Here is a 144179-nt window from a genome sequence, read left to right as displayed (position 1 = left end):
ATTAACCTACCAACAAAAGGCCATTCTGTGATACCTACCATAACCACCCAGGGCAACAAAGGCAAGAAAGTGCTGATGCTAAGATATGGTTGCTGATCTTTTATATACAACGTGATTAATTTGTATTTCCTGCCACCCCAGCACACAAGGATCCATATTCCAAGAGCTTCTGTGCAAAAGTCATGCAATTGTAATATTCCTTATTTATTTATTTATTTATTTATTTATTTATTTAAGTTTATAAGGCCACCTTGCAGGGCCATCTGCTATAATAGTAACTGGCTTCAAAATGACAGGTGCAACAAGGCAATCAAGCTCCTGCTCCTTTTTAACAGGTGACACACACATTGCACACATGTAAAACGGGGTGGGGCTTTGCTCAGTTGTGCCCAGCATTTTGAATCCAGTGACTGTTGCTGAAGATGCACCTGCCACCTAACTGGTATCGACTTAAAGTGGTATATGCAATGTTTAAAAACATCATGAAAACAGAAGAGTACAGGAACCAATACAATGACAGCAACCCACTGGAAATACAAAAATTGAAACCACAGCCATTCATGTGTATTCTCAAATTGTCTGCTGGAAGGAGCAAATGGTTAATGCTTTCCCAAGAAGGCCCACCTCAGGCATCCTGCATATGCCAATTCTGCCAGTTCTTATAGGACATGCAGAAACATTGGAGAAAGGTGGTTCCACAATGATCCAGGCTACAAGCCATGAAGGGCTTTATAAATGACAAACAGCTGCTTGAATTGCACTTGGAAAAAACTGGTAACCAGTGCAGCTTGCAAGGTAGAGGTGTAAGAGAGGCATACGAAGGTGCTCCTTGCATTGCTGCATTCTGAACAAGCTGTATTTTCCTATGGGTCTTTGGGTTGGAGGCAGCTCCCTGTAGACCATATTGCAGTAGTCTAAAGGCATGGCACAAGTGACCATTTTTAAGGCTTTTATGCATTTATATAGAATGTGACAGATTTTTTTCAAGACAATGCGTTAGGCTACAACACCACATCTGGACTCTGGAGGCCACTCATGTGGCAAATATTCGTCATCTTATTATAAATGTCTACAGCAGTTTGGTGAGGTTTAAGGTCATCTTCCCCATTCTGGTACTGGTGAGGAATTTTGGAAACTGGAAGCCTAAGACTCTCCCAGATTGGCAGGAGATGGGAACAGTAATCAAAATAGTTCCTTTTCATTTTTATTTTAAAATTTAAAACAAGCTGGGTTTCTAATTGTGGTAGATGATGGTAAATAGTATTGTTGTTGAGCTGCCAAAGTCCTGTGGTTTTCTGTCTCACCAGCCTCCATCTTTCCATCAGAGTGATAAGATATTGTCCTTAGTGTGCAGTGTGCAGTTTACACATACAACAGATGCCTTGTACTATGTGTGCAGTTTACACATACAACAGATGCCTTGTACTATGGAATAATTAGATTTCAGGGAAACTAAGATTAAGATGAGTCATAAAAATGGCCTAATAATTACCTTATGAATAAACATTCAGTGTTTCAGGTGCTGATTTGAAGGCAATAGATCTATCACTGAGCAACAGCAGAAACAGAAGATCTTGTAATATAGAACAAGGCCAGCCAAGTTTAAAACATGGGATTCAAAATTCGGAAATGACCTAAAGTAGTGTACAGAATGTTTAAAACAGAGTACAGGATGCAATATAATAATAGCAACAATTAGGCAAGAAATTTCTTTTCTTTTAAGTAAGAAGAGTTTTGATCTCTCTTTGATGAAAACTTGTTGAGCAAAATCACTTTGTCACACAACTGTTAAAGATATAAGAATCTCGTTATCTCTTGCACCTGATCTGTTGATATCACATTGCACATTTTCCAAATAACAGGTCAAGCGTTTGGTGAAGTTCAAGAAACGTAGTTTTCCTCTCAACTTCTGCCCACCCGGTACGTGACACAGAGTTATGGGTCACAAAGTACACAGTTGTTTTTGAAATGTAATGGATACACCTTCTGTCTTCCTTCCACAAATCTACAGAGATGAATATGACCCATGAATACACACAATGAAAAGAACAATAGAATTAATCTGAGACAAAGAGAGAAAGTAATCTATGCAAAAAGTATTTGAATGATTTCCTGAGGGTCAGTTATTCCCAACATTCCCTACTGAATGTTTATTCATCAGTTAATTATTAGGCCATTTCTATGACTCATCTTAATCTTAATTTTCCTGAAATCTAATTTCCCCACCTGTTCTGGGGAGCTCCAGTAGAGTAAATAAAAGAAACCTCCATTCACTCTAATTTCTGAGGAGAAATATTTACTCATCTCTTACTTTTACTTCCATTTTCACAAGTTATCAACACTATGCATTAGTTTTGGGTATGTGTGCATACATATACAGTATCTTATATTTAGTTGTGAAATTATAGGTAATCATTGCTAAAATTGCTAAAATCAATGTATTATGCTCTGTTCTAATGTACAGTTCTAAATTACAGCTGTGGAAAACCACTGAAAGGAGCCCCTTGCAAAGCAAACCCTTCTTGAAACATTAAAACAACCATATCCTTTGAAAATCTTGGCCCAGTTGCATTAACACTTCTTCCAGCTGCCTGCCTGTGTGTGCATGCACAGCCCCTTTGCATGCTGGTGGTCCAAGCAGAAGTGTTGTCTGTACACATGCATGTTCCCGTGGAGACAACCAGGGGCAACCTTTATAGTGGCCAAAGAAGACTTCCCGGATGGGAAGGATGCAGCCACTAACACTTTGAGGGGAGGTGATTGGGTTGCACCAATGTGCTTTCTGAGAGCACTCTGTTCTGAATAGCCTCCAGCCAAGACCAGGTGAATTCCTGCAGCTAAGACAGCCTTACCAGTATATAGAGTCAAGCAGATGTGGGCTAAGTTATACTAGTAGTAAAAAATAGTTGTGCTATTTTTCTGTTCAAAGTCCAGACACTATTAACGGTGCAATCTAAAAGGAAAAGAAGGAGGAAAAAAGATAACCCGCAGTTTCAACCTCTTATGCAAATAGAAACAAGCGTGCCCATTCTCAGTCAGGCAGATAATAAATACTCAAGAAACTCATGGATTCCACACCCCATCACCAGCAGGAGGAAGGTTTTCAAGCAGGTGAGAATGATGACTGTTCCGATAATGCCAGCACATTATCTGGACAGTATATGGCCCTTTCCTATAACAAACTGGCAAGGCAGGTTTTGCGTTCTCAGAGCTCTTCCTCATATGCCAGTGAGCAGGGGGTGGGGCTGGGTCAAGGCTAAGCAAATTTGCTCCCACCAACTGTGGCCAGGTTGCAAATCCTCAGAGGCAATTTACCTCCCCAGGCATCAAAGCCGCAGTCTAGCATGATGCATTGTTCTTGTGGAGAGGAGAGCAACTGCTGCCCTGAAGAGAGCTGGCATCAGTCAGAGGCTTTCACAGTCACAGAGTACATAAGATTGGATGATAAGAGGTCAGTTACAGAGTCACAGGAAGAAAGTAAATGACAGCTTTATCCAGAATAACCTGAAATAGTGACTATATGATAACAGGCGTTTCAAATGTGGCCTGGAAAGCATTTGTGAACAGTTTATGAAATTTTGCGTGGGTCCAGATTCCGTTAGCTACCATTTGTAATCTTCTCAACCGACCTTGGGGATCTTGAAAAACCCAAGCAAGGGTGGCACTGGGAAGCCACTTCCAAAAATGTTGCCGAGAAAATAGTAGAAAAGTGTCCACAAGGCCACTAGGAGTCAGACTTAACTTGGTGGAGACACTGCCTTTTAATCCACATGCTTTGCCGTTCTCTTTTCTTTCTATAAAAGATCTGCTAAGGAGGATGCTGGAATGTTAGAACAATTTTCTTTTGGGGGACAAATAAAGAAAAATATATGACTGATATATTGGGAAGTTATCCCTCTAGGGAGAAAAATGATGCTTTGTGATTGTCCCTGCTTTCTCTACCGTAATTTTTTGTTCTCCCCCATTTAAATATTTATGACATACTGTAGTACCCAATAAAAAAGAAGTATTTGGGTTTTGTTTCTGTTTTGTTTTAAGCAGTGAGGACCACCTGTTGGTCAGAATGTACTCCACATCAAACTGGATTTCATTCTACACACACACACACACAATAGAAGGTAACAGAATGGAACCCACTCTGTTGTGGAGCATATGCTTACACATACACGTACAGACAGACATTTGATTTCCAAACTTCTTTGGTCACATGACATTCATAACCTCAAAGAACCTATTGGTCCTTATCATCACAAAACAAATAAAGGAATCAAGAGTTTAATAGGATAGCTATTTGTGGGATCATTCAAGTTAATTTGCTTTCATTTGCACTATGTTTCTTCTATATTAAGGCAAATTAACATTTATCAGAAACTCAGTGAAACATTATGGCCAGGATTGAGAAGTCTTTGTTCTAAGTGCTGGCAAACTAAGACTTGCCAGTAAAGGCATTCCTCACATCTACAAGATCATGTGATCTAATGTTGATTAAGGGAAAGGTGAGATGAGATATGGCTGTCTAAAAAGACAACAAGCCAAGGCTTGGCTATCTATTCTGATAAAAGTATACAGGAGCTGAAATGTTTTAACACTTCTTTGGAACTCTGCAAGAACCATCTGGACAATCTAGCTAAAACAATTTATCACGTAATTGTGTGTATTATTTAGATGTACATGCATAAACTTAGGACAATTTTACATAGCAATTTAAGATTGGTGCTTTCATCACACAACAACTAGAAAAACTTACTGGGAGTAAATGAAGTAAAATGTTTCTGAGAAATATTCAACAATAAGAAAGCAAAAATAAAATGAAACTCCATCACCCTAATTTATATTAGGCCTTGTAGTGAACAAAAATACGAATGCACACAATACTTTGCACATAAAGCCTTTATCCAGGAAGTTTAATTTACATTCACTTGGTAGCTAAACAAACAGTTCTGAGGAATGCAAGTTTGAGGGTTTTATAAAACTAAAAGGTTTTTTTTATTTAAGAAAGGAAGAAGTGGTATGCAGGAACTGTAACAGATGCAGTGCAGCTGTTTCTTGCAGCACTTACATCAGCGTTGGGATGCAACTGCTTACGTGCCAAAGAATTAAACACTTTAGCCCACATTCATCTTCAGCATTCTAAATTGTTTGAAAATTGAGAGTAGAGCAACAGTTGCCCAAGAGAAATCATACCTTTGTTTCCTCAATTCTGCCATGCTACTGCTGTAATTACTATATGATATTTAGGTTACCAATTGAATCCTGCAGGAATAATTACAGAACGTAAGGGCTGGAATAGATCTTAGAGGTGATCTAGTCCAACTTGATGTCCAGTGCAGAAATCCATTACTACAGCATCCCCAACAGTTAACCATGCACCTTTGTTTAAACATCTCCAGTGGAAAGTCTACCACTCCACAAAGCAATCTGTTTCATGGTTGAACAGCTCTTAGCATTAGGAAATTTTTCCTGATGTCCACCAAAATCTACTTCCTTGTCATTTAAAGCCATGGTGTCTTTCCCTAGCTTCTGGAACAATTCTGTTCCTGACAGCCCTTCAGATACTTAAAAGCAGCTATCATGTATCTCTGCAATTTTCTGTTCTCCAAGCTAATTATGCTCAATGCTTCCAACCATTACTCACTAATTTTTCCTTCCAGGCCCCTAATCAGCTTGTTAATGTCACACAGTTCCTAAGAGGTGATCATTTATGCAGAGTCAAGAAATAGGACAAAGGACGATTTGCATAAAATCTTCATATGTTAATGAATATGCAAGATTAATAGTTAACTTCTTTTACAGCTCAAAACTGCTTCCCACTTAGAGGGTCTGTGGAAGTGGGATAATAGAGTTTTTGGTGGGGACAATGATATTCGGTCTCTGTTTGTTAATTAACTGGATGTCCTTAGGGTTGTAATAAGGACAAAACAGGAGAGACAATATATGCCATCCTTATTGGTTGGATAAAAAGGGGGAAAAAAGCAGCTGAGCCTACAATAAAATGACTAGAAGCACTGAAGGGACAGAAGCTGTCATTTCTTCCTCAATTTATCAAGGCTGCGATCTGTGACCAGAGCCTTTTACAGCTAGATGGAGCTCCTGCAGCAACACATGCACACTAAGGAAGATTGTTATATCATTGCTTGGATGAAAGAAATGTATCTCCAACAAGCTATGGCTAGAAACGTTAGATAAAGTTCACCCAGCTGCAGTGAAGCGATAATACCACCAAATGCTAGGCTTTGCTTCCCCTGTGAAGGATAACCTCCTGATACAGGAAAGGGTGTGACAAGTTTCAACATGAAAGCTTCAACTAATATAGGAGAGCTTCAAGCTTCAAATAGAATGATGATGGGGGAGGAAGATTAGTCTCAATAATTTTGGAGTTTGGAGAAAAGGATTACAAAAGGCTAGTAATTATATAGAAAAAAAATGAAGAAAAGTTTGACTGTGGATACAATTGACTGATATCTTCATAAAAGTGATTGAATTTTGTGACTGCTTAGGTCAATGATGGATAACCTACATCAGAAACAAGATGGGGACTGCCATCTTGCTAATTTTCTTGGATCTATGAACAGCTTTCAAGACCATCTACCATAGTATCCTTGTGCTCTGTCTGGCAGGAATGGGCCTTGGGAGCATTGACCTGCAATAGTTGCAGTCTTTAGATCAGGACATGCCAGGTGGAGGTGTCAGGTGCTACTGGTGGACACCTGGACCGTTGATTTATGGTGTCCTATGGGGTTCTATCTTGCCTTCTAAGCTGCATAATATTAACATAAAACCCTTAGAAAAGTTCATCCACAGCTTTGGAGTAGGATACTGAGAGTATGCTGATGACAACCATCCCTATTTTCTAACACAAGGGAAGCAATCAGTTCCCCTTGAATGTTGCCTAAACTCAATAATGAGGGAGAATAAGAAGAAATTAAAGCCAGACGAGATGGAGTTGTTATTGGTAAGGAGAAATCTGGATTTAGAGATTAAAGTAAAATCTGTTTTAGAGGGGACTTCAGGTTTGCCCTTTGGGAGTGCTATCACTGGATTTCTAGGTAGCAGCCACTCAGAGGAGTACATTCACACAATTATAGCTAGTGCACTAGCTTCAACTTTTCTTGAGCAGGTCAGACTTAGCTACAATTATCCATGCTTTGGTTATAGTCCATCTCAACTACTGCAGCATGATATATATGGTGCTACCCTTGAAAAGTGTCTGGAAATTGCAACTGGTGCAAAAAGTTGTGGCCAATCTGCTGAATGGTGCAAGGTATGAGGGTCATATGGTGCCTGTACTGAAATATCTGCTCTGGCTAGCAATTGTCTGCCATGTACAATTTAAGATGCTGCTGTTGACCTTTAAAGCCTTAAATATTTTAGGGACTGGCCTTAGGGACTGCCTCTCCCACTGTAAACTTGCCTGGGTTCCTAGATCAGCAAGAAAAGCCCTTCTGAATATGCCCCCGCTCCCCCATGGTTAGATGTTTGACTATTGGGTACACAGGAAACTGCCTTCTCTGTGGCTCCAGGCTTTGGAATGTGTGTCCTAAAGAAGGGTGTTTAGCTTCCATTCTCCTAATATTTAGGAAGAGGGTAACATTTCATCTTCCTCCAAGCTTTTCATTATAAATTATTTTAATGATTGATTTTAATTTTGGCTTTAATTTTAATTGCATTAATTTATTATGTTTTATATATTGTATTTTTTTGTTGTTCTAAGCTGCGTTGGGCCTTGGAAGACACAGAAAGGTGGGGAATGAATAAATGTAATACATACCACAAGCTTCATCCATGTTTAAATACAGCCTGTAAAGCGAGTATATTTTTAAAAAGTCTCTTTCTGCTTTATCATCTGCTTATTTTAGTCTACAAACAACTTAGTTATATTTTGAATGATTTGTGCTTTCTTACCCTCAGTTATTTGCTCAAAATAATGATATGCCTGAATTCTTCAATTATTTGTTACTTCTTTCTTCCTGCAGAACTTCCTGCTTCTCAAGATCAGTTAAGTAAGAAGCATAAGAAAAATAAATCACACTGTCCATACTAAAGCTGACGAAAAGCCTTACTCCACTGTGCAAATGTGGGTACATTTTTAGGGATAACAATCTTACCTAAACCATATCCTATCCGAGAAATTTCAGTTAAAGGGGTTACTTGAATTTTGGGGTGGGAGAAAGGCTGGGATTCAGAATGCAACCCCATATTTAAATAAGGATATATCCCCCAAAATAGCAATGTTATAAGGTATTCTTTAAATCTACATCCTCCTTGTGCTCATTTTTCCCCCGTTGGGAGAGAAACCATTCCTTTACACCCATGATCAAGCAGAAAACAGCTCATTCAGAACATACACTTTTCTGTTCAGTAAGGGGGAAAAAAAACAGCACTGGAAGCCAAATTCTTGTGTTAGAAATAGCCAGAAAAGAATAGTCTGCTTCATACTTTCCAAGGTCAGATCCAAGCATATTTTGCAACCAGAAAATGACAATACTATATTTGGTAAGTCTGATTTAAAGAGGGAGAAGAGTGAGAAAATTGGAGTGTTGGGAAGTGTAAGGACTTCCCTTGTTGCAGGTATGTGATGCCTCGCCAGCATAAGCCATAGAAATATGCTTGGGATCAGACTAGCAAAAAACTTGAGCCATTTACAGCATCCTGTTTTTCATACATCAGTTGCTGGCGGTAGGTGGGGCAAGAGAAATTTTGATATCCACTTGTACGTTTCTATAAATATTTCTGCGTTCCACTTGTTCCAAAGAAGCAATACACAGCCCAAGGCCCTATAGCTTCAAAAACCTTGAATATGACCCTTACTGGCCCCTCCAGACTTCTTCACTAAGTTTGTAATACTTAACGACAACAGGCAGAATTGTTAAGCACACGGGAGTAATTGTATTCAAATTGTATCTAATTAATTGAAAACAATTTTTCTTTTGAAATGAAATCAATCTTAGTCCTCCTCTTGGCACCACCCCCATCCTTTTCTTGGTTACTTCCAGCAGTCTGTGGCCCAGGAAAAGCTGTATACTCTTGAAAGAAAGCAGTAACAAAGTAATACTCTTGTGCTTTAAACAGTGCTGTAAAATAATATACTAAGCAAAAGTCATCTCCAGAAGGCTACGTGTATATTTAACTGAGGACTAGTTTCCCAAAACATATACACATAATATTCCTTTACAATTAATTTTTGACTTACAGGATGAAAAATGCAGATGAAAAAGATTCAGTTATTGTGATTAGGGCCAATTAAAAATCAGAAAGCAACGAGCCAACCCCTCAGTTTCACAAGACAGTTGGTTGGGTTCAAACAAATTCAGGGCAGGGGAAAGAAAGGAAATGAAAGCTCTCGAACTATAATAAAGCAGACCCAGCCCTCCAGCTTCTCCTCCCCTTTCTACTTTTCGGTATTTCTGGGTCTAACCAACTTATCTTTTCCGAGTTTCTTCGGTTCACACACTTTTAATGATGGGTTCCAACTTGATGCCTCATGAAATTATCAGGTTACATCCAATGCATTGCTCCTTTTCTTCAGTAGTCTTCAAACATCCTTCAGGTGGTCTCCCAGAAGGAAAAGGAACCACTAGCAATCCTAATCCAGGGGAAGCTGGCAGGTTTGCCTATCTCTAAATGTTCAAAGCAACTCGTTTTCTATTTGGCTTTCCTCTTCCAAATTCAATGCAGTCAACTGCAAGCCTCTGATTCCTAAATCAGAACAAGATTACTATTGCTTTCACTTTTATATCTGTACGGTTTTGTGTCCTGGTTCAGAAAGAGAAAGAAAAAAGGGTGTTCCCAGAGAAGTAGGACAGAATGTTTGAGGAAACTAAAAGTGTTTATGCTTTTATCTGAGCTAGAACTCTGAACTTAATTTTAATATTATGATATGCAGTTGAGGTCAATAAAAATCTATATTCACAGAAATAATTGTTGGTAGTACAAAGCTATTATTTTAAAGTCGATTTTACTATTCTGATTCTCTGCTCTTTCAGTAAAACCTTCTCAGTGGCATCATTATAGGTACTACCTATATAGAAGTTTACTGCATGAATGTGCATATTGTTTGTTTCAGTAGTAACTTTCAGCAAAGGGCACTGACAATTCAGAAACTGTATTTTCTACACAAACCGGCAAATATTAAAAGAATAGCCGCCTTCAAGCCATATTTCCATATCTGCATTTCTATCAAGTCTCCTATAGATGAAGAGATTTTAAAAGATCTCTCAGTGCCAGAGATGGGGAATCTGTACATTCAGAATCCAGAGGAAGAAAAATAACTTCTCTTGCCTGTTTGCCTTCAATCACCCATGATGGAAAATGTAACCCATAATAAAGATGGAAATGCTTGAGCTCGATGGAAAATGACAGTGCGGTATGTACAACCACCGTGAAAAATGTAAATTCCAGGATAAGAATAAAATTCACAAAACTACCAACGCTGTAGTATTTACAATGCTATTGCATTTGGAAAACTCTGTACAGTTCTGGCTACTGGACCTCTAAAATGATATTGAAGGCCTGGAAATGATACAGAAAAGGACAACGAAAATGATCAAGAACTTTGGGAAACTTCCCTATGAGGTTTTCAAGTGTGGGGATTTTTTTTTTTTTTTGCTTAGAAAAAGAGCAAATCATGTGAGAGATGTAGGCAATCCTTTCAAAAGACTAACACATTTTTCCAAAAGAGCAATTCATTTTTATTTTGAATGAATATCACATCCCAATATTAAAACATTTTTTAGATAAACCATTTCAGAATTACCACTGAGTATCTGAAGAAAAAACATCTGATAAAATGCAACTTCACATACAAAGGCCACAGACCTGGGAATACTTTTAGGCACACGGACCTGCCAAGGTGGTCCTTCTTTTCTCTACTATCTTTTTGAAAGAGCTACAAGAGATACTATTATTCTCTTTTTAAATTCTACTGGCTCTGGGTTAGTTTGCCAAGCTGCAATGCTGACAACCTGGTTTTTCAAAGCAGCATTGCAGAAGACTTGTTGAAAAGATGAAATCCAATAGTCTCTGAGAAAAACTGAGGTGAATAAAGGCTTCTAGAATAATAATGCTTAAAACCTATTACGCTTGGCAAGGAATAAATTGCACTCAGCTCAATGGAACATATTGCTGAGTAAGGTTTCACCATGAGGTTTTCCAAACAGTTCAGATCAAACAAGCAATTCTAGCATGCTCCACATGGTGCTATAACAACATCTATGAGATGCCTTTAACACTGGTGCAATTGTTGCAGCCATGATCAGATGCAGTACATACTTGCTCTCAGTGGGAAAATGGCAAGTTCAAGGAATTGGGTGTAGCAGCTCGAGTACCAGACAATCTACAATGTTTCCAAACATTTATTTGAAATATTTATAGCCTCTGTATCTGAATCAAAAGTGCTTATATATTTCAATATATTTATGTGTCATTTTTGTTAAAGAACTCCAAAGCAACCAACGTATTATTAAAACTTCCCAGAGTCCCCCATTGGGGGAGAGGGGCGGTAATATAAATCTAATAAATAAATAAATACAAAAGTACAGTTTGATATTACATCAGGTTTATTAACCTATGTAAAATGCATTGTACTGTGCATCACAAAGATCATTTAATTCTTTTAATAATGTAATAAATGTGCAAATCAGAGTCCTGATTTAGAAGAAAAGTGTATAGATGCAGTTCAGATAGCTCCCAGAATCAATGGGTAAAGTTTCTTAGTAGATTTAACCCAACTGTATAGTCAACAAACTTGTTTATAAATGCCATGATACACATTTTAAATAATTAATTCTGTGCGTAGTCAAAGGGCAACAATTAGAACTTTAGGCTAGTTGAAGGACCAAGATTGGTACATTCCCATTAAGAGAACACATTCTGAATTACAAAATACCTTTATTACATACCTGTATCATCTATTTTAGGCAGAGACGGAACAAAAATAAAGAATTTGGAAATACAGATGAGCATTTGTTTCCACAGCCTTTTAGCATTAGAGGAAATTCAATGAACAGTAAAAGGAAAAAGAAGAGTTACAAATGCAACCTAATCTCGTTTGGTAAAAAATAAATACATGTCTAAATAAGGCAAAACATCATTCCCAGATGTAAACAACTGTATCTAGTGGCTATCATTTAAATCTGTAGTAAAGAAAATAGTTCTGCAAACAAAACTAATTTGCCAGTGTTTTGCATTAGAACATTGTGTTTCCATTTTTAGACCAGATGTGTTCATGAAAAAAAAAATAGCATCAATTTATTCTCCTTTTATTGCATTCAATATTTGCATAATAATTATTTTAGGTCTGTTTAGCCAGTTGTCTCTATATCATTTTGAGCTTATTTTTCTCTTGAGAAAACAGGTGCAGAATCTCAAGCTGGGTGATAACATGTGACAATATCCAAACTCTATTACATGTTTAATCTTTTGCCACTATGCATGGGAAAAGTGGCACCAGTCATTTAACTCGCACCTTCAAGCATCTTTTAAAAATGCGATCTCACAAAAAGGATAGTTAATTGTCCTAAAAGTGAACAAAATTCCATACCCAACACTGTTCCATGAAGCAGTTGCTGGCAAAAATCCCATACTGGGATATATAGTATCCACATTCTCAAAGGCGAATGTATTTTTAATAAATATATTTAGCATCATAGGAAAAGGTGTACAGTTTAGTCTCCTCTAGAAGCAAGTTAAAGGAAATGTTTAGCTACTTTTCAATGTGTAATTGAATACTGTGCACAATACAGCTTCATCAGAATGTTGTGGTCTTCAGAATAACTTCATTCTCTTCTCCATTCTTTTTTCTGCTTTGATTTTTAAGTCCTTTTCTATTTTTAATTCTGTAAAAAAAATGAAAAAAAAGGACACAGTCATAACATAATCCTCCAGAATAACTGAGGCATATTTCTTCTTCACATTTAAGGAAATGGTTGTTCTTTAATACATAGTAAATGTGTCTACATGCCTAGCTTCAAACCGAGAGAAAATGTGCATTATGAGGCCAGAGGAGTTCTGCCCTATCGTATTTATGCTGAAACACTGCTGCAGGTACATAAGGAGCAGAATTGTGCTGCAATGTAATTTCATTCATCCCTACTTTCACCCGCACCCCCACTGCCGAAGTCCATGGCTGTGTGACTTGGGAAAACTATCTGCAGTTTATTCAGGCTAATCATATGATACAAATGTAGCATTCTGGAGACTTCTGGAAACAACCTAGATAGTTTGATTTGATGATTTGGAGACGATGAGAGAGATGATCTTGACAAAAACCTATTGGCACATAGGATTGCCCAAAATAGTTAAACCCAGCAATGGAGTGTTCACGGTTTGATCATAATAAAAACGTATGCTTGGCTTGTTATGTTTTCTATTTACACTTCTTACCCAAACTTCAGCTAACCTCACCTTTTCTATGTTTAATGGAAAGCAGATGTGAGGAGCATAGACCTAGACCATGCTTTCAATCTGGAACCATCTGGGACAAATAATTACTGAAAATGTTGTTGGAAAATTATTGCAGAGCTTTGATTTAAATCTCAAGATCTCAAAAAGCTACAAAAGGGACAAACAATTGGAATTTCTCTTGCATATCATAACTCTGTTTAAATGTAATAACAATAACAACAATAATAAATTAATAATTTGTTAAATGCAAATAATTTATTTAATTATAATTTATTAAACTTGTATGCTGCCTGACTGTCATGCACTGCCTACCGCTGAGTAAAACACAGACGCTGATTCAGGGAAAAGCAGGTTCAGGTTTATTCAAACGTAGAGTTGCGCGAAAAAAGCTGAGAGTGAAGGGAGCGCGCCGGTGCGGGGTTTAAATACCCCGCGCCGGTCAGCGCCCCCTCACCTTGGGTTGCGTCATCCCCCCCCTTGTCCTGCATGCTTTCGTGCCGGTAGGTGAAGGGTTGCGGGGCCCCAGCTGGTGCCCCGGGATCGCCCATAATCGGTTTCCTCTTTCAGCCGGTGATTGCTGTCAGCTGGGCGATCTCCGTTGCGCTTTTGCTAACAGCTTGGGTGTGCCTCGTGATCCTCCTTGTCTTTGTCTTTCCTTCTTCCTCTTTTGTGTCCTGATGGCTGAATCATCCGGCCGGGGTCTGTGTCTGTTGTTGTGCGTGTTATGATTATCTTAAGTCCCTTCCTCTGCTTCCTCGTTGTTGTCATGTGTGCCGTTGTGCTGATGTCTTCAGCTCAACGGCACTCATGACACTGACCTTCAATGACTCTATGAATTTAGACTCAGATATTTCTTCCATGATATAATTCTTCATGCCATTCTTTTAATTACCCTAACAATAATTACAGTAAGATTATACTATGGTATTCTAATACTTCCTGTAATATTTTGATTTCAAATGCTTTTCTAAAAAGATCTGCTGCAATATTAGCTGGGATTTCTGCTTATTTTTACTGTGCAACATCCTTACCCTTTAACTCTTAACATCTGTTCAATAGTCTCTGGGAGAGGAGTGCCGTAACTTTCCGGGAGAAACAGGGTCAGGATTCCTGACAGCACTGTCAAGCTTCCCATTAAAATGTACGGAAGAAATCTATCATAGGCACCTAGCAGAAAGGACAGGTAAGAATGAGTTATTCATATCAAGTTGCTTAACATTTGCATTTCCTAATTTTGTGACTTCAACATATGGTTTATATAGGATTTATTTGGACCTGATTTGGAAGCTGATCATGAATTCCTCAAAATGAAGATCAGAAATGGAGATCAGCTTTTGCACCTCTATACATCTTTCCTAGCAGTAACATGTTGTAGGTCTGTATATCAGAAACCAGCAAGAGTTCACTGTAATGCTAGAAAGCAGGGCATATGAACTTGCCTTAGCAAAAAATATTATTGGCAACTTACCAAGATACACAAAATAAGGCGACAGGATGCTGCCAATTCTGGAGGCCATTGAACTGGCTCCAACTCCCATGTTTCTCACGACAGTTGGGTAGAGCTCAGCAGTGTACACATAAACCATTGAGAAGGAACATGTGATCCCAAATTTTCCAGTCATCACAAGGATAATGGACAGAACACTGAGGTCTATAAGCAAGAGCCAAGCAGTGATATTAAAGTGATTGCCTGCCTTCTGTCTTTTCTGTCACTTACAGGTAGTCCTCGCTTACTGACTGCCTCATTCAGCAACCGTTAAAAATTATGATGGTGTCCCTCAGTCACCTGATCACCAGTCATGTGATCAACATTACAGTCAGTATACATTGTCTTGTGCCTGACCTATTCTTTTACTTTTTCTTCCACGTTGCAGAACAGAGAGACTGGAGAGGAAGGGATTGCAAGAGAGTAAGCAGGCACACAATGGGGAATGTACCAGGCTGTTTGCATAGTGTGCTCGCAGCTGCTGGTGCCAGCACATTGCTTTAGATTTGTTTTTCCCATTGTGTGCCTGCTTACTCTCTTGTAATCCCTTCCTCTCCAATGGGTGTACATACAAACATTAATTCTCTTATTGCTAATTATCCCAGTGCCTAGGTGAGCATTCCAAAGAACAGGAGAGTGGTTAGGAGGGAAACAAAAGCCAAGGGTGTGAAACTGATTAGTTCTGAGCCGGCTATCCCAGTGCTGCGGGGGGGGGGGGGCATTCCAAAGAGCAGGGAAGTGGAGAAAAGGAAAGCACAGTCACAGTCACGTGATTCCCACTTAGCAACTGCTTCACTTAGTGATGGAGTTGCCGGTCCCAATTGCGGGTGCTAAACGAGGACTACCTGTATTTTATTCTAACCCTGTAGTATATTAACCATTTTGTTCTGTTTCAGTCAAGAGCCTACTTCACCAGATACACTAGCAGGGTCTTTTCTATTGTGGTTTTTTTTCTAATGATGAAGCAGCAGATCGAATGAAAAAGTAACGTATCAGTGTTCAGTTGCTGGTACACTAAAGAACAAATGAATGCAAAAATCAGAGTGGCAGCACATCTTTTTTGATTTTATATCACTATTCAAACAAAATGAACACAAAATGGAATAGGTCTGCAACATTTCTTTGTGTATCATAACATTACTTTGGAATACTGTCTTTTTTTAAAAACCTTAGATGGCTATCCCCGTGGACTATATCTATAAAGTGTCAAGTAAAGCAGTCTTACGTGCAGGCACCAACTGAATGAAAAGAAGAACACAGCCTCCTAAGAACAAGACTGCTGCCATTGAATAACGCCGGGGCAGATTCTGAAGGAGCAGCCAAGAGACAGTATAAGCTGGGATTTCAATTACTGCTGAAAGGAAGCAATTGAGATAGATGTCTCCATGCAAGTTGGGGGTGTCCAGAGAAAGGCCAAAGTAGCCTATGGAAATCACCATCCTGAAAGACAGACCTAGGTGATAATAAACATATAAGGGCAGCAACATTATCCTGCATGGGACTAGAGTTGTGCCATACAGATAGACCTCACTTAATAGCTTCCCTATTTAGCGGCCGTTCAAAGTTACGACGGCGCTGAAAAAGTAACTTTACAACCAGTCCTTGTATTTACAACCATCACAGGATTCCAGTGGTCATGTGATCGACATTCAGAGGCTTTGCAGCTGCAGACATTTACAACCATTGCAGCATCCTGTTGTTATGTGATCACATTTGTGCACTTCACATGTGATGTCTCACTTAACTACCACTGGTGATTCGCTTAATGGCTGTGGTGGAAGTGAGATCATAAGTCTGTCATGGTCACGTGATGGTTTGCTTAACAACCGCATCACTTAGTGATGGAGTTGCCAGTCCCAATTGTGGCCATTAAATGAGGACTACCTGTATTTCTACTAGGGTGTTAGAATGACAGAGTATTTATTATGTTACGTATTATCAGGCGTTTTGCTATTTATGGACTTGTATTCTTTACTTTAAAGTATTTGTTGATACTGTTTTTTTACAGTTGGCAAAACAATTGGCAATAAATTTCAGAGAGTAAATATTATTAAAATTTCTTTCCAGTGCTGCCTTCCACTCACACCGAATGGGTAAGTGCCTTTCTCCCTCTGTCATATACAGAAATCCAAGATAAGCACATCATAGAGTACTGAGCATGTATAATTTTTCTAAGGACAAAAAATGACATAAATTGGGGCATGTATGTGTGTGTATATTAAATTAAATTAATATTTATTATGGTCATAAACCAGCATAAATAAATACTAAATAAATAAATAGACACACACACACACACACACACATTCATACTCTACAAGGAATCCTTACTCCAGATGTCACCTGAGGTAAAAAATGGAAGGTTATGGGCATTACATGAACAACAGAGAAAGGTGGTTTTTAGAGGCCACCCACATGTTTCTTTACTCACATGCTGAAGTAGTGCAACTTTAAAAAGTGGCCAAATGAGTGTTTTAGTGTTCTTTCAAGTTCCACATTTTTCAGTATATCCATAGTTAGCTAGTCAAAACAGGCTGACATAATAGCTTTGGTATATGGAGAATTCAAACTTACTACTGGAAGCAGTTCAAGAAGCAAATCATCTGAGACTGACATACTCAGAAGTCAGAAAGGGTTAAGTAGTACAACACTACATACACCACGCAGGATGATATGACATCTCCAGAGTGGGTGATATTTTGAAAACTAATTTTCAAAGACTTGGGCTAATAAATGCTTAGAGGAACTCTATACCTCTATACTGAGGTATAGAGTTCCATGAGCAATTCTAAGAAGCGCCCTATGCCCTCATTTATCTGCAGGTAAATAAAGTCATTTTATGACACTGACTTTTTGAAATCTGGTTTCTAGGCTTTGAAAAGGTGGGCATTTTCTAGGAATCAATTTATCATTTGCTTACCATAGAATCACACACATGATAGTGATTGTTCGTATATTTTTGGTTCTCACTAGGTCCAAAATGCTGCATGACTGCTGAACTTGGGAATTCAAATCTTGCAGCTATATAAAATAATATATATATATATGTATATATATGAGAATCAAACAATACCCACACAACTGTTGTCTTACAAGCAGATAACCTGCAAACGCTGCTTATTTGAAGAATACTGTATTTTAAGGAAACTGGTAAACAAATCCAAACTGCTGCCAAATTACAAATGGCATAGACTAATTTTCATATTATATAAAAACAGAAGTAACTGAGTATCTTAGAATCATATCCTAGAATCATGTTACAGAATCAATAACCAGCAGTTTCATGAAAAGGGACTGGAAGGCTTTATCACATAGGACAGAGTATTTTAATTAAATAGGAACAAAGGAGCCTAGGAATAAATTCTTCACAGATTCAATATACATGGTTACCTCAGCAAGATCAAATATTACTTCAGGGGCTACAACATGATTCTTTTCTGCAGCTTTACGAATGATATCTTCTGCTTCTTGAATCCTTCCTTGAGAGAGTAGCCAGCGAGGAGATTCTGGAATCAACCTGCAGTATTTTAAATACAACATCAATAGAACAAGTAGAATTGCAAACCTTTCATGTTATACGTATCACCAGATATTTTGCCCTCTTCAAGCAAACGCTGCTCCAGAAAAAGGGGTGTCTATTAAGAGAGCCTTTCGTCAGCCATGAATGCATGGATTAAAGAAGGTATTAAAGATTTTTATACATGAAAATCAAAGTGACACCAATAAAGGACACCATCCTAATGGCTCATCCATATGCCTTCCTTATCCCAGTTCTGAGATGGCCTAAAATTTGTTGAGGATTTACCCTCATGTCAGAGCCTCCTTCTTGGGACTGGTCTGCTGCTGAGGGAGGCTGAGGCTGGATCAAGGTGATCTGGCAGGAAATTAATATTTTTCATCAGCAACTGTAATAAGTCCTCTTCTGTGTGAACATTTTATTCACATAAAGGAGGACCCTGAGAGAGGTCAGTGACCTGCATGGCTCCAACTGGCTCACTGCAGGATTGCCTCTCCAATCCAGTCGCAGGATCTGTGATCATTTCTGCTTTGATTGCCAGAGAAAACAGTGGCTTACTGGCAGTTCATGTTTATTTTTTTTAGGCAGAGGAAGTTTTTCCACGATGTCGGTGTTCCCTTTTCTGCTCCAAAAAATACTGAAAGGACTGGCTGTCCTTAATGGAGAACGGGGAAGAGAAGGATAACCAGGAGGCTCTTCTACTGGATTTTCTCTTTCACTGTAAAACGTAAGTTGATTGTTTCGCTGATTTGCTACTTAGGCTTGAAAAATGCAGAGACCCTGCAACTTCGAGGTTTTTCCTTCCCCAGAAAAGTGTATGGGGCTTGTAACAGAAAAAGGCATAAGATCACTTGTTATTTTGTCATGTCTGAAAATGTGATTTTTCTGGTTTGCATCAGGGTATAATTCAGAAAGCTTCAAACTTTCAAAGAAATGAAAATGCCCCACCATACAGAGTGGCCAAGATCAGCAATAAAAGTAAAGAAACTTGGGGGCAAGTAACACGGTATTACTTGTTCCTAATTTTAAAGGTGATGTGATGGAAATGTTACATTTGTAAGTTTGGAAAAAATGAGTTCTCCAAGGAAAGACTAGAAGTAGAATAACAGATATCTCAAAATTGGGGGTGGGGGTGGGGGTGGGGGAGATGGTACTCTAGAAGTACCTGACAGCCTCCTGCAACTTCTCCAATTTTTAAGAGTACAGTGGCACCATCTTGTGGTGTAATATTTTATTTGCTTTTAGCAAAGTGTCCATACAGGTTGTTTAATGACAGAATACAGAAAACAGCAGCTTCTATTCTATTTTTTCATACTGTATTTTTTAATTAACTTTAAACTCAGAAGGATGATTTAAGACCCTACTGAATAAACGTTATTACCATGTTATCTTCCTATATCAGACCTACTGCCTAATAGTAATCAAACCAGGATATAAACCACAGAACTGCAAGAGATCAAAAGGTCATCTGGGTCTGTATTCACAGAGCATGCTTAACCTAATCCGTTATAACTCAGGATGCATTTACAATATAGGTTAGCTTTTTTGTGACTTAAGAGTGTTTATGAAAATGGGCCCATTTGGTTAGTTTCTGATTCAGTATACTGCATAAACTTAGACAGTGAGGAATTGTGTAACACAGCCATAATAAACAAGGCAATGCAAACTGCTTTTACACTTGGTTTATACTGTTGTCTGTAAGTGTTTTTAATATTTCTTCTGTATTACCAGTTTCTATATCTGTATCTGAATTTCAGTATAGGGAAAATTCAGTGATATACTACATACAGTAATTGAACATCATTTTGGAAAATCAAACAAAGATCAAAACTATTTCATAACAGTCATTTATAGAGCAGGGTAACAAATGCCTTTCTAAGGGGATGGGAAGAAAGAAACTTATCAGTGAATTCAATTAATGTGTTTTCGGTATATATTAACCCACTTGTAGGAGATTCAAGGTGAGTGAAGAAAACAAGCAAAAGATCCAAATGTAGATCCTGAGGAAAAGAGCCTACGTATATCGCAGAGCCTAGGTTCACGAAGAGTGTTAAATTGTGGTCTGCTTAACCATTGTTGTTGAATAAACAAAAATGTGCTGGCTTCAGAAAACACACCAAAACACAAATTAAATTATAAATTAGCAAGATGTATGAACCAGATCATAAAGTAGCCCCAAAACTATTGAAATATTTGGGGTATCACCCTCACCCATTCCTTTTCGAACAAGTCTTGCTTTCTACAGGCTTTTCAAAGCACATCAAAAACTTAGCTGTAGGAAAGTGCTACTGACTTCTAACGGCTTTTAGCAACTTTGTGAAAAAAAAAATCCAACCTAGATTTCTTAGAGCAGCCACAACAGTTAAAGTTAGGATGAGAAATGGGGTAAAAAATCATGGTTGTGACAATACTGTAAGTGTTTATTTGGGAGTTTTGAAACAGATCCTATGATTATTTATTTTTCATTGTCACCAACCTGTAGATTATAGAAGTATATGAATACAGAGGTTATCATTAGATACAAAAATTAAATGCAGAATACTGGATTGTAAAAAAGGAATTGTGTATCAGAAAATACAGTACTAAGACAGGACAGTAGACTTCTAAAATATGCAGTGAATAAGAACTGAATACCCTGGAGCATGAATATTGCTTATTATTGTAAAAATGCTATTAAGTCGTTTCTAATACAGTGAGCACAAAACTGGCCAAATCTGGATTGACCAGACTATACTAGCCCAAATTTGACAGGAATGCACATTTCCCAATTCATTCTGTCTTGCTGGTCTTTTTTTTCCTCTGAAACATTAGTGGAATGTGTCAGAAATTTAATGCAGTAATGCTCTCCATTGCATAATTGCATTTGTTTGCATTGCATTCAAATCCTAAATATTTCATAACAATTTAATCCTAAGAGAACTGTTACTTATTTTTGTTTCCTTGGGAATCCAGTCCAATTTAGCTACATTTTTGGAACAGAGATACTTGTTAGCAAATACGTAGTAAAATAATTGGTTACTACTGCTATACTTTAGAGATAAATCAAAAAAGATCGTAAAGGTTAGCTGGTACCATTGTACCCTATGTCAATTAACACTTCTACACCAAGGGTACTACTTGCTATTAATTTGGGAAGGGCAGGACTTCAAACTAAACACTTACCACCAGAGTGGAAAGTACAGCAGCCCAGGAATAGTAAGAGCCATCAGCAGCAACCGCCAGTCTCGAATGAAGTAAGCACCCAGCGGGAGCAGCATGTAGCCAAATGCATAAAATATGCAGACACCTAATGTGCCATATATAATGCGGATGGATTTGCCAAGAATTTCTGCACCTGTTCAAAACAAGGGAGAATGGATTAGCATATTAACTGTAATATATAAACTAGTTATTTTATCTACTATCTGGGAAAAAAACTGATTTAAAAACACACTGAATTGTTGCTTCTTCCATTAGTTTATACATGCCAACCATCTTGTACTTGAAGGACTGCAGAATCAGACCTGAACTGGGAAAAGATACTTTGGAGCCAGCCTGGACACTGTTGCTGTACCTCTCAGCTGCTCTTTCAAGGTATAACTTTCTTGTCATTTATATAATAGGGGCACAGAAAAAATATATTTTTTGAGTTCAGGAGACGTTATGTAGTGATAACAGGGTGTGACCATGTATCATCACCATGCTGCCATCTCCTTAACTGAAATACACATTTTCCAGAACCTGCACACTACTATGGAACCCCAGGAAAAGACACAGGTCCTTTAGGGAGTTGCGGACAGGTACAGCAATGGTACCACTGCTGGATTTGAAAGACCTTTTCCCACAGATACATACACTCACACACTTATCGAGGGAGAAACAAAGAGAGGGGTAAGACATACAGAGAAACTAACACACCTCATAGAAAGGATTCACAGACATGGGAGGAGAGGAAGGAAGGAGACAGAGGTGCACACATACACATGTAGACACACATTCACAGGGAGGAGACAGAAGAGAGGAAATAAAAGGTATTTTCCAGTAGGAGAAGAATTCCTCATCTCCTGCAAGACCATTGAGCAAAGTGTTCAAAACCTTTAATAATATTTAAATAAGGAGAAATACAGAGCCAGTTTGGTGTAGTGGTGAAGGCACCAGGCTAGAAACCAGGGACTGTGAGTTCTAGTCCCACCTTAGGCACAAAGCCAGCTGGGTAACCTTGGGCCAGTCACTTTCTCTCAGCCCTAAGAAGCAGGCAAGGGCAAGCCCCTTCGGAAAAACCTGTCAAGAAAACTGCAGGGACTTGTCCAGGCAGTCTCCGAGAATAGAACATGATCGAACGGATTAAAAACAAAATGAGAAATAAGTTTTCACTGCTGAAAAATGACTGGAGAGGAAGGAGAAGCTCACAGGTTGTCAAGTACATTGCAATCATCAGGACTATTAGCAAGGAATGGGATTGCTCCCTCCAGCTGATTTTGCCAGGTCAAACTGCCCGCCCCCCAGCCACCACTGAATGTTGTTTAATTCCCTTGCAGAAAGGACAGCTGCATGGTCACTGTCTTGGGAATCTTACCCTTAATATAGAGCAGAGCATATTAGAGGGGACAGATCATGAACAAAACATCACAACAGTTGAAGGATGTCTCATATGTGGTGCTTATTTTAGTCCTATACAACAAACTTACATTTTGAGTGCAAGTTTGAAACAGAAAGGTTAACCACCAATTCTACTTTTATCAGATAAACTTTTAAATTATGTTCTTCTCAGCCATGTTGGAAATACTGCTGTGGAGAAGATGGAAAGGAACTAAAAATACCACTCCCTGAGTTAGTGAGTAAGGCTATTGAGAAGGTCTGCACACACTAAGACAATCACATACCAAGAACAAACGCTGCCACATAATTAGATATCTGACCCATTCCAACAATGAGAAAGAGAACAGAAAACATTTCCCAGCTTGTTGAAAAGACCTGGAGAAAGCTAAAGCCAGTCTGGATCCCCATGGTTACAAACAGCACATTCTTCCGACCAAATCTGTAATGAGACAAAAATAATAAAAGCAAATCAGAGGGCTATAAAACAGAGTTTATGAAAAATACTTCACTAGCTAATTAGCATCAGAAAGAGATGCCAACTCTCAAACATATGGGACAAATGTTTTCTTAATCCAGTCAATTTGTGTTCAAATATATGGAAGTGTGGACAGCAGTGAAATCTCCTCACTGAAATCTCAATAAAGTTTTAAGGGAAGAAAGGAGATGATGGATAAAGGTTCTCCACACAAGTTTAAACCTAATACAGATACAAAAACACATGAGGAAAGTACAGACGGTTGGATTTTATGTTTGCATCTGGCCTTAGGGCTGTAATAAACTTGACTTGATTTGATTTATGTGGGAATTCCAGTTTTATTTCCTGTTCAATTATCTTTTCAAACTGCAATGAAAATTAAATGTATTTACACAATGGGTTCAAAATCTTTCCAAATCTTTCTGGAATCTTTCCCCTTATTACATTACGCAATATAACATGGGGTCAGGAGGTAGGGCTCAGCCAGTGCATTGGCTATGTTAATTGTGACTGATGGGTCGTTTTTTATCCCGGCTGCTGTGTTATATGTCTTGTTTTGGATTTCTGTTTGTTATGCTTTTATATTTTTAATGTTGTTAGCTGCCCAGAGTCATGAGCTTGAGACAGGTGGCCATATAAATGGAAAGAATCAATTAATCAATCAATCAATCAATCAATGCTCTATGAATTAATACTTTTACATTTATTATAACCAAGAAGTAATCAAAACATTTGCTCTTAGATTATTAGGAAATGCTGAGAATCTTAGAAAATATGGAAAATATGCTTTTATTTCATAGCTTGTTATACTACATATGCCACATCAGGAGGCTGAACTCAGAAACTAAGCAAGGTTGGCTCTACTTAATACTTGGATGGAGACCTCCTGGAAATTCCAGGATTGTAGGCCAGACTGGGAAACCGAAAAAACACCCTGGAAGAAGAAAACGGCAAACCACTTCCATGACATTGCCAACAAAATTGCATAGATGCAGTCACTAGAACTGAGCTTAATTTGAGGGTATCTTTCTTTTTTTAAAAAACGTTCCATAAAACACATATCGTTACACTAAATATCAAAAAACAAAAGTATTACAATAAACCTCCCAGCATATTTAATAACTTTGCCGGGCTATATAATTTTCTGGTGATGTAAACTACGATCCACAAAATCTTATGCAATAATATATTTGTTAATCTTTAATGTACAACAAGATTCATTGTTATTTGTGATATATTAATATTTGTAATAGGTGAAATGTACGCAGCTGTACACTGCACCTATTACATATATTAATATATCACAAATAACTATTTCCACAAAGCTGAAAGTCTACAGAGCTGTGGTTATCTCTTTTCTCCTATATGGATGTGCGTCCTGGGCTCTATACCAATGACGCATCAAACAACTGGAGAAATTTCACAAGCGTGCTCTCCATTCCATCCTCGGCATTCGTTGGAAAGACTGTGTCTCCAACCTGGAGGTCTTGGCATCTCACGGAGTCCGCCAGCATTGGGTCCCTGATTATCAAAGCTCAGATGCAGTGGGTGGGACACATCATCAGAATAGATGACCACCGTATGACTTGCCAGTTGCTCTATAGTGTACTGAAGTCTGGGAAGAGACCTTGAGGTCATCCATACAAGCACTACAAAGACGCTGTGAAAGAAAGCCTATGCCACTGTGACATCCAACCAAGGGAACTAGAAGCTGTGGTTGCTGACAGAATTTGCTGGCGAGCCATGTGCTATGAAGCCTCCACTGGCTTTGAAGACAGGCACTGCCAAAAACTGATAGAAAATTGTGAGCGGCGTCACCGAGTAACATCCACAGTTACTGCAATAATGGACTTCCAGTGCCCACATCGTGCTAGACTTTGCTCTTCCAGACTGGGCCACCTCCATGTTCACAGATGAACTGCACAACAACATGTCTTCTTTGAACCCAAAGGACTACCATATATAAGTGCAATGTATTTTCTCCAGTATTATTATTAGTGTTTCTTGCTCTTGCCAATACATTGCTACAGGTTTTCATAGGTTAAGATTTCTGTGGGAGGATGGTTAAGGCAGCAAAGCTATGTGCCCAGTATTTCATACATTTTGCATGTGGGCAAAATTACACGTAGAAGGGACCAGATCTTTAAAAATATGGACCTGACTACCTGATAGTAAAATGCTGGCAGTACTTGACATTCAAAGTATGGGGCTTCGGTGATGGCCGGTCAAACGAAAGGCTGTAAGAAGAAGGCAAGAGGTGAAACAAGAGGAGAAAGAAGGCAGAGAGGTTCAGTGGTTGTGGGACAAGTGGTGACTTTGTTAATATCCCAGATTGCGGAGGTGACATGGGAATCAGCAGAGACAGGCCTGAAAGGGAGTTGTGGAGAAGCAGGATGTTCAATAGTGATGATATCTGTCCCAAGAAAGGATGAAGCCAAGAGAAGAAGTGAGAAGGCAAAAGAAAGAGGAAAGGATGGTTTATCTTTCTATTTTTCTTACCCACACCTGAAGCACCTTATAGCCAGCAGTCTTTCTGGGCCAGAGCAGCTGAAAGCACCGGTCAAGGAAGAAGAGCACTGGAGACTTGTGTTCAAAACAGGCATTTTGCCTGCTGACCAGTACAGAATAACACAAACTCTGTGAGATTCACTGGTTGCTCATAGGCTTACGTACCCAACTCAAGGTGCTGTTGTTATCTTTAAAGCCCCACATGGCTTGGGCCCTTGCTTTAGGACATATTGTCTTCTCCAGGTACAAATGGCCCACCCTGCATGATCTCTCCGGCAGATAATGCTAAACATACCTACCCTTAGAAAGATCAGAGGGGTGGGAAAAGGGAAAATGGCCTTCTCAGTGGCAGCCCCTTCACTGAGGAACAGGTTACCCTCTGAGTCAGGCTATCCTCCCCATTTTATCCTTTGGAAACAGAAGAAATACCAACCTTTTCTTTAAGTTGTTTGGGGGCAGAGTTGAAAAATAGCACCAGATTTTTAAGATGTTTTAAAAAGATTTTAATATTTGGATCTTATGAATGAATATTGGAAGCTGCTTATGTAAATGGCATACATATAAGTATAAATAAATAAATGCTATGTACTTAGAGATAAATATATATTGCTGGAAAAAAATGACTACATCCAGAAATGTGGTTCTAGATGAGTTGTGCATAAAAACAATAAATACAGAGCTTAGTATATATATTCTTTACCTGTCTGAGAGCTGTCCAGATATAAAGGATCCCAACAGCACACCCACAAACAATAAGGAAACAGTTAGTGGAGCTTTCCAGTCATTGCCGCAAACAAGTTTCCACTGTAAAAGAAAAAGAGCTTTAGTACTTTAACTTGCTTGTAATATAAATGGTCCACTTCTCTAAAAAACCATTCAATAATCTATTACATCATGAAAAAATTGTAAAAAGCTATACAGTTACACACAAATCAATTATTCTCATTTTCATATTAAAGCTGTTCCCTCAAATACTTATCTGTCAGGGCCTTATTTTATGCCTTCACAAAGCAATATTCTAAAGGGAGTAATTATACAAATAATGAAACAAATACTTTGTCAGAATTTTGGGGGAAGAATCAGCCACATATGTTGGTTATTCACATACGGCCTTTGCTTTTAATTTTTTTTTTTATAAAACTCTGACAACCTGCATTCAGCCAGTTTCCTGCTGGTTGTCCATATGTTTACACAGACTCCTAAACAAATTCTTTGTCTTTTGTGTGTGTTTGTGTTTGTGCCTGTATTTTCAAGTCAGTGTTGACTCCCAGCAACTGCCCGGACTACTTCCTGCAGTTTTCCTTTGTCCTAGCAACTGATAAAAGAGGTGGAGTATTGGGAGTTTAGTTTCCATAGAAGGCAAAGTGCTACTGTGGAATCTTAAAATTACTGGATGACCTCTGAGAGAAAATTAGAATGAAAGAGGTACAGTATAAGTTGGTAGCTAAGGTGGATCTAGACAAGCTCTGACTGTTAAAGTTTGCCTGTTGGTTTTAGGAAAGCACACGGGTGACTGGTAATCCTAAAATGGACTGGGCAGTATTACATTGCTGAAGTTTAGCCTTGTTCCTGGGATGGTGGAAGGCATCTGAAACGGTGGAAGACAGTATCAGGAGAAGTGTGCCAAAGACAAAGATGAAGAAGTGTTGCAGTGCTTTGTCTATGTTTCTTAGATGATCCCACAGGGACTGACAATGACAGATGTTTTACCAGCCAGAAGAAAGCCAGCTGTCAGCCTGACTGACTGAGGAAACTACTGGTCTTTAAGCCTTTTCTTAATTCCAGAGAGTGGTGGTTAAGAGTATTCAGAAACAGAGGGATACCTATACACTAAACTAAAAGTACAGTATATCTTGCAAACATATGTATGCTTAGACAAGCTTTAGATTGTACTATTCGGGGGCGGGGGAGCGATTCAATTTATTTTAGATCTCAGGTTGAGGATTCTGTTACTTATCCATAAAAGTATCTGAGAGACTTGTCCAGCTTGGCTTGTTTAAGTAACTTCACAAAGGAATGTACCTGAAGATGAAAATATATGTTGTCTGTTTCTTAGTGGGGGGAAACATTTAAAGTAGTATTTTGCACTGAGTTTTCTATCAAATCCTATCAACCCACAGGAAGCCTTGGTCACAAAATAGTGGCAGAGATGGGTTTTGGGCTTTGACAGTGCAAATATCTTCCTATCTTCCAGTGGCTTTTACCACTATGAGGAATAGGAGAGATTCTAAACTCGTGCTGTGCCCATACAAGACAATTAACTGAAATACATATGTTTTTAAGGGCAGGGATGGCTCACTCAAGGCTGAGAAAGAGCTTCCTATGGGGCAGGGGGAGAAGGGAGGTCTCCTTTTAGCAGTGGATATGGTCCTGATTCTGAAGAAAAAGAACCTGGTGTCATAGCAGGTTAGGGAGATGAGCAACCTCAGGCAGTGGAAAGTGGTGCTTTTCCCCCCAGCAAAAAGTGGTAGGGATCTGCAAGCCCAGCTTGAACTGGATCTTCCTGTTCTAATAAATGCTTCAGCAGCCAACAAGGCAGAGAGGAACAGAGCAGCCAAATGCAGGAATGAAATGGGCACTTCTTCGGCTAGTGCTCCTGTCAAATGAAGATCCCTCCCTTGAGAGAGAAGGATGACAGAGCAAACTTTTGTAATATTTGAAAGGTCCTCAGAAAAGCCTGTTCATGGCCTAAAAATGAATGGGTTGTGAGACCTGCTTCCAACTTAATCAGAAAAGTGTTGAGAGCATGTTGTCATCGCATGCCATCTCAAGCTGTAGTGTAGAGAATTACACCTCAAGTGATTTGGCAGTGATATGGTGAAACCACATATACAAAGACTTTGCTTGTAACTCAGGAGTTAAGGAATTATGGGTTAGGATGCTGGATTTGTATGTGAAATGAATGCAAATAGATTCCAGAATTCTTAAATTATAAAGGAGGTAGTCCTTAAGCAATTCTTGCAAGTTCTGCCAGGCCCAATCAGTCTCTGGGTTCAAGATTACCATCCTGATTCAATCTTGAGGGCAACAGAATTGGTAAGGATTACTTAGCCTGGAGAGCAAAGCTCATGAAGCTAAGAACAAATATTTACATTGTGTATAAACGTAATTCCAGGGGGAAAAAATCAATTAACATATGGTAAAAAAAAATGCCATTAAAATAAAAAGGCAAACTCTGACCCAAATCCATAGTATAACCAGAACAGTCAGGTGGATTTGTTTAATTATTTTTGTTTATTGCAGGAGCAATATACTGTATCTATATTGAGGCAATATAACTCACCTATACATACAATTATTGAAAAACAGCGTCATGCTGACATACCTCTGGCCGCTTTAAAATGTTTAGTAACTATACTAACCTCAATACTAGAATAAAACATAGTGTCAACCAGCCCCACCAAAACTGCAACAAATACTGCAGTGTGAAGTTTTTCCATTCATCCTTACAGTCAGCCATTTGTCTACAGTGCTCCATTCTACTATCATCTCGCTTTTTTTTCCCCATTTCTCCCCACTTCAGTCGATCAACATTCTATGAACAATGAGCAAATTCAAAATTCATTAGGTTATATATTTGAGTGTCTCAGAGTTGGCTGGTTTATTTGAGTTATTATTTTTATTTTGGAGAGCCTCTGGTACATGTATAATTAACTATTTGACTACATAAAGGGCAACATTTGGAGAACTGAGACTGCTATTTGTGCAGATGTCACACACACAAATTCTATGGCCTGCTGGTCACTGTGAATAAATAGGAATTTTCCAAGTACACTTTGAAAATAAACCCTAAATGCTAGTGCTAAGCATCCTCATTGTTTTCATAAGGATAACATAAGCAGTTAATTGCTAAACGTAGTGCTGATGAGAGCAGGAATCAGTACTACATTTTGTCCCATACTTTACAAGCAGTTGCCGGTGGACAAAATGTATAAATACATAAATACAGTCATTATAAGTCAGCTTTCCAAATGCCCAGAACAGCAAAAGCCATTTATAATGTCTAGTTAAAACACTTAGTTTTGCACAAGAACAGAACATGGATCAGATGGCTCACCAATTGTTATGAACAGTCTATACTAAAAGTACTTTTGAAGAACTTCTCCTTGGATGATATAGATCAGATCAGTGTAACAGGCAGGCAAAGGGACAAGAGGAAGACAAGAATGATATAACATGAAATTCCGTAATCTGAGGCCAAATTCTTACAAAGCTATATCAGTTTTGGCTTCGCATGTGGCATGAATATAGCCAATGTAATTCATAAACCATGTTGATGGCTTCACATGTTCTAGAAACCCAGCCAACTATAATTTATTCAATTAAATAAACATCAAGGTTAAACAAAGCTTGTACAATATGTGAATCCAATCTATATTCCTAGTGATTATAAACTACAGTAGGAAAACCAACTTTTATATTGTCACAAATTATGATCTATTACCATGTGTTAAAAAAATGTAAATATTGCAATATCCCAGACAGAAACAAGCAAAATAGACTGAATCCTATCAATAGTGATGAGCCAGAGCCCTTGGATGAAGCGGTGGGGGCGAGCAACCTTAGTGGTGCCATGGATTATAACAGCGCAGGGGACCCAAGTGGTACAACAGACCTAGGTGTGGCAGGCCTTGGTGGCGAGGAGTGGTGGGCCTGGAATTGAGAACTCAACCATCCCCTCCCAACCTGCCCAGGTACAGTGGAGAGCTGTTGGGGCCCCTCCAGTGCGAATGAGGACTACTCCTGGGGGTAAGAGATGAAGTGGGGAGGGTGGGAGTGTTTGATGGTGTGGGAGAGCACTCACCTCCTGAGTGAGAGACAGGAGGTGAGAAGGAGTGAATGAGATGCCCCCCTGCTGACCAGTGAGAGAGGCCAAGGGGGGGCATAGTGAGTGAATAGTGAATGGGTTGGTGATGGCTGGGTTCTGACAGCGCTGATAGCGTGAGCTGGTGCACCGGAGGACCTGCCACTGCCCTGTGGGTGACTGAATTTGTGTGAAGGTGTGTGAGTGGATGGAGGGACCTCCATTTTGAACTAGGGACTCTGGAGGTCCAGAAGCAGGGCCAGATGGATTCAAAGTCTCTGGGGGTTGTAGGGCGGGTCATATCTTTGAGGTGGTGATGGGTAGGGGATGCTATGGTGGTAGCTTTGGGGAAGATGCCCCCAATGTTTGTTACTGGTGGCGTGTTCTGGCCCTTTGCACTCAGACCCAGGCCCTAGTCAGCAGATTAATAGGGGCCCTGGTCTCTGGCTGCTGCTGCTTAACGCCAGGTCAGTCAACAACAAAGCCCCCCTCATACGTGAGTTGATCACTGAGGAGGGGGCAGACCTGGCGTGTATTACCGAAACCTGGCTGGGCCCTGAAGGGGGGCTGCCTCTTTTGGAAATGTGCCCAGCCTGGTTTACGGTATGGCATCAGCCGAGACACCAGGGCAGGGGAGAAGGGGTGGCTCTTGTCATCTGAGAGTCTCTAGTGGCCTTCAGGGGCTCTGCTCCACAAGTAGCTGGTTGTGAGACCCCCTTTTTTCAAGGTGGATTCCCGAGAACAGTTGGGAGTGCTGCTACTGTACCAGCCTCCCTACTGCGTAGCAACCTCCCTGCCTGAGCTGCTGGAGGCCGTCTTGGGGTTGGCGGTGGAGTTCCCTAGACTTATGGTTTTGGGGGACTTCAACCTGCCGTCCCTGGGGTGTGCCTCGGAGACAGCTCGGGAGTTCATGGCTACCATGGCAGCCATGGGCCTGCCCCAGATTATTCAGGACCCGACTCGAAACAGTAGTCTCACCCTGGATTTGGTTTTCTTGTCAGAGGAATGGCAATGTGATCTGATGGGAGAGTTACAGCTGTCTCCATTGTCATGGTCAGATCACACCCTGGTGGCCCTGAAGTTCTTATGCCGCCCCCCTCCGCAGGGAGGCTTCACCCATTTGATTGGTCCGCCCCCAGCAACTGATGGACCCGGTAGGGTTTCAGAAAGAGCTGGGGGTTATACCCGAGGATCTGCTGCACGATCCAGTGGAGGCCCTGGCTGCAGCCTGGAATAGGGAGGTGGCCAGGGCCTTGGACAGGATTGCACCTGTGCGGCCTCTCTTGTCCATTTGAAAACTGACACTCCATGTGGTTTACAGAGGAGCTGAGGGTTCTGAAGAGGGTTAAGAGACATCTAGAGTGCTGCTGGAAGAAGACAAAGACCGAATCCAACCAAACAATACTTCTCCGCTCTTATTGCGTCTGCAGAATGCTGCCCAATGGCCCTGTTTAAACTTACTCGATCCCTTTTGGGGATGGTGGGCCCAGTGACCTACTTACAGGGCTGTGCAGAGGAGTTTTCTGAGCATCTGCAGGATAAAATCTCTCGGATCCATTCCAAGTTAGACTCCAAGCATGAGGATACCAGGGGAGTGTACTTACCTAGTTATCTGGGAACAGTTTGATCCTGTTGGGCCTAAGGAAGCAGAGAGGATCCTCTGGGCAGTAAATGCCACCACTTGTCATCTAGACCCATGGCCCTCCTGGATGGTGAAAGCAGCTCGGGAGGTGACATGTGGTTGGGTCCAGGCAATGGTTAATACATCCTTGAGGGACGGGGTGTTTCCAACTGCCTTTAAGGAGGCGCTGGTACACCTCCTCCTCAAGAAACCGTCGCTGGACCCTACTGTACTGGACAATTTTTGTCCAGTCTCCCACCTCCCTTTTTTGGGGAAAGTGGTTGAGAAAGTGGTGGTGTTACAACTCCAGAGTGTTCTGGAGGAAACAGATTATCTAGACGCCTTTCAGTCGGGTTTTAGGCCCAGATATGGGACGGAAACAGCTTTGGTCACACTTATGGATGATCTCTGGTGGGAGCGGGATGGTGGCAGTGCATCCATCCTGGCTCTTCTTGACCTCTCAGCGGCTTTCAATACCATTGACCATGGTATCCTTTTGGGGCGGCTCAGGGAGTTGGATGTGGGCGGCACACTTTTGCACTGGTTTACCTCCTTCCTCCAGGGACGGTCCTAATCGGTGTTGATAGGGAGTGAGAGATCCAACCCTCGACCCCTCCTTTGTGGGGTGCCACAGGGCTTGGTACTCGCTTCGCTCCTTTTTAACATCTACATGAAACTGCTGGGTGAGATCATTCATCACCACCAATATGCTGATGATACTCAATTGTACATCTCCATCTCGGGTGAGGTAAGTGATGCTGTGACTGCCCTCTCTCGGTGCCTGGAGGCTGTAGGGGTCTGGATGAGGAACAACAGGCTTCAGCTGAACCCTGGTAAGACAGAGTGGCTGTGGGTTAATGGCTCTTCCCTATCTGGGACTTTGTCATCTTTGGTTCTGGATGGGGTTGCACTGCCCCAAACAGACCTGGTGTGTAATCTGGGGGTCCTCCTGGACTCACAGCTCCTGCTCAAAGAGCAGGTGGCAGCCGTGGCCAGGAGGGCCTTTGTGCAGCTTTGCCTTGTGCACCAGTTACGCCCTTTCACTCATGCCCTTGTTATCTCCCATATTGACTATTGCAATGCACTCTACATGGGGCTACCCTTGAAGTGTATCCAGAAGCTACAGCTGGTCATTGGAATGCAGCCACATGGGCTATCTTTGGCGCCCCTAGAAAGGCACATATAACACCTCTACTACGCAAGCTGCATTTATCATCTTGGAAACAGAAATCAACTGACAGGGAACAGGATTAAATACCACTAAAGTTAAGTTTGCACAGTGAGGTTCTACCACTACCATGCAGATACAGCAGTCAGAATTATACCACGACAGAGAAATGTTGCTTGGACTGAATACTGTATAGCATATCAGCTCAGGCAAGGACTATTTTCATTCTCTAATACTTTCCAAGACAGGTTACTGAAGTTCACTGACCTGGGCTGCACACCTCTTACAGTGGTATATTCAATATTATTTTCTTAGACAAAATATGCAAGATATGGAAGGCTGTAGTAAAAGAAAACTTAGGCAATAGTTCTCAAACCTTCAATTACTAACACCACTGGTGTTTTGAAGGGGCTTGAAGACCTGGCTCTTTCCCAGGCATTTGGCAAGGGTAAGTGAAGCCCCCCTGGACTATGTAGGTCTGTTTCTTTTTTTCTGTTCCTGTCTAGTTTCTCTCATCTTTGCTATGTTTATTCTTTTTGTTTCTTTTTGAATTTTTTAAAAATTACTTGTGAGCTGCCCAGAGTTGTTGGGAGTTGGGTGGTATACAAATTTAATAAATAAATACACCAAACAAAGATACTAAATTCAGAGATTACACACCTGAGTGTGCAGAACAGTCAGTCAGTCCATCAGTCAATCTTTAGTGCAGTCTCAGGGCCAGTCAGAACGTAAGATTTCTCACCTCAGTCCAGAAACTGGATAATGGCAGAGAATGAGGATGACACTGCATGGCCGAGGTCATATTTAATATAGTATGCAATAATGGCATGTCACCAAACTATGACACAGAATATTCAGCATGTGATATTCACTTAGCCTAGCAAATACTTGGGGATTATATTTATAACCTCCAACAACATTTAAATGAAGTAAAACATATCCAGAGAAAAACTATGTTTGGTGACAGAAAAAGCGTGCTTTGTTACACACCTTTTAAAATATCAATGGGGTATTTTTTACTCATATGTGATATTTGACTTTTTTTTTCTAAACACTAGGGAAAAAATACCCCAAAACTAAGGAGTCACTTGGATTTTGGGGAAATATTTTTGGTCTCCTTGCTTTTGATGCTCTAAAGAACACTAGGTTGAAACTGGGTTGATAATGGGTTGAAACTGAGAAACACGTTCATCTGCATGGCAGTAAAAATACAATTTCCTAGAACATTGCTTCTGCAATGAAAAGTGTATTTGAAGTAAAATTCACTTTTTGTTGCTGGATAAAGGTTTTTAATAACTTGTCACAGAGCAATGAACTGAAGATGAAACATAAATTTGTTACAGACCAAAAATGTGAGGTGTGGAAAATCTGTGGTGTCCTGTTACTTATTCCATATGGACCAGTAGCTCTTTACATCAGAAATGGGCAATGTGTGACCCTCCATTTTATGTTCAAGTCCCATCAGCCTTAACTAGAATGCCAATTGGGAAGAGAGAAGACATCAACTGCCCAAACTTGGTAACGTAAAAGTAACATATCTAGAATAAGATAAAACAGTCTTCTGAATCCTCTTTAAGGATTCCATAAAGCTCATGTATGTGAAACCCAATTTTGTTGTTCATTATTTTTTCTTCTGTAACAATGAAGGTATGGCAGAATTGGAAGCTGCCATGTAGTATCCCCATCTTAGGTACCTATCAGTTTACCCTTTGCAGCTCTATTGGATCAGGTCCATGCTACTCTCTCTCTCTGGCAGCTGAGCCAATTTACATTTGGCTCCGCTATGACGCAAGAAAAACCATTCCAAAGTCAGTTTTCAGCTGGAAATATTGGCATTCTGAGCTAGGTACCTACATGTACTCTTGCTTTGCCCCTCTCCCAGCTTCCAAGCTTCAGATCATTGTAACAGGTCCTGTAAAGAGAATGCTGCCTTGATAGCACTGCATCTCCTGCTCCATAGCTTAGTCTTCTCCTGGGCAGCCCAGAAGAAGAAAGCAGATTCGAAAATGGCTAAGACTGTCAGTTTCCCCCTTCTTATCCCATGAGACCAGCTGTGTGAAAAGCAGCTGCTTGGGAGTTTTGAATTTTTTCCCCCTTCTTACCCTTTTATATAGAGCAGGGGGATTTGGGTTGTATAACTTTTAGCAGTAATTTTCACTCTGTTTTCATGAATTCTGCATTGGCAGAATGATTGTAAATTGCTTTCAAACTGTTTTTGAGCAACTGAGGAATGAAAACAGTTGTCAATTGGAAGTGCCCACTAAGGTTTTAGCATTCAACTTTTTATACTGAGAGGATTTCATACAGAACAATATTCATTATTTTTCTTGTATAATAAACAGCTTCAAAGAATTTAATAAAATTCCAGAGTGAATAACATATGCAAACATATCTGCCTGCTCTAGGCTAACAACTGTCACACTCATATGGAGAATGCTGATTATACTAACAACAACACAAAGCAATGATTTCAGTTTTAAGTATTGCTGAACTTAATTGGGCATTCTTACAAACATGCCCACAGGAAAACCTAAAACATGGACATGCTACCTGTCTTACTGGGTCACAGTGTATATCCAATGTTTTTTATTTTATGTTCAACAAGTTGACCATTTTTGCTTTAACTCTATGAACAAGTATTATCTAACTGGGTTTCTATACTTTTAAAGTTATCAGGAACTTGACAGAACACTTATTTGACTTATTACAAATCACAAAGACAGGATCCAAATCTGCTCAAATGGATCCACCAAACTGGTACAAGTGCTTTTCAGTAGAAATAATTATTTTTTAAAATTGTGTTTTCTATCTCCCCAGTCTCTGGAATTTCCTGAGAATATTAAAAAAGTGATTTAAACATAAAATGAGACAAAAAATAAAACAAAAATCCTGTTGAATATGTTAACAAGTAACACAGGAGAAAAGAATGAAATCAATATGGAAATCTCAATCCCAGTATAATGCAAGTACTTCAAAAGCAAATTATAAAAATGCATTTTAAGTCCCCTTGATTAAACAATGCCATCTATTGAGACCTTAACTCAATTAACTAACCTTAACTTTCTCTGTTGCGGTGCCTGCTCTCTGGAATGACATCCACCCAGAGATCTGTGTAGCCCCCATGCTGATGATGTTCCTAAAGTCTTTAAAAGTTGGCTGTTCTCTCAAGGTTGTAGAGTGCTGGAGGAACCCTGGTTGGTTTTTTGCTATGGTATATGGTGTGGGGTTGTTCAGACACGTAGGTTCTTCTTTTGATCGTTTTCTATTTTAAGTACAAGGTACCTAAAATCATTCTGGAGTTCTGTGACTCTAAATCTAATACGTAGTAGTAGTAGTAATAATAATAGCCTGGAAAATGCTGGAACATATGAATGTGAGCCAGGTATGTCTCACTGGAATGAGCATTTCTCAAGCACAGCTCTACAACTGAGAAGTCACCCTCAAAACTGCACATGACAGGATTGTCTGGAGGACTTCTGAGAAAGATCAGGTTCCCTGGGCAATTATATATACAAGGAAGCATCTATGAAGTACCCATAGAATGCAGTCCTCCAGATATTGTTGAACTCCATTTCCCAGCATCCCTCTCTATTGGTTGTATTGGCAGGGGTTGCTAGGAACTGGGGTTCAGCAACATCTGAGGACATTACATTGAACATTTAGGAAAACCGTTTTAAGCTTTAAAAATGAGTCTCAACATTTCAAATTGAGCCTAGAAATGGACTGGGAGCCAATGCAGCTAATAAAAGCACTGGTTTACATGATCATTTTGGTCATTCTCAGTAAACTTGCAGCTTTATTTTGGATTAAAGGAAGCTTGTAAGCCTTCTCCAGCCCCACAGATCACTTCCCTATTAGTGACTTATTGTATCTTCATGACATCACCAGCCATCACCAGTGATATAAAACCTGTCCCAATATTGTTATTTTGGTACAATACTGGTTGTATTTATCTAGAAAATGCTCTATGCTATTAGTGGGGAAATGACCACTTACAATATATTTTAATAATCCAACTAAAACTTAACAAGGTCAGAATTTCCACCAATAACAGCAAGTCAGAGGGATCACAGAAGCCATTCTGAAAATGTGTGTAATATTGATATAAGGCCATCTGGATTAGTATGTATCGGACTAATAGAAAAAAATGGGGTAATAAAACCTAGTCAGAATTATCAGGATTCTTAGTTAAATATATAGCATTTATTTTCCTGATCAAGCCCTGGGTTTTGCAATAATAAAAAAATTAGGAGCTAAGTGAATGTAGGGTACATGAAGGTAACTAACACATTATATATTCTCCTACCACTAGTTGTTCGTTAATGGAAATTATGAAGTAGATCTCCTGTTAGGAAAAATATAAACACGTTCATTCCACTGAGAAGGTCACACATTATTCCAAGTATATGAGTGAACCTAGCCCATGAATTACCTAGAAAGTCTCTTAATTCCCACACTATTCTTACACTGACTTCTTTACAGGATGGCAATTCCATGGATTGAAGGCTTTTTCAACCCTGAGGCTGTGTTCATGTTACATCACTAAACCCCAAACAGCCTTCAGATCACTCCAGAAGAATGATAGATAATGGGCAAGATGCTACAATGCCTTGCTTCAGGCAATATGGCTAAAATCCCATGAGCCACAACAAGGCAAGAATTCTCATTAACAGAAACTGCCTATCTCGCAGCTCACAGGAATGCTGCAAAACTGTTTTTGCATCATCTTCTCTAAACAATTGGCTAAAGTGTATTCTTCCTAACAGTCTTCCTAACAATTACTTAGCCTGCAAGGATCTCTGGAAGCCTCATTGCACTGTGCGGTCACAGAGAAGCAGCACCAATCCTAGCCTAATTCAGCATTTACAGTATATGTGAAAGAGATTTTGACACAAAGCCGTATTTTCATTGTTGTTGATGATGATATATCACTGTTGTTGGTGGTCTTCCTGAATGTTCTTATTTAAGGTGACATGGTATTCATCCCTTATGTCATGTGAGAACTTGTTTCTCTTTAACTGCAAGTCTTCATATTATATTTAAATGTAAAGATTAATATTATACATGTAATTTGTTTTAATTTAGTATTTAACAACTCTTATTAGATATGTGATAAGAAGGGATTACAATTGCTTTTCTCACAAAAATCACATCTGTTTATACAATATTCTTACTTCTGAAACATAAAGTTTTAAGAGGCATACAGGAAGGATTTGTTACAGAACTGTTGTCTAAAAACACTTGTAACTTAGAGCCTTTAGGAAATTGAAAGCTGGGAGTAAGAGCAGGTTCAGAAAATGACCTATTTGTACCTTTCTCTAAGTCATGGTTTGGTTAATGACAGTTTACTGAATAAACCACAATTGGCTGGTTCACAGAACATGCTAAACCATAAACCACAGTTTACAAATCAAAATTCTAGGTTCATATAACAAAGCAAGGCATAATGTAATTTGTTCAGGTTTATTATCTATGTTGTGTGAACCCAGGTATTGTGGCTTATTCAATAAACTGTGGTTAAACAAACCATGGCTTAGGGCAGTGTGTGAACCCTATACTCTCTTTGTCATGCAGTTCCTCATCCCAGAAAAGGAGGCATTCCAAAATACATGCTGGAAAATAGAACATGAGGGTTTAAGAAATGGAATGCAACTTACACCAAACTTAAGCCCTTTTTTTCCCTAGATGTCATGGAAGGCCAAATCTCAGGCAGAGATCAGTCTCTGACAAAATGGCAAGAGAGGTAAAATATGCAGCCAAGCTGGAGACAAATTGGCAAGAATGAGTCAACAGGCTAAAAGTTAAACAAACATAAAACTAGAAGTGAAAAAGTAGGTGAAAGGCTATACATCTTATACAAGTTCTTTAGGAACACACAGGTTATATTTTAAAAGGAGTTAGAGGCCCCAAAATGCTGAAGCACCAGTTACAACAGGCTTTCAGAGAGTCAGTCAAGAGGCAAGTAAGTTTCTGCCAAACTTGTGACTGATAGAGGACACCCTTGTCTCTGAAGCTATTATTTTTCAGTCTTTTAATCTGAACCATTGAGGATTAATCAGTGGTAGGCACTGGTTATTTTGCTATACTTTATTGTTTCTTCTCTTTTTGTCTTTTGGTGTGAAGTCAGGAGCAGGTAAATGGATTTTAGAAAATTGGACTAAATAGTTTATTACTTAAAGGCAAAAATACATATTTGGCAGGATGAAGCACAGTGCTATAGAAACAAACATTAATGGGTTATTTAAAAATACATATTTTAATATTGTAAACTGTATTACACTTAACTCAGATATATATATTTGCTTAATTATCCAAATCTCACCTACTAGTTATTGAAATTGTGAGTCATTCATATCTGAGTCCATCACATTTGATAAAGCTGAGATGCCCAACATCTGATCTATAAAAATAAATAGCATGACACATCTTGTATGTCTAATGCAATACCTAATAGAACCGTGAAGCATTTTGGAACTAATTCAGAAAAAACACAGTGTGCAAACATAGCACCTGCTTACAATTCTTTAACGAGCTGAATTCTTTCTCTTGGCAGCTACCACATGATTCTGGCAAAAGACACAGCTCTCTAAAGAGCAGCAAACAGGCATTATATTTGTCTCCCACGCACTATGACACTTTGGGCTGCCCTAATACATAATATAGGAGATCACATAGACTAAAAGCATAATCCTTTATCTATTTGCTCAAATGTCCCCACTGTGTTGAATTTGAGCTTACTATCTGATAACCATAAATGGGATTGCAGCCTAAGAAGATTATTTTGATAAAGGAAAGGTAGAATATTTAAGCCTCAGATTTAAACACACATTCGTGGGAGCAGGTGCCAACAGATGCAGCAATTCTATGAAGTATTCTATCTGTACAATGTCTTGGGAGAAATTTATGCAGCAAGGCTTACTTGAACATTATCAGAAATTCTAGACAGAAAAAGAGAAGGCTTTAAAAAAATGTGGGCCTGATGTTGCATGTAGCAGTTAACAGTGTTAACTGCTAAAAGCTGGGGGCTTTAGTTTTTGAATTGGAATTTGTCAAAAATATGTTTACAAAATGATACAAACACTATGATTAAATACCTGCTATTATCAGGTATTAATTTTAAAAATACTTGAATAACAGTAGTATTACTGGTTCTCATTTCAACCCTCTGTAGTATATCCACGTGAATTTCTTCTGAGCAGTGGTCCCATGCAGTGAATTTATTTAATTCCCAAACTTGTATACGGTGTATTACATCCTAAGTAATTCAGTGTAGGCTGTGTATCTAAAACCATTCATATACCCTCTATTAAAATATAATAACTGAAAACATTACTGAACATACTTTAAAAAAAATCAAGCAAAATCCTACAAAAATTAAAAATGGTCTGCACCTTATGTGATCATCCAGTTCTATGGATCTAAGAGAGATGTTGATTCCAGAAGTTGGGGCTACCACTGAGAAAGTATCATTCTAGGCTCTGGCCCCTCTCACCTCCTGACATAAGGGAACCGAGAGCATCTCCACAAGTACCGTGTGAACAGGACAGGCTGATTCTGCTTGGAGGAGATGGCCTTTGAGTTTTTTATTTATTTTCATTTGAATTTATTAGCCACCCAACTCCAATGAAATCTTAGTGGTGTACTAAACTGGAAAATCCATAAAAACAGATTAAACATCAAACCAAACAAACAGCCTGGGCTAAAACACTTTTATAAGTAACACAAATCAAACAAAACAGGTTACTCTGAATTGCCAGGCGAATCCTACATTCTAACTTCTAGAGTTGGATTCCAACAGGAATGTGAGACCTTCTTATGCTGAGCATGAACATGCACATAATTGCCAGAAGCAGTTACTAGTGAATGAATAAAGTTGATGATTGGAAATAAAGGATGATCCCCCCCAACTCAATATATTTATCTGGATCTTATTTAAAGGACCTTACCCAGGTGCCCTTACTGAATGAGATGGGTGGCTGTTTAATAAGTGTTTTTTTCCAGTGGCAGCACTACTTTCAATTCTGGTCTGTTCAGGAGCAACTTTCAGTTTTTAAAAAATATGGCTTAATGCTTTTTAGATCTTGGTGACTAAATACAGGACATTATATTTTAGATCTTGGGTATTATAGTGACTAGATGTTATTTGAAGACAACTAGGGAACTTACTGGTAAAATACAGTACAAAAAATACTATAAATACATAAAAATGGATCTGCTTTATTACCAGAGAAAATCCATTTCAGGAGGATTTTAAAAAAAGCATTAAAGTGATTACTAAAGAATGTATGTATGGGACAAAGTATTTTCATTAAGCTACTAGTTTACTGCTTTTATAAAATTATCTATCAGTACTCGACTAATACTTGCAAGGTCACTTGATGTACTCACTGAAATCCAGTATTCACCTAGTGGCCATTCATCTCCAAGTACATGTCAAGGGAGGTGTGTGTGCGTGTGTGGAATCTTGACCTTAGTTATCTGGAAGACCCAGGCAATCATCATCAAACTATTAATACAGTCTTCTGCCATAAATCAGTATAACTTGTCGACAGTTACTTCTGAGCCCAATAGTAATTGCAAACATACACAGACGTAATTAAATTATAACTTGTTTTGCTTTGACAAATTGTGAGGAAGGTAGGCATTTTAATATACATGTGTGTGGCTTAACAAGATGAGAAATACGGTATTTCCATTATTCCGTAGAGCTCAGAAGATTATGGTTGTCTAATATACTCTTTTTCCTGTAAAATTCACAACTCTAGCTTTCAGCTCCCTTATGGGAGAAAACTGGAAAAACATTATCTTTAAAGATGAGACAAAACCTTGCCAGCCTCTATCCCATGCCTGGTGTGGTACACAGATTTATATATTGTGTATAAAAGGGGAAAAAATAACAGGCAACAATTAAGGCAATGGGGCATATTTACCACTATGGAGTGGAATTAACCTAATTTGTTGAGAATTGTGTTTTGGGAAAAGCAATGACAAATACTAAGGGCAGTGGGGATGTTTGGAATCTGAATTTTATTGGAAATTTTTAGATATTTGAGAGTCCTTTGTTCTGTAAGAAAGGTTGTGCAAGATAAAGGAACAAACAAACAAACCGAGGATACCTCAGCCTGAGGACAATAGGAAGGCGGCCAAAAACTAGTCAGACCTGTAACTGAACATGGAATCATGCCAGGATCAGATGGAAGGGGTGCAAAAAAGCATAAGAAAGTGGCACAGTGAATGGTGGCTTCCCAGCAAGTATCCCTGCCCTTAGGAAAGGTCACATTCACCTACTATCCGATTTTTATTAGGTCCCATCTTTCAGAAGTTCAAGGAGACGACAACCTATACGACCCTTCCCCTAATATACCCACATCTGCCCTGCGAGGCGGCCTCGAAGTCACCCTACAAACTTCAGACTGAATCAGTTTCCCTCCTAAGCTAACAGCTCCCGCGTTCGCTTGATCTTGATCTCTAGGAGGCCACCACGCCACCGGCCGCCCCCTTTGTCCTCCCCGCCCCAAATTCAGCACGCACCTGCCTACCTCGGTGACAATGGTGGAGATGTGGTACTCTTGGCTGAACTCCCAGCCGTCCAGGCACTTCTCCTGCTCCACCTGGCTGAGATTGACATCGCGGCCGGGCTCCAGGTTCCCGGCGGAGAAGTTGAGCAGGGCCTCGAGGCGGTAGCGGCTGCACTGGCTCCGCACCTGCCGCCCGCCGCGCTTCTCCAGGGGGATGCTGGCGTTGAGCCACGCCGCGCTCAGGTTGGAGTTAGCGGGCACCCGGCACCAGTGTTCGGGGGTGGCGGCCAAGAAGATAGCGGACAGCCCCGTGAAGCCGTTGGGGATGATGCTGGCGCTGAGCAGGAAGAAGATGAGGCGCTGGAAGGGGCCCCACTCGCCCAGGAAGGCGGTGGCCTCCTCGTAGTTGAACATAGCCGGCGGCAGGCAGGGGACAGCCGGCGGGTGAATGCAGAACGGGCCCGGCTGCCAAGGAACGGCCGCAGTCCGAGACGCCGCTCTCGCTAGCACAGGCAGCAGCCCCTGCTGCTGGCTCGGGCGAAGAGAGGAAGGAAGAGCCCGGCCGGCCGCCGGCAGCAAGCGGGAAGCAGGGGCCGGTTAAGGAGCCTGCCTGTGGGTGTGGTTTGTACACAAAGGGCTCGAGCGCCGCCCTGGGCCCGCCGCCAAAGCTCGGGTCGCGTCTCTGCAAGTTCCCTTTTTCGTTAGGCTGAAGGGCTCTGGGTTTGTTACCGGAGACCTCCCGAGAGAATAAAAGAGCACGGGGAGAACGTTGATTTAGGTTTAAAAATGTACCTTGCTGTACTGCCTGGTAAATAGGGGAGCTGTTCGGTTCAGATTCTCTCTGAGATGGAAAGCAAACTTCTGCAGCAGTTTCAGCGTGTCCGCGTTTACTCTGACAGGCGAGTGTGTACAAGGAAGAGACATTAGTAGCGGAAGGGAGAGTGACAGGCGCGTGTCTAGAAATGTGTTACTGAGCATTTAAAAAAAAGCCATTTTTATGTAGTGCATAGATAACCGTATGTTGCTTGGCATGTACACAAGTGGTAGAATGTCTAATAAATCTGGTGAACCAGCTTTGCCTCATCTGCCCCTCCGCTTCTGCAGTATTTAGCCCTGAATTTCTGAGAGCACTACAGAACTTAGTTACCCAATTACCTGTCCAGTCCCACAAACTAATATGCACACATTATCCATTTTATTTGGTTTATTTTAGGCATTTTTGCCCATTGTTTCGGCCAGTGTTTCTCAACCTTGGCAATTTTAAGATGTGTGGACTTCAACTCCCAGAATTCCCCAGCAAGCCTGGCTAGCTGGAGAATTCTGGGAGTTGAAGTCCACACATCTTGAAGTTGCCAAGGTTGAGAAACACTGGTTTAGGCTAATAAAATGCTCATAACAATTACTATAGTCTTAACACTAAGCCAAAATGTTTGTTTTGTTTATTGTTTCTGACGTATCATAAAATATGAAGTGATCCATTTTGGCTTTGCATTATGGCTGAGTCAGACCACTGTGTCATGTTCAACAAATTATAGTTAAAACAAACTATAGGTTAATATATGGAATTCCAGCTTTTGGCAGCCTTTCCCAACCTAATTCCCCACCACCACCACCCCACACACGCTAATGTTTTGGAATAGACAATTCTATTCCCTCAGCACCTATTACCATATTCTATTAAATTGCTGCAAACTTTGATTTTTGAATGGAAAACAACACAATAAGCACCAGAGGTTGTTCTAAAAACATTCTGTAGACTCAGTCCAGTCATTCTGTAGCTTTTAAAGTAGCTTTAAAATGACTGTTCTGATGTTTTTTTAGTGCAGGTTTAAAAACAAAAACAAAAATTATATATTTAAACACAAACACAAACAACATGTTATCCAAGAGTTGATATTGGTTCACAAATTGCTATCAGATTTCCAAAAGTTTAGATTGGGGTGCCACAGATACTTACATAATTGTTTATACTTTAAATTCCTAATGCGTTTTTCTTATTCAGATCTCTCAGTTACTGTATAAAATTTGTGTTTGGAACAATGAAATCTGTGGTGGTGGTGGTGATGATGATGATGATGATGATGATATTGATGATGATGACAATGATTACTACTGAAGTGACCCCAAGTCACAATCTGTGTGACCTTTCTCCATAATACTGTCAAAGTAGTGGGTATTAAGGTTCCAGCTGAGTTGCTGCAAGTTCCAGAGCACTGCCTGAAGTTAGTATAATGGCATGAGCTGTTTAAAAAATGATCAGGGTGCACTTTTTTTTTCTCAAACAGCTAACTCAAAGTACAAGGATAATAATATACAACAGTAAGCCTAGCATCCTCATTATAGGAAATTTATTTTGAATAGACATACACAGATTAGTTATTAAAAATTTCAGATCCTAAAATGAGCTAGGAAGATTATTTCTTTATATATTATTAATGTTCATTCCCAATTCCATAAGGTCTCCTGGTAGATTATACAAATCCAGCAATAAAACCATAAAATTCAACAATATATGTAAGCTAATATGCAGGTTCTATTATATAATAGGGTGGCACATTTTTTAAACAACAAGGTGAAATAATTTTATATACAAATAGTGACTGAGCAAAAGTCACTAATCAGCATCCACAAAACAACTGTCAAAGCTTGGAGTACCATGTATCTAGCAAAACTCTTTTAAGGTGTTCCTCTTAGTTACTTGGCCAAAGGTTAAGTGTGCACAATATACTGCTATTGCAACAGCAACTAGAAAGGAAAAATAAATTAAAATGGGTGTGCGCAGTTCCCTTAAAATGGCATGTGGAAATAATCAGGAATCCAGGTGAGAATGAAATTCTAGACAACTAAAAATGTGTGCTGCTTCTTTCAGTTTGCAGCACTTAGCTGACCTGGTCTGGATTCAGAAGTTAAACTGGGCAGGCCTGGTTACTACATGAATGGTCAGACTGGGAAGTCAAAAAAACATTCCAGAAGAAGACAAAGGCAAATCACTTCTGTACTATGCCAGAAAAGCCTCCATAGACATGTTTATGAAGTTATGAGGAATCAGGCTCAACCTGAGTAGACTGAGTGCATTCTCAGGGAAACAAGGGCAATGAGAATGATGCAGGTAGCATTGCAGCATCATGACCCAAGCCCTGTCCTTTTTCTATGTGCATCACAGTATTGCATGCACACCCAAAAGAGGCAGAGGTTGCTACCCTGCTTCCATCATTCTTGGCAAAAGCAGCGGAAGCCTGTGGATCCCACTGAAGAAGACTTTTCCTATACAGTATTGGATGTTCATTTTCCCCCAGCCTTGAGCTTTACCAAGCAGAGAGTTAGTGGGAGAAAAGCTCACTTAGTTTTTATACCTCAAAATAATCCTGATGTAAGGGGTAGAAGCAGTGATCCACTTAAGACTGAATTCACACATTATGGGCAGCTGTAAAACCATGTTTCGCAAAGCACAATGGCTTGATTAAATTAACATGAAAAACCAAAACCAAGCTATATTGTGACTAAGTATGAGGTATGAAGCAGGTAACCATGTAGAGAAAAAAATAACATTACATACTTATGCTCATCTGTAGAGCAAATAGTGGCTGAAAATAAGGACGATTTTTAAAAAGGCGAAAAAGAGCTCTTACTAGTCCCCTATTAAAACTCAAATCTTAAAATAAATCAGAAAAGATAATCATGCATAGGTTAGATACTTCTTTTCCAAGACTGATGGCAATATTTCAGGTTTTGCTCCTTGCCAACATATAAATTTGCATTCAGAATGTATGCATAGAACCATATTCGCCATGTAACACCAGATTGTTCCATTCATCTATCCTTTATACTGTTGTCATCAATTATAATATATTATAATATCAATTATTATATATTACAATATTATAAATACAATATAAATATATATACTATGGAGTCCTTGGTGCTCTCTGAACCTTGTTGTTTTCTTGCAGACGTTTCATTGCCAGGCTAGGCAACATCTTCAGTACTAATTACCTATTATATATTGGGAGGGATTCAAAATGTATTACATTAAGCAGTTAAATATATTACCATACGTCAGGTAAATCCAACTTGCTTAATATCTTTACTACCTGGCCAATATTTTAGGCTTGATACTAGCCTGTACACATTCGTCTCTTTGAACATGCCACAGGAAGGGAATGTGCCCTGGCATGTGAATAATTAAAATAGCATCTAATTTTCAGTTCAGGAGAAGTCATTTGTAAGACAAACAGGTGCGTATGCAAAGTCATAGAAAGATACAGTTGATAAGATTATCAGAAGGGAGGAGCAACAACACAGTGATCAAAATGACATTTAGAACAAGATCACATAGAAATAGTAAACTGTACTTTGACCTCCGTTTCACATCCTCTGACAAGATCAAGAGGATCATTCTTTTCCCACAAATGTATCTAATATTTTGCAAGTAAACTACCCAGTTCTATAGGAGAGAGGTGCAGAATCTGATTTAGGCCCACTTGCAGTTTACCTCACTGCCCAAAGCTGTCTGTGTGGCCTCTAGAGACTCCAAAAGTTCCTGCTGTATTGTAACTTTAATGTGACAAAATTAAAAACTACTAAGATACTTTAAATTAAGCCCTTTTGAAATTTTGCCCAACAAATAGCCCTTGGTGCTTCAGGCAAAAGCTGAATTTGGCCTGAAAAAAAAAAATTGTGGGATGTTTATATGGCAGAGATGCACAGTCTCTAAGGCACCCGACCTAGTCACCAAAGGGTTGAAACAGAATTTTTTGTGGACACGGATACCTGCTGAGTATTTAATTGGAAACAGAGTAAATTAGTTGTTCCAATTATATTCTTCTCTTCCATTCTTCGGACAGCTCTGCATCGCAGGCAAAAATGTTTTGATTATTGAGGAGCTATTTCCTTAAACAAAACCTTTTCAGTATTTCAGATTCAGTCATAATAAACTGCAGTAATTACAGATAATGATGTTTTCAGAAACAACCATGACTAAACTGCATATTTCTAACTAGGCAGTGTGAAAGATTCCTTGTTTGTTTATACATTTTTCTAGGCATTATACATATATTGTAATCCAATTAGGGTAAATGCCACAGCTTTTCAAAACAGTAACTGAAACTATAAAACATGCAGTTTCCCGGTAAAGGTTATGCAAGCAAACAAGGTCAGGAATGTTTTTTTTTTCTGATTTAGTAATAGAGCTTCTGAAATGTAATTTCTGCATCTCCTGAATTTTTCTCTGTTAATATACAATTAAAACCCATAAAGTTAGCATTTGTTATTTATAAATGTTTAGAGAAAACAAGGATTTTGATATGGAAATGAAATTAAAACTACAAGGGAAAGCTTAATTTTCAAGATGAAGTTGGGCTTTTCATTCAAAGAAACAAGGTATTGATTCATAAGTTTGGAAAATAAGTTTGCACAATGTTTGACTAATTTGAGTAGTGGTGCAGTTATGTTTACTACCACCCCCATGCCCATATTCCAGCACACAGTACTGAGGCTCAGAGCAGCCCTAACATCTGGAGAGCTGTAGGATGATGTGGGCCACAGCAAACAGGCTCAGTATCAATATTTGGGCCATAGATTTACCTGGGCTACTACTTATTATTGCATCATTTTTTGTTAGACTTAAAACATATTACCCTGTTCAGCAACAGGTATGGGATTTATTCAGAAGAAAATGTGTTCCTATTGGCAGGAGAAAAAGTTTCTTATAAACATGGTATTAGGGAGCTGACCTAAAACAGAAGGCAGGACCTCTTCATCCAGATAGTTGCAGTGGCAGCAAAGAGGGAGGTTGGACTAGAGATGGAGATGGTGGTGCATTCCTGAGTCCTACTGGGGGTCAAGCTGGCAATTTTTTTTTAAATTTCATTTTTCTTATTTAATGAGTCATACTAAAACTCTCAGGATGACATACAAAGTAACACAAAACAGACAAACCAAAAATTTTGCCACTATAACTGTCCTCAGTCCATACTAGATAAGGTTAATTGAGATTGCATTTTACAACTTTTTTCCTAGAAAGAACAGCTGAGTAGAAGCAGCAGCAATCAGATTCAGAATGGTGGTAATGCAAAGGAAACATAGAATTTCACCTTTATAGCCATTCCAAAATCCACCAAAAATGCCCCATGCCTGAAAATTCATAGAATCACAGAATATAAGAGTTGGAAGGGTGTTACAGATTTTTTACTTCTATTTATATTAATTTTTACTGTATTTTACTTTTTGTATTTATTGTGATGGTTTTAATCGATTGTTGTAAACCGCCCAGAGTCCTCCGACGGGAGGAGACAGGCGGGGATAAATTAGATAGATAGATAGATAGATAGATAGATAGATAGATAGATAGATAGATAGATAGATAGATGGATGGATGGATGGATGGATGGATGGATGGATGGATGGATGGATGGATGGATGGATGATAGATAGATAGATAGATAGATAGATAGATAGATAGATAGATAGATAAAATAATTTTTTTTTGAACCACCAATAACCAGACTGATCCAGACTCAATAGACCCAAAGTACTGGAAACTTGGATGGTTGGGTTTTTGTATTTCCCTTCAATGGCTGGGGTGAGGGGGAAGGAGACTTTTATTTTACAAAAGGAAAGCTTACAAATAAAAAAGGAATTGTAAATTATAAATGCCTTTAGCTAGTGCAGAAATGAATCTTAATAATAAAACTATTTTCTATTTTAACTATTTTCTATAAGCTTGTTATCACTATATTTTCATATATTTCTATTCTGTATCTCCAATATATTTATTTATGTCTGACTTCTATATTTCTGTGCTCTTAATCCCTGTATAACAGCCTCGTGTGGCGCAGAGCGGTAGGTGGCAGTATTGCAACCGAAACTCTCCCCACAACCCGAGTTTGATCCCAGCAGAAGCTGGATTCTCGGGCAGCCGGCTCAGGTCGACTCAGCCTTCCACCCTTCCGAGGTTGGTAAAATGAGTACCCAGCTTGCTGGGGAAGGTGACAACCGGGGAAGGCAATGGCAAACCACCCCGCTATAGTCTGCCAAGAAAACATCGTGAAAGCGGCGTCCCTCCAAAGGGTCAGACATGACTCAGTGCTTGCACAGGGGACCTTTCACCTTTCACACAATCCCTGTATATCTCTATTGTCACTCTCTATAGAGCTAAAGTCCTTTTTTGTACAGAGTTTTATCTGTCTTTTATCTTTTTTAGTTTCTGTTTTCTATACTGTTCTGTCAAAATCTTTAATTTTTCACTGTCTTTTCTGCTTGCTTGTTTCTGGCGGGGCTTCTTGATTCTTACCCTCTTCTGAATCTTTGCTCCATCTGAGAGAAACATCTGGAAGAACTTTTACCACTCACCAGTTCTGGGGGAAGGAAAAAACACTCCCTAGTTTTCTCTCCCAGTTTCAGGAATGCTAGCTATCATCTCCAAACCCAGTAGAGGCCCTAGTCACGTATAAAGATCTCTTAAGCTCCATCCAGCCATTATTAATATCTTCCCAGTATGATAGAAGACCTGCCAGAACCGTCTCAGAAATCCGGGTTTGATCAGGATTGTGTATCTGCTGGGGCAGGACTAATGAAAGCTTTTAAGGTTTATAGATTAAGCAACTGCCCACATACTCAAACAGAAATGTGTGTTGTTGAATAATTAACACACAATATAAGGCCCTTGTAAGACACTTAGAGGAACTCTTTGTAAAACAGTTAATTCCAAGGTATAAAATGACATAGATGTATCAGCCTAACTGCACTTAGGGAAAAAGTTTGTTTTTATTATACTGGAATATTATAGTAATATGCAAATAATGAAGATGCTTAAAGCTAGGTTGGACTTCTTGTTACTTCATGGAAAAATACTTGTCATCCTGATCTGTTAGTATAACAGAATGTACACCTGGCCTTGGGAACAGGGAAGGAATGAGCAAACCACAAAGGGGGACTTTTAGAAAAGATTGTTGTTGTCCTGACGAAGTGGGAAGCAGGAGAAAGAAATGTTATGCTGGTCTATGCCATAGTAAAGATTGATTTGATCCGAGAAACTGAAAATAATCCTGCCTTGGTTTGGTAGAGAGTAACTCTCATGGGCTTGCACGATTCTATTATTCTACCTGAGAACAATAAAGAAGATTTCTGGAATCTCTGCCATGCCTGTTTCTTGACCTTGCTCCCTTGAAGGGCTGATAATCTATAGTAAGTGCTCATACCTTCTCCAGTAATCACTGATCTCATTTGCCTACTGTATCTATTGCCTTCCCCCAACTTTCCGCAGTATTATTTTTTCCAGTTCAAAACTTGTTTGTATCACATGCCCAAAATATCTGTGTTTCTGCCTGTTGGAGTGCTTCTTGCTCCAAGGGAGCAGGAAGATTTTATCTGGCCCAGAACTAATAGACTAGCCTAGTTCTTGCAGTTCATGGTACTCTTAATAGGGTAAAGGTAAAGCCTCCCTCAAGTTGAGCTCAGCTCTTGATGACTTTATGGGGATGACCTGTTTCCTTGGCATGATGGTTTGATACGGTTTGTCATTGCCTTGTTTTATTTCTCAGTCTCTTCTACAGCCCCTCCCTGAATGATGGACCTTACAAATGATATTTGAAAAGGCTAGTATATCCCAATTAAAAGGAGAACAACGATCACTTATTGCACATGCTTGCTTGGATGGGAAACAGATCCACTTTACCTAACAAGATATGATTCAGAATATCTGGGGCTGCAGTTGTATTTCTAAACAAACATTAGTCTCAGATACCTAAATATAAACTAACATCTAGCTAACTTGAAGGACAGAGATTTGATTTGAAAAATTGTTTAATAAAGGATTAGAGGAATATATTGAAAAGATGTTATGTTGGTGCAACAATGTAAGATCAGTTTGCAGAAACCCAGAAAAAGTGCACCCTTCAGTGTTGAAATTTCAAGGTGGTCTCCCAACCAAAAACTAATTTGATCCAACCCTGCTTATCATTTTAAGATCACCATGGTCAAGAAGGTGCTGCCACCTTGTAATTGTCTCCAAAACTGCAATTCAAGTATGTTTATCTTTCCAAGTGGAAGATATTTTTGTAACATTAACTTTGTGAACAGGTTTTATAAATTAAGAAAATGGAAATAAACTTATTTGCATTTATTTGTTCAGCTGTTTTATTCAAAGCAAGAACATATATTTAAATGTATTATTGGGGCTACAGCTGCTTAAATTTTGAAACAGAAAATTCAAATCAGATGATTTTTCAACCACTCTGTAGGTTTCAGTCTTGAAATGGTCTATAATTTCCAGTGCAAAATACTGGTTTTGAACTCAAAGGTGAGGTATTTTGAGCCTGAAACACTTCCAGAATGGCTGAAACAGAACAGGCAAATTAGAAATGTTCTGTACATCTCTATTTGGGACCCAGGCCAGTCTGCTGTTTTAGAGACCCAAACCCCAAATCAGTTGTATATAATACTAATTTATGGATTGCCATTTTGATGAATTTGTGCAAAGTAGAAAGGAGTGCTAAATCTGTAAAATGCAGATGTTTCTTAATCTCTTTTTGTGCTGTAGCTGACTAATCGAGCTGCTCCTCTGGAATGTCACATAAGTTGCCACATTTATGTTACTCTTGGATCCTAGAATACTATCAGATTAACTAATGCACACGCATACCTTCTTTCGATCTTGAAAAATATTGATGTGAACCAAAAATATTTAAAAGCTTTGACAACTGTTCGAAGAAAAGTATTTTGTCTAGTTTGGGGTATTACGGCTGCTTTATTTTGTATCTTTGCTACTTGTGTAAGATATCCCCCCCACCATTTGAGATTATGATGGAGTATAAACTGTAGTGCCTCATAGTAGTCCTGAAGTGATTCCTTCATATTTATTGATATATATCCATGTTATTCAATACTAAATTGGTGTCAGTTCTTTCATGTTGTTTCACTGGTTCCCTAACCCCTATCTTACAGTATTTACTCAGCTTTCATATTAATTTATACATCTTATAAAATTTTTAATTCCTTGCACCAAATAAGGAGAATGTCATCAGCATCTGAAGGAAATTTATTTTTTCATATCAGTATACACATGGAATTTCCCTTTTTCACTCCTGCAGCACAGAAAACAACTCAGCACTAGTTTTTTATTTTTTTTGTCTACCTTTACTCTCAATGAAGAAAAATAAAGAGATAAGGTTACATAGTGATACATGACAGATTTCATAAACCCTATACAAACTAGGGTTCGATCTAAACAACCAGCGGGGAGTCCAACATAGAATATGGAAGTTAATTTGCAAGATAGGAGTTACGTCTCTACCTTACACCCCCGTCCCAATCTGCTCTAAGGATCCCCCAACTAGGAAAGACAATTGCCCTTTCCTCCCCCTTGTAATGACGAAACCAGTTCCTTCAACTGAAGAACCTGATTCCAATCAATATTCAGTACATTATCAGATACAGTATAAATGCAATCTGAAACACTCTCAAAGAGCATTAGATGAGATCTATGGAAAAGACAGCTCACACTTTGGTTAACTGAGAAACTTCAGCCTTTTCTTTTTCAACAGAGACCACCACCAAACACGACTACAAGGCACTTTACAAAATTAACAGTTAAATGGCATTTGTTCAGCTTGATTTATAACTTGTAGCCTTTTATTGCAACCTACTAGGAGCCAGATTTCTTTTTAGTGTCCTTCAAGGCAGTAGCAAAAGTGGAGCTGTACTGAACTACTGATTCCCTGCTTGCATGCCTGGCGAACCGTGTTTTACTGAACGAAACAAAATTGTGTACACTGGCCACCAGAAGATAAAATCAAAGCTTTGACTAGCACCACTTATGTTTTACAGAAGAAACAAGATAAAGTAAGGAATAAAATGGGAAAATGACTCCCCTTGGTCCTTCTTCCATTTACTGTCTTTGGGAGATTGCAGTAACTATCTGGAAAATCCCTGAGAAGAATCTATATTGGCAAAGAATGTACATTTTACTGAAAAATATTTCCTCAAAATAAGTAATTATAGGACCAATACTGTAGAACTTAAAAATCTTGAGTTTTGTTATATATTTATATATATGTTATAAATCTTCAGTTACTAGTAATGAAATGCAAAAAGAAATACAATTGCCACTTTCTTCAGTGGAATTTCTTCAACTACTAAATTGGACCTCATTAGATGAAAGCTATGTTACAGGAAACTAAGGATTTATCTTAAAAGGCTAAAATATCCTTACAACTTGCGCTAGATCAGGTAATAGTGTAATACTCTTTACAAAAGTGATCCCTCCAAAAATGAAAAACAAAATTTCAATGTCACAATCTTCTAGAAAGTGCAGTTTTCTAAATTGGAAATTAACTAAAAATCGAGAGACTCTTACACAATGAAGAAACTCTGGGAGAACTAGGTTGTCCAAACAAGTACTACAAATATTGTTTTGGAAATCGTGACAATTAAAACAATGTAAAACTCTATAGGAATCCACTGTTTTGTTTAAAATATTTATATATAATATGTTATATATTGCCAGATTACAGCACATTATTAAACATTTTTATCTGACAAGATTTTTGCTGAGAAAGCAATTAGCATAGGGTTCTTTTTTCTAAGAAGTGTTTCAGAATCCTGCCAGTTTGCCATAGGTAAAAACTAAAGGAACTACTGTGGATCCAGAACTATAGTTTCTGGTCAGAAACTGGCAATCTTATAAATAACTTGAGATACTAGAAGAGTCATGTACATATTAGATTATGGAAATGTGTTATACCAGAACCATAAAAAATTAAAAAAGAAATGAACATAGCATACATTAACAAAATGCTATCTTCACTGCACAAGATTCATAAGGCAAACCAAGTTATTTACAGTGCTCTCCTACAAGGAACAGGAGGTACTAGTCCTGAATTTGTCACCTGCAGATCAGGGTTGATTTAAATGTAAGAACTCTGTTAGAGTTCTGTGGCTGTCTTTTGCCGTTCTTTTCCAAGGTTGATACTGGTCCTCCATGTAGAATGTGAAGCTATCAACCTAAAGTTTCCAGAGAGAAGAAGCTGCTTTTATAAAGAGTTTCCTTGTCATATTTAAATCTTTTGCTCCATCTAAAATCTAGGGCAGCCTTCCTGAAGCCTTATCCATCACAGATAATGCCCAAAATTGTCTTGTCCATAAGATGTATTGGAATATAAACTCCATCACTCTCATCAATAGCCAACATTATCTTGGGATCACTACGTTGGAGAAGGTTGGGCTAAGATCATAAAACAAATTGTTCTGAACTAATAGTATTATAACAAAACATACTGTGTTCAGATTACTGGTATAAAAGCACAGCATACTGTGCAGATTTGCTACAGTTATAACTTTGAGCTTTAAAGATAAGAAATGGGTTGCATACTTCTTTATGAATTAAATTTGATTAATACATTACCAGGAATGGTACTCAAGCAGTAAAACCAGGAAAGCCAGTTTCATCACATGATGCTGGTAACATATGAATTACAGTACTTGGCATTTTTACACAAATGTTTCTCAGCAAAACAGCCATTTTGAGTCATTAAACCAAGAAATAGATGTAGGCATATGATTTTGCTGGCAAAAAACAAGAGAAGGAATTTCAGGGTTAAATGGGTAACAAATTGCTATCCCGATGCTTGTCTGAATACCTGATCTTAATCACTATCTTATCAATGTTACTTTCTCAGCAGAGGATTTGCTCGCAAGCTTATATGTGCTATCATCTTTAAGTACTTGCATTATCATGCCCTAAAAAAACCTAAAATAGGTAAACAATTCTGTTTCTTCTGGCAGGCTGACCTACTACATCCAACGTATTACCTGATTTATAATATTTCTCACTGAAGAAAATAATCGATTAAAAAGCTGCATTTGGGCCCAGTGAATAAATTTGGTTTATATCATATAAATAACTAGAATGCAAAGAGTGGAGAAACTGTGTCTACATAATGTAGGCATTGTTCTCTCTTTGACAGGCAAATTTCCTAAAAGATACAGCACAACGAGCTAACGATCGTTGGTTTTAAGACTGGATTTTCAGAGCTATTTTCTGGTTGATGGAGGAAAATATTGTTATAGTTTATTTCTAATAAGTATTTCACAGATTTCAAAACATGTGCTTCACTTTTAAAAATATCTTTTAAAGTTTACAATTACATTTTATTATAGTCAATTTTTTTCCTTTAAAGTTATTCTTCTTTTAAAGATTTTTCAAGTGAGCCTTAGACGATAAAGCTCTATGCACAAAAGATTCTGCCATTCATCTTCTAAAGCATAACATTGTAGTTCCTTAATCCAAACTTTACAGCATTTTAAAGTGATGTTTGGAGTTCAAAGAAACACGTATTATGAACTAAAAATGTCGAAGTATAAAAATACATATACAACAATAAAATAATACCTACACCTCAAGAAGAAATGAAAATACTCAAGATCTCACAAAAATGCAAATCCCAAACCAAGGTACAGAAATAGTTACTGATAAAAGTAACCTATGCCAACACAGCAATTTAACAGCGATTCCACATATTTGGTGCATCAGTGTTTTTAAGAACTGCAGGATCATTAGGACAAGTCTCTCTGGTAGTGTTACTGACTTCCATGTATCTTTAACCATGAATTTGTCCATTCAATTGTTACGATCAAAATGATCTCAGATTCTTCGTGGTCTGAATTTTGTTCTGATTTTGCTCTGAATTTTCTACTTTGTAGAGGTGTTTTCTGTTTCTGAATCTAAAAACAAATAGGAAATTACGCACATTAGAAATTACAGCAGCAAACAATTAGTTTTTTTACTTTCCACAAGAAACTTCCTTTTAATGCTATTTTATCAAAAGATCCTTCAGTACAATGTGAATTATTACGAAAGGAATGGCTCTGATCTAATTAAATCCCAAAGACAGGTACTAGGAAATTATTCTTACTAAACTGGATGAAAGGCATACTTCTGAATAAGCATGCGTACACTCATACAGTCAGAATATTAGGATTTTAGAATACTTGCTGCAAGAAAAAACTTAAAACTCTTTTCTCAGTCAGACCCACTCACTGCTGAGCAGATGTCTATTTACTTTGAAAGTCTGTAGTCCCTCATGGAATTCTTTTCTTCAGCCAATGTAGGTTTTATGAAGAAAACAAAAAGCATTGGTCTCTGTCATGGATAAAATATTTATTTTTACATTTACACCATGCATTATGCAATGCACACTAAGACAAATCTACTCTGCATTTGTCATATCTGTATAGAAGAGAAAAATATAAATTTAGAATAAACCAGAAGTTCTGTTATCTCTATGTAACAGAATAATTGGTCAAGAGAACTGACTTAAGATTTCAAGAGAACAAAAGCATACAATCAGTAACAGAAGGCCTCAATTGTAATTAAGAACCATACCATCAGAACCTTTACATAATAATCCACCAGGTTTTTAAATTATGTGCCATCAAGTTGGTGTCAACTTTTAGCAACCACATAGGTAGACCTTTTCCAAGATGATATGCCCCTGACCTGGTCCTCCATTGCCACTGTATTTGAGTCCATCCACTTTGCTGCTGGTTATTTCCACCTTTCTCAGCATTATGGACTTCTCTAGAGAGCTATGTCTTTACATAATGTGTCCAAAATAAAACAATGTGAGCTTGTTTATTTGTACCTCATTTAAGAACCATAGATTGGTTTGTTCTATGATACATTTTTGTTTGTTTTCTTGGCTATCTATGGTATTCTCAGGAATCTTTTCCAACACCAACATTCAAAAGTATCAGTGCCCTTTCTATACTGCTTCTTCAAAGCAAAACTTTTGTTTCCATATAGTGTCACAGGAAAAACCACTGGCTACACAATTCTGATCTTAGTATAGATATTTCACAGCATCTGAATACATTTTCCAAGTTATTTTTCTTCTTCTATCAAATGCTAGCCTGTGATATATTTCTTGACTGCTGGTTCCTTTACTGTTGATAAAAGAAAGAAACTATCCATCACCAGTGATTTCATTGTCAGTTCTATGGATGGGTGCAGTACCTGTTGTCGTTTGATCTGCTCTGTATTTAATCTCTCCCATTCTTTTCATTTTGCTCCTTGATTTCCATTACTAGAGCTTACAGATCATTTGATTTTCAGTTATCAGAGTACTGTCATCAGTATAGCACAGGTTACTGATATTTCTTCTTCCAGTTTTAAAACCACACTAATCTTCTTCCAATCCAGCCTCTCTCAATACATATTCCATTTATAGTTTAAATAAATAAGGAGAGAGTATATTCACTCCTCTGGTCTGTTTCACCATGTTCCATATAGACTGGCTTGCTTTCCTGTGTGTAGATTTCTCATGAGGACAATGACTTTATTTATTTCAATAGATTTATTTGGCTGTTGTATGATCCTTAGCATTATTTTGCTAGTATAGGAGATCAAGGATATTTTTGCAATAGTTCGCACACTCTAAGTTTCCTTTCTTCATTATTGGTATGTAGAGTGACCTCTTCCCATCTGTCGAGCCACTATGTCATTTTCCAGATTGGGTGGCATAATTTGATTAGAACCTTTACTGGTTCTTCTTCTGTTGTTTACCATATTTCTATAGTTATTCCATCAATTTCTGTAACCTTTTGATTTGATAATGATCAGAATACTGATCTAACCATCTTTTAGTACAGGAATTTCTTGTAAATAGCAAATTATCTTCTAAGGTATCTTGGACATTGGCATCTCTACTATATAGAATTTCAGTATAATCCTTCCATTTTTCTTTGATCTTCTTTGAGTCTGTTACTATCTGCCCACTGGCATCCTTTAGTGCTGTATACCAATTTGAGGTGGGAAATTCCAGAGCCTTTAGATCTTCTGGAAGACTTACCTTGTTTTTCCATGTCTGTTTCCATCTTCAGTGCCTTTACAGATGTAGTTGTAATACTGCTTCTTGTCTCTTCTAACAGTTCTGTGTAATTCTTGTTAAATTCTTCTGAGATCTTAGTCTTTCTTGGCCTTAGCTTCTCTTCTTGGCAATTTCCACCATCTGTTTTGACATCCAGTTTGCTTTCTTCTGTTTCTTGGTCACAGCAATCTCTTTTCACATTCCTTTTTAAACAGCTGCTTTGATTTCATTCTACAGTTCCTTTGGTTCTCTGTCAGTGAGGTTCAAACCTTCATAGTGATTCCTGGTGCTCTCCTTGAAAATTGTGAGTTTATGCTCAATACCCTATTGTGGAAATTGGCTGGCTTTAGCTTCTCTTGGGACCTGCATATGAGCAGTTATTGGTCTGTTCCAAGTTAGCCCCTGGCCATGGCTTTGCTGTTATAATTTGAGTTCTTCTATGTCTTTGTACCAATAGCAGAATTTGTGTGTAATGAAGAAATCATTAGACTAGTAAGTTCTTCTCTTGCTTTATTTCTATTTCATGAGCCACATAGTCCAAACACTTTTTTCTCCTCACCATTTCCAACTTTGGCATTCTGGTCTTCAAACACAAGCAGCACATCTTGCTTGCACATTTCAGTTTGAACTTGAACATAAAACTTGTCAACCTCCCCTTCTTCTGCATCAGTGGTTGGAGCATAAACATGGATAAATGTCATATTAAAGTATTATCTGAGAAGTCTAATTGGTATTATTCAGTCACTGACTGCATTGTACCTAAGTACTCTGTTATATCCTTCCTAACTATAAAAGCAATACCATTCTTTGTTTTTTGTGTCCTGAGTAGTAAACAGCATGCTTCTCTGACTGAAGATCAATTCCAGTTCATTATTTAGATTCTTTCACTGTGTTGAGTTTTCCTATGTTCATGCTTCATACATTCTGTGTTTCTACTGTAATTCTATTTTTGCAGCTTTGGGTTTTCTTCTCCCGCATGGCAACATTAACTAGACATCCTGAAGGCTTTAGTCTAGCACATCGTAAACACCACGGGTACCCTGAAGGATCTTCAGCTCTTTCTCAGTAGCATGTTGAGCAGTCCATTATCTAGTGTTATATCATCAAGTACTTTATCTTGCCTATCTATGTGGTTTGTTTGTTGTTTATTCATTTAGTGGCTTCTGACTCTTCCTGACTTCATGGACCAGCCCACGCCAGAGCTTCCTGTCGGTCGTCAACACCCCCAGCTCCCCCAGGGACGAGTCTGTCACCTCTAGAATATCATCTATCCATCCTGCCCTTAGTCGGCCCCTCTTCCTTTTGCCCTCCACTAGCATCAGCATCTTCTCCAGGGTGTCCTGTCTTCTCATTATGTGGCCAAAGTATTTCAGTTTTGCCTTTAATATCATTCCCTCAAGTGAGCAGTCTGGCTTTATTTCCTGGAGGATGGACTGGTTTGAACTTCTGGCAGTCCAAGGCACTCTCAGAATTTTCCTCCAACACCACAGTTCCAAAGCATCTATCTTCCTTCTCTCAGCCTTCCTTATGGTCCAGCTCTCGCAGCCATATGTTACTATGGGGAACACCATTGCTTTAACTATGCGGACCTTTGTTGTCAGTGTGATGTCTCTGCTCTTAACTATTTTATCGAGATTTGTCATTGCTCTTCTCCCAAGGATTAAGCATCTTCTGATTTCCTGACTGCAGTCAGCATCTGCAGTAATCTTCGCACCTAGAAATACAAAGTCTTTCACTGCCTCTACGTTTTCTCCCTCTATTTGCCAGTTATCAATCAAGCTGGTTGCCATAATCTTGGTTTTTTTGAGGTTTAGCTGCAAGCCAGCTTTTGCACTTCCTTCTTTCACCTTCATCATAAGGCTCCTCAGTTCCTCTTCGCTTTCAGCCATCAAAGTGGTGTCATCTGCATATCTGAGATTGTTAATGTTTCCTCCAGCGATTTTAACTCCAGCCTTGGATTCCTCAAGCCCAGCATGTCGCATGATGTGTTCTGCGTACAAGTTGAATAGGTAGGGTGAGAGTATACAACCCTGCCGTACTCCTTTCCCAATCTTAAACCAGTCCATTGTTCCATGGTCTGTTCTTACTGTTGCTACTTGGTCGTTATACAGATTCTTCAGGAGGCAGACAAGATGACTTGGTATCCCCATACCACTAAGAGCTTGCCACAATTTGTTATGGTCCACACAGTCAAAGGCTTTAGAATAGTCAATAAAACAGAAATAGATGCTTTTCTGAAACTCCCTGGCTTTTTCCATTATCCAGCGGATATTGGCAATTTGGTCCCTAGTTCCTCTGCCTTTTCTAAACCCAGCTTGTACATCTGGCAATTCTCGCTCCATGAATTGCTGAAGTCTACCTTGCAGGATCTTGAGCATTACCTTACTGGCACGTGAAATGAGTGCCACTGTTTGATAGTTTGAACATTCTTTAGTGTTTCCCTTTTTTGGTATGGGGATATAAGTTGATTTTTTCCAATCTGATGGCCATTCTTGTGTTTTCCAAATTTGCTGGCATATAGCATGCATTACCTTGACAGCATCATCTTGTAAGATTTTGAACAGTTCAGCTGGGATGCCATCGTCTCCTGCTGCCTTGTTATTAGCAATGCTTCTTAAGGCCCATTCAACCTCACTCTTCAGGATGTCTGGCTCTAGCTCACTGACCACACCATCAAAGCTGTCCCCGATATTGTTATCCTTCCTGTACAGGTCTTCTGTATATTCTTGCCACCTTTTCTTGATCTCTTCTTCTTCTGTTAGGTCCTTGCCATCTTTGTTTTTGATCGTACCCATTTTTGCCTGGAATTTACCTCCGATGTTTCTAATTTTCTGGAAGAGGTCTCTTGTCCTTCCTATTCTATTGTCTTCTTCCACTTCCGCGCATGGCTTGTTTAAAAATAATTCCTTATCTCTTCTGGCTAACCTCTGGAATTTTGCATTTAATTGGGCATATCTCCCCCTATCACTGTTGCCTTTTGCTTTCTTGGGCTACTTCTAGTGTCTCAGCAGACAGCCACTTTGTCTTCTTGGTTTTCTCTTTCTTTGGGATGTATTTTGTTGCCGTCTCCTGGACAATGTTACAAACTTCTGTCCATAGTTCTTCTGGGACCCTATCTACTAAGTCCAGTCCCTTAAATCTATTCTTCACCTCCACTGCATATTCCTTAGGAATATTAGTGAGCTCATATCTAGCTGATCTGTGGGTCCTCCCTAATCTCTTTAGTCTGATCCTAAATTGTGCAATAAGAAGTTCGTGATCTGAACTACGGTCAGCTCCAGGTCTGGTTTTTACCGACTGTATAGATTTCCGCCACCTTTGGCTGCAAAGGATGTAGTCAATCTGATTTTGGTGTTGTCCATCTGGGGAAGTCCATGTATAAAGCCGTCTCTTAGGTTGTTGGAAGAGAGTGTTTGTTATGCAGAGTGAGTTGTCTTGGCAAAATTCTATCAGCCTATGTCCTGCTTCGTTTTGTTCTCCCAGGCCATGCTTACTTGTAATTCCAGGTGTCATTTGACTGCCCACCTTAGCATTCCAGTCTCCCGTGATGAAAATAACGTCTCTTTTAGGTATGTTGTCCAGTAGGTGCTGCAGATCCTCATAGAACTGCTCTACTTCAGCTTCTTCAGCATCTGTGGTTGGGGTGTATATTTGGATTACTGTGATGTTAGATGGCTTGCCCTGAATTCGAATTGAGATCGTTCTATCGTTTTTGGATTGTATCCAAGCACTGCTTTAGCCACTTTACTATTAATTATGAAGGCTACTCCATTTCTTCTGTGGTCCTCTTGTCCACAGTAGTAGATCTGGTGGTCATTTGATGTGAAGTGGCCCATTCCAGTCCATTTCAGTTCACTGACACCCAAAATGTCTATCTTTAATCTTGACATCTCACCAATAACCACATCCAATTTGCCCTGGCTCATAGATCTTACATTCCAGGTTCCAATGCTGTGTTGATCCTTAGAACATCAGATTCGCCGTTCACCACCAGCACCGTTGGCCGCTAGCCATCCTTTCGGCTTTGAGCTAGCTGCGTCATCACATCTGGGGCTAGTTGAGCTCATCCTGTGTTCCTCCCCAGTAGCATTTTGACTATCTTCCGACCTGGGAGTCTCACCTTCTGATGGTATACCGACATATCTCTGGTTGTACTGATCCATTTAGTTTTCACGGCAAGAATACTGGGGTGGGTTGCCATTACCTTCCCCAGGGATCGCATTTAGTCTGACCTCTCTGTCATGACCTTCCCATCTTGGGTGGCCCTTCACGGTTTAGCTCATGGCATCATTGAGGTGCTCAAGCTCCAGCACCACGACAAGGTAACGATCCTTTCCTGAAGATCTATGTGGTTTACTTGGAAAAATACAGAAGTGATTTACCACTGCCTTCTCCTGCGCAGTAAAAAAAAAAGGATACTTTTGCCGTTGTCACTAAAGTGATCCTCCACCTCCAGCATCTTCCTATATTACTGCTGCCCAATAAGGGGCAGTTACACAGCTGGAATGATCTTGCCTTGGGTTACACAGTTACACAGCTGGAATGACCTTGCCTTGATGTTGTCCTCAAATGAGTGTCCTTCTTCTTTCAGATGAAGGTCTTCATCTAAAAGAAAAAGGTTCTTCATCTAAAAGAAAAAGGACTCATTTGAGGACAACAATGTTCACATTTTGGACAGAGAAGATACATGGCTTGAGAGAGGGGTTAAGGAATCCATTCATGCCAAAGTGGAAAATCCTTCCCTCAATAGAGGCGGAGGCCTCGGACACAACTTGTCCCCCATTTTTCATGCTGCTCTTTCATCAGTCCCCAGGAAGATTAAGACCACCAGGAAGGCCACTCTTAACGATCCACTTGGGGATGAACAAAGGATCTAGGAATAAGATATCCAAAAGACAATCCACACCTCCATGGCACAATTAACAGCCATTCCGGTGTAGGGACAATGCAGCCACCCTGGAAGACATATATGGTGTCCCCTCATGAACCTTTGCCCAGACTGAAGAACCAGCTTGGAGAAGCAGCGAAATGTTTCTACCAAAAAGCAAGAAATCCAGTTGCTGTGACTCAAGCTACAGACATAGATGAGGCAAAGAAGGTCTTTTCATTCATTTCAGAATACTTAGGAAAATCAAAACATCCAGCACTCAGAAGATAAAGTGTAGAAGCATGAAAAACAAGTAAAGAGAACCTTAAAAAATTGCCTCCTTTTTATTTTTATTCAGCTTCTAATATCTATTGGCATTTGTACAGAAGTACATGAAATTATTTTCTGCCTTTTAGCTTGACGCTTACTACACTTCATATGAAATACAGTGAGGAATTCTATTTTAGTAAAATCAAGTTACCCTTTAATTTGTAGCATCTCATCAAATGTCTCTGGCAGAGGGTTCCTATAACTTTCCGGAAAGAAGAGGGTGAGAATCCCTATCAATACTGTTAGGCTGCCCATGAGGATGTAAGGCAGAAATCTACCATAGGCACCTGGTAAAACACAGAAAGTAGATTTAATATATAAAGTCACAACATTAATTTGTAATTGTTTTATCATATTTGATTCCTGCCCTTTCCTCTTGGACTTCAAGGCAGCAAGCAGGGATTTATTCATTTTATCCTGAACAGCAATCTTTCGTGATCTTTACTGCTTTTCTTTTTAAAAAAGATTATTTTCAATAATCCAATGTGCACTATTTTGTGCTATTTTGTCATGTAATTTTATTGTGTAGGTTTTGCTCCAGTGAACCACATGTTTTATGATATATTTTAATGGATGTTTTTACCGCACATCACCTCAGTATTAGGTAGGAAGTGTGATTTAGAGAATTCAGAGATTTAGAGTGTGTTTCATTAGGTGAGAATTATGAATAATTGGCAATTGGTGTCTATATGTCTGAAATCCATGTTTCAGTATTGCACACTGTGCAATAAAAAATAGATTTCTTGGTAATCCTATTAAGAATGGTTGTTTGTTTTTGTGTCTTTAAGTAACTGTTGATTCCTGGCAACTGCTTAGACAAGTCCCTGCAGTTTTCATGGCAAGATTTCAGAAGTGGTTTGCCATGGCCTCCTTCCTGGGGTTGAGACAGTGTGACTGGCCCAGGATCACCCAGCTGGCTTTGTGCCTAAGGCAGGGCTAGAACTCACGGTCTCCTCACTTCTAAGCTTGGTGCCTTTAACGACTACACCAAACTGGCTCTGTACTAAGAATTACTGGTAATAAATCATAATCTACCACTGTAAAAGAAATAGGAATCAAGTGCTTTCATCAGAATAATAATGGCTTGTACTGAATATCTGGGTGTTTTGAAGGAAGATGTGACTCAAGCCTAGAAAATAAACACAGGATTAATGAGATCACAGAAAAGCCTGCTGAGTATTTCTCCATTATCTGAAGTCACACTAGGGAGCATTTATTGTATTTATTTTAAAATGGTGTATTTCTTACCCAGAAAAACAAAGTACGGTGCAATAATGCTGCCCACCCGGGACGACATGGAAGCAGCACCCACTGCCATGTTTCTTACTGTGGTTGGGTAGAGTTCTGCAGTGTAGACATAAAGCATGGAGAAGGCAGATGTGATCCCAAATTTCCCCAGCATCACTAAGATGAGAGACAGAATGTGAAGATCTGTGGACAGAAGTAAAAGAAACAAAATTTCTGTGCATCTTTGATTAATCAACTTTGCACAAGTCCTACTTTTACCTCAATTATGCTTCCTTAGTTCATGCATTTTCAGCAGTGTTAGGTGCATCAAGTCAATACCTAGGTATGTCATTATTAGTTTTAACAGCTAAAGTCAAGTTGTCTCTGTCTGCAACTATGTCAGTAACTTGAAGAACTAAGAGGGCACGTGGCTGAGAGAAACAGATTGCTTACAGTGGGATTACCAATAAATGAATACCTATACATTTGCACATAAGAACCAGTTTGGTCTAGTGGTTAAGGTGCTGGGCTAGAAACCAGGAGCCTGTGGGTTCCAGTCCTGCCTTAAGCATGAAAACTGGCTGGGTGACCTTGGTCCAGTCACTCTCTCAGCCCAACTCACCTCACAAGGTTGTTGTGGGGAAAACAGGAGGAGGAAGGAGTATTAAGTATGTTTGCCACCTTGAGTTATTTATAAAAATAATAAAGGCGGGATAAAAATTAAATAAAAATAAAAATAAAGTAAGTATGATGCACTTGTGCAGAGTTTCATTCAGAAAACTTACAAAGCTGAGGAATACTTTTGATGAGAAACCTCCTTAGGCATGCTCTTAAGGCCTAATTTGCACCATCCCTAGAATTCTCAAAAACTGACACAAAAGCCTTCAGAACCATGATACTAAGACATCTCCAGAACAGAACTGGGTATGAATGCAAAGATGACTGTTGAAGAGTGAAAGATCACTTGAAGAATCACAAATAACCAATTCATCTTACCTCTTCATAATTGTATATCACACGAAAGTTACTAACAAGCTGTCCAAGACTAGGAAGAAAACTATTGAAAAAATCACCCAATTAATGCAGGCACTGGTCATGGAGTAGCTATCCAAGCAATACTGCTTCACAAAGATGGGACCTAGGTGAAGTACAACTGTAACCATGTGAAATTGCAGGCATGATGGTCAGCTCTGAGAGCATGTAACTCACTAGCAGTCTTTCCAGCTATTTTCTGCCACATATCTATGGCCCACTTAATAAGCCAGGACACTGGAATTGTTGATGAATTCAGCAATCCATGAGCACAGATTCAAAGACCAGGTCTTCAAGACTGAGGCCACATGAACATAAGCAACTGCACTGATACTGGAAATTTTATTTTTATTTATTTATTTAGAAAATGTATATGGTTGCTCATTTAACATACAAACTCTGGGCAGTTAACAAGCAAACATGGTAAAATAATTGCAGAACATTAACTAAGGCACCATAGAATAAACTAAGTTACACAACCATACCTATATTGGGCTCATCTACTATCCTGGCCCAACGCCTGGAGGAAAAGCCAGGTTTTCACAGCCTTCGATGACCAAGAGGGTCATGGCCATCTGGGTCTCAGGCAATGGCAAAGCAAAAAACTGACACTGGATCTAAAGGTACTGCTGGAGCTGATCATGAAGCAAGAATTATAGAAGTATCAGAAAAACAGGCATCCTAGTGCCAGTAAGGATTGATAAGAATCAGGCATTCTGAACAAAAGTGGGTATAGAAGAGGGTCTCAATAACTCTGGAACTTGGGAGGGAAGTGAAAACTGGAAGGGTAAAAGGCCTCGTGGTAATTTCCTTCCCGAAAGCAAATCAGACAAAGAGGATGCCCACTGGTGAGAAGCAAATCCCTTCCACATTAATGCTCTTACAAAAGGCAATTTGTTGCTATAAAGCTCACAAACTCTGGCAATTAATCACTTCTGGAAATACCCTTCTTGGCTTTTGTAATGAAATAGAGAGAAGGGAGTGATGAAGGAAGACAATACACAAAACTGCCTTTTGCTACTGTGGCAGTTGCAGAGAAACTGCAAGAGTATTACTGTGGCACCTCAAACTGTGAGTTGGGATCACCTGGTGAGACATGAGCAATTAGGGGGGTCTTGCACAGGCAAAGTGGGAATGTTATTAAAACTTGCTCTACTCTTTGCTACCAGAACTGGGCTGCACAGGCCCGCAGTGGGCAGCTGTGGAATTGCAAAGTTTAAGAACTTTTGCATTTAGAGATTCAAATTTAATTATTAAAAGTCATATATATCCCAGCCTTAATCCCAAAAAAGTAATTACTTTCATTCATGGGGAATCACACAAATTCATCTGTCATTTTAAGACATCACCATACCCATCCTTTTAAGAGATCATCACACCCTTTTGGTGGAAAGCCATGCCCTAGGGTGCAGGCTTTCCACCAAAATTCTCTTTATCTTTTGGACATTTCCTAAACGAAATTTTGCACGGGTGCATTATCCAGATGTGTGATACACCGAAGTCACAAAGATAAACTGAGAAACATTCCTACAATGTTTTGTAAATGCAGATCTCTATTTATAAACAATTTCAGTGAATTTTCCTGGAATATAATAGAAAATTGAGGATCCATATGATATAGGTGTAAAACACAATTCTTTAACACTTGTTCCAACTCCTCGTACAGTATTGTCAATTGCCAATACATCTATAGCACCAATGAAGGAAGGAAGGAAGGAATGCGCATGTGCGCACACACGTAGTCTACCTGGAGGTACTAGCTGTATGAACAAAACAACACTCCCTCCTAAGAAAAGGGTGCCAGATATTGTATAACGTCGAGGTAAGATCCGTAGGAGAAGCCAAGCAATCACGTAGGCTGGGACCTCAATGACTGCTGAGAGGAAACAATTGAAGTAGGCATCTCCATGCAGATTGGGTGTGCTGAGGGACAAGCCAAAATAGCCAATAGATGTAAACATCCTAGAATAAAAGAGAGATTAGCAAATATAAGTAGCCACGATCTTCTTAATATTAATTAACCAAGCTATAGCACAATTAGCCTAATGGTAGATCAGACTTACTTCCTATTTTACTATTTCAGATGGCACCTTTTTGAATGAGAATGGATTGAAATGCGTTGGGAAATCACACATACATTCCTCTGGGCATCTGTGTTTTCATACCACTTCCCTGTTTTCCAGTAATTACACAAAAGTACTTTAATCTAACTTCATAGGGCTAACTTCATAATATCCCTGGGTGAAATGCAACACAGTCCTTCTAATGAGAACAGGGAAAGGCTGATGGTTTTTCCTAAAGCATCTTTAACATTGTTTTATGACAAGTTCCTGTTAGAGGCAAGCCATCCAATGAAACTATCTAATTTTAAATTCTGGTTGCTCGTTTGGGAAGACAGGAAGCTTCTCAGGACTCTCAATTATCCAATTCAGTATATGAGATGCTAATGGATTTAACTGAACTGAGAGTTAAATATTAGCTCCTTCTGTTCAGCAGATCTGTGATATATGATCATGGAAATCCTTATATAATAAATGGTAAAGTAGTAGAGATTTTTGCTTATTTTTCTATTTTTATCAATATTTTGTTTAGTTACCTTTTAATAAATTTTTGAGGATATATTTCACAATATAGTATTAATATATTGGATCTATTAATGTTTAGGTAAATCAATATGTCATTACTGTAATAGGGATCTATAGATTATATTATAATTGTTTTAATTTACAGTTGCCTCTATATAATTGTACCATTTGACTTATTTCGATTTTGCTATTTTTATTAATTTTATGTTGCTGGTCATTGACCGAATAAACATTATTACTATATAATAAATGGTACCTATGCAACACCATGTTATCCGAACTTTCTAATAACCTACAGTATAGTATAGTGACAATGTTTATTATTACCCTGTATAAAAAGTGCTTTCATTAATAATAGCTCTTAATACTAATTTCCCAATGGCCTTTAGATAAGCAAACTTTATTTCTTGTAGTTTCCACCTTGGAGTGATGCTCATGAAGTTCAGTTATTTTCAGTAATACAAAATTAATAAAAAGAAAATTGTACAAAGAATTGACTGGAATAAGACATATCTGCTGCCCAACTTAATTTGGTTCCTTTTTTCTTGGCTGTTCATTGTTTGGTTAAATTGTTTTTTTATTATTATTTTTCTATCAGATCTGCAGGGCTGTAAACAATAATAGTGTCATATTGTTTGTCTGCTGTTATCTTTAAACCTGCTGATTAGTTTTTTCTGGTTCAAACGTTAAGATAAAGGAACAAGCACATGTATTCTGATGCAGTTTTGCTGCCAGAGTGCTTCTGCTTGTACAAATTCCATTGCTCAGAACTCCACCCAAAAAAACAAAAACAAAAAAACCCTCATAATCACACACATCAACAAGCAATCTAATAAAAGGTCCTCCAGATATAGATTATTATTTAGAAAAACACACAATTTATGATCTACTTACCACATCTTAAGGGCAATTCACATGTTAAGGGTAACTCAGCTGTATGCTAAGCAGGATGGCTATATAAAATTATATAGCCATCCTGCTCAATTAAAAAAATAAAATAAAATCTCATATGATAAATAAGGATTGGAATGTCCCAAACAGCATAACTTTCTCCAAACAAAAAACAGATTATTGGCCCTCTGCATTTAATGAGCCTGCTGTCAGAGCCTTACCATAAAAGAAGAGACATAATCGTCATAATTGCAATGTTTCGTGATCTGAACAAGTCCGAAAGCACACCTTGATGTTGCTTGGCTTTCAAATCTTCTATCTTAGGAGGGAGAGAAAGAAAAAAGGGAACATTCCAAAACCAAACAAGTAAACAAACATAAATGTCCTGGATATCAAACATTCAAAGAAAAGAAAAGGACAACCAAGACACTGATTTAAAGATTTAAAGAAGATGGAGATTTGTTGATTGCTTTCACTTTGACAATTTTGTGTATTTCCACCCTCATTCTATACAGATTTCAACTTGTTTCAGAAGCCAGAATTGAATTATTTTTCAAAATTAACTTTCTCCTGTGATAAACATAGTCCATGTTTGAGAATTAGCCTAAATTAGTAGTTAACAATGATTGTTGGGAAAAGATGAATGATATTTATTACTGAACACACGATACGTGCTCAAACAGTAAGATCGCCACAAGAATCAAAATCAGGCAGATATGAAATAAAAGGCTCAGCCAACAAGTGGATGCAGTTCTCAGTTCCATGGATGGTTTCCTTAGGAAGTAGCTTCCTATCTCAGACGTAAACTGCCCAGGGAAACTTTCGGTCTGAAGGTAAGCTCATACACAATTCATAAAAACAAGAAACTGATATATTAGCTCCTTTTCTCCATCAAAAGTATTATTTCTGCAATTGCAAGTCATCAGCTCCTTAGAGAGACAGGCAGCGTTGTCTATGAAACCAGAGCAATCAACAAGCATAGATGACTAGACGTTCAGCTACTGTAGTACTGCGGTACAGCTATACCACTTCATCTTTAAAGCAGAATCAGACATTCTCCTGGGATTTTCCATTCTGGACTTTGGTTGGGGAGTGCCAGTGAAAAGTGGGTTCCTAGAGTTATAATTTAAAAAATAACCCTTTGTTTTTGGCACGCACATGGTAAAATTAAGCCAAAGAGGACTTCTGAATACAAGGTCAAGAGTTTTTTTTTTTTCACTATAAAAACTAAGTTTGTAGCCTTCCATAGAAGTTCACTTCTGTTTTCCTCTATAATCTTTAACAGTCTGCTTGGGTTGGGAAAAAAGAGGCATATCTCTGTTAAAGTTAAATGGAGTTGAAAACCCTTGTAGACCGTGAACCACAAAGAGACATACCATAGCCTACCAATGCGTTACTCATCCTTACTTTATGTTAGCACCTTTTCTGCTTTGCTGCCTCCTATAACCAAGTATATATAATTGGGAGAGAAAACGACAACTTCACATGTTTTCTGGTGAATAATTATATTGGACGTAGTTGCTCAACCTTTGCTTCATTTGATTCCAAAACACATTACTCTTCCAAAGTTTTTTTTTTTTTTTTTAAACTGAGAGCGTGTGGCCAGAACCTTTTTAAATGCTAGGAGGGAGTAAACTAGCAGCATATATAGCAGCCTTTATTCTCAAGACTAGGATGAAAAATGAGTTACACTAGGTGGACTGCACATTTCCTCTACCTTTTCTATTGTTGAATGTTTGGGAAGGAGGAAAAATGCAACAATGTTCCAATTCCCCTATCACAAAGAAGTACTAAGCAACTATGTCTCTGGCCACATCAAATTCAGATGCAGTTCATTATTTGTCTGCAGCTCACAAGGGGAGGGACGTGATTTCTTCTTGACAAACAAGGAGACTGTACGAAGTTATCCTGAAGCTTGTTAAGAAGAAAGAGGAAAATGGGCAGCATGCTTGTTCAAGCCAGAAACACCCTCTATAGCATTCTAGGACTGAATGATAAACCCAAACCCTACAGGTGTGATCAGGCAAGACTGGAACCAGGGCTGACAAGCATAATAACAGCAGAAGTCGAACAAGCTCCAAGCCAACTCTGATGTATATTAAAATGCCTGATGTGGGGGATAAAAGTGGAGCTTAGACAGAGAGATGGGAGAACGTTGTATTTAGAATCATGAAGGTTTGTTGATGATCTTGGCTGTAGTTACTAGCTAGCTAGATTTAATACATTCTTTAATTTAAAAAATTCAGGCAGACATTCATTGCATATTGTCTGCTCTCGTTCTCTTCAAGGAGACACAGTGGTGTTTTTATTGCACGTATAATTGGGTGTATAGTGAAGTTCACCTTGGAAAATTGTTAATGCATTTGAAGACCTTGCCATATATGAAGCCCAAGGGAGTCAAGTTCTAAAGTATACCTCTGTCTTGAAAACCAAACAATAATAAGTATTAATTAACTCAGGTGTGATGCTAGGAAAGACTGAAGGCAAAAGAAGGGGACGGCAGAGGATGAGATGGTTAGATAGCATCACCGATGCAATGAACATGAATTTGAGTAAATTCCGGGAGACAGCGGAGGACAGGAAGGCCTGGTGTGCTATGGTCCATGGGGTCACGAAGAGTCGGGCATGACTTAATGACTGAACAACAAGTAGTGGTGCATACAAATTATCACCTGCTTTATCTTGGCTGGTAGTAGAGAGTTATGTTTTCTAAACATTACCAGTGGTACAACTGAGACATCTTTGTAATAGTGGGTTACACTGAATACAACAAAAATGTAAATATACAAGGGGGGGGGGCTTCGAGTCATTGTTGACTCCTGGTTACTGCCTGGACAAGTCCCTGCAGTTTTCTTGGCAACATTTTGAAAGTGGTTTGCCCTTGCCTAATCATCAAAATTTATTTTGAAGAGATCTCTTGAGTCTGGAAGAGCTTATATTGCAATTACCATTAGTATGTACTGGTTTGGGACCATCTATCAACTTCATATTACATGTGTGGTGGCAGCTCTTAAGGGGCTCCATAGGGAAGAGCCTATCTAGGCTTACGTTCTGTATCCTTACCAGCTGGCATCTGGGGAAGCAGGAGATACTAATGGCTAACTCCTGTTTGGGCAAGCAGACTCAGGAAAGCTGCTAATATCCAGGAATGCGCCTATACTGGTATATCTGGCTGGGAGCAAGTCACAAATGTATGTGAGGACCATTCAGACATCTGACCTTATTTTGTAAAGTATTTTTATTCATTTATTTGCCTAAAGAAGAAAAAAAAATTAAAAAAGAAACTAAAACTAAACTAAAACATAGCACATGTGTATGAAATATAATTACATCATATTTATTTTTTGAACAACCAATGGAACCTCAATTACACAGGGACATATTGATCAGCCTTTCTCTTTCTTCTGTAAAAGGCCAGTTCAAATACTGAAAATGAACACATTTCTTCACTGTAAGTTTTTATATCTGGGGCTGTAGTTTCTTTCCTTCATTATCTTATACTCAATTCCAATTCTGATAAACTCAAAGGTTCTCATAGATAAGCAAATTCTGAATCTTCAGTACATAATTTAACATTATATATACATCTTTAAATTTTAATTGTTTTCAGTACAGATATGCTTTTGATGTCTTACAATCTCTACTTCTAGACCTCTTGTTTTTATTTTTTTGGTGCCTTTGAGTCAGTGTTGACTCCCGGCAACTGCCTAGGCAAGTCCTTGCAGTTTTCTTAGCAAGATTTCGGAAATGGGTTGCCATTGCTTCCTTCCTAGGGCTGAAAGAGAGTGACTGGCCCAAGGTCACCCAGCTCGTTTTGTGCCTCAGGTGAGACTAGAACTCAACAGTCTCCTGGTTTCTAGCCCACTGCCTTAAGCACTAGACCAAACTGGCTCTTAAATATACAATTACAACCCTAATACTTACCTCCCGTGGGTCTAAAAGTACTGCTGGGGCTGGAATCCTGTTTGTTTCTGCAGCCTTCCGAATAATAGCTTCAGCTTCTCCAAATCTTCCTTGAGAGATCAGCCATCGAGGAGACTCAGGAATAAACCTGTAACAAGTCCAGATTATCCTGTTGCTTTCCCCCCCCCATAAATCGATACCATCAAAGTGGCTGAAAGGGTCTTCACCTAGTTGTGATTGGGGAAGCCAAATGTCTGGTCCATTGCATATAGGAAGCATGGAAAGGAATGTGCCAGGGAAAGCAACTAACTCACTGCACTGTGTTGCTCGTTAATCATCTGGGAGTTAATTTCAGAGAAAAATATTCTTTAAAAAAGCAGAGTACGCAGATGCCAGATTTTTCTCCTTTTGTTTAAAAAGATCTCACTTTTGATATGAACAGATAAACTTTTGAGTAAATACTTGCTAGGCTCTAACAGGACAACTTATGCTTACTCAAGTGAATAATCCACTGAATGGGGTAGGTGGACTATGGGTGTGTTTATACTAGAATAAATGGATTACAAATTTTAAAAATGTCAAATATTCCTTGCTTCCTTGGTTGTGCTAAACAATATGATGAGATCTTCATAATAATATGGAACATACTGCATCAAGGCTTTAGATTTAATTATATTCCAATGGTACAGTAGTATCAAATAATGTCATATACTGTAAAACCGTAGCCCAGTTCTAAAGCATATTTGCTTGGAAGTGAGGATCACACAGCTAGTGTATCTCTGATATGATGCTAGCCCAGACTGAAAGTCAACTGGGACCCATATAAATGTTATATAGGAGCACACATATGTCAATAAAATGTTCTTCCTTCCATCATAATTTCTTTCCTTAATGAATAACTTCACAAATGCTTCAGATATATTGCATGCCCATCCTTCTGCTTTTTATAATTTGGAGAAAATTACAATATATGGTATGGAAACCTGTAGGAATTCTCTGCAGGAAGTACTTAAGACTTCAAGGAAGATTCAGTATACTAAAATGACAGATGACATCTCACTAATTTTAGTAAAAGCTGTCATGTAAATCCACCCTAAAGAGATCACAAGTTTAATTTATAATATGCCAATTGAAACATTAGAGGAGCCATGTTGTGACTTCACCAGAAGAATCCAATTAGCAAGGTCTTGTGTTTGGGGTCAATCAATCTGCATGTCTTCATGATGACAGTTTCTTTGTTTCTTCATAAAATGTCACTGTATTTTCTTAGAAAAGGAAACTATTAAAAAGTCCAGGGAAATGTATCATGAATCTGATAACCCAGTGCCTCTAAAAACTTGAATGTCTACTGAATGATAAATACTACTTTTTCAACAAGTGAGATATGTTAATATAATTTGCTTATAATAGTTATCATGATATAGATTATCTAATACAAAGCAACAGAATTTCACAGGGACTTCTGATTTTACTGAAAAATTTAGTAAGAAAAATATTTATTTTCAGTTTGTGTGGTATTGGTCATGGAATAGTTTTTATCCAAGAATAAAACCCGAATCTTGTATTAGAACTACTTAGTTTACAGGACTAGCCGTATCACTACAGGGGCATAGAAAGATAATTACTTTATGCCAATGAAATAATCTACTTCGAATTTTCTTTGTAATGCAACCATAGCCACCAATGCAGCTGTTAGCTCTTTTCATCTTCTACCAAGTAGTAAAGGCTATGCAACACAACTTATCTGAACAATGCAGGCCTTAATCCTTACGTACTGTTTTGTGGGTCATTAACTGGCAAAACCACCGCACATATGTCAGCTGGTATCACAGACATCTGGCTGCTTGACAGATGTAAAATCAATATGTTCATGAAGGAGTAATGCCCTCCCTCATCAGGCAGGTTTGGAGAGAGACTCACAATCCCTCCCTCAGCTAGAGATACTTTGAGGGATTTTCAAAGCAAAATAACTTCAAAAGGGACAGAGGAGGAAAGTATGTGCAGGACTACGAACAGGAGTGAGCTAGAAGCTTGTAGCCTCTGAATAAAGTGGACTTTCCAGAGAAAAGGAATTTCCCAGGTAAACTGAAGGAAAAAGAACAGCAATTTCAAGAGCCTCCTGCTTTTGTAGAAGTATGCAAATGTCTAGCTAGAAACTGTACTACAACTCCTTGATTTGTTCAATAGGTTCTTAAGTATCTCCATTTTCCTGGACAACTATAGGAAACTGGATGTTCAGTGTCAGCTTTCATTCACTTATATTTCAGACTGGGCAGGAATGTAATACTTTGCCTTTAAAATCCTTTTGTCATCAGTTATAACAACAGTAATAATAATACTTTGTCGCCATATGTTCTGGCTGGAGCATTGCATATATTTTAGACTTTTCTCTCGTTTTACTCATTTGGAAGCAGCCGCCCTACCGAGGCAACTCTGAATTGTGCATAATTTTAATATCTAAAGCTGTTACATTTTTACCCCCTTTTTTTTTTTTTAAAGTATGACCTGTCTCTGGTGAAATTGGTCCTTTTTTGGGCAGTGCTGTTGACGAAACCTCAAGTCACACACGGCTATGCCACGCCCCAGGGCTTGCAGGATAGATTGTTTTGGACCCTTTTCATTGCCAATAAGGCAGCAGAGGCTGTGGGAGCCCCATCGGTCTCCCAGGTCAGGGTCAGGGAGATGACACCAAATAAGGCGTTCCCAGGAAGCTATGTGTCAGCAGCAGGAGCTACCAAGGCACCGTCCTAAAAGACAGGCGGGCAGAGCTAGGATGTGGCTGGGATAGCAAGGTGGAGACTTCCAGCCTTCCATCTTACCAGCTCAGCTTTGCCACCACAACATACCATAAACACCCTGTTTCAAAGTACTGGATCTTTTAACGTAAGTCAAACCACAGTCCATCTCTGTAAGTGAGATGTCAACAAATTATAATGCTGACAGACACTGCAGATGCATCATCTGAGGTTTTCTAAAGGAGAAAACATCCATCTATGACCGCACATGGAGAGTCTAATTCCCCACTAATACACTTTGATCGGATTTCAGACCACAGATTTTGTTCAGTATTTTTTTTAAATTGCCATATTTCCTGCAAGGATTTAAAGACCCAGAGCGCCTCTTCTTGGTTAATTATTTAATTTATATGCCAATGTTTACATCCAAATGCCCCCCGTAGCAACTTAATAAAACAAGTACATTAGTATTAAGACCATCTACTGAAATAAGCAGTACAAAACACCGCATCCTATGTATGAGGATCCAGAAGTGTCCCACTAAGTTCAGTGCGGCTTGCATAGAAATGCAGAATACGAATACTGAGTTCCTTGCTTCAAGAATGGTAAGAATTGGGCCTGCGCTGCTTTTTAAACACATGTATTACCAAATATATTTATTTAGCTATCAAACATATATAGCTTCTTTAAAATAGTACCAATTTTCTAGCAGGCCAGAACAGAAGAAATTTAAAAACTTTACTTCATGAACCTGATCTTGTTCAATAATAGTCAGAAAAAGAAACTTGTGGTATGGCCGTGTTCTTCTCACCTACTTTTAAGTGTGTGAATCTGCCCACACACATAAAAACCATGCCAGTGCCCTGGAGGATAAGTGTTCATGTCCCACAGCCCCATCTAATCCTTTCTTATTTGATTTTTCAAGGAATACAACCTTGGATTCATTAATTGATCAAGAGAGGAGACCAGAAGCACAAACCTCCTATTTCATCTAGCAGTTTTAATATTCATGAACCACAGGGTTGTCTGTAGGAATACTTTATCGGCAACTCCTTTGTATGTGGGTGCTTACCCACAGGAATGAACAAGCATCGCAACATATTAATAAGGGATTTTGCTACTAATTAAAATATGATTTCCTTGGTTCTATAAAGCACATTTTGGCATCTTGTTAGGAAAAAGGGGGATATTTGATCAGAGTGGCTTTTACTGGCTAGGATCTGTATAGAGCAAGTAACTTCTGGTATCAAAGTACCTTTAGGGCTACCAGAAAATTGCTGGGCTAGAACAATCCAAAGGACTGCTAGATAGAAGCAAAGAATGGCGGCGGGGCACAGGGGGGAAGATTCTTTATTGTTTTGCTGTCAATCTAGTGGTCGCATGGAACTTTTACAGTCCAGATCTGGTAGCCCTAGATAAGTGAAATTGATCCCCATCTCCCAGGCCTTCCCTTCATACCACTATTTAAAGTCAGGCTTTTTAATACTTGTTATCTTTCCATACTCCAACCACATAAACCAACCAGAAGTGAGTTAAAAGAGGTATTAATTCTTAAGAGGGAAATTCAATTAAAAGCCAGAAGTACAATGATCATGAACAGAAAAGGGGCAGGGAGGAATTTGGGGCATATGCAGGGAGTTGTTAACAAATGGAGTGCATGAATTTAAGACTGAACTGACCAAAAACTGAACAGGAGGAGACAGGCTAAGCAAAGCATAAAAAGTAGCAATGTTAAAAGGCCCCTGCCTTTTAAAGACAGTATCTCATGCTCTGTATGTATTAATCTGGCTATCTGCATTATTCAAAGCGTACTGATGTGGCAGCAACTACCTTTTGAAATAGTAATCAAAAAGTAGCTCCTGTCATTATCAGCAAGCAGACGTTTTGTAATTGAATTCTCTTATTCTGATCCAGGGAAATACTTCCCATCTGTCCCAAATAAAAAGATAATTTCAACTGGATTCACCTTGTTGCATTCTGCAAGCAAAACTGGAAAGGAAAGCTTACTTTTCCACTTTCATGGCTTCCTAAAGATACCACAGATAATCTTCACAAAAATGTGGTTCTCCAGCTTATGGTTCCTGGATCATATGGCTAACTATGAAGTTAGTTAAGCAAATAAAGGGCATATGAAGTATAGGAAGAAATCAAGTATAGGAAGAATTTTTTTTAAAAAAAGGCAAAGAAGGCTCTACAGAATAAATGCTATAGAAACAATGCGTGTGGGAATTAAACGACTTTTTGATTAAAGTAGTTTGCAACATTATCTCTGCAGAACAAAGCCTAAAACACAAAGACACTTAAAGATTATAAATCTCCAAATACATTTCTAATTTCTTTGGTGTAACATTTGAATGAAATGACTGACAGACTGGAAAGCAAGAACTGGGATCAAAAGCATAAAAATGTTTGTTTTAATATCAAGTAAACTATGAGACGTTGTGTATTCATAAATTAGAAATCATAGTATTTCATTTGGGCTAAAACTGCATTATACATGTACATAGAAACACAAAGTATTACGTTCTTAAGTTCCTTAAGACCTTTGTAAAATGTCTAACTTTCCGGCACTTCCAGTGGGGGATTGCCATCTTGAGATGAATCTCTGCGAGCTCCACGGTTGACCCAGCAATATGGACTTTTTTGGGCTCAGGCAGGATTTTCTAGAGCCCAGAAGTGTTCTCCGGATTAAGGAGAACCCCCGGAATTACCCCATTTGTCCTCCGGACATCTGGAAGCAGCCAGAAGACCGCAAAATAGCATTTTGCGATCAACTGGTAAGCTAGCAGCTGGGAGGCAGGGACTGCCATAATTTCCTAAGCCATGTTGAAGCCTTAAACGGACTCAAAAGCTGCCTACCCCTTTTCTAAAACACCATTTTTTTTCTTTTTTAATTATTATTAAGAAGAGGCTCTTTGCAACAAAGACATACAGAATCTCTTGGTGGTTTTCATTACTTTTGGAAGTTATTAATTTGCTAATTTGGCTTTTTTCTAAATATTTATTTTTTTCTCTCTTTTTTCTTTTTAAATTGTATTGTTGGATTTAAAGATTTTCGCCTGTTTACTGTTACTTTTTTCAAAGTCTGAAGGATTACAAAAGAATTACCCACTTTGTTGAATTTGCGGAGCTGATTTGATCTATCTTGTTTTCCTGTGAGAACAGTTTTGTTTACTTTTACTTTTTCACCCCCACCTCCCCCACCCCAATTAACTTTATTTTGGAAAGACAGCCTTTTGTCTACTATCCTGAGGCACTTGAGGGCACCATAACGTTCCATGGAGGGATAGGGAAGATTTTAAAGGTGTTTTTAAGGAGCTGTACCTTAAGGTTACTTATGCTTTGAACCATCTCTTAGAAGTTGTTTGGAAAATAAGGTCCTGGTCTCAAAGAAAAAAATGAGGAGTAACATCCCAAAGGCAAAAAGTGAAGGGAAGAAGATTCACTTCTGGAATGTTAATTTTGAAGAAGGAAAAGCTTTGGGCGTAAAAGGAACGGAAATGGCTGCGTTTTTGCAATACTGAGATCAAAGACAAGAGTTTAAGCCTCAAAGGATGGAAGGTCCTTGAAGGTGAGTTGGATTTTACAGGGCAAGTCAAGGATTGCAAAGACAAAACCTTGTGTGTAACAGTGAGATATATAAATGCCTTAGTTTACTTTGAAGTGGGTTAACTGTTTGTGTTTATTAGGATGGTCTTTTAAAGGTTTTGACAGATGTTTTTGCTTTTGGGATAATGAATTTACCTTGAGTAAAAGGATATTAATAAGGTTATTGTTTAAATAGGTAATGGTGGAGATATGTTTAACTATATAAATGCTTTGGTTAGGAGTAAAATTGTAATGAAGAAGGATAATATGTTTAACTATATAAATGTTTTGGTTAGGAGAAAAATCTAATATTTGTTTATCTGCCTATTAAGGGGGGAATTTTTTTTATATTATAAAAATGTTTTTTTTATATCGGGGATAGCTTTGACGGTGTGGTCGGTGAGCTAGAGCCAGACATCCTGAAGAGTGAGGTTGAGTGGGCCTTAAGAAGCATTGCTAATAACAAGGCAACAGGAGACGACGGCATCCCAGCTGAACTGTTCAAAATCTTGCAAGATGATGCTGTCAAGGTAATGCATGCTATATGCCAGCAAATTTGGAAAACACAAGAATGGCCATCAGACTGGAAAAAATCAACTTATATCCCCATACCAAAAAAGGGGAACACTAAAGAATGTTCAAACTATCGAACAGTGGCACTCATTTCACATGCCAGTAAGGTAATGCTCAAGATCCTGCAAGGTAGACTTCAGCAGTTCATGGAGCGAGAATTGCCAGATGTACAAGCTGGGTTTAGAAAAGGCAGAGGAACTAGAGACCAAATTGCCAATATCCGCTGGATAATGGAAAAAGCCAGGGAGTTTCAGAAAAACATCTATTTCTGTTTTATTGACTATTCTAAAGCCTTTGACTGTGTGGACCATAACAAATTGTGAAAAGTTCTTAGTGTTATGGGGATACCAAGTCATCTTGTATGCCTCCTGAAGAATCTGTATAACGACCAAGTAGCAACAGTAAGAACAGACCACGGAACAACAGACTGGTTTAAGATTGGGAAAGGAGTACGGCAGGGCTGTATACTCTCACCCTACCTATTCAACTTGTATGCAGAACACATCATGCGACAAGTTGGCCTTGAGGAATCCAAGGCTGGAGTTAAAATCTCTGGAAGAAACATTAACAATCTCAGATATGCAGATGATACCACTTTGATGGCTGAAAGTGAAGAGGAACTGAGGAGCCTTATGATGAAGGTGAAAGAAGAAAGTGCAAAAGCTGGTTTGCAGCTAAACCTCAAAAAAACCAAGATTATGGCAACCAGCTTGATTGATAACTGGCAAATAGAGGGAGAAAATGTAGAAGCAGTGAAAGACTTTGTATTCCTAGGTGCAAAGATTACTGCAGATGCTGACTGCAGTCAGGAAATCAGAAGACGCTTAATCCTTGGGAGAAGAGCAATGACAAATCTCGATAAAATAGTTAAGAGCAGAGACATCACACTGACAACAAAGGCCCGCATAGTTAAAGCAATGGTGTTCCCTGTAGTAACATATGGCTGTGAGAGCTGGACCATAAGGAAGGCTGAGCGAAGGAAGATCGATGCTTTTGAACTGTGGTGTTGGAGGAATATTCTGAGAGTGCCTTGGACTGCAAGAAGATCCAACCAGTCCATCCTCCAGGAAATCAAGCCAGACTGCTCACTTGAGGGAATGATATTAAAGGCAAAACTGAAATACTTTGGCCACATAATGAGAAGACAGGACACCCTGGAGAAGATGCTGATGCTAGGGAGAGTGGAAGGCAAAAGGAAGAGGGGTCGACCAAGGGCAAGATGGATGGATGATATTCTAGAGGTGACGGACTCGTCCCTGGGGGAGCTGGGGGTGTTGATGACCGACAGGAAGCTCTGGCGTGGGCTGGTCCATGAAGTCACGAAGAGTCGGAAGCGACTAAACGAATAAACAACAACAAGGGGGGAATTTTTTTTATATTATAAAAATGTTTTTTTATATATATATATCCATTTCAAGGGAAAAATAGTGTTTTAGAGGAAATGTTACATTGAGAATGGAAATGTTTTATAAAAGTAATGCTTATTCCAGTTTGAACTAGAGTAAGAGACTGATATAGACTTATTCATAACTTTGTTGTAGAAAGTCGGAAGTTAGTATGTACTGTATGTATTATGTAGCATGTAGTAGTCTTTTTTTGTATTTTCACGCTTTTTAGTTCTTTTTCTCCCTTGCAGTATACTTCATTTCACTTCTTGTAGTTTTATGTATTTGTTGAAAAACCTAATAAAGCTTTATTTTTTTTTAAAAAAAGTCAAGTGTATAACTTTCCAATGGTTCTAACCTCTAAAACTGATATATAAATATTAATTAATGAACCATATCTTTGCGAGCAATCTTTTAAATTGGAAACAAATTCTTTAAATTGATATATTGAATACCAAATGTTAATATGATATCAGAATCTATTACTGAATCATTATTTCAGGCCAACGAATCAGAAATGTTGAGGCCTGGATGTTGAAGGAGGTGTGTGAGCAGTGCCAATCCCGTGAGGCACAAGTGCGGCACAAACCTCAGAAAAAGTATGGAACCAACTTTTAAGCCTGACACACTTTATTATAAGGCATAAGCTTTTGTGAGCTGCAGCTCCCTTTATCAGATGCTTAGGCTTTATAATAAAATTGGTTAGTTTTAACAGGTGCTATTATACTCTTTCTGAGTTTGGGCTATCATGGGGTAATGTAGCTCTCCTCCTTCAGAACGCTTTACATGTATGAAAAAATGTATATAATTTCCTATCTCCAGTATCTCTTGGTACTAGCAATTGGAGGTGGGTTCTTCAATACAATAATTCATTTTAGGAGTTTTATGAAGTTACATCTATTATTAGAATTGTTCTTTTAAAAGATGCAAACATGACGGTGAACATTCAATGCATACACAGTAACTGTGGAGTCCTTGGTGCTCTCTGAGCCTTGTTGTTTTCTTGTAGACGTTTCATTGCCAGACTAGGCAACATCTTCAGTGCAAAGAGGGAGTGGGCCTTGCTCTCCTAGAGCAAGTGAAGAGGTTGCACTGAAGATGTTGCCTAGTCTGGCAATGAAACGTCTGCAAGAAAACAACAAGGCTCAGAGAGCACCAAGGACTCCACAGTTCAACCCTGAGCTACAAATATTCTCTTTGATTGGCATACACAGTAACCCAGAAAAAGTACAGTACTGCTTTTCTGCAGTTGCTCTGACATGACATGGCTTTTGATTTATAGGTTTTTCATTATCAGGAAGTTTGTTTGGTGCATCAACAGAAAAAAGTGGGACTAAAGATGATTAAGAAGGGGAAAGTTTGAGCAGGAGAGCTTATCTTGCAAGGACTGATAACATTATTTTTTTAAGCTAATTTTTAAAAGTTGGAGGTTAGAATAACATAATCCAGAAAGACCCTGCACAGGATAAGTCCTACAGAACTAGCCAAATCAGACTCAAAGATAATTGACCTGAAAAGAACATGTTTGACATTCAAAACAGTCCCCTGCTCTTTGCAATCAAATGCGAAAGGTGGGAAAATATATCTACAGCAACTGAAGGCTGTAAAACAGCCTGCTGGTTATACAACAGTGCAGGGTGAAGGTCATCAGCTACAGAGGAGACATTTCTGAAGCTGAACAACTTTCAGAACAGTTAAACTCACCACCACAGTGGAATGCAGCACACCCCCGGGACAGTAAGAGCCAGTAGCAGCATCCGCCATTCTCTGATGAAGTAAGCAAATAGTGGCAGCAACATGTAGCCAATTGCAAAAAATATGCAAACTCCTAACGTAGAGAATATAATACGAACTGTTTTGCCAAGAATTTCTGTGCCTGTTTAAAACAAGGAGTGTGGTTAGCATTTAACTCTATTTTAAAATTTACTCAAAACATTTTATTGCATTTTGAAAAATAAAATACAGTCTTTTAAATGGAGCTGTGTCTCCTACAATTTTTCAAGAGATACAGCACCAAGTTAGACTAAGCTTAAACATGACTAGCAGGGAATTCTGATGCATCATGTGTATCGATGTGTAATTTAAGATGCGTGTTATGATATATTTTGGAGAGAAATAAGATGGGTTATTGAAACATAGCCATATCATTACTGAAAATATGTTTTAATATGCATAAGAATATTAGAATGACTTTGGCTTAAGCAGGTCAGTGGTTCAGTTAGTCCACTGTTACACTTCCAATAATCACCAGTTATAATTCTACATTGGAGGTAGGGAACCTGTAGTCTTCTGGAGACTGTTAGACTACAACTTCCATAACTGCTGACTACTGACCATACTGACTGGGGCTGCTGGAAAGTGAAGTCCCACAACTGGAGCCGTTTCCTTTTTTAGGCAATCACAAGCTGAGTCTGATGTTACTGCTAAATGTAATGGTTGAGGTGCTGGACTAGAAACCAGGAGACCAAGTCTTCTAGTCCTCTCTTGGGCATAGAAGCCAGCTGGGTGACCTTGACCCAGTCACTTTCTCTCAGACCAACCAAGGAAAAGAGGAGGAGGGAGCATTATGTGTACAAAGTAAAAGTGGATATAAATCTAATAAACGAACAAAGAAACAAAGAAGTATCCAATGCAAGCATTAGCTGGCATAAATGGAGGGTTAAACTACTTGTCCTAGTTAAGAATCAGCCCTGGATTAACTGTTAACCAAGATAAGCATGTGCTTAAGGCGCCAAAGGAAGAGGGGCACCACAGAGTTTTACCCCCTAGCTGTTATGCCCTTAACTCTTTCACTGCTACACTTGACTTTGCTTTTCAGCACTTATTGAGTCTTAGTATCTTAATATAACGTCAGCTAAATAGTGGAAGGGCCAGGGGCACCATTGTTGAGCTGTGCTTAGGGCATCATTTGGCCTTAATCCAGCCCTGCTAAGAATCACTGAGGATGTATCCCTTATGAAATTGTGCTAAAAAACCCAAAACCCACCAGTATCTAAATTAGTGGCCAAACTGAAAAACAATTAGGTTAATGATGCATTCTGTGAATTGGGATAGGAAACCTCCCTTTTCATTCACTCTAAATTATTTACAATTTTTAGCAAAGATGCTCTTTTTTGAGCATTACTGCTTTACTTCTATGTACCTTAATGCATATTTTGATTTGATCAATTTATTAAAATGTATAGTTAGCCATCTTATGATTTAATTAATTAGAAGACAGGCTCATCTGTAAACCACAACTGTGCAAAATAGCACCCTCAACAACAACCTGAGAATATCTGCTGAGCCTAAATGATTTACTCTAATCTTTTCATACTTAAAAAAAATATACATTCTAATCTGGGAAAAGAAACTAAGAAAGTGATATCAAAAAAAGTACAATGTAATGGAAGAAGTATGTTTGTCCCCTTCCAAAGAGCAATAAGAAAATGTCTGTATCAGATCATTTCACAGAGATACCAAATCAATGACTATATCTAAGCTACTATTAATAATTGAGTTCTTTGAAGGAGAATGCTCACTTGGACCAGCTGGTTATTGAATATTACAGAAGCAGTAAAACTGCCAAGTCGCTAATAATTTACAGTATTTACAAACATAACCCCAATGGCTGGACCACAAGGCCATGAGAAACCATGCATAATACATGAGGCATTACATTCACTGGATAGTATTCTAAACATAATTATCTCAAAATTCCATTTAGAATTCATGAAGCGTTTCCAGGATTATAGATATGCTTCCCTCTTTTTACTGTATGCTTAACCCATCAGGAAATAATATGGTGGTTCTGGAGTGAACAGAAGAAAAAAATCAAAGTAATCATAACCTCACATAATCTATTACAATATACTTGAGCCAAATAAGCAACAATATGCTTGGTGTCATAATTCCCTTTCCTTCTCCAGTGAAATTGAAAGGAAGACCTTTCAAAAGCACTTTGTTCAAAGTGACAAACTTTGCTAACACAAACCATGCTTGTTGAAAACAGCAAGGGAAATATGTATGAGGACATCCCTATAAGCCAGGGCAACAGGAAGAACATCGGAATTATCCTATAGTCCTCTGTTCAGCTATGACAAAGGAATATTGAATGCCTTAAGAATGCTCTCTTTAATTCTCGTTATGAAACATGCAATTTGGCATTAAAGATTATAAACTTGATAATTTCTGGAAGCTGATGATTTCTTGGAAAATCACTACAAAGCAATATAGTTTTCAGATATGGCATAGCGTTAAAGAAATTGCTGTAATAAAGTTTATGAGCCAATACAGTCATAAATGTATGTTTGATCCAAGTAAAAGTAAATGGAGGTAACTATTTTTTCTATTGAACACTAAGATGTTACAAAATTGCACGACTTGACATATACTGCATACTAAAGGTTCCAGCCTTCTGAAAGTGGCAGCATTTCCTTATCTTTTGCTTGCTTGTACTGACTGTGCTCTTGTTCCAGCACTACTTATCTCTCCATAGACATACCTTCCTATAAACACTGCTGCACTCTACTGGATAGCAATTGCTGGTGACTCGTGTGTGTGTACAACACAGCAGCACACATGAGAGGTGCTGAGGCAAGCACTGTAAGGCATTGTGTGACTAATTATTATAAGGGAGGGTAGGGAAACTTATTATTAGGATGGGCTGTTTTCTTGGGATCTTACTCTATGTACAGTATGTATTTCCCCACCTGGGGAAAGAAAGAACAGAGCACGAAACACCTGCTTGAAGCTAATCAAGTGTTTTGGGGTTGGCTTATTCTGGGGCAGTTTTGTATGCTTTCCCCCCTTTGCTATGGGGGTTAAGGAGAAGAACATGCAGAACACGCTAATCAAGGAATGGAAGAAGAGGACAAGAGGCTCCACTGAAAACATGGAAGCTATCTAAAGAGCCATAAAATATAATGGGAGCGAAGACTATCTACCGACAATGAATGCCTGATATAAATAAATTACAAATCAGTACAAAGTGCGAAGTACAAATAAACAGCTAGTAAGAGTGAAGCCTAAAGGGAATGAAATGGGGCCCAGGGACAGAAATGGATTTGGTTTATTTGGTTAGAGTTAGAGTTAGCATTAGGGTCCAGGCAAGGATAGTACTGGCTTGCCCAAATGCAAGAATTAATCTAATTTAACATGTTAAGAATTATAAACAGGAATTTTAACATTTTTCTGTAGGGTGACATACTAAATTTGGTTTCAACTGAGGTTACTATGGAATTAAACAGCCACTGAAATAACTGATTCCATTTTCTCCCACCATTTTTTGCTATAGGCTTTAACTAGTTGATCTTGACTATTCCTTTCTTCTTTACATCATTGTTTACCTTTCCAGTTTCTGCCCTTTTTTTTCTCCTTGAGCAAGTAAAGGTATTGTCTACATCAGGTCTATATAGAACTACTGAATCTGAGCTGCAAAAATACAGATAGCTACTAGATGGCAGCAAAGAGATACAATGAACTCTTAAATCTCTGTTGCTATCTAGTGGTCATGTGTTTTGCAGTCATGCTCTGGTAGCCCCATCACTAGAACCAGTACGTTCCTGACACTTGCATGGGTCTCAAATCGTGCTTGTGTTAATAATGTTCTGAAGGAGAATTACAAAATTTAGACAGATATTTACCTAAAATATTCTTAAATACAAATGTAAATGCACAGCCTGATTCTTCCAAGCTGCTTTCAAGCATACAGATGCTGGCAGTCAGTGTTCTAGGAATGTAGTGGGCAAGTGTAAATAGCAATAGAAGGCATGGATTCTTTGTCTTTCTTGGGTGGCTGAAGTGAAAGAAATATAATGAGAAAATCAAAGGGACTATCTGTGGCAAGATGTGATTTTAAAGTAACCACTGGCAAGTGTTTTTCGATGTATTTAAGCACATATCAGGAAATACAGAATGACCTAAACACCAGAAAGTGACCTCATTCATGTTCATTTGCAAGATGCTTAGTATTATATTTGTAACACAATTTATTTGTCTTCTCTTCTGTAGCACTCTAAGCCTGAAAAACGTAATTCTTGATGCAGTCTGACACGGAGGTATCGCTTCTTCCAGGCAATAAATGCCAACAGAGTTCTAGCAATTCTCTGATGATTAGAATGTCCTGCTGCTGAACTGAACAAACATTTTTTGACCCCTGGCTTTTACCAACAGAACCCAGTACCAACTCTTGAGAGTTTACCACTAGTATATATTTTCCCCAGCTTCTCTCCTCTGTTCACTCTCAGCTGCAGTATTTGGGTTCTGATGCTACGGTATTTAAGGTTATCAAAACACAGATCTAAAGTCCATCCAAGTGGGACTCATTATCAAGAGAAATGTATTGTTTCACAGTTTATTTGCTAAGTAGGGAAAGAGGAATAGCTTAAACATATTTTATTTAAATCCACCAAGAACACTTAAAAAATGCCTCCAAATAGCTACAACTGAATAAACAGTTTCTACTTAACCAAATATGGATAAAGTTTGTGAATATGTATATTTTTAAAAGGTGCTAAAATTTCCTTTACTGTTTTTGTTCATTTTGAAACGTGTTCTGGAAATGTTCACATTTCCTTTTCTTTCCAATCTGTTCCTGTGGAAAAAATAGTGCACCGCAGTTCAAGGAAATACAATTTTGCCACAGCATTGAAAAAAGAACAAAGAAACAGTCATCAGTTTGCTCTTTCTATATTATACGGTCCATAATGTATCAGACAAGTACATTCTATGCCTTTATTCATCATGAAGGGTTTAATGTATTTAATATATTTTCTGCCAAAGTGTCTAAAATACAAGGGAGAAAAAAATATTAAAAACATGGCAAGTTTAAATCAATAACTAGGAAGACTATGACTAAGTTCATAAGGCCAGTATTGTTTAGATTTAAGAACTGTTCTCAAACAATAGTCTACACTTCCAAATAACCCAGTCTGAGGGAAACTGCTTGTAAACAGCCAAAGTCTGGTAGCCACTTGCAAACTACTTCATTTGAAGACTTACTCTGCATAGTAAGCCATTGATTTCACTGTCCTCTCTATGTCCTCCCTTCGCCTCCTCCCTGGCTTATCTGCCCCATCATTATAATGGTTACATAACTGTGTAGAACTTCATGAACAGTGATGGCACTTTGATTTTTTAAAAACATTGTGTCATTCAAAATTTCCAGGTGCAAACTAGTTTTCAAAGGCAAGCAGTATCTTGAAAATATTAATGTTTTAATAAATAGCTGCTTAATTAATTCATGACCAAAGTGTTAATTTTTATTTTAAAAAATGCTTCTGCTGAGATTCAATGTTTATCTCTATTAATGGCAATAAAAAAAAATCTGTTGCATTATCTTGAGAACTAGGCTTAAATCCTAAATTTAGAGAATTAAGTATGTACAACTGATGAGGAAACTTAATTCCGTTAATGTTCCCAGCAGTAATTTTTTTTCCAATTCCACAAAGTGGTGGTGATTTCCTTCTCTATGCAAAAGAGCAACAAAATAATTATCACCGCTCTTTATTCTTTGATTGTAAACACTGCCATTGCAACAGGGATAAAGTAATATTCTTTATTTCCATTAATTTCCTTTCTGAAGCATTAGCATTCAACATGATACATTTGGTAATCCTTGGTAGTCACCTGGTGGCTGGGAGCACTAAAAAAAGCACTGCCACATATAATCCATAAAGAATAAGTGAAGAAACAGCTGTAGTAAAATTAGTGAGCCAACCCAACAAGAGCATGCTATGACAGCAAGAAATTAACTCCCTATCTGAACATGAAACTTTTAGATGACTCTGAACTCAAAAGCCACCCAGGAACCAAATAACTACCACCAAGCTCCAGGAAGGCAACAATCTGAAGCTGGTGGCCTTGCATAGAGCTTGGTATGATTCTATGTAGGTCTGCTTGCATAAAAAGTATGACGCAGATGTCTTTACCTAAGATACGGATATGGATATGCTTATAACTGGCATAAAACAAATCATTTAAAGAAGCAACCTGCCCTAACTCCTTTCTAAGTAGCGCCATTGCTGATTTAAAAGTTAGTCTCTTGGCAATCTTAAATATCACACTAGCAAAGCATGAATTTTCTAACTATGGGTTTGATCACAGGAAGGTGGAAGTTCCCAAATCTATCAGCTGTTCCTAGTTCACGTTGTTCAAGATTTGGGGGCCTAACTGGAAGAAAGTATGACAAAGTGGCTAAGGGAGTTCAGCAGGATCCTGCCACTCTATGCTAAAAATGCCCCCTATCTCATATTTATGTCGTCTTTCAGTCTGCTCACCCATTCTCTAAATCAGTGTTTCTCAACCTTGGCAGCTTGAAGATATGTGGACTGCAACTCCCTGAATTCCCCAGCCAGCATGCTTGGCTGGGGAATTCTGGGAGTTGAAGTCCACATATCTTAAAGTTGCCAAGGTTGAGAAACACTGCTCTAAATACTCCCTCTGTTTTTTTTATTAAGCAAGTTCTGGCTTCTGATGAATTAATAAAGGTTTCAGAATAAATAGTGAGGATTAACTTCTGTAACAATCTGAACTCAAGTTACTGAAATGTCTATGTCCATACAGTTACGTCAAATCTCAAAAACAATATAACCATACAGTGGGAATGGGCCATTTAAGTCACTGAATCACCGCGCTAAATTGACAGAAAGTATTTTGTTTCACTTGGCAAATTTTCTTCTTCTATACAATTTCCAGATTTTCTCAGCTTCCTCAAATTCATAACCTTTCTTTTAATTTAGCTATTTTTCTTAAATATAGTTTCACTACTTATGCGTGGCGAATATTTTAAGCATGGACTTGTTTCTTGTTAAATGTGATTGCTTTGACATATTGAGACAGGCAAGTAAAGTTTAAGAGTGAAAATAATCTTACCTAATATGAAGGCCACAACGTAATTTGAAATCTGCCCCATGCCAACTATAAGAAAAAGCACTGTGAACATTTCCCAGCTGGTTGAGAAGATCTGGAGGAAGCTGAAACCTGTCTGCACACTCATGGTTGCAAATAGAATAGCCTTTCTGCCAAACCTTTTAGGGAAAAGAAGAACAAGCAAGCAAAAAGATTGTAAATGAAATCACAATACAATTGTTGTTGGCTTCTAGGCAGACTTAACAGGTCCACCCAATCTCTCCTTTCTTTTCAGTAGACAGTACACCTCAAAGTGATATAGGCATTGTCACAACAGATTTCTGCTTTAGCAACAGAGTTTTCCATGCTCTCTATCCCTGAATTATCCAAACCTAGTTTAGAGGTTATTCTACTCCATCCTCCAGAGTTACCTGGAACAAATGCAAAAGAATATAGCAGGGAGGGAGAATTCTGCCAATCAAATAAGGGGAAAAACTAATCCAAGTTGAAAAACACCTGTAGTTAGAATCGTAGGTACTTTGGATCCAGTTGCTAAATGGATTTGTAATATGGGTCTGGTAATGGCAGATTGAGATGCAAATTAAAATGGTAATCTATTATGTTCACCAAGCTTAAAAAAAAAACACGGAAACACAAACTTAACAACCTGACACATACATATAAATATTTCTGGATGGCTACAAAAAAATACAAATGGACGACTCTGTGTATTACTCTCTAATGTGCATGAAACTCAAGAGTAGCAAAATACTCAGCTAGTATCATGTAATAACATTAACTCACAAAAATTGGCTTGTCTTTCTCAGTAATGTATTGAGATGAACACTTGGTGGCGGTATGTCACCTTCACTGTTTACATGATTGGTTCCCTTTGTGGAGGGTTCAATAGTCCAGCATTTCCAAGAGTCAGCTAATCTAACCCCCAGAAGTATTGTACTGGAACTCCATTTCCATGCTAGATGGGAATGATGAAGGTGGTAGTTCATCACTCTGATGAGAAGACTGATCTGTGCTAGGCAGTTTTACAAAGGATTAATTGGAATTTAGAAGTAAATGGCACATAATACTTGGTTTAGATTCAGAACTGCACAAAACTGATTGTCCCCTCCACCAGAAACCTAAAGGGAAAACTATGTATCACATTTATATCACAAGGTTTTAAGCAGAAAAATGTGCAACAGGGAAAAGGCTAAGCATATCCTTCTTTTCGGTCATCTGTGACAATGGCCTAGGACAATCCCTTTTATTTGCCTTAATTGCTAGTACTGATATTGAAATATGTGCACTTATCTTTTCCCTTTTTCATAGGAGCACATAAATCTCATACAGATACACAGCTACCTATGTCACACTCACAGATGTGTAAATGGCACAGGAAGATGCATATATAGTTCAGTTGTTTACTAACCCATATTCCCATTAATGTTTGATTGCAGTTCCTATCTTCAAAGTTGGAATTAACCATCAAATTAAGAACAATTCTGCATCCTCTAAAGGGTATTACAAAAATATGTTTAAAACCCACACCCGCCAAAAGCTGTTTTTAAGTATGTACTTGTCTGAGAGTTGTCCAGATATAAAAGATCCAAGCAGCACACCCACGAAGAACAAAGATGTAGTTAGGGGAGCTTTCCAGTCATTTTCACATACGAGATTCCACTATAAGAAAACAAAACAAAGCAAACTTAATGTCATTTTGCAATGATTTAAACTTTTTAATAAGTACAATAATGGAGTATGAATTGGCAGTAGGAAGCTAGGAAAAATAAGTTAAAAATATTAAGAACAATAAAAAATTGTTACTGAACAAATAAAAAGATAATGCTGAACAAATAAATAAACATATCATTTAATAGATAAAGCTGCAGGTTATGACTCACCTCTTCGGTTTTATAATCAGCACTTAAATATTTTAAAAAATGAATTCCTTATTAAAATTCATTTGCCTATTTACAATATTCCAGGAATCTAGGCCAAATGTATTTCAATAAAAGTAAAGTAAGCAGAGAAACGCGGGACATGGTGGTGCTGCGGGTTAAACCGCTGAGCTGCCGATCGGAAGGTCGGTGGTTCGAAACCGCGCGGCGGGGTGAGCTCCCGTTGCTCGTCCCAGCTCCTGCTCACCTAGCAGTTCGAAAACATGCAAATGTGAGTAGATCAATAGGTACCGCTTCGGCGGGAAGGTAACGGCGTTCCGTGAGTTATGCTGGCCACATGACCCGGAAGTGTCCTATGGACAACGCCGGCTCCAAGGCTTAGAAACGGAGATGAGCACCGCCCCTTAGAGTCGGACTCGACTGGACTTTACGTCAAGGGAAACCTTTACCTTTAAGCAGAGAAATGCCAACTCGCCGATTTACTCCCATAGAGCCTGGATTACAACCTTGCATGAATCTTGTTTGCAGGATGCATGCAGCTGGAAATATTAGCCAGAGGTAAAATCACTTGGAGCAAAGTGGAAAACAACCACTCCTTTTTATTTTGTCCTGTGTGGATATTTTACCTATAATATTTTCTACCGATGTAACAAAAAGTACTAGAGAGGTAGGAGGAAGAGTAGGGTTTGTTTCTCATTTCTACAACCTGCCCCCACCCCAGATTTAAGATTAAAATTAAAAAGAAGCCAGAAATGTGATCAGAATAAACACGTATCCTATCTATGGATTTACTGCAGTCTATATTTGATTTCAGGATGGGGGGATCAACCAAAAACAAGGAAAGGGCAAGGTCTCACATATTAATTCTCACACTGGCGGGGTAATGTAAAATTGTTTAAAATAAGCTCTTTATTGCCCATTTGTTAATACATCTGTGGTAGGGGATCAGGGAGAGTGGTCTCTTACGCGACAGACGTGGATTTCACACTCATGTTCTATAAACCTAACACGGAGCCATTTGTGAAGAAGGAGTGTATAAGGGCAGCAAGTGTTAAGCAGTCCCTGCTTCTCCTTACAAGTCTTTCCTTAAGTTGAAATAAACTCAATAAACTGGATGAAAACATCCTAACTTTGGGAGGGTGGGGATTGATTCTTATTTGTAGCTCTTATATATACAAAAAACCAAACCTAAAAACATGTGGCAAAAGAAAAAAAATCAAATCAAGATGAAAACAATTAAGGGCCCAGAAAATAGAAAAACACAAAGTACACATGAGAAGCAGAATGGACAGTGATAAACATTTTAAAAGCCAACAACAGGAAATTAAAAGCGGTATTGCCTGGAACAAGTCTTTACTGTAGTGTTTTCTAAAAACATTTAGAGAGGGAGCATAGCAGAAATGGAATCCCACAATCACGTGGCAGCCACTTATCGACACACTTTTATGAAAAGGATTAGAGGCTGTGATCATTCTCATCTTACAAGTTGGGCAGGTTCATACCAGGGGAAGCTGCCTTTAAAATAATCTAATGCTCATTCATCAGGATGTTTAAGGTCAACGCTAGCCCTTTAAACTGGGTTCAGCAATTATCACGTGGGTTTAGATTTTACACACACACACAGTTTCTTTCCAAGGTGTCTGAATGGTACCTTTTTTTCTACAAAGATGTTACATAAATCCAGGATTCATAGTCTTAATCTCTATGCAGCTGGTTTTATCAACCAAGATGAACAAACTACCTGCATATGTGAGGTTGATAGCTATCTTCCAAGCAGTTAGTTCACATTCTCAGGGTGAATATTATAAAACAAACCACCACAGAATTATTACATGTCCTGCTATAGCTCCCTTCTAACTCTGTTAAACATGGTCCTGAAGTTTTAAAAAGGTAAATACTATATGAGCTTCCACAACAGTAATCAGTGCAAGTGGACAGCTTGTTACGAATTATATTTTCTAGCTGTAAGATGCTTCATTCTCATGAGATGGTGGGGGCAAAAGCAGGAGTTAGGATGTGAAGATCGTCTGTGGAAAACTTGGATTCTAATCCCAAAGTAAGTTCTATTTCCTTCTCTACTCCTTTGTTTAAAAAATCCAGCACAATCTGTTCATAACAGGCTGATGTTAGCAGATTCCATGCAGGGACAGTGTATGTCTCAGCATCGTAGCATCCTGATACAGGCTCTCCCCTCCTCTACATGCTTCAAGACACTGCACACATTCCCCAAAAGTGTGGAGCTTGCATCACAACCCCACTTCCATCATTCTGACTAAAGTAGCAATAGCTTGTAGACAACCCCTGGCTGACACCCATGTACTGTAGTTTGTTTTGATTTTCATGGGGGTGAAAACTTTTGACTATTTGGGAAAGTATTATATCACAGTATCAGCAGTATGAAACTATTCCTCTTCTACTCCTCATAGTAAATAAAGACATACAGATTTTCATATCAAATCCTGCTTTTCTACCAGATTATCAAGTGCCTTGTTAGAAGAGATGTATGCTACTATCTAAACTGGCTGCAGGAAGGAATCATAACTGTGCCATATTTTTTTAAAGTTTTCTCTTACTTGCAGGGATGATTTGCCCTATACAAGCATTCAGTATTTTTCACATATACAGTATTTCCATCTCAGAAAAAAAAAAAAAAGCACATTAAGCCGCATTAATCCGAAAATGAAGCAAGCCTATCTGAACATCTTAATTCTTTCATTTTAAGCAGTGAAAGTTTCAAATGAACAGCTGACCAAATAATTGAAGTTTGCATATATTATCAAAGATGAATGGAAAAATCTATCAAACGCTGCATTTGACAGACATAGACTTCCACTTTAAAATTATAAAGGTAAGTCAAAAGTATCACTGGACTGTGTAGAACCTACACAGATTGGGCAATTTCAGTAGACAAATAGGAGCCCCTTTCCAAGTCTTCTACCTGAATGCAACCCGACAGCAATTTGGTCAGCCTGAAAGAGAAATTAAAAAATGCTAAATGTAAGTGAGAATGATACAACTAGCAATGAAAACTGATTAAAAACATAGTCTTACAACTGTTCAAATCTAAGTGATTCTATTGGTATCCTACTATTTGCTTTTAGAAAATGTGTATGCCACCCATTCCTTTCATGGTGCTCAATAGTTTACAAGGTATAATAAAAATATCATTAATATCCATGGGGTGGGGGGGAGATAAAACACAAAAACTGTGGGCCATGACTTGTTCACAATGTCTTAATTCCTCTGCTCCTATGTTGAGGAAATTATTTCTTCCTTCTGAAGCAATAATCTACTCCCTAAACATAGATGGATAAACTGCATCCTATCATTTTAAACTCTTTAAAATGAATTATTCTGGCCCTCTTAAATGCTAACACATTTGTATCTTATACAGTGAATAATCTGGATATCAAATAGCCAAGACATGTCACAGCAGGTAACAGATAGCAGCTAGCCAGATTTGATCAATCTTAAAAAAGCTAAAGAAGGCTAGGTCTGGCTTGTTCTTGAATGGGTTATCTTCAAAAAATCCCAGCACTGCAAATAAGACTGGGAAGACATCCCCCTCACCCAAAACAATCCAAGCCCATCTACATGTCCATATCCATACCCTTGTAGTTGGCAGGAGACAAGCTTGAGTCAAAGGACACCTTGCCAGAAATACATAACCCATGGAGCTAAAACACTTAATTATTCCTATTCTAGATCTGACTGTTGTCAAGATGAAGGCTGAAGTACAAACATGCAAAGCAAACATGTGTCCAGCCTGGAGCTTTATTTGGCCAGAAGGATAACTTAAAATGAAGCTATTTACCTTGTGGGAACAGACAAGGAACTGCACCTTAGACATGGCAAAAATTCCCATTGTAGGAACATAAGAGTATATTAATGGCCTTAGTGAGAGATTCAAGGACAAGCCTTGGATAAATAAGTAACTTTATAGCAGATAACAAGCAGTTCTAATTACAATAAAGGTCAGATTATACAGAGTCCAAGAATCTAGCTCTATCTTTCCGTCCCAAGATTAAATCCTGAGTTTCTTTCTCGCACTCTATTGTCACTACCAACGGGTTATATCTACCAATTTCACAGGCTGATCTTTGGTGGCACTTCTGCTATGTCTACAGAATAGTACTGTCTATCCCAGACTCCTTATCCCCTGCCCTTGCCAACTAAAGGCCTCGTAACTCTTTGCATTCCACAAACTCCTAATGCTACGAGGTGGATGACAGACTGAAACGGACACTTGAAAAAAAATATCCTTATATCACACCTTTATTAAAACATGCAAGAAAGTTTCAAAATAGAACACAAATTTCTCCCTATTGTGAGCACTGAAAAATGCAGAGAGAAGGAAAACATGTTGATTTTTATGAATTTGATTACAAATATAGACCATATTTTAAATTTTCAAGATCTGTATCCAGGGCCTGTGTATTCAGTACATTCTTATTAGACTTCCAGGCTAATATGGAGGGTTCCTACAGCAAAGGGCAATGTGCAGCAATTCCATGTTTTCTTCTTTAATATACATAATTTGTGCAAGTAAAACAATAGAAAAAGTGCTGGGACAAGATAGGAAAGTTACAAATGGAGGTCAGCACTACCTAGTCCTCTTATAAAATTCCCAGACAATTAATTTTGCTCTTTAAAAGAACACATTTTTTTTTCCTCAAGAGCCACACTCCCTAAGTGGGAACACAGGAGAACACACGCAACTGGTGGGTTGTGTTAAAGCTAGGGGTGGATGAACCTTCTCCAAGATCACCCGTACCCATACACCTTCCATCTTCTGAGTCATATTGAGTTGGGGATTATTTTGGATGATGACGATGACGATGATGAGAGGCCCTTTAGCACCAAGAAGGTTGTTAGTAATGCCCACTTAAAAATAATCCCACAGAAGAAATGCTTTGGAAAACAGATCTACAAAACAGTTTTCTCTTCTTGGGCAGGAAACTGTCCTAACAGCCAGGAAACACGCTGAGACAAGGAACTGGTCTCTAACGTTTATTGCTAGTACATAACAGGAATCCCAACAAACTGAAGAAGCGTGGGAAAAACCCAGACATATAAACCCCAAAGGTTAAGGCGGTCCCGATCTGTGTCTCTTTGAATGGCTGACCAATTCCTCAGTGCTACGCATGCACTTAACAGTCTGGATGGGAGCCCCCTGCTCGCCATCCTTACTCATGACAGAAACAGGTTATTTGTCTTTTGTCATGAATGAGGGACATGGTTGGGCCTTGCTACCAAGGCTATGGGCTGCACAAACAGCCTATTTATTTTTATTTTAAAGCAAGAATGGCAACCTTTTTGGTGCTAAAGGGCCTCACTTCAAAAAAACCAAAAACCAAAAACCAAAGGTCTCAGATAATGTGATGATGACGATGACGCAGTGATCCCTCCCTGCAAGGACAACTTTTGAAGGGCTTTAGATAATCCATATGTTAAACCTAGGTGCATCTATGTTATGCCACACTTTTTCAATAAATTTTAAAAATTTGTGAAGCTGGATTTTTGTGACTTATCACCAAAATCTGGAGGCCAAGGGAGGTGGTTGTTGAAAGACTGCAGAGAAACTAGGAATTACATGAAACCTGTGTGTTCCCAACCATATTTGAATAGGTGCCTCTGAGCACAAATATCCACTGAAGGTGTGTGGACAATGTCAGTATAGAATTTTAGATGGCAGAGGCTTCTAGGGTTTTCGTTTTTACTATTAGTTATTATACTAGTTTTCAAACCACTCTGATTTAGATAAATTAAGAAATAAATGGGATTGAAATTCGGTATGTTATATAAGCCTCATTCAATCTTGTGTGGAAGAAACAGGGAAGCCCACATTATTGTCAAACAGTATAGCTACCACAAATTAATTCCTCAACTGCAAATATATGTGCTGCATCTTTTTGTAACACTATACTGTTTGCCTCTACAGATCTTTCCACCACAGGACAGCCTATAAATAGCACAATAAAAATAAATATCCATTTAATGACCTTTTAGGTTTTGTCTAAGGAGATCATTAATAAAACCATGCGGGACACCCAATAGAATATGGATGAGATGCTAACAGTCTAACAATGAAGTTTGAAATCTAAATACTTCTTCAGACTCAAACCAAAATTCTCAAACTGTACACATGGTTCTCCCCTGTAGGAGGTAAGATACAGGCTATAAGCATTCCAGAATGAGAAGCATGTCCACAGCTGCCCACTCCTGCCAATACAAAGAAATACACAGCAGCGTGAGTTCTCCCTTCCTCCAAAACTCCATCAAATCAGAGTACATAGCAAGATGGATCTAACCCAGAAACCAGCTCAGTGGGAAATAGTTAAGAAAGCTACTTAATTCCTTCCCTCTAGCTGGAGCAGTTAGCAGAGTCACCTACTTCCTTCTAAACCTCACAGAGATCAATACAGTACCTGTCACAGTCAAAAAGGATCTTCTCCCATCTCTCATATTACACAGAATTTCAGTTTGCTTCCAGGAATGGGTGGCCGTTCAATCACAAAACACCATTTTTTTAACATCTCCCAGACAAAACAGAAGAAGTGTATGTTGGGAGCATTCCTGCAAAAACAACCTTGCCCCAAAATTTGCTATCCTTTTACCTGCATCTAAAGAACTTTGCATGAACTTGGACATCAGAAGCTTCATTCACCCTGGACCAAACAAAGTATATATCACTAATAGCAAAGGAACTGATAGAGCTGTATGGAAATTTTAACGTTTTACAAGTAGTATACAACATAATCTGTGTGATCTTGTTACAATGTACAAATGGGAATTTGTAACATTCAATATAGATTCTTAGATCTATCTGTATACATCTCACCCAGTATCAGAAAAACAATCCGTGGTGTCTCCATATCTTGCAAATACTTTCAAAAATTTCACAAATTCCAGGTTTAAAAAAAATGTTTCTATCCCTTTTCTGCAAGTACTGCATATAATCTAAGTCATCACTCCTAAAAAATGAGCTATATAAAAGTCTATCAAAGCTGATAATTTAGTTAAAAATTGAAACATGATATATATGAAAAAACTGACCACAAGAAGTAAATATTCAATATAAGGAATTTATTCTGCCAGGTGAGATTGTGCAATAAGAAGACAGATGAAAAATACATTAAATTGTTACCTTGTCAAGAAAAACATGAGCAAAATAATATTAAAACAAAAAAAAACAAACACCAGCAGAGTCACAGCACTACAGGTAGTCCTCATTTAGCAACCACAATTGGGCTGGCAACTTGGTCATTAAGTGAAGTGGTTGCTAAGTGAAACTGACTGTGCTTATGATCTTACTTCAGCTTTCCTTTGCTTTACAGACCTTTGAAGGTTGTAAATGCAAGGACTGGTTGCGAAGTTACTTTTCACCACTGTTGTAACTGCAAATGGTTGCTGTCCAAGGCAGTTGCTAAATGAGGACTACCTGTATAGAGTTAAGACAGAACTTGGAGAGCATCTATTCTGATCCTAACTGTGCATAGGATCTTTTTTTTAATACAGAATGCATATACGACATTTCAGATGGCTTCCCATCCAGCTTCTTCCAGTCCACCATCTCCTAAGGGAGTTTGTTCCATGGTCAAATCATTAGGAAGTTTTTTCTAATCTTTAGTCAAATGTACTTTCTTACCATTTTCATCCATCGAGTCTAGTCAGGCTATCTGGAGCAAGAAAAAGTAAGTCTGCAATATCTCTTGCATGGTAGCCCATCAGACAGTTATCTGAGAGGCTAATTTCTCAACTGACTACAAGCTACAGACTACAAGCAAGAGAAACTAAAATATCTAGAAAGAAATGGTGAGCGTAAAGGAAATGCAAAGCACAAGAACCAACGATAATTATAGGAGTCCTAACACTACACCCACGGCATTCTGTATAAACCACCATGACATGAAAATGAAAAAAACACACAATACAGGTAGTCCTTGCTAACAACCCTGATTGGGACCAGAATTTCTGTCAGTAAGTGAAGCGGTCATAAGGCAAAACATCACATGACCACACCACTTAGTAACAGCAGTTCCAAAAGTCCTGGTTGCGGTCATTAGGTCAGGACTGCACCATTGTTAGGCAAGGACCTCGTGCTTCTCCTGCCCTGCCATGCTCGCCTCTGCTTCAACTCCCCCCACCCACCTATCTCCCCCTCATCTCTGCCCTTTTGGCTGTCTTGCCTCCACCCCCACCACCCTGCCCTCCAGTGCCCCTGCTGCCCCCAGCTGACTTTCGACTTGGCCTTCAATCTGTTAGCTTTTTTAGCCAAGGAATGAGATGTCTTTTCTCCAGTACTATATACATTGAATGCTAAAACCAGATCATGTCTAATTAATACATACTCTGTGCTATTTGTTATGGCCCTGTAGGAAGAAGTGCTTCAGAACTTGTGCAAATGTGAGAACTTGTGAGAACAAAGCATCCATCTATGGTTCATTAAAGCAGCCATGTAACTACATGTAATGGCATGTGGGAATGACCTTGGGAGACAGGGAGAAGAGACACAGCCAAGCAAACAGTCAGATAAAAGGCAACTTAGCCTGCAGCAGGAATGTGGGCAGGGCAAGCTGCTCAGAAGGGGCCCTCCCTAGTTTCTTGAGCTGTAAAAGGGACAGGGGGAGAAATGTACTTTCAGACTTGCAAGATTCTGTTAACGTAGCCTTACAATAAAGTAGAATTAGCTCATCTAATTCCTCCTGTCTGCTCTACCTCACACCCCAGATTGTGCGGCTTTTTGGCTTCCTGTAGTTTTTCTTGCTTAGTTATAAGCTTCTGCAGCAGGGCTGGGGGTGGGGTGGCAAGGGGAGGCAAATGAGAAAGAGTGCAACACAACTACATGACTTAAGTACTTGCAAAAGATATCAGGATCAACTATAAAAGGCTAGGGACATGATGCCGTACAGGTAGTCCTCACTTAACAACCATTTGTTCAGCAACTGTTCGAAGTTATGACAGTGCTGAATATTTATGACTGGTCCTTGAAGTTACGGCCATTGTAGTACCCCTACAGTCATGTGATCAAAATTTGGGCACTTGGCAGTCCACCTGCATTTACAGCCAAGGGTACGCTTTAATTTCCTCCCACCCGCCTATCTCCACCCTATCTCTGCCCTTTTAGCCACCATGAGCTCCACTGTTCCTACTGCTGGGGGTGCAAGAGCATGCAAGCTGCCAGGCTGGGGGGTGGCTTCTGCAGGGAGCAGGAGAGCACACAAGCCACCCTGTGCTCTGCCACTTGTCACCCCAAATGACCTTCATGAGAAGATGCCTCAGGAAGGCAGCGCATGACTTCAAGAAGGCTGGGCACGGCCTCGGGAAGAAGGCCTTGCATGGCCAGCAGCTGCCTCGTGAAGGGCCAGGCCAGGCGCATCTCATCAGCAGTTGAAGAAGACAGCGAAGGTCAGTTGGGGTGGCAGGGGCAGCAGAATGCAGGGCGGCTTGTGCACCCTCCCGCCTCTAGCTACAGCCACTCCTGGCCTGGCTGCGCTCACAGTACCACAGCAGCTGCTTACATGTTCTCCTGCCCCCAGGAGCAGCCACTCCCAACCTGGCTGTGCTTGCACCAGGCTTCAGCGGCCACTTACCACCCGCTGGCCTGCTTGCGAGCTGCCTGGGACTTGCGACTACCTGCTGGCCTCCCAAAGGACTTTGCTTGTTGGAAGCTAGAAGAAGTCGTGAGGAGGTCCTCGCTTAACAACCTGCAATTCTCACTTAATTATGGCAATGGAGATTGCCAGGATCGCCGTTGCTAAGTGATGTGGTCATGCGACATTGTGCTTTATGACTGCATCGCTTAGTGATGGAAATTCCGGTCCCAATTATTGTTAATTGAGGGCTACCTATACAATATACGTAAGGGCAATCAACAAAAGGCAATATGTACACAGTATAAAGTGATATGCTGACCCATTTCAGATACCTATTTTATATATACTTTTCTTGAAAGAAGCAATTACCTATTTTTAGTTTATTACATTCCAAGTGATTTAATACCTAATGAAGCAATACCAGTGGTGACAGTAATTCCAACTAAACCAATTTGTCTTCAAAATCTGGTCCTTTTAAAATTAGCATATTCCTAAAAACATTTGCCTAAGATTTGTGTCAGAAACAGAGGAGTGCAAAAGGCCAACTTATTATTTTAAAAGTATCTGAGGGAATCTAAAGTATTATATTCCTGTTAGTATAGTATCTATTTCATCTTTGTTTCTAAAAAGTCAGCATGGCTTATGCAAATATCCTTCCTTCTCTTCTTTCTATGAGTGCCAACACTCATTACTGAATAGGAATAACCTGTTTTCTTGGACTTTTAAAGGTTTCCGATAAAGCTTGTCACTCAAGATTCTTAACAGCCCATAACAATCACTGAATAAGAGGAGAAAACCACTTACACATTGGTAACTGATTCAATAACAGAAAACGTAAGGTGAGAAAAAAGTATAGGTCGCACAATGGAGAGACAGAAACAGTGGGAGTCACCTAGGGTCTAGTGACATGTATTTTAATTTGTTTATAAACAATCTGAATTTGAATGGGAAATGGAGTGGCCCAATTTGAAAATGAGGAGCAAAAAATCTAAAATTACTTCTATGTATACAGGCACTGAGTTGATAGTAGTGAATTAAAGTAACTCTTCTGAGTGGTGAATAGCTCTGGTGGTGAATAGTTCTGAACCAGTGTGTGGTTATTGTGAAAAGGCAATCTTAGTGACATTAGGAAACAAATCAGGAAAAAAAGCTGCCAACAGAATGTTTTTATACAAATCTGTATTGCCAGAGCACTGGAAATGCTTTGAATAATTTAGGTCAGTGCACCTCAGTTACAGCAGAGCTTTAAAAAGGTAAATAAAAGGCAACCACAATGATCAAGAGGCCAGAGAATTCCCTAATGTGATTTCAAGGTTTGAGAATGTTTAGCTTTGTGGGGAAAAAAAGTAATGAAAAAGTAGATATGGCCCGTATAAATAAATGGTGTGAAGAAAATGGAAAAAAGCCATATTTTTTGTTATCAATTCACATAATTAGAACCTAAGAGTCATGCAATCAAACTGTAAGGTGAGAGATGTAGGAGACTAAGAAACTGTTTTTAGTTTATGTTGTCTGTAGATTATTTCCAGATTTCACTAACTATGGTTTTATTATGGATTTATTATGGGGATGATGACTGGTTACCCATGCCCAGAGGTACATATCAGGTATTACAATAGGCTTAAGACTAACTGAGGTGATTATTTCTTTGTCACACTGCTTGAAGGAAGGGAGAAGCCAGCAAAGAAGCAAATTGGCCAACAAACTGTGTTATATGGGTTATCATACTGAATACTCCTGTTGTTACCAGAGACAATAAGCACCTCTATACTAATTACAAGCAGCACAGGTGAGAAGGTGCTACTACACTTATTTTCAGTTTGTGAGCTTTCTGTAGGAATCTAGTCTCAGAAGGTTGGGCTGGGCCTCTGGAATGATTCACAATGGCTGTGTCCTTGATGTTTTTTCTTCCATGATCTAAAGCCGGCAAATCTAGAACATGAACTTGTCAATGATACTAGTTTACTGGGATGAAGTACAATCCCCCACTGAAATAAAATAGAGACTGAACAAGACCAATTGAGCAAAAGGTAGAGTAATTCTACCTTCCAACTAACTGGAGCTGGGTATGATGAGACAAAGGCACCTGCCTGCTAGGAGACAGGGTTTCCACCAGTGTCGATGGCATATCAAACCCGGGGATCCCATTTAAAACTTGCAGTAACTTCCAATTTTTTTTTTTTTTTTTTTGTGGTAGTGAGCCCCCAAATTGGATGCTTCTATGACTGGGTGGTGAAAGGACTGAAGCCACTCAACTGAAAGTCTATTAATTCCCCAAAATTACCCTTGGATAGCTGGTTTCCCCATGCAGTTGTACTGTAGCTACACATACACATACAAACAGAAGAAGTTAATTCCATATAGTGAAGATATGTAAAGTCAGAAGCATACAACATTTGGTGGCAGGAACGGCAGTTAAAGGGGACGAGGACTGCAGCCAACAGGGCCATAAGGCAAGTCGTGGAGCCATATCACACACATGGGCAGCCGTGGCTTTGGGTTTTTTTATGATTTTGATAGGAATTTAAGGGGAAGTTTTTGCATTTTAATTATGGTGAGGCTATTTTAGGGCTTACTCGACTTGGAGCCCTCGGACCTCAGATTAACCACCTCTGAGCTAGGCTAAAAGGTGCAATAAAACTATCTTGTCACCTCCTGCTCTGTCCAGAATCCGCCAACTAGCCTTTGGAAGTGATGGCTTACCTCATCCGGTTTAAGACTGTTCTCTAAATTTACCAATTTATAAGTGAATTCTTAACATATGCATCCAGTCCAGCTCATTATAAATCATCAAATGACTATCATATACAAATTGTAGAAGTTTCAACTTTTTACTGAGTACTTGCAAACTGCCCTTGTGAAGTATCAGAGTTTTTGTGTGTTAGTCATTAACTAGCCAGCAGGTTTCTCTCATTATCATAGGGCAAAGTCTTTAGAAATCTGAAATAAAGATACTGTACTCTTATTAAAGTGGGAGCAGGGCTGGAATCCTATACTTCTGATTGATCTTAGATTATACAATTACAGAACCTTCTGATATCAATAGCTGAGTCAGTCACAGCAAAAGGAAACGACTTTGTGGCATCCAAAAGGCTAATCTAAGCTTTCACAGAGTATAGCTCACTTTATGAAATGGATGGAGTTATTTAGAGTTAGGATAATATGAAGGTAATGGTGGAATACTATCCTAGGAAGTCAAATTGTTGAGGGTATGATAATGGAATCCACATAAGCTAATATCATACACATAAGAAAGCCAGTGCAGAAACATGAAAAGTTGAAGGTTTCTTGGTTTCTGTATTTTGGGTAGCAGATAACAGATACTGATCTAGGCTCCTGATGTACATCTATGCAGTTTTAGTCCTGCACATATATAGCTGTGGCATTTCTCAGAAGAACCCAAGGATTCAAGTTTGCAAATGGTGGACATGATTTTTTTTCCTGAACTGGCAAACTGTTTGTGTCTTCTTCTGGTCATGTTTTCAGGAATGGGAGAGTAGTACATGTGTCCCATAATTCCTCTTCCATCATTCACTCAAATTATTCAACCTATGGAATTCACCTAACCTGACTGAGCAGAGAAGGACTGGATGTGAATAAGAGATATTTTTACACAACTCCCCATTCCCCAGAGTATCTTGACATGCTGCCGGTATGTCTTATAGGCCCTTACGCATGCACCATGAAGAGTGTGAGATTATGGAAAAACAAAGCTTCTCTGAACTGCCTGTGAGAATATTATCCACGAAGATAGGACTGGCATGAGAAATAACTATGATACGTTATCACTCTTTTGAATAAGCAGAAGTTTCTCCAGTAGCACCATTTTCAATATGGTACAATCTATTTTTAACACTACAGTATTTCACTTTTCAAACTGATGTTAGTAATTAGCCCACTTCTTTGCTCAAGAATCCCACAAGCCATAGTTGCATAATGCTGTTGATACTAAATACGTTTCTACATTCACATATTTTGAGGAAATCCCTACATGCCCAAAAAAAGGTAAAACTTTTAGATATAACTTTGAAAACCTCAATTAGCCAGTGAATTCTTAAAAACCCCTTTGAAGTATTTATTTGATTTATAACCTGCCTTTATTTTTTTTTGCAACTCAAGGTGGCATCCATAGTGTTCCCTCCTCCCACTTTCCCCACAACAATAGCCTTAGGAGGTAGGCTGGGCTGAGAGCGAGTGACTTGTCCATAGTCACCCAGCCAGCTTTTGTTCCCAAAGGAGTCACATTATGTTAACATCCTGCGCCTTGCTAAAAGAACAGCTCTGGAATTAGAAAAGCAGTTGTGATGCAGGAGACATGAAACTCCTAATGGATGTCAGGGCAGAAGAAGTAATTATTACCAAATGTATTTACGTAATAAAAGTTGCATTACGTAACACACAGGCATGGTCTCTCTCTCTTTTTCCACACATACTGTACACATACGCACACATTCAGACATAACAGAGGGTAGATGTTTCTATTTATTTAACATTCTAAGAAGTTCTTCAGTTTCTGAGAAGCTATCTGGTAAGAGTTAAGTTAGCTCTAGGGCACTGAAGGACATATTCAGAACCTAAGAAGCAGAGAGCATTCAACTTTTACAAGCATTTATTGACAAAGAAAACTAAGAAGCAAAAACAGGGATTTATCCCACAATAACAGTCTCTCTGAATGAATTTCTAAAACACTCTTCCAGGAAATGGGAGTCTAATTTTTAATAGGGGAAAATCCAGAAGAGACCTCTTGAGATTAGTACAAATATTTTCATCTAGATCAAGTTTAACAACTTGGATATAGACTCAGCTATATTCAAAGCTTGCCAAATGATAAAATACATAAATAAAATGAATTACATATTTTTTCCTAGACCGATCTATCTATAAATTTATTCACCGCCCATCTCTCCCCAACTGGGGGATTCTGGGTGGCTTACAATAAAACAAGATTAAAATATAAAACCATTACAATTAAAAATATAATAAAAATATAAATAAAACCTACATGGCGAAGAGATCTTAATCAGACCTTCAGTGTGGTAGGTCCCTCCGGATCACTTCATGGCGCTAGCCATCCCCAGGTGTAATTATTTGCCCTCCCATTCCAAGCCTGCCATATTCATATTCAAAGTGGTATTTAAAACTTTCAAATTCTAAGTAGTGAAATTTCTGCCTACATACAAAATTCTACTAATATAATTTAATCACTATTTAAAGATCTCTGAGGGAAATATAAACAATGCTTTTTATTACACGTATTAAAGTTTTATGCCAATATTTAACTATGTATGGAACAGCACTTCTAACTATGAGTTTGACCATCAAATGAAACTGACAGAAATACTAAAAAGATGTATTATTAGGGTTTGACAATCTCAGCTGCCATGGTGACAATGCCAAATGGTCTTCTAAAGTCTGAAGCTAAACAGGAGAATGACAACCCCTACTCTACCCTCATCCCATCCAAAGTTGAGGAAAAGCCTTTCTTCTTCTTCTTAGACCAGTTCCAACTTCAGGCATTGAACTAGAGAAGGCAGGAGCAAGATTTTAGAAATGCAGAGAAATAAGGAATAAGATGCCACCATGGGGTAGGAGCTTCATCAAGAATCTAGGCCAGCCCAGATCTAGAGACCTCTGTGCACTGCAAATTCTGCTGCCAACATCAGCTTCTAACTGAATATGTTTTTTTGAATGCTTTTAAATTATGTTGTCTGTAACAGGAGCCATCTCAAAAAACGAAGCCAGGTTGGATTTTATTTGGACTTGGATGGGGGACCACCAGGACATCCCAGCCTGTAGGCTAGACTGGAAAGTTGAACTAACACCCTGGAAAAGCCAGTGACAAACTACTTCTGCAATACTGCCAAGAAAACATGGTTATGTCAATGAAATCACCAGGAATTGAATTCAGTTTGAGAGAGATTGTAGGTCTCTCTACTTTACAAATGTAGCACGTATTTTTCTTCTTTTATTTTTAAAATTAAGGATAAGAATGCCCACTGGGAGTGTTTTCAGGCTGTTTTTAAGGGGTTTGAAGGTACTCACAGGAGTGATTTACCTTGCATGGGCCTCTCACTCTTCTCTCACTCTTGAGACCTTCCAGTATTGGGCCTGCTCTTTCCTGAATGCCAGACAGCCTTCTGAGGTTTGGGAGGTCAAGTTACAGCCTCCAACCCCTCAAATACCGCCCACCTGCAACAATCCTACACCAACTTGCTAAGGTTCACTGAGCTCAATGAAACATCATCTTTACAAGCTTACCCTGCAGAACTCTTACAAGGTGGAACATGTAACTTTTCAGAAGTGCTAGTTTCAAACAGAAGTACAGTGTTTGACCTATCTACCGAAAATCAATGAGAATTAAAATGACTGCGTACAGATGAAACCCAGAGTTAACTATACTTTTATATTACACAGTATATATCCTCAATGTTCTGGGAGCCAAACAGCTACTTTAGAAGAACTTACTTACTCTAGCCCTGTGGGATTTCTGAGTTTTTTAAAATGGCTTGCATGTCATGTTATAAAACTACTTACCTCTAAGTTTCAAAACTCATTTGAAATATTATCTTGCAGAAAACACAAGCCTATGTTGGGAGCTGCACCATTCTTTGGATCTTTATCTCAGAATCTCAAGGCTGAAGACTGATATGCTGTTGCTGTCTAACTACAACCAATAAAATACTGTACTCTAGCTGAATATTAAAAAGGGGAGAAGGTGCAAAATAATAAATTGAAATAAATTTGACCAAGTTCTCTTTCTTTTTTTCCCATGAGAAATTTCTAAAATTTCTAAAAATTTATAAAGTTTTGCAAAGCATATGTGTTAAAAATTAGTTGGTAATCTAATACAATTAAAGCCATTATATTTAAATCATTAGATTTCAAGTGGATTAGTAAAGTCATTAAAAAGTAGATTTAAAGTGGATTAGTAAAGTCATTAGATTTCAAGTGGATTAGTACTACTGTAGACCTCTAAATATTAGAATGATCTATTTTCAAATCTTCTGCAACTTTTAACTGTTGATGCAATGGCAAACAGTACTTTTTCTATTCTGAATATTAAATTTACTGTGAATGTCAGTTTGCTACAGTGAAGATAGGGCATCCTACAATGAATCCATCTTGCCCACTTGCTCTACAGGCAGGGAGGGAGAAGTTTTGATAATGTTTCCAATTGGAGAAACAAACTAATTTCCCAGTTTTGGAATGACAAACGCCAAAGAGACCTCAACGTTCATGAATGTGTGCAGGTTATAAAAGGAGGAATGAAAAAAGAGTTGATTATACTACAAAATCAGATCATACAAGTTAAAACAACCAAATACAATTCAAGAATACAATAAAATCTCATTAATTAAGTACATCACCTACTTCTGTTGTTGGGTCTGAACACAGTGAAGTGTTATGGCCTGGGCAGAGAATTTAGCTATTGTACGGGTAATTTCAGGATGCTTATCTTTTAGGAAAAGTTTTAAATACCATTGGTCTGAACAGCTAGGCAATCTATCTATTAAGGGTTGAATTGGGAGTGCTATTCCTTATAAAATCTACACCTCAGAAAGACACACTTTAAGGTTTCAGTTTCATCAGAGGCACAGGGTCATCTTCTGTCCAAAAAGCATCTCATATCTACCATCCATGATTGCAGAGGGAAGAGCACTGAAGTGTGCTCTGGAGAAGGTCCAGCGATACTTGGAAGAAGGTAACTTGTATAGTGTGGATTGCAGTTTCCTTGTTTTGTTATAATAAAGGTGGGATAGAAAACAAACAAACAAACAAACAAACAAAGTCAGTATAGTTTTGGGGCAGCTGCAAGGTTATTCTGGAGTTCCATATTTTCTAGTCTTTGTTTAATTTCCTCCTTTACTTTATCCAGTCTCATGGTTAAAAGGAAAAAGGAGAATGGAATCACAAGGTTCACTGGAAAACCTCTGACCCAGGTTGTCCACCTGCTGCATGTAGCATCTTCTCCAAGTGCCTGATCAGTCTGGTTGAGGCACGGTACGTAATAGTGAGTGAATGGGAATTGATTAGTGAAACTATTTAAACCAACCAATTTCTTTTATTTCTTAAGCGTTGTGCCTACTGTGCCATATCAGTTGTTGCCTAAAATCTCAAATCTTTTGACTTTGGTTCCTGAGTGCAGCCATCCCTATATCTCAGAGTAAAAAGCAAGGACACTCAGGTTGGACCCCAGAAATTTTGGAATAAGACTGGCAGCTCCTCCCACCTACTCTACACAATATTCTTTAACCCACCTCTCGTGGTCTGCTTCTCAATTTTTTCTTTGGGAGGGGGAGGAGGTCATGTCCAATCTAAACTGTTTTTGCATATCACTGGCTGAAAACACGATCTTAGAGGGATAAGCAACAGTGAATTGTACATATGTCTACTGGGAAACATGTGGAGCAGATGTAAGCAGATATAAACTTTACAGTATTTTACAGTATAGAGCTATTTTTAGGATGTGCAGATTGCTTCAGTAAAGTACCCCTCTGGATTCACTTTTCAATGGCTGCTGGGAACCAGGAGGAGGAAGATTTCAGTGAGTGGGGAAAGAGGCAGACCAGCTCAGAAGTGGGGGCTGTGGGAAGGAAATCTCCAGGGAGCTCTTTGCCCCCACTGGACTCCTCCCCCTCCCCAGAGACTCTCAGAGCATCAGCCTATCTCAATCCATCCTTTTGATTTCAGGAGTGGCTAATATGATGCCTTTAGGGCAGTGTTTCTCAACTTTGGCAGCTTGGCAGCTGTGCTGGCTGGGGAAATCTGGGAGTTGAAGTCCACACATCTTCAAGCTGCCACGGTTGAGAAACACTGCTCTAGGGTGCTCCCAAGCCCTCTCTCTTGCTAACATTCCCTTGCAACAGGCTTTAAGAGGAATGCTGCCCCCAACCTGGAGACAACACTGATTCTTCAAGACCTGACAGACCTGTCCTTCATGAATCTATCCAATCTCCCTTTAAAGACATCCAGTAAGTGGCTATCATCATATTTTGTGATAACGAATTTAATAGGTAAATTGAGCATTGAGTTTTCGACTGATTGGAAGAGAGTTAGACTAACCAGCTTCAAGAGATGACCCCTTAATTTTATATTTTGAGAAAAGAACATCTCCCTGTTTCCACGCCATGCATGAACTTATACACCCTTTTTATTTCCTCCTTAGTCACCTTTTCTCTGAGCAACTCACAGAGCATTCTAAAATTTTCTTGTAAAGAAGATAAAAGATATATTTAAATAAGTTATATTTGCTCCTTGAAATAGTTCTGATCATCTGCTCATTTTTATAATTCCTTATAGTCATGTTAAAATTCTTAAGCCAAAGTTAGTGCTCTCTTATTATGGCTGGTTTCTATTTCCTAAAAAAAAGCTTCTTAACTTTTATAGCTTTCTGGATCTTAGCAGAAAGACATCCTGGTCTTTAGATTATGTTCTTATATTCTAAACATCGGCATCCATTCCTAACTATGATGACATCAAAATGACAAAAAGGTTTTGTAGAGTCAAGCATAAGTTCTGCCATTTTATGCTTGCACTGTGATGTTGTCTGCAAGTATATGTTATGGCTCATAATTAGTAACTTGTTCCTTTTGCCCTTCTTTTGCCTAGAATTGTGGAATACTTTCTAGCTGAGTTTCAATTATTATGATTTTATAGAACTCCATGCATTATGGGACAAAATGGCTTTCTTGATTTTTACTTTCATTTTTTTCATCAGTCCCCTTATATTTTAGAAAGTCCCCTTTTGTAATAAAATGCGACTGTATTAGGGTCTGTTGGATATTTATCACCTACATGTACACTAAATTTAATAATAGTATGGTCACTGATTCCTATTGGTTCCACAACACTTATCTTTCACACTAGGTCACAGTAACCACTTAGAATTACAGATAGTCCTCTGGTTACGACCACTTGTTCAGCAACTGTTCAAAGTTATGACGGCAACTTACGACCGGTCTGTGAAATTGAGGCTGTTGCAGTGTCCCCACGGTCATGCAATCCTGATTTGGGCACTTGGCAACTGGCTCGCAATTACAACAGTTACAGCACCCTGCAGTCACGTGATTGCCATTTGTGACCTTCCCTGCTGGCTTCCCACAAGCAAAGTCAATGGGAAACTAGCAGGCGGTTGCAAATTGCTCCTGCTCCCACTGCATTTTTGCCCACCTGTAGCACCCACCCGCCCTCCATAGCACCTGCCCACATGCCCATAGCTCTCACCCGCCAGTGTGCTTGCTTGGGACTCCTGCCCCTTCCTATGTCACAGTTGTCTAAGGACCCCACTTAATGACCCGTTGTCATGCTCCCAGATCAAATGTTCCCAGAACATCTGATCCGACTCGCATGCATGAATGGAATCTGTGACGTACCTGACTCCATTACTGCACAGCTGGATTGCACGTCTCTCACGTAGCCCCAGAATGCTGTATATTCCCTTATAAGGGCATGACTTGTATTTCCCTATTCTCTTTGTACTCACTCCCCCGCCCTGATAGAACTGCTGAATAAAAGGAGGTGGGGGCGTGGCCCAGGAGGCAGTACCAGCAACCTCCTGAGATGTAGCGTGACTTGCCAAAAAAGAATCCTGTGCCTACCGTTGTTTTTTCGACCTCACCCTTGCGAGGGAATCGTTGGCTCATTCCCCCCCAGGGAATCCCATAGACCGAAGGGCGAAGGGCTGGTCGCGTGACGCGACAACTGGGGGCTCGTCCGGGATCCCTTCGGTCTCACGGTGTGATCTCTGTCTAGAGGTGCACTGCCTTCACTCTCGTTACTACGCACCTGGCAAAGGCTCTGCAATCGTAAGTAATGGGCTCCCCACTCTCCAAAGTTTCGTCAGTTCATAGGGACGAACTTTATGATTTAGTGAAGAAGGCTAACTCTTGTCAAAAGGCTAACGGTACGACCATCTTTCCCATTTCAAAAAAATCGGTGACTCAACTCCTACTGTACATGGACAGACACTGCCCTGTCTATCCTTCAGAGGGGTCGCTCAAAGCATCCACTTGGGAAAGGATAGGAAAATATTTTCATGATACCCCACGAGCACCCGTGCCTATTCTGACTGCCTGGAAGGCTGTTATGGCGGCCATCAACACTCTTTACCCTCCCCCGTCTTCCCCGGAAACTTGCCCTTCTCCTCCCGGCCCAAAAACCCCACCCCCTCTTGCCGCCCATCTCGATGCTGCCTCACCACCACCCCCTCCATACCCAGCCGTTCCTCCTCCCCCTTCAGCTCCAACCCCCGACTCCCCTCAACACCACCCCCTAGGAGGCGCCATCACTGAACTCCTCTCCTCCCCCCTCTCATTGGAAATGGAGAGTCCCTCTGCCTTTCCCATGACCATCGGCCTAGGGGCGGCGGGAGGAAATTTGTATAACAATATTGAACTTAAGGTTTTGAAACAAATCAAAGATGCTGTAACCACCTACGGCTTGCACTCTCCTTTTACTAGGGGAGTTTTAGACTCTTTAGTTACTGCTAACACTGTTATGTTATTGTATGATTGGAAAATGCTTTTTTCTATGCTTATGACCCCGGCGCAATACGTTGTGTGGCAATCTGAATACGACAAAGGGGTGGAAGTAGAAATTAGAAGAGGTCTTCCCGCAGGGGTGACCGCAAATCAATTATTAGGAAAGGGACAATTCGCAACCTTAGTCCAGCAACAGAACTCCCCCCGTCGTTGTTTTGCTATTATTCACATGTGCGCCATGAATGCTCTCAAAAGAGTGGATGATTCCGACTCTCAATCCACCCAAACATTTTTGAAAATAATGCAAGAACCAAATGAACCATATGCTTCTTTCATAAGTCGCCTTCAGATTGCTTTAGACCGACAAATTGATAATGCCACGGCTAAACATGAGCTGCTAATGAAACTTGCTTTCTCTAACGCTAATCATGACTGCCAGACCATTCTGCAACCCGCAGTCAATCAACCGGGTGTAAAGCTTGCAGACTTCCTGCAACTCTGCAGAATCGTTGGTACCACCTCTCACAAAGTGAGCGCTCTCGCTGCCGCCATTACCACCTCGCTGCCTTCTACTAACCCCTCCCCTCAGCTCCATTCCCCGGAAGCCCTCGCAATCACTCGTCATGGAAATTGCTTCAATTGTGGGAAGCCGGGCCACTTTAAGAATCAATGCCGTGCACCCGGGGGAGGTGGGGCGCCCCCTTCCACTCAAAGGGGGCCGCCCCCCCCTCCAAACCTAAAACTCCTTGTCCCAGGTGCCGCAAAGGCTATCATTGGGCCTCGCAATGTCGCAATAACTCCTCCCCTCACCAGCCTTCGGAAAACTAGATCGGGGGTTGTCAGCTAACCCCGCCCCAAAGGCTGAATTACCCATCACCAGCTTCCCTGTGGAGTTGGCAGAGGATCTTTTGTATGACGATCCGGGGGCTGTCCTTTCCCTTCCTCTTGTTGTCACGCTGCATAAACCCCTCCCTCCTCTTACCCCTGCTTTGCTTATTCCCAACTCCTCGCTTACGCTTGAGGGAATGGTTGCTGCTCCCTATTTGTATGATTCGTCAGATTTGACACAAATTGCTCTGGCAGGAGTGGGAGATAGGTGCTTTTCCTTAAATAAAGGAACAATTGTCGCCACGCTCATACTTCTCCCTTCTCCTGATATGCCATCATTGTTTGCCTTGCAGCAACCAGTCCAAACCTCTAAACCCACCCTCCTTGTCACACTAAATGGTCGCTCTTTCGAAGGCTTGATTGACACCGGCGCCGACGTCTCTGTCATTCGTTCCGCTGAATGGCCCTCCTCCTGGCCTATCGCCGAAGCCTCCTCGGTGCAAGGAGTAGGCGGAGCACAGGCCGCTAAGGTCAGCTCTCATTGGCTTTCTGCTGTGACTGCTCATTCTCATATTACAGCGTATCTAAAGCCTTATATCTTGCCTTTGCACTGTAACCTATGGGGCCGTGACTTGCTTTCACAGTTCCACGCTTTTATTCAACTTCCCTAATGGCTTTACAGGACCCTTTAGGGTCTCTCTCTCTCTCTCTCAAAACCTCTGTGCCGGTATGGGTTGATCAATGGCCACTCACCAAAGAGAAACTGGACGCCTTACATATCTTGGTCCAACAGCAGTTAATTGAAGGCCATATCGAAACCTCCACCAGCCCATACAATACTCCGGTATTTGTCATCAAAAAGAAGTCTGGCAAATGGCGCCTCCTACAGGATCTTAGGGCTATCAACACCATCCTTCAGCCCATGGGACCTTTGCAGTGTGGACTTCCCAACCCCAACTTGATTCCGGAAGGACACGACCTTATTGTAATAGACCTCAAGGATTGTTTTTTTTCCATACCTTTGGCACAAAAGGACAGAATTATTTTCGCATTTACGGTACCGGAACTTAACAATTCAAAGCCTACTGCTCGGTACCAGTGGAAGGTCCTCCCACAAGGCATGTTGAACTCACCCACAATGTGCCAATTTTTTGTCGATAAAGCATTGCAACCCTATAGATCCCAATTTCCGCATTTTCTTGTGTATCATTATATGGATGACATTTTAGTCGCTGCTGAGGGCCCGAAAGGGACAGTTCAAAAAACTTTTCCTATTCTTTTAGCCACCCTAGCAACGGCAGGGTTGCACGTTGCACCAGAAAAGGTCCAGTCTCGTTATCCAATGCAATATCTAGGCCACAAAGTTTTAGCCTCCACAGCTGCCCCACTTCTACCTATGCTCACGCTTCCCCAGCCGACCACCTTGGTCCAATTACAACAATGTCTGGGGGTCATTAACTGGGCCCGCGCATACCTTGCTTTAACTACACCCATGTTATCACCTTTATTCCAAGCGTTAGTGGGTTTGACAAACCCAGCTGACAAGGTATACCTTACAGAACAACAATTGCACGCCCTACAACAGGTCAATGCCGTCCTTACGACCCAATGGGTGGACCGTGCGCTCACTGACAAACCACCCTCTCTTGCCATTCTTTCAACACATCAATTATTAACTGCCATCATTGTCCAAACGTCTGATAACAAACATCTACATATTTTAGAATGGCTACACTTGCCACACACACCTAAGACATCCATCATCACCAGAGCAGCACAAATGGCCTCTCTTGTTGAGAAAGGCCGGAAGAGGATTAGAGCCCTAATGGGACTGGATGTTTCCACCCTGTACATTCCCCTTAAGGTTACTCAATGGGAACCCCTCCTACAAAACTCCACTGCACTGCAGGATGCCTTGGAGGACTGGTGTGGCCAGGTGTCATGCCATCTTCCCCCTGATCCTCGATTGCAACTGCTGCGAACAGTACCCTTCACACTAACCTCGCCGTTCGTTCAGCAGCCACTCAAGGAAGCCCTCACTGTTTTTACAGACGGCTCCAAAACCATAGGGGCTTGTACATGGCAAAATAATTGCAAATGGCATAAACGCCTAACAGGCCCACAAGCATCTGCCCAACAGGCTGAGTTAGCCGCCTTTTTGCTAGCCTTGTCTCTTTTCCCAGAACAGCCTTTGAATGTTATATTAGATAGTATGTATGTCACTCAAATGGCTGTGGCCATGTTTGATGCATATATTTCCCCTGTTACCCCCCCCTCTCTCATGACGCTTTTTTTGCAGCTTCAAACTCTCCTGAAGGACAGAACATCCCCTTTGTTTGTAGCGCATATTAGAAGCCACCAACAGCTACCCGGTTTCCTGTCCGAAGGCAACCACATGGCAGATGAGGCTTGCAAAATTATGGCCTCTTCCCCTCTTCCTCCGCCGCTTTCAGCAGGGGACAGCCATGCTTATTTCCACCAAAATAAAAAAGCATTGGTGCGCCAATTTGGCATTACATATCAAGAAGCTACCGCCATTCTTCAACAATGTCCAACCTGCAGTTTGCAGGCAAAGTGCATCCCTGAGGGAGTTAATCCCAGGGGTATCCAAGCTTGTGACACATGGCAGATGGATGTCACTCATTATCCCTCTTTTGCACCTTGGAAGTATATCCATGTATCTGTGGATACTTATTCGGGATTCATCCTGGCAACTTTGCAAAGAGGAGAAGCCACGAAAAACGTAATCAATCATTGTATTCGCACTTTCGTCACATCGGGATGTCCCAAAACTTTGAAAACTGACAATGGCCCCGCTTACGTCAGCACTCCCTTTGCTGAGTTTTGCCGTAAGTGGTCCATTACTCACAGATTCGGTATACCATTCAACAGCCAAGGTCAGGCTATTGTGGAAAGGGCTAACCAGACCCTAAAGAATGCCCTTGATCGGCAAACGGGGAAAAAGGCCTTAGGCCCCCCAAGCCTCCCGATGTTACAAAATATCCTTAATCTCACCTTGTTTACCTTGAATTTCCTTAATCTTACCGGTACCCCCCCTGCTACGGCTGCATCTCGACACTTTTCTAAGCCAGTAGTTCCCTCTTCCCGTCCCCTTGTTTATTTTAGGCAACTGCCCAGCCCTGAGTGGAAAGGCCCTGCGCAACTCGTCACCTGGGGAAAAGGCTACGCTGCTGTGCAACTACCTGATCGAGTGCTCTGGGTTCCTGCTCGCTGCATCCGGCCATATCATGGGCAGCCTCCTGACAAGCACCTTCTTGACCCTCCTTCTCTGTTATCTCTCTTCCATCTCTGCTCCCCTCACAACGAACCCTAAAACAACCTCTCTCATTCGAACCCATCGTTTACGCTACCCTGCCACCATTGGCCGCAGCTCAGCATCCAACGCCATGGAATGTCTTCAACGCTCTCCCATCAAAAGAAAAGGCACCTTCTGGCGCTGGTTTCGCAACAACACTCTTCTCCAAGATGGCGATTCCTACTCCATCACTTATCACTTTCGCCAAACTACCCTTGCTATCACCAACGTACAGTTGACCGATCTAGGACAATATCACTGTGAAATAACAAAATTAATTAAGGGGTTCGCCACCTCATCTCGCCTTACGCTCACCTTATTTTTACTCTCCCTTCCTGAGCCCGCCCGTTGGCAGGGACGACGCCTACTGGCATTTGACGCCCAGGGATCGCATCGCCCTTACAATATCACCTGGACAATCCGCGATGCCTTGGGACAGATCCTGAATACCTCCTTTTGTTATAGCCCAATTGTATCTTGTTTCCCTAACCTGTATTTTGACTTTTCAGAAATGCTTTTAGGAGTGACAGCCTACAGGAGGGTGGACGGCACCCCGCCCAGCCACTCCATCGTTAAAAGGTATCCCCTGTATGTGTGCCCAGGACATGACACCCGCCCTGACCACGTGCACGACTGCGGAGGCATAGCAGATTACTTTTGCAAGTCTTGGTCCTGCGTTTCCACCGGCCACATCTCCTGGACCCCTCCGTATAAGACTGATTACATCACTCTCACTCGGTTGAGAGAGGACATTGGGTGCACCACGACCAATCAGGGTTGGAATAAATGTAATCCGGTTATTGTACAATTCACTGCTGCAGGAAAAGCTCAGGGGAATGCCTGGGACTCAGGTATAAAATGGGGAGGTCGTATATATGCCGGATGGCCCGGGTTTCATTATGGCAACATATTCTACATTCAACGACAGGTCACTCTCCCTCAGTCCCCACCTGTTGGGCCCAATGCCGACGACATTCACTCCACCTTTCTTAAACCCCTCACCAAACAAAAAAACCCCCTTGTCTCTCTTCTTAACTCCTCCTTTTCCCTTGTTCACACCGCTTCTAACACATCTCGATGTTGGCTTTGCTTGTCTTCCTCCCCACCATTCTATGAAGCAGTCGGTTCTCCTGACCCTATCCGAAACTCTACCTCAGCCGCCTCCTGCCGCTGGCAAAACACCACGTTGACTATCACCTCTATAATAGGGCAGGGCTGCTGCCTTGGCCGTGTTCCTGCTAACTATACTCAATATTGCCTTAATTCTTCTCATGATCACTGTGCCCTCTATCTTCCAAAAAATCGCTTGAACATCAACGGTCACACCGGCCATGGTGGCTACGGTGTACTCTACACTACCTCTGGTAATATCTCTGCCCGATTGACAGGGCAATACTTTATCCCTGGGAACAACTCTGTTTGGGCATGTTCTTCTGGCCTCACCGCATGTGTATATGGTGATACCTTGTTACGAACTAACGCCTTTTGTATTCAGGTGCTCCTACTCCCCAAGATTTCTATCTATTCCCCTGACGAACTTCTCTCCATTTTAGAGCCCCCTCATTATCCCCTCAAGGCTAAGCGCGAAGTAGTGACTGCTGTAACTTTATCAGTCCTACTGGGCTTAGGTGCGGCCGGAGCCGCCACCGGTGTGTCAGCCCTTGTTGTCAATGATCAGAACCTGCGTCACCTTAGCGTTATCATTGACACTGACCTTCGCGCCATCGAACAATCTATTGTGGCGCTACAAGATTCCCTTACCTCTCTATCCGAAGTGGTTTTGCAAAATCGTAGGGGTCTCGACCTTCTGTTCCTCAAACAAGGGGGTCTGTGTGTTGCTCTAAAGGAAGACTGCTGTTTTTATGCCGACAACTCAGGAGTAGTATTGGACTCTATGAAAGAGCTCAATTCCCGTTTAAAAACAAGGGAATTGGAGCGCCAACAATCCATGTCATGGTATCAAAATATGTTTAGCATTTCTCCATGGCTAACCACACTGTTGTCCGCCTTGTTGGGGCCCCTCCTGTTATTAATTCTCGCATGCACCATAGGCCCCTGTGTGCTGGGTCGTGTTCTCCGCTTCTTAAAGCAGAGACTTCATATATTGGACTCAGAGGTATCCGAGACAAAGCTTGCTGTTCAACACCTGGTCACTGCTGTAGGTATGGAGAAATCACCACTCTTGGGATGGTCCTCTGATAGTGAATCGGAAATGGACAAGGACCCCCAGTCACACTACCCCCCGAGAGAGGACGCTGGGATGGGTCTCCTTGGACTGAAGAGTCCCTGGCTCCCCGACTCAGACCCTCTGGGGGAGGACAAAATTAAATGAAAAAGGTGGAATTGTGACGTACCTGACTCCATTACTGCACAGCTGGATTGCACGTCTCTCACGTAGCCCCAGAATGCTGTATATTCCCTTATAAGGGCATGACTTGTATTTCCCTATTCTCTTTGTACTCACTCCCCCGCCCTGATAGAACTGCTGAATAAAAGGAGGTGGGGGCGTGGCCCAGGAGGCAGTACCAGCAACCTCCTGAGATGTAGCGTGACTTGCCAAAAAAGAATCCTGTGCCTACCGTTGTTTTTTCGACCTCACCCTTGCGAGGGAATCGTTGGCTCATTCCCCCCCAGGGAATCCCATAGACCGAAGGGCGAAGGGCTGGTCGCGTGACGCGACAGGAATCAACACAGGATGAGATTTGCGAGTCAGTAGAAGTGGGAGGGGGACAAGCCAGGAGTGTGAAAGCATCTAGTTTGGACTATCTCTGGCATCTAAGGTCAATCAGCAGAGCTGTTGCAGACATCTGCACAGAACTGAACACACTGGCACAGAAAGGGGGGCTGCATACCAAAGAAGGGGGAGGGGGTTGAGTTCATTGGGCGTTTTAACTTGGGGAAAGCGCGGGAACTTCTATCTGCAACTTTTTCTCTGTACTGCACACTACACTCCATTAAAGAGATTTCTACTTAATCACATATGAATCAAATTTAATGGTAAGCTAAGTAGGCAGTCATCACACCCGTGCTGTCCTGGGGTTACAACTGCAACCAGGACTGCCATTGCTAAGCAATGTGGTCAAGTAATGTCGCGCTTTATGATCGCATCACTTTTGGTCCCAATTGCAGTCGCAGTCCGAGGACTACCTGTAAATCTAGGGCTGTCTTCTTTCTGGTCAGATCCCAAGATCAAGTGTTCTAAGATATAACCATCTATATTCCACAAATTTGATTTCTTGATCCTAACTGGATAAGTGTGCTTCTATTGTACAGGTAGTCCTTGTTTAATGACCACTCATTCAGTGAGCATTCAAACTTATGATGGCACTGAATGAGTAGTAGTTACGACCAGTCCTTGTACTTACGGCTGTCACAGTGTCCCGCAGTCATGTGATCACAATTTGCAACCTTCCCTGCCAGCTTCAGACAAGCAAAGTCAATGGGGAAGCTGGCAGAAAGTTGCAAATCACAGTCACTTGAGGTCCTCGCTTAACCACCTGCATGGTCTTTGCGTAACAGCAGCAACTGGGACTGCCGGAACTACTACCAGTAAGAGGCACAGCCATGTGGTTTTTTGACTTACGACCATGTCGATTAGTAACGAAGTTTCCTGTCCCAATTAGTGTTGTTAAGTGAAGACTACCTGTAAATAGGCCAATATGTTTGGGATAATAGTAAATTATATTGAAAATAGAGGTGCTGATTATCTGTGTCTGTCTGTCTGTCTGTCTGTCTGTCTGTCTGTCTGTCTATCTATCTATCTATCTATCTATCTATCTATCTATCTATCTATCATCTGATTTATATTACCGCCCCTCTCCCCCAATGGGGGACTCTGGGTGGTTAATGCCTTTGTATCAGCCTTTCTCAACCTTTTGACCCTGGAGGAACTCTTTATATTTTTCAGGCCTCGGGGAACCCCTGCACATTCAAGCTCAAATGTAGGCCACAAGTTACAAAATTATTATATTCGTTTCATGTGCAGGCCTGTATATATGCATTAACAGGGTTCTTAAACTAAAAATAAATAATGAAACTTACCTCTTTAATGTGAAGTTGCCCGACTTGGAAATAATTTTTTAAATAAATCTTGATCTCCCAGGGAACCCCTAGTGTCCTCTCGCGGAACCCCAGGGTGCCACAGAACCCTGGTTGAGAAACCCACCTTTATATAAATCAGTGGTATGCCTGCATCTGGAATAATGTGTGCAGTTCTGGTTGCTGCATCTCAAAAAGGATATAGTGGAGCTAGAGAAGATTTAGAGGGGGGCAACTAAGATGATCAAGGGCTGGAGCAGCTTCTCTATGGAAAAGGTGTGACATTTTTAGTCTAGAAAGGAGGTGAATAAGAGGGGACATGATTGAGATGCACAAAATTATGTATGTTGTGGATAAAGTGGAGAAACAGAAACTATTTTCCCCTTCCCAAAATACTAGAACCAGAGGTCACCCAATGAAATTAAAACCTGGAAAAATCAGGACAGGCAAGGGGAATTTCGTTTTTATACAACGTGTAATTAAACTTGGGAATTCGCATGAGATGTGGTGCTGGCTACATAGCTTAGCTGGCTTCAAAAAAGGGCTGGACCAATTCATGGAAGTCCTGGGGATCAACGGCTATTACTCTTGATGGCAGCATGACTGCCTCTGAAGACCATCTGCTGGGAGACTAGTGGGCTTCCTTGTGCAGTTGGCTGGCTGCCGTGAGAACAGACTGCTGGACTAGACGGGCCAGGGGCCCAATCCAGCAGGGCACTGCTTACGTTCTTCTGATCTGAACACTACACAGCCTCTACTCAGTTGCTATGTTGTGCATACATTTTGCTCCATGGCTTACATGGTGGAGAGCCCCTTGCCAATATTTTTGCTCCATTTTCTGCAGACCTTACTGAGGGTCAAACCCGAAGTGGCTGTCACTGCAGCAAGCCATTTAAAAACTAGTGTCAAATTTACTGAAGCTGTGTACTTTTCATTGTTGTTTATTGTTTATTCATTTAGTCATGATTCCTATTGTGACCCTATGTGAGTCACTAGTATCTGAGCAGATGGCAAAGTCTACTTGATCTTGTGTGGACTTAGAAGCTAAATCTGCTTAGAATTCACCTAGGAAACCTACAGAGAACACCAGGGCTGTAGGATAGCCTGAGAAGCCTAAAAGCTTTCTTCAGGAAGGCAGTGACAAGCTACCTCTGTATTTTGCCAAGAAAACTACATGACTGTAGTCCATGAAGTCACCAGAAGCCAAGCTTGAGTCGAAGGATACTTTTCTTACTTTAAGAGACTAAGAAAGGAATCGCAGAGGCAGGACATATAACTATCTTGCAAGTATGCATCTCTAGCCATCTGTACTTGGTAAGCTGTTAAACTTTTTATATTGATCTATAACTATTATATATTATTGCCTCTCAGTTGTATTATTATTATTATTATTATTATTATTACTATTATTATTCCTCAATCATAGGGTCTTTATGAACTGCAATGATTTTAATAGCAATAGTCTTTAATAGCAAGCCCTGCATGCTAATTTAGTTAGATAGTACCACTTGTACTTCTTTATCATGGAAATCTTTCCTCTGCTGTCATCTGAAGCCAAGCAACGGCAATCATAATTTCACAATGAAGATATATATAATTGAGGTCATTACAGGGAGCAACCTGGAATGAGCATCCTCAGAACAACACTCATTGATTTAGCATAGCTCAGAGATAATTTACATAGCAAGTGCAGGTCATAGATTCTACTTTCCTTGAGCAAGAGGAGTATGTTACGTGAAGAATTCCATTTGATTTGGAAAATGCTTTTTGTATCTTTAATTAGATTTTTTGAGTTTAAACTCTGGATATAACGTTTTGCAGTATATTGTTACTGCTTTTTAATTATTTTTCCCATTTGCTCACAGATATTTCCCAGTACATGAAATAGTTTTTCTAGGCTATCAGTAGATGTGCTTCTTATTAAAGAATGAAGATTATTCCATATTTTTTTATTTATTACGCTGATTGGCACAAGCTCGTAATGCATTCTGCCTCCAGTTAATAAAAAAGTATGAGCTTCACTCTGAATTTTAGTCTCTGTAAATACGTTCTGTCCTAGTTCAGGGTATACACAAGCCAAGACTTTTTTTCTTGGTATCTGCTGTTCCATCAGTCAATAAAACACATTTCTAATTAGGGATGTATGTCCCCATCTATATTTGTTCTCTGCTTTTTCATTGAGCCATAGAACTGTTCCATCTGTTGAATTCCATTCAACTCTGTGATATACATGTGCAGTTCATATGCATATGCATGCGTGTGTGTGTGTATATATATGTGTGTGTGTGTGTGTGTGTTTGTATGAATGTGAGAGTTAACATTTAATATATTAGATTTATATTCTACCTTTCCTCTAGAAATTCACAGCAGCATAAATATTCATCTCTTCCGCATTTGAAACCCGATACTGCCCCTGTGACATGGGTGCCATAGAAACCACAGTCTTTTGTACTATCAGCTCTACAGGGATGTTCGCCACCAGTTGATTACCCCCCTTTTATTTAAATTGCTGGGGTACTCGGATAATTTTTATCTGCATTATCTATTAAATAACCAATTTAAACAGTATTTTTCTGAAAGTATTTATTTATACTTCAAATTTAGTCACTGCCCATCTCACTCAGGGAGCGACTCTGGGCAGTTTACAATAAAAACAAGAATAATCATTAAAATACAATAAAACAATATTCTTACATAAAAGTACAATCCAAGACAGAGGTGTTAAAAAGATCTTAATTTACAGGAGCATCTTCAGGGTGCCAACCACCCCCAGGACTGGTTACCCCTCCTCATGCCCCATGCAGGATGGCAGAGCCAGGTCTTCAACCCTTTCCAGAAGGCTGGGAGAGTGGAGGCCTGCCTCACCTCTGGGGGAAGAGTGTTCCATGAGGCAGGGGCAGTGGCAGAGAAGGCTGTCTTCCTGGGCCCCGCCAAATGACATTCTTTCATGGATGGGGTCTATAACATAGCAAAATAACATAGCTTTGCCCACAAATGGTTTCCAATAGTTATTGATGTTAGGGGATAATTTTGCTTTCTTTGTTTTATAGAATGTATTTTTTATTGGTCAATTACCGAAATAAAGTTTTTGTCTATTCCTCTCTCCCCCAGCAAGAACAACCCTGCAACCTAATGAGAGTGCTGGGCTGGGGGAGAATAACTACTCAGAGCCTCTCAGTGAGTTTTCATGGCTAAATGTAGATTCTACAGTCCCCAGATTAAAACCTAAATCTCTCCATAGTGAATTATATCGGAAAGCAAATTAAATATTTGAGACTACTATTTTATGATAATCAAATTATCCAGACAGAATGCTGAAAAATGCCATTAGAAACAGTGGGATCTATTGTTCTCATTGTTTTATCATCAAGTGGCTCCAGTAAATGCAGGAATCCCTTTGGATTCAATGCCATGATGACAGCTGGCCAGCACCTACAGCCCTTTCCACTCATAAACTAGACCGAATCTGCCTGAATTATTAGCCATAAATCCGAAAACCAACAGTGATCTGGTGATAGGGTATATGGGTACTCAGTTCTGTAAAGTTTCAGATGACAGAAGTTCACATTAACACTTTTTCCCCCATTTTTAAAAATGTTTCCTGAAAGCAGGTAGGAATCAGTACTAATACTCTGACACCCCAAATTCTGGTTTCATGAAGAATTGGCCTAGCTTTCTGACACTGCAACTCAATGTTTGTTAGGATAATTCATGCAATGAATCTGGGGAACTGGGAGAATAGATAACAAGAAAACCACCACTACCACCAACAATAATAGGTTCAAAGAGATGCTCAGAACTTTTTGTCATAGGCATGAAATTCATGTAATGCTTTTTTAATTATGAGAAAATCTATTTTTATTTTTCTATGTACTTATATATATCAGCATATTGATTTTTTCTTAGAGCCTAAAAGGTATTGCTGAGGCCCAGGTCAGAGTCAAATAAAAAACCTTCCCCAATTGGGTTTATTATTTCCATCATGCATTCTAAGTGTGGGAACATAACTGAGCAAATATATGTGTGCAAAATAAAATTATTTTTAAAAGCTAAGAAAATATGCTAATCTCAGCTATAATTTGTAATTGCCATAATTCAATTTATTACTGTAATGTACACTCTGTCTCCTATAGGCTTCAAACAACGCTTTATAGTAAATTCTGCAGCCAGTTAGTCACAGTGTTTTCTGAGCCATAAAAGGGCATGACTGTATTTCTAACCATGACAAAGAATTTAGCATCTTAAGACTTTTCTGTTTGTCATTTCTTCATGAAGTCTACAGACTAGGACTTTTTGAGTTATGCTTAATCTTATGGTAAAAAGTATACAATTTATTCTGTCACCTTTCCCTTCAGAAAGTAAGTCTAGCTCAGGTTCTCTCAACATCCACATCTGAGCACTTCCTAAAACAAAAGCAGACTTTGGAGCTATTGTAGCTGCTTCTAAGAACAGCACATATCTCTACTTTCCAAAGATAAAGGAGGTAGGCTCATGGCCTTGGACTCTCATTTATAGGTTCAAGGAATAAACACTAGGGTTATGAGAGTCACTGGAAATCCTACTGAGCCTGTCAACCTGAGCCAGATTGATTTGAATGTTGACCCAATTCAAGAGAAAAGAGTATGTTTGCATATCATCAAATCAATTCAAAAGCATCTAATCTGAAATATGGAATCAATTATTTGATATGAAGATTAAGTTCAAAGGGCTGATTCAATCAAAGTGCTATGAATTGTACCTTCATTTGTTGTTGTTATTCATTCAGTTGCTTCCGACTCTTCGTGACTTCATGGACCAGCCCACGCCAGAGCTTCCTGTCGGTCATCAACACCCCCAGCTCCCCCAGGGACGAGTCCGTCACCTCTAGAATATCATCCATCCACCTTGCCCTTGGTCGGCCCCTCTTCCTTTTGTCTTCCACTCTCCCTAGCATCAGCATCTTCTCCAGGGTGTCCTGTCTTCTCATTATGTGGCCAAAGTATTTCGGTTTGGCCTTTAATATCATTCCCTCAAGTGAGCAGTCTGGCTTTATTTCCTGGAGGATGGACTGCTTTGATCTTCTTACAGTCCAAGGCACTCTCAGAATTTTCCTCCAACAGCACAGTTCAAAAGCATCTATCTTCCTTCTCTCAGCCTTCCTTATGGTCCAGCACTCGCAGCCATATGTTACTACGGGGAACACCATTGCTTTAACTATGCGGACCTTTGTTGTCAGTGTGATGTCTCTGCTCTTCACTATTTTATTGCTCTTCTCCCAAGGATTAAGCGTCTTCTGATTTCCTGACTGCAGTCAGCATCTGCAGTAATCTTCGCACCTAGAAATACAAAGTCTTTCACTGCTTCTACATTTCCTCCCTCTATTTGCCAGTTATCAATCAAGCTGGTTGCCATAATCTTGGTTTTTTTGAGGTTTAGCTCCAAGCCAGCTTTTGCACTTTCTTCTTTCACCTTTGTCATAAGGCTCCTCAGTTCCTCTTTGCTTTCAGCCATCAAAATGGTATCATCTGCATATCTGAGATTGTTAATGTTTCTTCCAGCAATTTTAACTCCAGCCTTGGATTCCTCAAGCCCAGCATGTCGCATGATGTGTTCTGCATACAAGTTGAATAGGTAGGGTGAGAGTATACAGCCCTGCTGTACTCCTTTCCCAATCTTAGACCAGTCCGTTGTTCCATGGTCTGTTCTTACTGTTGCTACTTGGTCGTTACACAGATTCTTCAGGAGGCATACGAGATGACTTGGTATCCCCATACCACTAAGAACTTGCCACAATTGGTTATGGTCCACACAGTCAAAGGCTTTAGAATAGTCAATCAAACAGAAATAGATGCTTTTCTGAAACTCCCTGGCTTTTTCCATTATCCAGCGGATATTGGCAATTTGGTCCTGAGTTCCTCTGCCTTTTCTAAACCCAGCTTGTACATCTGGCAATTCTCGCTCCATGAACTGCTGAAGTCTACCTTGCAGGATCTTACTGGCATATTGTCATGATCGCCATTGCGATGTTTGTGACATTGCAACGGCTCGCATGACAATACAAGAATAGGGGTCCCTGGCTGATAAGGCAAGGGCAATAGAGAAACACAAAAAGCAGTAATGGGTCTAAAGAAACAATGTAATGACTGAGGCCAGCAACCCAGGAGGCAACAATAAAAGGTAACTGACAAGAAATTGAATAACAACCGAACAGGCGAGGTTCGGAAGGGCGCGGCCGGGCTTTCAAGGAATTAGAAGCCTGATTGCCCGGCAATGGATCACCACCACACAGGAAGGTTATCGAGGCGATGCCCGGGGCTCAGGGGGCTGGACAACCTCTCACCTGGCAAGGACGAACTGTTGGGACTCGTGGGGCGCACCTGGGGTAAGGTGGGGTGGAGCGCTGACCGGCGTGGGCTATTTAAATCCCTATTTAAATTTCAGCAGGCATTACAGGCACATAGAATATACTTAAGATGACTGTCAGATGGGGCATCTTACCAAAAAGGAGGGATGATTTTTTTTAAGCACACACATGCAAACCAAATTTTAAAGCATTCACTCCCACAATCATGCTAAAAAAATTAAGCTAAGCATATTAGTATTTCATTTTTTTTCAATGAGCTGTCATTGATGTCCTCCTTCAGTTATCAGTTATGTTTTGAAGGCTTTCTAAATACAGATGTAGTAATTAGGAAATGGTTCCTGTGGTTTTACTAAATCAATAGAAAGGGTACCATCTTCTGTTTTAGAGCAGCCTTAATTAGCCTTTTCTCAAAAAACCATACATATATTGTGAGACAGGCATCTTCATTAATCTCATGCTCAGATTATTTTACCTCAGATAAAATCACCAAACATTTGGAGACACCAGCCTTGCTCAAGGATACCCAATGTGGGTCCACAAAGGTAAAGTCCTGTCTAACTAATCTACTAGTTTTTTGAGGGTGTTAATAAACATGTGGGTAAGGGCAAGCCAGTAGACATCATCTATTAGATTTTCCAAAAGCTTTTGACAAAGTCTGTTCATCAAAGACTTCTCAGTAAGCTTCAGAGCTATGGAATAAAAGGACAGGCCCAGTTGTGGATAAGTAACTGGCTGAAGAATAGAAAACAAAGAATAGGAGTAAATGGTTATTTCTCACAATGGAGGAATGTAACTAGTGGGGTCAGCCTAGGACTGGTAATCCATCTGGAATATTGTGTGCAGTTCTGGTTGCTGCACCTCAAAATGGATATAGAGAAGGTTCAGAAGGGGGCAACTTTCATTGCAGGGCAGCTGCTCCAAGCCCTTGATCGTTGGGGCTGGAGCAGCTCCCTGTGATGACAGTTAATGGCATTTTGGGTTTTTTAGTCTAGAAAAGAGATGAATGAGAGGGGACATGATGGAGGAATACAGAATTATGCATGGTGTGAATAAAGTGGACAAGGAGAAGCTATTTTTCTCTTCCCAAAATACATGGACCAGAGGCCACCCAATGAAACTAAAACCTGGAAAAATCGGGACAGGCAAGGGGAATTTCGTTTTTATACAATGTGAAATTAAACTTGGGAATTCGCTACCATGAGATGTGGTGCTGGCTACATAGCTTAGCTGGCTTCAAAAAAGGGCTGGACCAATTCATGGAAGTCCTGGGGATCAACGGCTATTACTCTTGATGGCAGCATGACTGCCTCTGAAGACCATCTGCTGGGAGACTAGTGGGCTTCCTTGTACAGTTGGTTGGCTACTGTGAGAACAGACTGCTGGACTAGATGGGCCAGGAGTCTGATCCAGCAGGGCACTGCTTTTGTTCTAAGATTTTATACTCATTTTGACAGAAAGAGTGACTCCTTTAACAGCCTACTCTTTTCTACCTTTCAATAGAATTTATATTTTTTTTATTTATATATCAAATTTATTCACCGCCCATCTCACTCAGAGAGTGACTCTGGGTGGTTTACATAAAATAGGAATAAAACATTAGTTAAAATACAATAAAACAATACAATAAAAACAATATTCTTAATAAATAATATGTTCCAAGAGGTAGATGATAAAAAGTTCATAATTTAATTTCCAGGGAGTGTCTTTAAGGTGCTAATGACACCCAGGGTTATCAAGGAATGTTGGGCCCCCACCCCCGAGACTTTCAAATCCCCTAAGGATACTTTACACACACACACACATACACACACACAAATATTCTTGTTGGAAAGAAAAGCACTCTAACTCCCCCATCTTTACTGAGAGACTTTTATCAATCTTATAGAATCATCTATATATTATCTCCTTTTTCAAATATTGTTGGCTTGAACCTTTGTCAGAGTTTCTTCTCCTTTTCATCTCACGACTGACTTGCCCACCCATTAATCCACTTCCAATCTTGCATGCCCTGAAAATAATTCCAGCAAAAAGTACCTCATCAAACAAGCTGCACAGGCTTAGTATTACTATTCTTTCAACACTGCAAACTCTCTCTTCAAAGAGATGTTAAATGCAGTTAGGTAAAGCCAGCTTTCCCAACTTTGTGCCCTCCAGAGAGAGTGGAGTAAAATTCCCAAAATCCCTAGTCAACCAAATCATTTCTGGGCTATGTATTTGGACCAGTTTATACGCTTAAAAGACTATGGTATGACAGGAAACTACTATGCTCAGTTCTTGCTAAAAGTTCATTTGATATTGTGCAAACAATTCTTGCTTTGTGTAACAATTATAAATAGGGTTGTGCAAAGTATTCAAATGAGGAGCTTCACAATGTGAAGGAGTATGAATGAAGCATCTGTCTAAATCATTAAAACATTTGTGTTTGTTGCAAGGTTCACAAAGCTGTTCCTCTTTGTTTCTGAATGCATGTGCATGCACAACTATTTTACTTTATTTCAAGTGAAGAAAGCACACTATGCTTTGCGTAAGCCTAACTACAAACTATTAGTGACACAACAGATTTCAGTAAGGACGGTGACAATTAAGAAATATGAATCCATTTAAAATTAATTGAATGTCTTGATGTTACAACAATGAAGACAACGCTTAGTTTCAAGGCAAAGTAGAACTGCATTTATGAACCTGGAAAGGCACTTGCGCAAAAGTTGTATGTATTATAATTTGTCCAAAAAACATGGCTTAAAAAGCCTGGTTTAAGATTATAGTGATCTTAGTCAATACAGTAACGTTGACCATGTTTTCAAGATTCTATACCAAATATTGTTAAATACTAAAACAATGCAGCTGAAAACAAAGGTTTTATCATGGTAATCCTTTATGTCATAATCTGAGATAGTCACCAGATGGCCCTGAGCTGGTAAGTCTAGACAAATATTATCAGGATTTTACAGAGCAAGAATTGCTGTAGGTACAGAAGAAAAAAAGGAGAGGATAGAGTATGTCCTACATATATATGCCTATATCTCCTATTTAACGCTGGAGTCCATTCAGAGCACAGAAATTTACATTCCATTGTGACTCACAACAACAAAAAGTAGTTACCTGATCATATGTACGAGCAAACTGAGGGGTGCCCAAAACTGTACAAACTGCTACATTCTGCACCAGTTGTAATTTCCGGATGGTCTTCAAGGGTCAATCAAGTGCATATGAGCAGAGAATTAAGAAAGAAGCACAAAATTACATCCTTGGATTTAATGGCCAAGCCATAGTTTGACATGGCTTGGCCATTAAATCTAAATGGCCAAAACATCTAACCAGATTTCAAACACTTAGCTAAAGATGACCAATGCCGTAAATCTTGGTATTAGTAGAACCATGCATGTTTGTCTAAAAATAGGGCTGGTTTCCAAATAAATGATTCCTGATTTGCATTGGTTTTGATCTTTTCTATCAGGATGTGCTCAGATGTTACTACTGGGGAACTACAATTTGTCACCTAAGTCATTGACCATGGTATTCCAGAGGGCTCTATCTTGTCTCCTACGTTAGCATCTACCTAAAACCACTGGAGAAGTTCATCCAAAGTTTTGGAGTGGGATCTAACAGTATGCTGATGACATACATTACTGCTCCCTACCACTTAACTTCAAAGAATCAGTACCCTTGAATGTTGTCTAAACTCATTATACTGGGAATAAACCCAGGCAAGATAGAGCTGCTGTTGGTGGTGGTGGTGGGGTAGAGTCAGAGATTAAGCTGAAGCCTGTTTTGGATGGAACTGCAGATTCCTTAACCACAGCTGTTTCTGGAGAATAGCACATTTGCACAATTATAGCTAGTACACCAAGTACAACCATTCCTGAGCTAGCTGGACAATTATCTCCATCTTGCTTTCGACGTATCTTGACTCCTGCAATATGCTTTGATGCAACCCTTGAAAAGTGCCCAGAAATAGCAATTGGTGTAAAATTCTAACAGGCGCAAGGTACAGATGCTATATTTATTACTTCACCTTTATGCAGCTCAATTTCTGAATACTCTGAATGGCATACAAACAAGATAAAATTAAAACATAACAAGCCAGTAATATAAATATAACAAGAAGGCCCTGATGTGCCATCCATAGGTGACAGATTATCAGGCATTCTGAAATCCCTCCCTGAAGAGCCATATTTTCATGACTCTTCAGAATATATAATAGAAAGGCCTGGTATAACTCTCAGAAGGTAGGCTGTTCAAGAAGCAAGGAGCCTCTGAGAAGACTCCAGCGCTGGGTCCCTAAATATGGCATTTCCTCAGGTTTGGGATCCTCAATCAATACATTATATGATGCATGTACCGAAATACCTAGCCATATGGGCATAATTTAAGGTGCTGGTGTTCACCTTTAAAGCCTGATGTGGTTTGGGGCCTAAATATCTGAAGGACTGCCAGTCCTGCTAAGAACACTGCCTGGTTACTTACGCAGTGCTTACTTACTGCAGTTACTTAGATTAGCAAGAAAGGACTTTCCGAAGAAGCTGTTACTGTCAGAAACTCAGCTATCTGGTATGCAGATCCCGGACTGTGGAATGCACTCTCCGAGCAGCTGTGTTTGGCTACTATTCCCCTCTGTATTTTTCCCACAACTCCTTTCACTTTTATCATTTCACCAAATATCCTTTCTTCATCCTTCCCATTAGTGTTACTCCATACTCTTTTGTGGCACGTTGCAACATAATACTTTTCACTCTGTTCCAAGCCGTTTTCACATCCTCTTTTCTTATACAGTGTCTACTCTTTTCTAATATTTTTCTTACATGGCTGATTTCTCTTTCTGCCATCATTCTACTTTCACTCTAGCTTCCTTTCCCTTTCCTTTCTTTTCCTTTCCGGCCTATTTTTCTCCAAGGTAACTCTTGACACTACCAAAAAAATCCCAAATCTCAGCAAAATTGGATAGCTGGGCAACAATCCACTGGCTAGCAAGGTAGTCTCTATTTTAGCAAATGTAGTTTGCACAGACTTCAGCAAAGGATCATTACCTTGTCATGGTGCTGGAGCTTGAGCACCTCAATGATGCCATGAGCTAAACCGTGAAGGGCCCCCCTAGACGGGAAGGTCATGACAGAGAGGTCAGACTAAATGCGATCCCTGGGGAAGGTAATGGCAATCCACCCCACTATTCTTGCCGTGAAAACTAAATGGATCAGTACAACCAGAGATATGTCGGTATACCATCGGAAGATGAGACCCCCAGGTTGGAAGATGGTCAAAATGCTACTGGGGAGGAACAGAGGAGGAGTTCAACTAGCCCCAGACGTGATGACGCAGCTAGCTTAAAGCCGAAAGGATGGCTAGCGGCCGACGGTGCTGGTGGTGAACGGCGAATCCGATGTTCTAAGGATCAACACACCATTGGAACCTGGAATGTAAGATCTATGAGCCAGGGCAAATTGGATGTGGTTATTGGTGAGATGTCAAGATTAAAGATAGACATTTTGGGCGTCAGTGAACTGAAATGGACTGGAATGGGCCACTTCACATCAAATGACCACCAGATCTACTACTGTGGACAAGAGGACCACAGAAGAAATGGAGTAGCCTTCATAATTAATAGTAAAGTGGCTAAAGCAGTGCTTGGATACAATCCAAAAAACGACAGAATGATCTCAATTCGAATTCAGGGCAAGCCATCTAACATCACAGTGATCCAAATATACGCCCCAACCACAGATGCTGAAGAAGCTGAAGTAGAGCAGTTCTATGAGGATCTGCAGCACCTACTGGACAACACGCCTAAAAGAGATGTTATTTTCATCACGGGAGACTGGAATGCTAAGGTGGGCAGTCAAATGACACCTGGCATTACAGGTAAGCATGGCCTGGGAGAACAAAACGAAGCAGGACATAGGCTGATAGAATTTTGCCAAGACAATTCACTCTGCATAACAAACACTCTCTTCCAGCAACCGAAGAGACTGCTTTATACATGGACTTCCCCAGATGGACAACACCAAAACCAGATTGACTACATCCTTTGCAGCCAAAGGTGGCGGACATCTATACAGTCGGTAAAAACAAGACCTGGAGCTGACTGTAGTTCAGATCACAAACTTCTTCTTGCACAATTTAGGATCAGACTAAAGAGATTAGGGAGGACCCACAGATCAGCTAGATATGAGCTCACTAATATTCCTAAGGAATATGCAGTGGAGGTGAAGAATAGATTTAAGGGACTGGACTTAGTAGATAGGGTCCCGGAAGAACTATGGACAGAAGTCCGCAACACTGTCCAGGAAGCGGCAACAAAATACATCCCAAAGAAAGAGAAAACCAAGAAGGCAAAATGGCTGTCTGCTGAGACACTAGAAGTAGCCCAAGAAAGGAAAGCAAAAGGCAACAGTGATAGGGGGAGATATACCCAATTAAGTGCAAAATTCCAGAGGTTAGCCAGATAAGGAATTATTTTTAAACAAGCCATGCGCGGAAGTGGAAAAAGACAATAGAATAGGAAGGACAAGAGACCTCTTCCAGAAAATTAGGAACATCGGAGGTAAATTCCAGGCAAAAATGGGTATGATCAAAAACAAAGATGGCAAGGACCTAACAGAAGAAGAAGAGATCAAGAAAAGGTGGCAAGAACATATGGAAGACCTGTATAGGAAGGATAACAGTATCGGGGATAGCTTTGACGGTGTGGTCAGTGAGCTAGAGCCAGACATCCTGAAGAGTGAGGTTGAATGGGCCTCAAGAAGCATTGCTAATAACAAGGCAGCAGGAGATGACGGCATCGCAGCTGTTCAAACTATCAAACAGTGGCACTCATTTCACATGCCAGTAAGGTAATGCTCAAGATCCTGCAAGGTAGACTTCAGCAATTCATGGAGCAAGAATTGCCAGATGTACAAGCTGGGTTTAGAAAAGGCAGAGGAACTAGGGACCAAATTGCCAATATCCGCTGGATAATGGAAAAAGCCAGGGAGTTTCAGAAAAGCATCTATTTCTGTTTGATGGACTATTCTAAAGCCTTTGACTGTGTGGACCATAACCAATTGTGGCAAGTTCTTAGTGGTATGGGGATACCAAGTCATCTTGTCTGCCTCCTGAAGAATCTGTATAACGACCAAGTAGCAACAGTAAGAACAGACCACGGAACAACGGACTGGTTTAAGATTGGGAAAGAAGTACGGCAGGGCTGTATACTCTCACCCTACCTATTCAACTTGTATGCAGAACACATCATGTGACATGCTGGGCTTGAGGAATCCAAGGCTGGAGTTAAAATCGCTGGAAGAAATATTAACAATCTCAGATATGCAGATGATACCACTTGGGTGGCTGAAAGCGAAGAGGAACTGAGGAGCCTTATGATGAAGGTGAAAAAGAAAGTGCAAAAGCTGGCTGGCAGCTAAACCTAAAAAAAAACAAGATTATGGCAACCAGCTTGATTGATAACTGGCAAATAGAGGGAGAAAATGTAGAAGCAGTGAAAGACTTTGTATTTCTAGGTGCGAAGATTACTGCAGATGCTGACTGCAGTCAGGAAATCAGAAGACGCTTAATCCTTGGGAGAAGAGCAATGACCAATCTCAATAAAATAGTTAAGAGCAGAGACATCACACTGACAACAAAGGGCTGCATAGTTAAAGCAATGGTGTTCTCCATAGTAACATATGGCTGCGAGAGCTGGACCATAAGGAAGGCTGAGAGAACGAAGATAGATGCTTTTGAACTGTGGTGTTGGAGGAAAATTCTGAGTGCCTTGGACTGCAAGGAGATCAAACCAGTCCATCCTCCAGGAAATAAAGCCAGACTGCTCACTTGAGGGAATGATATTAAAGGCCAAACTGAAATACTTTGGCCACATAATGAGAAGACAGGACACCCTGGAGAAGGTGCTGATGCTAGGGAGAGTGGAGGGCAAAAGGAAGAGGGGCCGACCAAGGGCAAGGTGGATGGATGATATTCTAGAGGTGACGGACTCGTCCCTGGGGGAGCTGGGGGTGTTGACGACTGACAGGAAGCTCTGGCGTGGGCTGGTCCATGAAGTCACGAAGAGTCGGAAGCGACTAAACGAATAAACAACAAAACAACAACAAAGCTTGCACAGAAGAGCTAAACCTTCTTGAGAGAAAACTGAGCACTGGTTGTGTTTGTCACACACTGGCCCAATATGCTAAAACTGACCAGCACTGTCTTTACTGTTAGAGGGAATGCTGTAAAGGGCACAGGTACACCTAAGGCTGGTAACTAGTTTACCTCTTCTCCATCTTACTAAAAAGCATTCGGTCTGAAAGTCCCAGAAATGCTGAAATGTTCTCTTTGAGGCTGGTGGGATTTTGTCATGAAGCAACAATAACCTAATGGCTTCATGTTCTTAGAGTTATTGTTAACACTCACTTTTCTATTTAAAAATGAAATCTTGTATTGTGGAGCAGTGTGGACATCAACTTGAAGAAAGAATGTGAGAGCAACTATGTAAACACCAGGTCAGCCCTGAGAAAGAGGAGGAGGTGAGAACGAAACTCAAGATTACCCCACCTTGATACTCTTTGATATTATTTATGAGGCAAAGAGAATCTCTGTCAGGTTTCAAGGTTCTCTTATTATACCCTGCTGACCTGATCTACCTCAAAGGGCTGACATGCGTCTAGCTATTAATTTCAGTGCAATTCAAGGTGCTGGTTACCACCTTTATAGCCCTACATGGCACAGGGCCAGGTTATTTGCAGGATCGCCTCTCCCTGAGAGTATCTGCCCATCCTATCAGATTGGATAGCATAGGCTCACTCCACGTCTCCTCCCTAAACTGTTCCCATTGAGTGGGATCTTGGAAGTGTGCCTTTTCTGTGGCTGCCCCTACCTTATGGAACACCCTTCGCTGGTGATCCAGCAGGGCCCCACCCTTTTAGCCTTCCAGAAGGCCATCCAGACCGGGCGTTTTACCCAGCAGCTGAGGTAGAGTGAGGATATTTTGGATCAGCTGCTGGGGCATTACAAGAGGATGTCTGAGGCACCGGATTTTGGTTGTGTTTAATGGTTTTATGGTTTTTATTGCTGTGGTGAGCTGCCCAGAGTTGTGTGTTAAGACGGGTGGCCATGCAAATCTTTTAAATAAAATAAAGTATTTAATTTTCATATGTGTTACTTTTTTCCATTATCATCATCACTACTCCAAACTGCATATAATGCAACTAAGTTGGGACCTCTGTCAATACAAATTGAACCTGCCAATGTCTCCTGTGACTAGAAGGATAGTTGTGGGTTACAAATCTATATGCTTTTATTTGTATCTGTCTGTTCCATGTTACTGAAACATTTACAATCATGATCAAAATTAGGTCAAAACAAATAGCTGTATTGGTGCAAGTAAAAAAGTAGACTGCTTGAGTCAAGCTTGATTCTTTGTGGCATGCACAAAGTGAATGCGAGATTAACATCCTCTGGAAGTTTCCAGATAACTGAATGACACCTTAGAAAATGAGTCAGAATTCCAGCTGGCAACCTACTCAGTACAATAATTGCCTGCAGCATTATTTTTTTAAAAATGGTGTAGAGGTGGATTTTTTTTACAAAAAACCTCCCTTAAATCTCATCAATTACACCCCATAATTTTACATTACACCACCAGAATAGAAGAGGCTAAATCATCAAGGGTTGCATGTTTCTACTAGATGAGAGATACCTCTACCAGATGAGAGATAAATTGCTTGGCAAACAGGATTTGTGTGTTATTTTGGTGTTAGAGTGCCTTGCTGCCTACACAGAGCAAGATTACATCAGTAATCAGCAACTTTTTAAAAACTCAGTCCTGTTTTCCTTGTCAATCTGTACAGTACACATGTGTGAAAACAGACCTCTTGAAAATCTATATGTCTCACTGGTTCACTTTTGTGTGTATGAATAAGATGCTGAAGAAATTCAGCAGCATCTCCACTGATCCAATCAGGCAACTTAAAAAACCCATTATGAGCTCTCCAGAAGTGTCTACTGTGCAACCACTTTAAAAAAGTAATTATGAAGACAAAAATGTTGTGGCTGCACTCATGCTACCTCTTATTAACTTCAACATGTGGCTCGCCAAGATGTAGTGCTTTGCAGGAAGATAATTCCTATATTCATCAGTGTATGATCTAAGACCTGAGGAGCAGAATTATGAAACACTGATTCTTAGACTGGGACAAGGTTTATTCTAGGGGGAGAGGAAAAATGTGGGCCTGCATGCAGACACACTATATCCCATTTATGACCCTAGGCACCTTGAAATCACACCACTGAATTTCAGCCCATTTAGGGTAGATTTAGCAAGGTCGTCGCAAGCAGGTGTGCAAGTTGTGCACTGCACAAAAATGCAATGACATAGGGGCCAAACACTGGGAACAGCAGTACAGGTAGTCCTCGAGTTACAACCATTTGTTTAATGACTGTTCAAAGTTACAACGGCGCTCAAAAAAGTGACTTACGACCAGTCCTCACACTTACAACCGTTGCAGCGTCCCTGCAGTCACATGATCAAAATTTGGGTGCTTGGCAACCCACATGTATTTATGATGGTTGCAGCATCCCAGGGGTCATGTAACTGCCGTTTATGACCTCCCCAGCCAGCTTCCGACAAGCAAAGTCAATAGGGGAAGCTAAATTCTCTTAACAACTGCATGACTCGCTTAACAACTGCAGCAAAAAAGGTCATAAAATTGGTCATGACTCATTTAATGACTGCAACTCTTAGTGATGGAAGTTCCGGCCCCAATTGTGATCATAAGTCAAGCTCTACCTGTAACCCAGTGCCACATTACAGAGCACCAGGTTGGAGGAAGAAGCCCATCCAGTTAAAAGTGCCAGGAAGCCACAGCTGCCCCGTGACATGACTTGATGCTCTGGCAGCAAAAAACGTTTTTGCACAAAGGCGCTTTACAGGTCAGCAGTGGTCCTGGGATTTAGAGCGAGGATAAAGATAAGAATAGGAATGGTTTACCTCCCGGAGCCATCCCTGCTTTTATTGCCCCCATTTTTTTTTTTAACTTTTCAGGTCATTTTTCTGGTTTTAAGGGAGCAATGAGAGTGGTTTCTCTCCCAGGGGCCTGCAGGGATGAATCAAGTCCAGTATTTCTGCTAGTCCAGCACATGTAGGCAATCTGAATTGGATGAGGCCTAAAACGTATAATGAATCCCAACAAGACAGTGGTGGGCAGACAGGGTAATGGATAGATAGCATGGATATATCTGAAACTGGTAATTTATTTTGTTCAAGATAAAGAAACAACAGCCCCAATCAACAGGTTCTGGCTGGGTAGGGAATTCTGGGAGTTGAAGTCCACACATCTTAAAGCTGCCAAGGTTGAAAAACCCTGGTTTAAACATTTAGAGTTGGCTGTGTTCCATCAGAACAAAACTCAAAACTGTTTGATTGTCCCAGCCACAGGAAACAATGGGAACTCAAGACCATGTACAAGGCCACAAGAGCAGCTGGTGTGGTAGGACATGCTGAATACTAACTGCCAACCACATTCCATAAAATTTGACCAAGGTATGATTTTTAAACTTTTTTTTTCTCCAAAACAGTATATTCCAATTAGTACATCTCTTTTATGAGTTTTCTCAACATGTTGATTCCTAAAAATCCATTTTTCTATGTGAAATCTGAAGGAGAATCCTTCCCTCTATCAGCCTGCACACGTACTTAAGTCAGCAGAAGACGTTATGCCTAAAGATCTGAGAGAAATGGGAATAAAATAGCCATTTGAACTCCTCCCCCCCACACTTTTCACCACGTTCTAAAAAAAATAAAGGTCTTAAGTTGAGCTCAGCTCTTGGGGTCTGTATCCATGCCATCATCCTGGCAGAGTGAAAGAAAGAATTTGTCACGGCCTCTTTCTGGCATGCAATTTGACTTTCCAGCCCTAGAATTCCCAGACTGTCCCCCATCCAAGTACTGACTAGACCAAACCCTACTTAACTTCTGCAATCAGCCAAGGTTCACACTCTGCTGCTACCTGCTGAGAGCACCACATCCTATATCAGTGTAATTTCTTTTCTGTATTGCCTTGGTCTATTTAAGTCATAGTCTAATAAACAAGAAGTGTGTAAAGTGTGAATAGTGAAATTTATTTGTTTAGCTTAAGAATGACAGCTGTCAAACTTTTCATGTCAAATACTGAACTCTACTTTAAATGGGACCTGGAGCAACGTCATGTCCATCTCACTGTCCTACCCTTGGAAGTTCACAGGGCATGTGTGTGTCAACTTCAAAATGGCAAGTACAGCAGGTTGCTGCATGTTTAAAAGAGGTGGGGCTGAGATTACCCAGTCACACTGATATTTTGACTACTGCTATCTCCCCTGCAGACCCAACTGCTCCCACCATTAGAAATACCAATGGTGACCTGAGATAAGGCCTTTTTGACATAGTACTCAGACTTTGGCATACCCTCTGTTAAGGTCAGTCCAGTCAAGACTTATCTGTTAATCTGGAAATTTATGAACAGTTGATGGCCTCTGGATCTTTTTCTGTATATTGAATTTCTTGATATTTAATTAAAATAATTTCACTGTGCCTGCCCTTTAGAACAGTATACCCCCTGAGGCCTGTGGCTCCAATCTTGTTGTCCTTTAAGAGAGCCTTAATGATTTAGCTCTTCCTAGAGACGTTGTGTGAAACTGCCATTGAAATTATATTGTTAATTGTTGCGCTTGCCCACCTGCCCTGCCCTTCATTTTTTTATCATTATTATTATTATTATTAATGGTAGCATTCGATCATGTGTTTTAAAATTTTGTCAGCCACCTAGTGATGTTGGTGAGGAGTGGTCTGAGAAATTAACATTATAAATGAATGAAATGAAGTTTGGAATTTATTGTTCTTTTAATAAAGGATGGAGTATTCAAATCATACATATATGAGCAGATGCTACATGATTCTTTTCGATGTATATAACACACACGTATGTAGTGTGTGAGAGAGATGGAAAAATGCTAAATGCTAATTACATTTTAAATGCCCAAGTAAATCGAAATGCATGTATTTACTGTATAACTTCATCCAGCCATCACATTTATCGAGATAAAGCCTATACATTCATGCAGACAGCCTTTGTAATGCAGTCACAGAGATCGCAGAGTAATGTCATAAATACTGAAAATACTTATGGGAATTGCTCACATCCGCAAACAAGCATCACTTTCCCCAATCCCCCACTCATGAAAGAGAAGCGGCAGAGAAAGCCCGTTAGTTTACAGATTTAAAAAGCACAATGTGGGTGAAATGCCGTGCGATACAAGAACAAACGCCTTTCCAGTTTTTGCTAATAAGGCCTTTTCCAAATTATCAGGAAGATATTCTGTTAAGTAAGGATATCGCTAAGGCTCAGCTCCGAAATATACCCCCTTCCAGAGATCTTAGCAATAATTAATCGGCGCCGCCGAAATGAAACACGGTACTGCACCTACGCAATCGCACGCGTGCCACGTGCTCAAGCACGCTTTTGCAACAAACTGCTTTCTCTCTTGCAAAGAGAAGCCCAGCGGTCCTTTGCAGACAGGGACATCTCCTTGCTTGGAAAGCCTCGTACAACATGGCCCCAGCAAGGCCCCTCCTTCCTTCGCCTTTGCACCCCGGCCCTACCTTCTCCATTTTCTGCTTCGGCGGCTTCGCATTTTCACATGCCCCTGCACAGGCATCTCTCTTGCCGCTTTTCCTGCCCAGGCTCGCCAGCCTGCTACCCACCTCCCCGACGCTGTGCAGCCGTCCCCCGGAACAAAACCACCAGCTGCGACCGATTCCTCCCCCCGCCATCCCCGCCACCGAGCGATCAGGCACCTCCTTACCTCCGTGACGATCGTGGAAAGATAAACCTCCCGGCTATACTCCCAGCCGTCCAGACACGTCTCCTGCTCCACTTGGCTAAGATCGACATCGCGGCCGGGCTCCAGACCCCAGGCAGAGAAATTGATGAGGGCTTCGAGGCGGTAGCGCCTGCACTGGCTCAGCACCTGCCGCCCGTCGCGCTCCTCCAGGGGGATGCTGGCGTTGAGCCACGCCGCGCTCAGGTTTGCGCTGGCGGGCACCCGGCACCGGTGCTCGGGAGTGCCGGCTAGGAAAACGGCAGACATGCCGTTGAAGCCATTGGGGATAATGCTGGCGCTGAGTAGGAAGAAGATGAGGCGCTGGAAGGGGCCCCACTCACCCAGGAAGGCGATGATCTCATCGTAATCCCGCATAGCGGCTACGGGCACAAACAGACGCCAGCGGAGGCACACATACACTCCCCCCGCCGGGCACTAAATAGAGGAGCCCGCGCTGCACCCTTCTGACTGGTTCTGGCATCCCTCCGGAGGTGGGCTCTCTCGCGGTCCGACTCCGCCTTTCTCGCGCTCCCCCCGTGCCCGCCCGAGCGGCCCCGCCCGAGATAACCTTCAGCTGATCGGAGAGGTTTCGCCCTGCCGGAAGGCGCGTCGCTTGTGAGCCCGCCCGGAGGCGTCCTGGTGACGACGCCTGGGTTTTGGGCGGGAAAAGGCATCGAAACACTCGTAAACAAACCTGCTGTATGCGGGCCTTGGGAAAGAGTGATACCCGCCGCCCCATCCCGCTCCTCTTGCTATTTCTCCCACCGAAAGGTCTTGGACTCCCACGAAGGCTCTGCGTGAGAAATGGACAGAAGTCAGCGGCTGTCTTTGCAGGATGGCATGCTTACTCATAGTTAGTTAGTTCAGCCAATTTTCTAGGCTCGCAGCACAATTGAGCCTTTAACTAACTAACCCATTGGGGCTGGGTTCATCCAAACCCTTAGATTAAAATGCGGTTAGCTAGTTTGCTGGAAATCAGCCATACTATAGTCAGTTATGGCAAAGATCAATTAACCACATGATTATGATTACCACCTGGTTATTAATTTTGATTATTTATTGTTTTATTGTAAACTGCCCAGAGTCGCTCTTTGAGTGAGAGGGGTGGTGACTAAATTTGAAATATAAAAAATTTAAAAAGGTTAATTCCATGACCCATGGTTAAGTTAAACATGGTTAAGAGCACCACATAAACATGCCCTGTTCACCTGTTATGGTGGAGAAATGACTAGAATTGCTTTGTAAAGGGTGGGTGTTGGAATTATGTTCTAATCCTACTGCCTAAAATTGTTGCCACTTAATGCTACCAACAATTACTGTATTTGCAAATCTTAAATTATGAAGTGTAATACAGAAAATTGGTTCTCAAACAATTCAGTAGCTTTTGTTCACCCTCAAGAGCAGCACTTTGTTTTCTAATGCAGTGCCTTAAAAATCACAGAGCCATCATCAAGCTGTGATACTTCTTTTGTCAACTTGTGTTAAGTTTTATATAAAACATTATCAACTTCTCCATTGGCAGTTGTTTCACTCCTGTAGATGACAATTGGAACATGATCTGGTGGTAGGGGATATAAGAATTTCACCTTGTCATGGACAAATCACTTTCTAGTGACTATGGGTTGACTGGTGCCACAAACCTCTACAGGGAGATGGGATCAATTAGATGGATCTTTCCTCTAGACATTTTATGGATCCATTTAGTTTCCAGATGGCACTTGTGGAGATTCTCAGCAACTTGGAGGGTGATTCTGTGGAGAGCCTAGTTGACTTTTGGAATATGGAGATGACAAAGGCTCCTGACAAAATTTCTCCCAAACAGCCTTTAATTATATACCAATCTAGAGAGGCACCAAGGGTAACATCTAGTAGTGTTATATGGGAAGAGTTTGAATCTGTGTATCCTGAGAAAGTGGACAGTGTCCTTCAGGAGATAAACTCTGCCACCTGTGGGCTTGATCCCTGTCTT

At 39.9% G+C, this 144179-nt stretch overlaps 2 protein-coding genes across 2 annotated transcripts; both read right to left on the bottom strand.

The window, feature by feature from the left end:
- Positions 1-11532: 11532 nt before the first annotated feature.
- On the bottom strand, positions 11533-43648 carry LOC134489569 (organic cation/carnitine transporter 2-like). The gene is made up of 10 exons (XM_063292332.1): positions 43098-43648; positions 26666-26769; positions 23267-23421; positions 21567-21738; positions 18278-18404; positions 17808-17908; positions 16113-16327; positions 14870-15052; positions 14433-14568; positions 11533-12833 (listed from the first exon to the last, which is right to left on the bottom strand). Exons 1-10 carry the CDS (start codon positions 43488-43490, stop codon positions 12746-12748), a joined length of 1674 nt encoding a protein of 557 aa, XP_063148402.1. The 5' UTR covers positions 43491-43648; the 3' UTR covers positions 11533-12745.
- A 9953-nt stretch (positions 43649-53601) lies between these two features.
- Positions 53602-142817, bottom strand: SLC22A4 (solute carrier family 22 member 4). Its single transcript, XM_063292331.1, has 10 exons — positions 142193-142817; positions 92461-92564; positions 90909-91063; positions 83760-83931; positions 73796-73922; positions 70093-70190; positions 68143-68357; positions 65385-65567; positions 64288-64423; positions 53602-56795 (listed from the first exon to the last, which is right to left on the bottom strand). The coding sequence occupies exons 1-10, from the start codon at positions 142583-142585 to the stop codon at positions 56705-56707; spliced, it is 1674 nt and encodes a 557-aa protein (XP_063148401.1). The 5' UTR covers positions 142586-142817; the 3' UTR covers positions 53602-56704.
- Between the last annotated feature and the right edge of the window lie 1362 nt (positions 142818-144179).

This window comes from Candoia aspera, chromosome 2 (genome assembly GCF_035149785.1).
Source record: "Candoia aspera isolate rCanAsp1 chromosome 2, rCanAsp1.hap2, whole genome shotgun sequence".
In the NCBI taxonomy this organism is placed as follows: Eukaryota; Metazoa; Chordata; class Lepidosauria; order Squamata; family Boidae; genus Candoia; species Candoia aspera.
Note: the sequence above shows the minus strand (reverse complement) of the source record. Positions and strands in the feature narration are given on the sequence as shown.

Coding starts and splice junctions, on each gene's coding strand:
- LOC134489569 (XM_063292332.1), bottom strand. CDS start 43,490: ATGTTCAACTACGAGGAGGCCACCGCCTTCCTGGGCGAGTGGGGCCCC. Junction 17,909..18,277: donor TAATATTTGATCTTGCTGAG/GTAACCATGTAT, acceptor TATTTTATATAG/CTGCAAGATTTGAATTCCCA. Junction 15,053..16,112: donor CATTCAGTTGGTGCCTGCAC/GTAAGACTGCTT, acceptor TCTTGCTTATAG/ACCTCAGTGTTCTGTCCATT.
- SLC22A4 (XM_063292331.1), bottom strand. CDS start 142,585: ATGCGGGATTACGATGAGATCATCGCCTTCCTGGGTGAGTGGGGCCCC. Junction 65,568..68,142: donor CATACAGCTAGTACCTCCAG/GTAGACTACGTG, acceptor TTCTGTCCACAG/ATCTTCACATTCTGTCTCTC. Junction 56,796..64,287: donor GAGATGCTACAAATTAAAGG/GTAACTTGATTT, acceptor ATTTGTTTTTAG/ATTCAGAAACAGAAAACACC.